The sequence below is a fragment of the Echiichthys vipera genome (assembly GCF_963691815.1).
Source record: "Echiichthys vipera genome assembly, chromosome: 15".
Classification (NCBI taxonomy): domain Eukaryota; kingdom Metazoa; phylum Chordata; class Actinopteri; order Perciformes; family Trachinidae; genus Echiichthys; species Echiichthys vipera.
Genome location: NC_139840.1, coordinates 10,666,937 through 10,786,271, shown reverse-complemented (window position 1 = coordinate 10,786,271; position 119,335 = coordinate 10,666,937). Strand labels below are relative to the sequence as shown.

The 119,335-nt window shown below is 40.2% G+C and overlaps 7 protein-coding genes across 8 annotated transcripts; 5 read left to right on the top strand and 2 right to left on the bottom strand.

The window, feature by feature from the left end:
• Positions 1-9,547: 9,547 nt before the first annotated feature.
• Positions 9,548-15,412, top strand: oprk1 (opioid receptor, kappa 1; the record flags this gene model as incomplete). Its single annotated transcript, XM_083928879.1, has 3 exons — positions 9,548-9,792; positions 12,493-12,845; positions 14,874-15,412. The coding sequence occupies 3 exons, from the start codon at positions 9,548-9,550 to the stop codon at positions 15,410-15,412; spliced, it is 1,137 nt and encodes a 378-aa protein (XP_083785005.1).
• Positions 15,413-22,961: 7,549 nt separating this feature from the next.
• chmp5a (charged multivesicular body protein 5a) lies at positions 22,962-27,577 on the top strand. The gene is made up of 8 exons (XM_083928972.1): positions 22,962-23,086; positions 23,968-24,072; positions 24,180-24,226; positions 24,512-24,605; positions 24,970-25,041; positions 25,267-25,375; positions 25,845-25,960; positions 27,392-27,577. The coding sequence occupies exons 1-8, from the start codon at positions 23,018-23,020 to the stop codon at positions 27,440-27,442; spliced, it is 663 nt and encodes a 220-aa protein (XP_083785098.1). The 5' UTR covers positions 22,962-23,017; the 3' UTR covers positions 27,443-27,577.
• Positions 27,578-29,924: 2,347 nt separating this feature from the next.
• bag1 (BCL2 associated athanogene 1) lies at positions 29,925-33,126 on the top strand. The gene is made up of 7 exons (XM_083927860.1): positions 29,925-30,044; positions 30,807-30,935; positions 31,043-31,125; positions 31,207-31,320; positions 31,435-31,542; positions 31,661-31,723; positions 31,843-33,126. The coding sequence occupies exons 1-7, from the start codon at positions 30,008-30,010 to the stop codon at positions 31,930-31,932; spliced, it is 624 nt and encodes a 207-aa protein (XP_083783986.1). The 5' UTR covers positions 29,925-30,007; the 3' UTR covers positions 31,933-33,126.
• A 158-nt stretch (positions 33,127-33,284) lies between these two features.
• On the bottom strand, positions 33,285-35,250 carry myl12.2 (myosin, light chain 12-2). 2 transcript variants are annotated; one of them, XM_083927861.1, is made up of 4 exons: positions 35,127-35,250; positions 34,333-34,543; positions 34,059-34,220; positions 33,285-33,718 (listed from the first exon to the last, which is right to left on the bottom strand). In XM_083927861.1, exons 2-4 carry the CDS (start codon positions 34,514-34,516, stop codon positions 33,546-33,548), a joined length of 519 nt encoding a protein of 172 aa, XP_083783987.1. In that variant the 5' UTR covers positions 34,517-34,543; positions 35,127-35,250; the 3' UTR covers positions 33,285-33,545. The 2 variants fall into 2 exon arrangements, with proteins under 2 accessions (XP_083783987.1, XP_083783988.1); XM_083927862.1 differs by having other exon boundaries at positions 33,555-33,718; positions 34,037-34,220.
• A 742-nt stretch (positions 35,251-35,992) lies between these two features.
• Positions 35,993-60,146, top strand: myom1a (myomesin 1a (skelemin)). The gene is made up of 37 exons (XM_083928227.1): positions 35,993-36,139; positions 37,147-37,360; positions 41,013-41,153; positions 41,298-41,484; positions 41,594-41,751; positions 41,958-42,050; positions 42,150-42,238; positions 42,541-42,585; positions 43,964-44,125; positions 44,251-44,412; positions 45,778-45,919; positions 46,364-46,563; positions 46,660-46,716; positions 47,158-47,282; positions 47,532-47,715; positions 47,938-48,112; positions 48,815-48,936; positions 49,875-50,071; positions 50,296-50,422; positions 51,054-51,238; positions 51,987-52,101; positions 52,353-52,509; positions 52,639-52,745; positions 53,092-53,136; positions 53,948-54,084; positions 54,188-54,332; positions 54,584-54,643; positions 54,731-54,798; positions 54,925-55,050; positions 56,070-56,157; positions 56,258-56,296; positions 56,534-56,639; positions 57,760-57,923; positions 58,042-58,078; positions 58,337-58,359; positions 58,679-58,734; positions 58,901-60,146. Exons 2-37 carry the CDS (start codon positions 37,200-37,202, stop codon positions 59,168-59,170), a joined length of 4,455 nt encoding a protein of 1,484 aa, XP_083784353.1. The 5' UTR covers positions 35,993-36,139; positions 37,147-37,199; the 3' UTR covers positions 59,171-60,146.
• A 7,660-nt stretch (positions 60,147-67,806) lies between these two features.
• lpin2 (lipin 2) lies at positions 67,807-81,925 on the top strand (the record flags this gene model as incomplete). The annotated part of the gene is made up of 19 exons (XM_083928944.1): positions 67,807-68,007; positions 71,815-71,910; positions 72,083-72,444; positions 72,561-72,668; positions 72,769-72,895; positions 72,987-73,323; positions 73,420-73,519; positions 73,673-73,860; positions 74,185-74,278; positions 74,369-74,438; positions 74,524-74,616; positions 74,733-74,815; positions 75,017-75,164; positions 75,591-75,739; positions 77,114-77,200; positions 77,794-77,946; positions 80,208-80,322; positions 81,091-81,194; positions 81,781-81,925. Exons 1-19 carry the CDS (start codon positions 67,816-67,818, stop codon positions 81,923-81,925), a joined length of 2,751 nt encoding a protein of 916 aa, XP_083785070.1. The 5' UTR covers positions 67,807-67,815.
• A 3,301-nt stretch (positions 81,926-85,226) lies between these two features.
• emilin2a (elastin microfibril interfacer 2a) lies at positions 85,227-102,674 on the bottom strand. Its single transcript, XM_083928143.1, has 9 exons — positions 102,429-102,674; positions 101,672-101,797; positions 99,538-99,728; positions 97,446-99,407; positions 90,323-90,649; positions 88,607-88,660; positions 88,128-88,187; positions 87,817-87,957; positions 85,227-85,969 (listed from the first exon to the last, which is right to left on the bottom strand). The coding sequence occupies exons 1-9, from the start codon at positions 102,572-102,574 to the stop codon at positions 85,635-85,637; spliced, it is 3,342 nt and encodes a 1,113-aa protein (XP_083784269.1). The 5' UTR covers positions 102,575-102,674; the 3' UTR covers positions 85,227-85,634.
• Positions 102,675-119,335: the final 16,661 nt, after the last annotated feature.

The window sequence follows — 119,335 nt, the reverse complement described above, 5'->3', positions numbered from 1 at the left end:
CACCTAAGTGTATTTACAGGTCTTGCACTACAGCATATGTGAGAAAGAAAATAGTTGCATAAAGCCTTCGGAGGGAGCTGAGTGAAATATTATAAGCTGCCTCTTGGGGATGGGAATTTAAAACAAAAGTACTATTCAATATTCGATGTGAACTATTGAACCATTATTCAAAAAATACCACCCTCCTACCCATCCCTCACACAGATTTTAGCACCCACGCTGTGGAAAATGCTATAGCGCTCTTACGTGCAGAGCGACATGCCACACACATTTTTACCAGTGCCAGTTAGTAAGGTGTACTGCCAGCAATCAAAACAAGGGAAAATATAGCAGAGCTCTGTAGCTTGCGTCTCATCTCTCCTTTAGGCGGGAGCATACCTATGTTCCCCGCTTTGTATGTGACCGGGAACAGGATGTTCCCCGCTCTTCCCAAAAAGGTCAGAAGTTCCATGCCTGTCACAGAAAGGGTCCTATGTTCCTCGGTCGGTTATTTTTTCCACAATCAGTGCAGAATTCCCCTGCAAATATGCTTATGTAGACCCTAACCCTTCCCCTCAACCTAACAATATGCTAAAATAAATCTGCAAAGGCACACGGGTCACAGTGGAGCGCTGCTTCGGGTTGACTGCCTCCGTTATTCTTTTCCACACAGCGTTTTTATTGGCTCCTTTCATTCCACTCTTAAGATTGCCAAAAAGCACATCTTTATTTGGCTCTATGTCAGATGTCAGGATGCCGATCTGTGTGGAAAAGTTTATTTTCTTACCAGTGTTTCTCCTCTCCACGTTTCACCTCAGTGGGCGAGGCCTCCGAACCAGGAATATTTAAGGGCGTAACATGTTAATGACAATCAAATTCAGCCGCTGCTTTTATCAAGGCCCGCTCATTCGTACGCTGAGATTGGTCAGATCCGAATGTTTCATAAATCACACGTGAGTCCTGTCATACGACCAATTCTGCACTCAGATCTGCGCCCGTTTTCACGCAAGATTGATAAATGAGGGCCAATGTGTACAAGCAGTCATGTGAAAATGTTTTATTTTGGAGACATTGGTAGTTACAACAGCTACTGTATGCTGCAGCTGCTTGCATGCAAGACAGCCAGAAGGCCCGGCTGCCAGCAGCATACCCATGGGTACGCCTGTTTAAACTTTCTGACAGGTTCCTTATTCCTAATGTCAGGAGAACCTGTTCACCATTGACACCTACAGTTTATTGAGCATGTAACTGTCCTTTACCTCTATCAGCAGGCATTCAATTCAGGTTTCAGTCTTTGTTGATACACTATCCCTCCAGCTTTGGCTTCTAAAAGGTGTGGAGAGCTTGGATGCACGCAGAGTCAATATTTATGTAGAGGATCACTGCTTCTGGCTGCAGTCGCCTGGCCCTGACTTTGCTCTCTGAATTCTATTTACAGTGGCTGGCACTCTGCGGTCCCCGTGCATGCTCGCTTTCAAAAGCCAAATGAACTCTGGACCCTGAAACAGATGTTTTTTTCCCCCACACTGCCTTTTTTTTTTTTCTTCTATAATGCTACCCACATATGTTGTTCAGGGTCAAGGCAGAGGGTGAAACCATCTCTGGGGTTTGAATTACAGATGAAACTCCTCTGAGGCACTGGCTGTTTTCTATCTATTCTCAACTTCCCAGTTCAGTTTTGTCTCTTGCTCTCTCTCTCTCTCTCTCTCTCTCTCTCTCTCTCTCTCTCTCTCTCTCTCTCTCTCTCTCTCTCTCTCTCTCTCTCTCTCTCTCTCTCTCTCTCTCTCTCGTGAGCGTGTTTTATGTTTTCAGGTAATACAGGAAAGTTTCAGTTAATGCTTCCAAATCATTTGGGTTTGATATCCCTGTTAGCTCACTGAGAGAAGAGTATTGATCCCTCGCTTCATCGATTAAATCCCTCTGCTCTTGTAACCATGGGACAGAGACAGCCCGTTTCCATAGTGACAATCAAAACAGGACTCTGCGGACAAAAGCTCGATTTAAGGCTGCATCTAAGGAGAATCACAAATACCAAAACATTTAAGTATCGTTCTGCCTGACAATAATGCTTCTGCATGTAACATTGAGCTGTGTTATCTCATGCTGTGAAGCCAACTACTCTGTTTGGACACTGGAGTTACCCAATTCCCAAACCTTTTAGAGCCGGACCTCCTTTCGCTCATGACTGAGTCCAGGTGCAAAGTAATAATTTTCCCGCTGGGTTGTTTGTGTTTAAACACTATCAGTAAAATCTAGTTTACAGTGTCTGTTTTTCCTGAAGTATTTAAACCTTGGGTAGACAGAGAGAACTATATTTCTGAACTTCCTCTTGGCTCTGTTTTCAGTCTTTAGGAAGACAGATAGATAGAATTTGGCCAATCACATGTCATTAAAGAGAGCGGTAGTGTTCCTGTTGGCTCAGGACAGAGAGGAGATCAGCTCTTAAATCGCCCTGACGGGATTTAATTGGCAGTAATGACTTACTAATGAAGTCAATAATGTGACACAAATTATTGATTTACAAATTATTTTATTGATTTAAACTCCTCCAGAGTTTATGATAAGAACTGTGTCCATAGCAGTGGTCTGCTATTCAGAAATAACAGACAGTATAATTCTGTAATTAAATCAATAAAGTCAATTCAATTTAAGTCAATTCAGCTTTATTGGCATGAATGTCAATGTTGCCAAAGCATAAAGATTCAATAAAACAAAACAACAATACATTTCATAGGTATGATAAATAACGAAAACTAAATAATAAAATGAAAAAAATAAAGTTAAAATAAATTGAATTTAAAAAAAGGTGTGAGTGTGTCTGTGTGTGTGTGTGTGTGTGTGTGTGTGTGTGTGTGTGTGTGTGTGTGTGTGTGTGTGTGTGTGTGTGTGTGTGTGTGTGTGTGTGTGTGTATGTGTGTGTGTGTGTTTTTCGATCACTCACTGACCCTCAGGTTGTGGCATGTTAATATAAACTGGGCAGCTAAATGTGCCCGGTTTCATTTAAAGAGACAGATTTTTCCCTCAGGAGTCGGTGGAGACCAAAAAGTGAGCTAGAAAGCTATTGGACTTACATTTGCCTAGTGTCCAGAAATATGTCTCCAAGTCAGTGATAATGTTGCTTCATGTTTGCTGGATGTGTAAACAAAAAGTCAGCCATATAAGCTTTACAAGAGTTTTAGCTTGTTCAGGATTTCTGCCCCCAAGTGTCCAAACAAATCAGATGTATGCTATTTTGACAAGTTAATGTTAAAATCTTGTGCCAATGATGACTACAGTAACAGCCTAGTTTAGAGACTAATTGAATATGTCCATAAATGTAAATGAGTACCAAAGCAACCATTAGGTGACATAATGCAAACACTATTACGGTGTTTTCATCGACATCTGTTGATTTGTTTTGATCTTTTAACAATTCCATCATAAGGGGCCTGCACACTGTAAACAAATGGATTCAAAATCTAGAAGATGATCTTCAGGTGTAAAATATTATTTCATATATTAAACGTGTCTAAAAATGTAACATAACTTATAAACCATGTAAGTTTCAGTAACCGGCATTAAAAAGTGTATTGCCCTTACTGCTGTAATGTCACCATGTGAAGTGCTCAGTAGAAGTACTCTGGTATAAGTAAGGTCCATGCGTTCAAAACTTTCCTCATCATGCAAATTGGCCCATTTTAAATTAATGTATATTGTATTAAAATGATTGATGCATCAATGTGTTCATCATGTTGCAGGTGGTGAAGATGAAGCTAATTTCAACTAGTTTATAGGCCGGGTTATAAGCTCTATATCTGGGTAGCTCCCCCAGAAATGAATCACAATAACAATTATGATGAGGATAATAATAATTCATTTCATTCATCTTCAACTGCTTGTCCCTGTCGGGGTCGCGGGGGGGCTAGAGCTGATCCCAGCTGACATCGGGCGTGAGGCGGGGTCCACCCTGGACAGGACGCCAGTCTATCGCACGGCACATAGGGACGAACAGAGACAGACAACCATTCGCACCTAAGGGCAATTTTGTAGAGTCATCAATTAACCTAAGAAGTACATGTCTTTGGATTGAGGGAGGAAACCGGAGAACCCGGAGGAAACCCACGGGGACACGGGGAGAAGATGCAAACTCCACATAGTATAGTAGTATAAAGCAGTATAAGATGGAAATACTGAAGTACCTCCAAATGGATACAGAACTTAAGTAAATGCACTCAGTTATTTTCCACTACTGCTACTGCTAAGTACAGCCAAAAGCAAGAGAACTTTGTTTCCAAATTGTTGTCCTCAGAAACACGAGGTTGGCGCCAAACTGCAGCTGAATTCATCTCAGAGGCAACACAACGCATGCAAATCACTCATTTTCACAAACCAAGTCATTGTCATCCAGAGCAAACCCAGGCACACCTGAAGTGACCACGCCATCTGGATACCTGCGAAAGAAGGTGATGACCTCTGTGAGGAAGAACAGCGTCTGCATACAAAAGCCGCCTTTCGCACGTGGGATTAGCACAAACATGTAGGGTTTTGGACACTCGTGCGTTGGTTTTCATTCATGGTGGCATAGATTGTCGTATGACACACAAGACTAGACAATGCAGGGTATTGGACACAGTGGGAATATTGTAATCTTCTGGGTGCTTGGCCTCGAGAATACTGATGGCAGAAAATCATACCTTTAGGGAGCCAGTAAATTGCTGGAGAAATCAACTCTGGGTACAGATGATGCCAGTGAACCATTTTAGAGCTATTTTTACTTTAAAGCATATGCAAATCAAGCCTAACAAAGACATCCTTAGGGAAAATGGACAATCCAATGTATGTCCAAACTATGGACATTTAAACAAATCATTTTCTGAAAAACTCTCCTAATTTTAACACAAAACCTTACCTAATCTGATTATATCACAGATACATTGCCACAAAGCTAATCAGCCCTCTTCTTCTTATTTTATGAGAAGTCGACGTTCCAAGGGCATATGGCACTCACCGGACTCTGGCCAACAATAGCCTCTTTTCTGTTGTCCTCTCAGGAGATTTCAAACAAAGAGCTGTGATGAATGCAGATCTTGAGGTAATGGGGCGTTATTGTGAGCTGTGGTGTGATTGTATCCTGATGGATGTAATCTGTAGTTGTAGAAAATCAAATGACACCACATCTAGGAAGAGATTACTAAACCTCAGTCTTTTAAAAGGATATAGGTCAAACTCCTTTACAAAATGAATTACATATCTGATTGAGTTCCAAAGAATGGACACGCATTTAGAGGTATTCAGTCTCAAACAAAGACGCACAACCCTGTCCATGTTTCCTTCTTGTTTCATTTCGTGTTTCACAGTCAGGTTTCCGATGTTCATTCTTTCCATTGTGCAGACCTACAGTATAGGCTTACATCAGGTGTACATTGTGCACTACTTCCTTGTGTAACAGGTCAGACTGAGCGTTGGAGGGGAAGCATATATTTTGAGGTGGAATCAATGACTGATCGGTAATAGTAGAATCAAATGGGTATTGCATCGCGGATGTTGAAGGGTGTCTGAATTCAACCTTTTGCTACTGTGGGGGAGAGCTTCTTTTGTCTCTGCAAATGAAAAGTCTCTTTCTCTAGTTGATGCAAACGGTAATAAGCATTAAAGAGATCTCACAGGAACAGTACATTTGGAGTGCCGTGACCATTATCCAATTATTACAGATAAATGAAAATCTCCAAATTCAAAACAGTAATTGACTTGCGAAGCACACTGAAAAAACCCTGACTTTTTTGTAAAGTCATTTGAGTGGTACAATCTCTATGTCTTATATCTGCATTCATCGTCAAAACGTCACGTGAACCATTTCACTGAATAGATGGCCCAACAGGTCATCAGAGTGCAATCCTTTTCTTCTCCTCCTCTGAAACTTAAATAACACAACCCATTTCAAGTGCCAGAGGAAGAGGAGCAGATTGGATCTCTGCGCAGGCACACCTTTGGAACTGCATTAATGTAAAGGTAATTTTTTTTCCTCCACTCTTGTTTTAAAATGAGGAAAGACGAGATTCACCCTACTGCTTCTTCAAAAGGCTGAGGACCTCAGTGAAGTATACACAGTGGTCTCACAATGTCAAGCCTGCACAGCCCCTAACAATAGAGAAACACATACAAAAGGCTTTGTTACTTAAGCAACACCTGGCCTTGATGGGTCTCTAAGCAACGAGTGTTAGTGCATGTAACGAGGGAAAGGGAACAGCACCCACTTGATTACTTGCTGGTTGAAATCAGCCTCCTATCTGGGGTGAGAAAAGCGAGAGAGACGAGTTGGAGAGGAATGACCTGCAATTTTTTTTTTTTGTCCACATGAGCTACATGTTGTGTTGCTGTGGTGATGATTCATATTTTAAAAATACATGATTGATGAAAAAGATACACGGTGCACATTACGCGCATACAAAGCTGGAAGGAAATGATGAAAATGACCCAAATGGTGTCAAAACATGCTGGACAATTTTTATGTGAAGGTCTCCAAAATGCCTGAATAATGCTCAATTCTTTCTGCCCATGTTGTTTTACACATATGATGGGGTGCTGCTGTCTCATACAGAAGCCATCGTCTGAAGGTTGCTGTTGTGTGTCCTTCTCAATTAATGCCTCTTCAACATCTGATACTGATCATGTTTACATTGCAATGCCACTCTCACAGGAGTTGCTAGGGAACATATTGTGGCTGCACTGATGGGAATTTAAACATTTTCAGAAAAGATCTGAAAATGACATTCTAACACACTTACTAACACACTTAGTTTCCTACTGGCAACACGTGAATACATAGAGCTGGGTGATAATTTAATTAATAATGTATACATTTATAAAGTATCCTCCAGTGGAATAGTGTCGTCATGACGTCATATACCGTGATATGGTGACACCCAGTGACATTGTCTAAATTGTTTATAACGAGCACAAACTCACTCAAATTTCTCAGATAATCGTGTGAAATATTTTGAGGGAATATCATTTGAAGAGTGTAGTTCTGTTCTGTTTCGTTTTGTTTCGTTTCGTTTCGTTTGTATCACACTATTTGTTTTTTTCCTCTATAATTTCACATGGAACTAATGTTCCTTTTCCTTTAGAGATCTTAATAAAAATGATTCAATGATTTTTATATGTTGAGTATTTATTTTGCAAAGGAGCCTGCGAAAATAGGCTTTATTTAGTTCATTAATATAGCTTTAACTATTGAATTACCAGAAAGCATGCTAATATATTGATGAAAACCGTTACATCCCATGTGTATAATCGACCATCCCTATACGGTGGAGATCAAAATTAGAGAACAAATTATTCATAGTTGATTTATTCTAAGATGCTGTTATTTTTGGTGTTCATAGTTTGATAGAATATCCGCTGTGGCTATACCACTGCTGTACTAGCATGTTTATTTAAATAACCAAGGCACTTCGACAAAAACCTTTATTTTGTGAAAAAAAGACAGTGAGCAAAATTAAAGGAAAGTAAGTATTGTGTCAGAGGGGAAGATTTAAACAATGTTTTCTTAGGGCTGTAGGATTCAAAAAGTAGTTTCTCACACTACTCTGGTTTGATCTTGGTCTGTTCTGACTCAGTCTCTTCCAATTCAATTTCAATTCAGTTCAATTCATGTTTATTTACAGTGCCAAATCATAACAGAAAATATCTCAGGACACTTTACAAACTAGGTAAAGACCACACTCTAAGACTTATTTATGATAAACATAGACCCAACAATTCCCCCGTACGGTGGCAACGAAAACCTTCCCTATAACAGGCAGGAACGTCAGACAGACCCAGCTCTGTGGAGGACGGACATCTGTCCGGTTGTGGGAGGAAGCAAAGGAGAGAGAAAGAGAGAAAAGACGGACAGATGGACAGATGGACAGAGAGCAACAAAGACAGACACAAAGACAGAGACAGACACACTTTCAGTTACTATAATAATATCTATAGTAATGTGAATATGACTTATATGTTATGGCAGTTAATACAGCAGAATAGTAGGAACAAGCACAGCTAAGGTTATAAATTATAATAGTAGCAGGAAGCGTCATGCAGGACCACGGCAGCAGGCCCACCACGATCAGCAGAGACCTGCGAGACGACAAAGCACAAACAACTCCGGGGAAGAAGTTTGGTAACAGTAATGGGTTTCTTAGATTACTTAGTCGCTAAGGATTTTCCAGAGATTCTCCATGAGGTTAGATCTCGACTCTGACACTTTCCCAGTCCGATGCCGAACATAATGTTTCCCATCAGACTCAAATAAATTGAACTTCAGCAATGTCGTGTCATGGTATGGGGGATGTTTTCTGCAGCAGGAGTTGGGCCTCTTGTAAAGCTACATGGCAGGGTGAATGCAAATGTTTATGTGGACCTCCTTCAGCAACATTCAACACCTCCACTGCAGTTGTCTCCCACAGTTTTCAAACAAGACAATGTTCCCTGTCACACTGCAAAACAGGTTACACAATTTCTTTGAAGCTAAGAATATTGAAACGATAAAATGGCCAGCCCAGAGTCCAGATCTAAACCCCATAGAAACCCACTACAGTTACTGAGCTGTGGAAGAGACTGAAGAGGAATGGACCAAGATCAAACCAGAGCAGTGTGAGAAACTAGTGATGTTCTGTGGGCGCAGATGTGCTGAAGTCATCGTCCGAAGTACCTTGTTATTTTAAAAAAAACATGCAAGTACAGCAGTGGTATAGCCACAGCAGATATTCTATCAAATTCTGAACAGTAAGAAATAACAGTATCTCAGAATAAATCAACTATTAATAATTTGTCCTCTAATTTTGATCTCCACTATATATTTATATTTATAGTGATATCATATATACATTTATATAAATATATATGTATATATTATTTTAGGGTATGATGTAGTATGGTAAGCAGATGTTTCAATGGTCACAGCTTGGGAGTGTGAGGCTTCATTAGTGATGGATTTTGCCAGAAATAATGCAAAAATAACTGAATCTTAATAAAGCCTTAATTGCATTTGGTAAGTAGCCTATATTTTGAGCTAACTGTGATGCTTGTGGTTAGATCCTTTCTGGTGGAAAAGTGTCATATCTGTTGGCTCAGTCTCTGATGTCACTGAATGAGCAGTGCAGGCTCCAGTGCGCACCTTCGGGGACGCAGCGGTGGCACAGTGAATTTTCTGCTCGTCCACACAAGTACCCAAAAACCTTTGGTTTCTGCCATATTTCCAGCATCCGGATATTTTAATCTTTTGGTGAGCGTCCGATAAGAAACTCCTAATCAGTGTTGTTGTATTTGCGTGAACTTTTGGAAGCAGAAAAACAGGTAAGGTGCTGTTACACTTGTGTAATGATGTCATTGAGCGCGGGCTGTTGCGCTCCTCTTTACTAGAACCATATATTGTGCTGATAGAGACATTTGCTCTGTGGGTTTTTGTTGTTGTTTTGTTTTTTTTCTTTGCGGTAGTAGTCATCGGAAATCCAGCTTGTTTTGGACCGATATCTGTTCAAGTTGAGCGGTCAGTCATCGCCCAGCAGCAGCAGCAGCCCGGCCGGTGCAGGCAGCCTTCAGCACCATGGACAGCAGCGTGGTGCACATCTACAAGGAGGACAGGTGTCCCTCGGGCCAGCCGGAGGAGTGTTTCCCAAACTTCACCTGGCAACCCGGCTCATCGGACACCTTCAACCTCACACCCAACGGCACCTGGGACGCTGAACCCGAGCCCATGTCACCCATCATCCCCATCATAGTCGCGGTGTACTCCGTGGTGTTTGTGGTGGGCTTGGCGGGCAATTGTTTGGTGATGTATGTCATCATTAGGTGAGTTTTCATCTTTCAAATATGGCCTGTGTCAATTAGCCTATTCATAATATGTCAGAAAGCAATGGAAGACATCTCACGAATTGTTGAATGAATGACTGCTTGGTGTTTTTCCGTGATTCCTTGTGGAGAAACTCAGTTTTTAGACATCTGGCGATTACATCAACTAATCGATACACAAAGTCGTGTTGAGTGACAGCCCCTGTAATGCAGCGATGCTCCCGGGCATTCTGTACTGCTTTCACATGTTCATCTATTCTCCTGTAGAACAGCTTTTGTCATAATGTAATCCAGTCAACACACATGTAGACGTGATTTACTCTTCCCTCCTCTTGTGTAGGAAGTAACTTCTTTAAATGTGCGTGCGGCACTTCACTGCACATCATTAATCTATTAATTCATTCATTTATAAGCCCGTTGACTTGAATAGCATGTGTGTTTTTTAGCAAGATTTCTGCTCAGCTTCAAACATTTCCGCACATGCAAAACGTCGTATTATTTTTAAGGGAAAAAATGCAATATGACAGGAATTCAATTGTAATTGAATGACATTATAGTCGTGATGTATACTTTAAAGAATGACCTGGCCTTAAAGTCTGCTGTGCATTACGTTGTTGCTCTGGAGATCATGTGGGTTTCTAATTCAGACCGCCTGAGAAAGCTTTTTTTCTGTCTTTCTGGAAGACAATGTGTTATAGATTATAATATGGTTTGTAACGATTGTGATATCAATATTTCCCATTGAGCTCATCGGTTTAGTTTCATGTAAGGTTTAGGGTTAAAGCCTCATTAGGGTGAATACTGGTAAAGCGGGACAGTTTCAGCTTCATCATTTGTATCTTAACATACATCTACAACACTGAGCTCATCATAAGCAAGTATGAGCTAAATAGAAAATATATATATATAGGTTATGCGCATGTGACGTCACTCCTGGGGGCGTGGCACATCAACAATGATGGATAGTTTGTCATTGTTATGTAGTCTGTTATGGTATGTAATGGTGAATAAGAAGTTAAGAAAAAGCATACTAATATTAATCTCCTTATTTTTATTTTATGTAATGTGATTCAACTGGGACAGTGTGTTACTGGCAAACTAGGGGAGCCATTCAAGTCATTCTAATGGGGAATTGAGTTCACGTTTTATGTTTCCCTCGTACATTTAAAGCAATTCTTACCTTTTTTGCATGATTCCCACCAAAGTTCCATCCTCTTCCCCCTGCTTGACCTCTGACGCTCCCTTGACAGAAGCGCTGAGAGAAATGGGGGGAGATCGACCTACCCCCAATACAAAATTTTGTGAGCATGCGAGTGAGAGGCGGGAAGGGAGTAAATCTGCTTTACCTGCACCCCTCCTTTAAAAAAGTTACATTTCTCATTCATACTATTGTTGTTTAGATTATTATTGTGTATATAATTCTCTAGGCCTTCACATGAATGGCAATTGAATGGGTTTTCAGTGTCCTTGTGTGCCAGTAGCGCCTGGAAAAATGTGGTATGAGGTCAATGTGTGTCATGTTTTTTTCCTTTTTTTTGTATAGTATCCCAGAGCTCTTGTGAAATTCCAGTGTAAATTCATCCCAGGGTGTTTTCAGCCAAACTGGGTCATCAAATAAGCCATCGAGAAAATTGTTTTCGTGTATGAACTATTTACGTAGAATTCCCGGAGAGACGCTAACAGCCTGCTGCGGCTACCATGGATAAGCTTGGGGTGGCGAATTGGACGCATTAAAACATCTTTTTTAACCACTAATACTGCTCCAAATAACATCAAACCTCTGCAGTAGTATGGTAAGAGTCCCTACACATTAACCGAAGCACTGACAACATAGAATGTGTCACCACAGCGTTCAAGTGTTCATCATCATTGGTCTCCTTCCCCTTTGGATTGCAATTGGTATTCGACTTGAATGGAGCAGCTGGTACCGGGGCCATTAGGTAAGTCTTTCAAAACACTATTTTGATACACTCCATGTTCACATACTATGTTGTTGGTGCTTCGGTTAATGTGTAGGAACTCTTATCATGTTACTGCAGAGGTTTGGTGTTATTTGGAGCAGTATAAGTGGTTAAAAAAGATGTTTTAATGCGTCCAACTTGCCGCCCCAAGCTTATCCGTGTTAGCCGCGGCAGGCTGTTAGCGACTCCCCGGAAAATCTACATCAATAGTTCATACACAAAAACAATTGTCTCGATGGCTTATTTGATGACCCAATTTGTCTAAAAAAGACCCTGGGATGATTTTAAACTGGAATTTCACTTTAAAGTATTTAGACTGGTATTATATCAGGGGCTAAGACATTTGAATCATAATTAAAAATGAAGCAGGAAGATAAATTAGCAAAAAAGTGTCCAACTTTATTCACCCATATTTTCATTTTCAAGTGTTGGATGTGAGCTCAATCTTAATGGATTACATCTTAAAGCCTTAAATTAAGTAAGAGATGATGAAAAGTAATTTCCCTACCTTTGGTTCCCTTGTGTTAATGCCTGTGTACACAGTATTTTGTCCGCTTAACTTAATTTGTTTATTCAGGAAAAGAGGTGAGCACCATGATAACGAATCCTTATCTCAAAAAGTGATTTCATTAACCTTGTTCCTCTTTTTAATGGATTTAAACAAACACAAAAGCACAACTGAAACAAACGACAATCCATTCAGCCTCTTCATGTTTCCTTCTTTCACTCCCCACAATAGATACACCAAAATGAAAACGGCCACCAACATCTACATCTTTAACCTGGCTGTGGCCGACGCCCTGGTCACCACCACCATGCCCTTCCAGAGCACCGACTATCTGCTCAGCTCCTGGCCGTTTGGCGAGGTGGCTTGCAAAGTCTTCATCTCGATCGATTACTACAACATGTTCACCAGCATCTTCACCTTAACCATGATGAGCGTGGACCGCTACGTGGCCGTGTGCCACCCCGTCAAGGCCCTGGATTTCCGCACGCCCTTCAAGGCCAAGATCATCAATGTGATCATCTGGGTGCTGTCGTCTGCTGCTGGGATCCCTGCCATGATACTTGGCAGCACAAACACCCATAACGGTACCTTGATCTTACATATATTCACACTGGTATGACTCCACCTTCGATGTTTAATAGGTTTAGGTCACTACAAGGTTGTTTAGGTCAAGGTCTCTTGTTTATTCAATCTCTGTGTCTGCTATTTGGACCCCATTAGCCAGTACTAAGCTAGCAAGTACTCCTCCAGGGGTCCAGACAAGTAGCCTATGCATTACATCATAATGTAAAACAAAAAAATTCGCAAACAAAGGGAACAAAAAACAAAAAGAAAAGGAGCAAACTACAAGAATAAAACCACTAATGCGATAATAACAACAATGACAAGAAGTACCCACATTATATCTAAATAGTCAGTAAAACTTTTGATACAGCCATGGACGGATTATAAGATAAATGGGCCCCGGGCACAGACATGCAAAAGTCCCCACTATTTTTCCTACATCTGGGCAAGACGCAGGCTTTGTAATGCTTTTACCTCCTTGAAGTCGTTATGAATTGTTCTTTAAGATAAATTGTGTGTCGTTGTAGTCATTTTGTGCTCCTTTGTGTTTAGTTTGTGCTCCTTTATGGTTATTTTGTGCTCATGTGTGCTCATTTTGTGTTCTTTGTAATCATTTTGTGTGTCTTTCTAGTCCACTAGTGTGTGTCTTTCTGGTTATTTTGTGCCTTTTTGTAGTTGTTTTGTGTCCCTTTGTAGTCATTTTAAATTTCCTTTTCTTTCTCGTTTCTTTTTCTTTCTCATTTTGCATCAATTGTGATTAGTATTTTTTGCAGGTGATGGCCAGGGGAGCCCCTGACACTTTGCGGCCCTGGATCTTTGCCCGGTAGTGCCGTTTAGTAAACCATCCATGGAAAAAATAATAATAGAAGTCACACTAAAAACTGCATATACAGTAACTGAGAAAACTGAAACGACCAAGAAAAGTTCCGTATTCATGATCCTGGTCAAATATTATGTAGCACACCCTGTCCTGTTTGGAATCGGATTGGGGTTCTCTGTCATCAGATACGTTGCCTTGCATCTGTTTTTGAAACAGAGAGTGAAAAACAAACCTCTTGATGCATGCTTAAGTTATGGCTATGTTACTACTCTGTGAAAATGAATGATTCAGGACATTAGGGATTTAGGACAGTGAAATATTTCTCATAAAAAGGAGCAGAGAAATAACCAACCTACAGTTATGTGCATTCTGATGATGTTAGCTCTTCTGTTACAGTTCAGAGTGAGTTGTACAGCTCTACTCTGGACCTACTGAGAAGGAGACAAATGATCTGTCAGCTGCAATAGGACTCTTACAGGCAATTTTGAACTTGAAGGTCCACATAATTGCATCAGTATTGCCTTGAATTATCTCAATTAGCTCCAGGAAGCGTCCTTCAAATTCCCCGAAGAGAATAATCTGTGGGTTTGAGGAGACCCTAGATAATAGATAGCTGACTCAGATGAAGCTATGATTATGGTTGAAAGTAGCATGAAGGATGTATTCTTTTTCTTTCAGCGACAGTTTGGTAGATTGTTCATGTTCACGATGATAAACCACAATGCAATTTGCCCAGAGCTTTTAGACTTGCTGATACATCTGATGCTTTACCTTATTCGTTGTTTATAAACATTTATAAACATAATGTAGTTTTAAGCAGATATTTATGTGTACTTTAACTCCCCCTGTGAGAACCAATAAGTGGAGGTAGATAATGAATGAAAACGGTTGACATTAGAATTACTTACAGATTGTACATTAATGAATGCTTAAAATGTCCTTAAATTTGCAAACAATAACATTATAGAGCATTATAAACTAATATTTGCATGTTTATACTGCATATATATATATATATATATATAGAATTGTACCTGCTAAACTTCAACATGTTGTCATTGTGTTCGCATGCTGACACAAGCATTTAGTTAATTGTAGTATAGCCTCACCGAGTTTCTAGCGTTACTGTGGACTCTTAGTCTTGCTGAATTCTCCTGAATTAAGGATGACTTTCTGTATTTGACAGGCCAAACACGTTCCTCTAACTCTGTGGTTCTGTATCTAACAGGGACTACAGAGTGTGCCCTACAGTTCCCTGAACCCTACAGCTACTGGGACACACTGATGAAGATCTGTGTCTTCATCTTTGCCTTTGTGGCACCTGTCATCATCATCACCGTCTGCTACACGCTGATGGTCATGCGACTGAAGAGCGTGCGTCTGCTGTCAGGCTCACGCGAGAAGGACCGCAACCTCCGCCGAATCACTCGTCTGGTTCTGGTCGTGGTCGCCGTCTTTGTGGTGTGCTGGACGCCCATCCACATCTTTGTCTTAGTCAAGGCGCTGTCTGGAAACGTGCCTGAGACCACCGCCATTATGGCCGCCTACTTTTTCTGCGTGGCGCTTGGCTATACCAACAGCAGCCTCAACCCAATCCTCTACGCCTTCCTGGATGAGAACTTCAAGAGGTGCTTCAGGGACTTTTGCTGCCCCAGCGCCCGAGGACACGGAGACTCCCATGGGGTTAGCCGAGTGAGGAGCACCCTGCGGGACCATTCGTGTCCCACAGAAGCCCGGGGAGTTATGAGGCAGGCCAGGCCTGTATGACTAGCCATGGAAACGTCCTCAATGCCCTATCAGGGCTGGGAGGACTCCAATGACCCGGGATTGACTCAAATCACCAGTGCCATCTGAGGGAAAGACTAAAGACAGGGCTAGTATTTATTTATTTATCCAGAATGTTGGTCAGAGAGTCCAAAGACAGGTAAAGGATTATCTGGTGGCATTTTACATTCTTCCTATTGTCAACAAACCCCATTAAAAGACCAAAACCACCACAAAATCAATTCTGCTAACCAGTATTAAATGTGAAGTCAAAACAAGATAGAGGTTATTCCTTCATTGTTGTCCAAAAACCATTGACATGACATGTTCCTTCATTATGATGAACACGGGCATGCTCTTCTTTTGAATAAATCCCACATACAGCGCCCTGCTGCCAGAAATATTCACTAGACTATCAATGTCTCAATCCACCGCTGAAATTAGTCCCCAACAAATACAGAATTTACTCTTGTTAGTCATTTTTGCAAAAATATACAGTACTAAGCTATTGTGAAAATGACAGGAAATATAGAATAACACCAGACTTGTTCTTAGTTAGTTAGTTAGTTAGTTAGTTAGTTAGTTAGTTAGTTAGTTAGTTAGTTAGTTAGTTGTAGTTATCAATATTAAAAATAATACAAAATATGATCATGTGATATTCTCTGACCGAAAAGAAAGAAAGATATAGTGACGTAATGGTGACTTAAGCTGAGAAGGAAGTCACTCTCCCTCTGTGTGTGTTGTGGTCAAGAGTTCCTCTGTTGTGTGCATGTTAGTGCATGTGGCCATGAAAACAACATGTGTATTTCATGTATCAGATGTTTTTTTTTTTTGAGTACAGCTCCTTAAATACCTAACAAACCATTACCCTACCTTTACTCAAAATAGCAGTGAAACAAAACAAACCAAATCAAAATGAGAATGAAGATAAAAAACACAAAATCATAAATCAAAAGTAGATTAACCAAACATAGACAGATCTTGATTAACTTTCTCAGTGTCGGTCAGAATATAGCAACTTAAAGAAACATATGGAATCAAAACAACATCACGGAAAATCATTTATTTTTACTTCTTTTAACAATTTCTTACATTTTTTCATTTTACTAAATGATTTTAATTAATTGTTGCAACTATTCCATTAACTGACCCCATGTTTCCTTTCCCCCGCTCTCCCTTATTGAAAACAGTCAAGAAGTGTTTTGATTTGTAGCTCCAAAATCCCAAATCTTCGGGTATATGATTTCATAAATGATGGGTAGGGTTGGTTCCTTATAATCAGCCTTACTGAATATGGCTTCTTCTTTCTTTTTTTTGCTGTATATAATGTGTATGAGTGTTCCTCATACTTCAACGCAGAATGAAATGTATGGAGCTAGGAGTGAGACCATGATTGTGAAGTGCAAAGATTTCTCTGTGAATGCAGCCCAGCTATATACCACTGTTCAATACTCTGAATGTATAAAATGTATAAAGCTGAAATCTATCTCAAAACATGAAAGATGTCCAGACAAGACGAACCAAAAGTATTTTATTATGTAGCTTGGTCACATTTTGTTTACCTGACCTGTAAAGTGACCTACAGTATAGGCTTTCATATAATAGAGATTCATATAGTTCTCACATTGATAAAAATACAAACTGGTATTTTGTGAACAGAATGAAAAACAAGTAATCATCCCTGATTATTTTTGGAACAAATTGCATTATGAGCATTTTTTTTTAAACTGATTGAATTTGACGTGAATTGTAGTTTGGTGCTTTGCTGTATTGTAAATTTGTGAATAGTCCATATCATCGTCAACTCATGTAGAATATGTATTAACCACTCAGGGATCATCCTCTGTAATTCTGTAATTCACCACAGGAAGAAAAGTATTGTCTCCTTGACAAGACGACTGACTGACTTTGATGAGGCTTTGTTGTCAAAGAAGTGTGCTCAGTGTGTTCCTGGAAGCTTACCTTTGTGCATTAAGAAACTCTTCACATCTGACAAGGCTCCACACCTTTAAGATTTCCAACTGCGATGCTGCGTCTGCATCGCGGAGGCGTTGATTATTGTTACTAGTGATGTCCACCTGATGTGTTTTCACCTTGTGTAAAATACTAGTACATGTGAAAACTGGGCAGAGGGCTCCAAGGCAACAGCTAACAAAACAATAACATGTATAACTGTATCTACACAATATGCCTTTAAGTGTTTAATTTAATATTCATATTTAAATCTCTGCTTATGCATTTTTATGAGATAATCCTAATGGAAATTAGGTTTTCCCTCAGCAACAACAAAACAAAACATGTTACTAATTTACTATCTTGGTTTCCTGAATTATTGCAACTTTTACAGTTGTCACCAAATCAACCAGAATTGATCAAATATAAAGGTGCGTGAGGGGGTTTCTCAATGTAGAGCAAACCATTAATCTATGTATCTGTCTAAATCTGATAATGATAGTAGTTTCAGCAGAATGTGTGTGTTTGGGCCTTGTTGTGTGTGCCTTATCTTCTTTGACATCTGAACTCAACTATTTGCTTGCTCTAAAAGATCAGCAATTAGCCACATCCATTTTTGTGGTGCCTTTTTTTCTCTATAAGAGCATGAAAAATATATTCTGGTACAAGCTTACTGCTTAAAGTTATTGTAGCATTATCTCCTGAAGAAGATATCCCACTGTTGGTTACGGTGTGTATTTCTTAAGTATTCCTCTGTAATTCTTTCAACAGACAAGATTGTATTCAGAAAGGAACGATGAGTCGAATTCAGCCTAGGTCTGGGCACCATTTACTGTGTATAATCTGCTGTTGCGTTGTTGAAAAGTGTCTGTTGGATATTTTTGCTGTACCTTTTAGCTTTGAATGTCAAAACCTGCTTCACACGTGCAAAAAAGTCACAATAAAGCTGTAAAATGTGAGTTTGCTTCGTTCAAAGAAAAGACTGACTGAGAAGGCTTTCATTTTGTCCTTGATGATATCAAGGCGGGTTCACATAAGACAGTTGCATCACAAAACAGTCAAGACATTATAATCCACCTCCCCAATGATTCAGGACTTTTTTTTTCAATCCTGCATTAATTCTCCTCAACAAAGACACACAGTTTTTTCCCATGGTGAGTGCTATGATTGAAAAGTCCAAAGCCTGTTGTACTAACTGTGAGGTATTTTGTGTCTTTGGCCTTGCGGGAATGACGACCCACTCTGTGATGCACTTATGGATATGTTGTTGCTGCTGTGCCTCTCTAAATTTTGGATCTACACATTGTATTGCTATTGAGTGATCTAGAGCATTTTCAAGGTGCCGTCTCAGATTGCAGTAGATGACTAGTGTTTGTTGAGAAGTTCCTCATGCAGCTTAATATCTAATTAAATTAGTTATCCATACTGAAATATAGATATGTAGTTCTGATGGTGAAACAACATCACAAACACAGAATCTCAAAGTGGGTAGCCAAAGTTGCCTTGACGTTAGTTTCTACAAACCAGAAACGTTGATATTAAACACTTTTGGCAGCATTTAACGTCTGTATGAGCGTACAGGGCTTTCAACTGACTCCGAAGAAGTAGTATAACGCTGATGCTTAAGGAGGAGGTCAGGGTGTATTGTTGGGTCAAACACGCAGCAGACAATGCAGCTAAAGAGATAGATATTTCCCTCAGGAGCTGGTGGAGACCAAAAACAAAGCTTTAAGACAGTGGCCACAAACATCTAATTTAAATGGCCCCTATCTGTCTGTCTATCTGTCTGTCTGTCTGTCCTTCAGTTTTCTTGAAAACTGTTCATCTGATTGACTTTACACCTTGCAGGCTTATTGGTGAGGACTCTAGGGAGTGTGCACTCTTGAGATCTAAGGGACATATTGATTAGTCCGCAAGCAGCAACCTCTAGGACTAAAAAATCAAGCCAACACAGAAGTGCCCAAAACAGCAGTCCCAGGGGCGACTGGTGGCTGAGTGGTTAAAGCAGTCGAGTATTTTAAAAGATTTGACGAGAGATGAAACGGTATGAAAATTTCATATCACAATTACAGTGACCAACATTATCACAGTAATCTGTACTATTATTATATTATATCATTATACAATATTGTTAAAATGTGTTCAAAGGGGAGGCTGGTGGCTGATTGATTAGAGTCTGTCTCTCCCTCTCTCTCACCCCATTTCCTGTCTGTCCTATCTAATAAAAGGCTTGAAAACTGCCAAAACAAATCTTTAAAAAAAAATAATAATAAAAAACCGCAGTTCCTCGATTGGCCACTTGAGGCTGGCTCCAAAAGCGAGTCAATCCCTATAGACCCCTGTGTTAAAATGTCCAACTTACAGCAGAAATTTTGGTTTTGGTTTTGGATAGGTGGGTGTCATCACAGGAGGCTAGCATAAACTTTAGGCTTCATTCGCCCCACCCCAGCCGTTTTTGGATTAGCAGGAGCTTCATTTCAGCTTTTCAAAAACCTACGGGTGTCTTCATGAAAACTACATCCATATTTTTAACAGTCTGTAGTGCGTTATGTACACACTGTGTAGTGTACTGAGAGGGGACCTCTACTATCTGAACTTTTCTGAAGCTTTGTACAGCTCGCTCTCTACCGCTTTACGTTCAAGAACAGATGAAGAAAGAGAGCTTTTGGAATAAATGCTTTTGTTTCCAGAAATAGCCTGGTCCCCAAATAGCTACAGTAGCAGTGAGTAAATGACGAGTGTACTCCATCATGGCAGGTGAATTGCTGATCCGAGGAAGCGCTGTGTCAAGTGTGAATTTGTTTTAATGAGCAGTTCTCAAGAAAAGCTGGAAGCATGGATGATGGGCAATCAGTCCTTTCCCAACAGGCACACTTTGAGTGGGCACTGTGCCTGTGATAAGGATAGATTATTTTTTCTTATACGTAAGACTAGAGGGGCGAATATTGATTTACAGATATTTGAAAGGCAAATTAAATCAATCAGTCTTTGTGTGAACTGAGGAGTTTCCATCAGCTTGTAGTCCGCAGCAGCAGTAAATGCAGCTGTTAGCCATAATAGCCAAGATTACTGCAGTTTCTCTACTCTGTCACTCAAGGTCTTTGTCTATTAACAAGCCATAAAATATAACCAGGTCTACATATGAGGCTCCATTAGGCTTCATTGTTCACAAGAAAAACTGTCACTTATTGCTTGCTGCATAGCACATGCTATAGGAGTGGTGGGGGAAAAAAATTAATGTAATAAAACTTGCTATTCGCATTATGTGCTATTGATTTGCTCAAGTCACTAACTGAGGTCTAACTGTAGCTTTTACTGCAAAACCAAAGCTGTTTGGCAGGAAAACAATGATGCATTGCTGATACTGAGTATAATTCTGTCTACTAAAATTACAGATTTCTCTGGGTATGAATACTGTTGGAAATATTTGGGATAATTTAAGTGCAAAATTTTACAAAATACATAACAGTCGTTTTAAGACATTTTTAAACAGACATTTTTAGTACTTTTATTTATGATATTAAATGCACTTTTTGTTGTTAATAATTACCTCTGTTATTTTTTGTTGGTGGGCAGTTGGTTTCGACCCCATTAGTGCTCTATTGAGTCTTAACGACAGTCGTTGGAGTCACAGGAGGCTTGAGTGAACAGTTGTTCTTTGAGGTTAGATTGTTGAATCTCCTGGGAAGGGATGAAAGGGCAGCATTTGTAAATTGGAGATAAGTGGTGTCTTAGACCTCCTCCTCTATTTAGCGATGGTTTCTCTACTTTTACATAGATGGCTTCTTTTACTCCTCTTTCAAACCATCTGTCCTCTCTGTCCAGGATGTGGACATCGTTGCATTGGACAGCATAAACCAGATTGCTTTTGTGGGTGTGTGGTGTTCTGTCCTTCGGATGTACTAGTCTCTGTCTGAGTGTGTTACTGGGTTTGAAATACACAGGGATGCAGTGTTTGTTGAAGATCCTCCTGAGTTTCTCTGATACCCCAGCCACATACGGAATGACTATGTTGTTTCTCTTGTTTTCTTTCTCTTTCCCAACCACTTTGGTTTTCTTTCTGGAAGCCGCACCACTTGCGGTTACCCCAGCTGGACCTTTGTGAAGACAGCAGCTGCTTCCAGACAAATGAGAACATTCTCAGGCTCTCAGGTTATTTGTTTTGTTAATGGGGACTTAAATAATATTTGATTTGTTGTTTTTTTTAATCATGATTCATGGATAATGAAGTGTTTATTCATTTGTATTTACATGGAAGATAAACATCTTGAGCAAGTGCTCCTTTTGTGTTTCAAGAACAAAGTCCCTCATGTGGCCTTTGATTTAAAAACAGTGACAACAAAAACTTTCACAAAAGAAACAGCAAACCCCATGCTGTACAAAACACACGATACACCTACAGTTTGTGACAGTAGTTTTTGTAGGAGTCACTTGAATTGACTGTAAATGCTGGATATGCTAAATGTACTTTACTTGCATTGAAAATGTTTTGAGAAGAGAAAAAAATATATATTTGTGGAACCCAAATTTCTATGGCAGCGTTCTTTTTTTTAATATGGTATAGTGCGATATTTCCATTGTTGGATTTAGAAGTAAAAGTCATTTTTTTGTCATTTCAAATTAGGCCTAATCTGATAATAGGAGACAGTGATGCACAGAGCACTTGAATTTACAACCTTTCTTATATATAGTTATAGTTTTCTACCAAAATGTACACCTCAATCATGTTTTCTAGTTAAATGCTATGTTTTTGAGCCGGAACGCTATTAATTGTCCAAAGTGTACGAATGATACGTCCCCCATTCCAAACCTGCACTCAACTTTATCAAGCAACCTATTGGACAATTGTTCTAGGGCAGCCAGCTGGGGCGGCAGTAGCTCAGTCCATAGGTGACTTGGACCTGGGAACTGTTTAGTCGCTGGTTCAAGTCCCTGTATGGAGCGTGGACTGGTGGCTGGAGAGGTGCCAGTTCATCTCCTTGGCACTGACGAGGTGCTGTTGAGCAAGGCAGTGAACCCCTGACTGCTCGGGGCGCTGGTCACTGGCATCCCCCTCGCTCTAACATCTCTCCTTAATTGCATGTATAGGTCCTGTCTGTGCCTGTGTGTGTAACATGTATAATAATAAGAGTGAAAATTTAAATTTCCCCGTTGTGTGATGAATAAAGTAATTCTTCTTCTTCTTCTTCTTCTGACCAAGATAGGTGGGCCACAAAGCTAATGGTGCAGAGGAGGCTTTCCATGCTTTGACCGAAGGCATGATTCAGTCTGGGTCCAGTTGGAAAGTGGAGGGGTGAGAACACTTAACCCAGATAATCAGTTAATTATAATCTGCTAAATTACCTCAAAAATATCTAACGCCCCATTTATCATACATCTGCAGTGAGGAGGTGACTGATGATTAATGCAGACTGCACTGGGACAATAGGCTGTCACGAGCAGCTGCAATCCCTCTGCTCGCCACGCGGGGGCAGGCGTGTACATTTAAAAAACAACGCCCCTCATTGGTCACAGCTATTTACACCAACCAATGGGAACCGTTTGCGTCAAAACCGTTACTTCCGGGTGTCTTTCATTGAAGAAATCCCTTTGGTGCTTTTTGTTTTCTGGAAAGTAAAGTAAAACAAAAGCGTGGACACAAAAACCTCTTAGAAAATGAACAGGATATTCGGACGCGGGAAACCAAAAGCGCCACCTCCGAATCTGTCGGACTGTATCGGCAACGTGAGTGACATTACTGCCCGTGTATTGTTGTTGTGACGGTACCGTTACAAGCTAGCATGGCTACAAAGGGGCAGTTAAACCCCCGTGCTAGCTCGCTAACAAGCTAAATGTAATATTCACCTTCCACTGCTAACACAATAAATACACCTTCATTTGTCTTTTCTCCTGGTTTAGACTGTGAGAAATATAACTTATGTGTTAACCACAACCTATTAATGCCGTGCCTTGGCTCCAGCTCTTACCCATGTGATCAGGATTCGTTCGGGTGCTGGAAATCCTTGAAAACCCCTGAATTTTAGTTTGGTGTTTGAATAAAGTGCTTTGTTTTTTGAATAAAGTGCTTGAAACAGCTTGAAATGTATGTTAATTGTGATGACATATATGGTATAACACCGAGAAAAGAATATCTCTATATTTGAGAGACTGAAAACAGCATTTTCTGACTTTTTTTCATGGAAAATCACTTTTTGGTGATTAACAGATTATCAAAACGTTTGTTGATTTATATTTCCGTCGATCTATTAGTCAAGTTTGTTTTCCTTTCATTTGTCCTTCTGTAGAAAGCTGTCTCAAAACATCATGTTGGTTGTTTGTAGGACAATAACATCTAATTTAATGTGATAATAATCAGTACACTGAATACAGAGCATTGTACTGTATACAAATATGCAGTTTACCACAGCTGTAAGGTGCTGGAAAAGCATGAAAACGCACCTTGAAAAGTGCTTGAATTTGACTTTGGAAAAGGTGTAGGAACCCTGTCGAATGTTAGCTTTCTCCCCTCAGTACAGACAGGGGCCTGCATTTTATCACTGTCTTCGATCTGTCAGGATGCTGAAAAAAGCATTACTCCTCTAATTCCTCTCCTTCTCCTCACTCAGGTCGATGCAAGATCAGAGTCCATAGAAAAGAAGATCGGCCGACTAGACGCTGAACTTGTCAAGTACAAGGATCAGATGAAGAAGATGAGAGATGGGCCCTCGAAGGTATACACACACGCACACAGAAAACTCATCAACCACAAAAGGGGACATAGCAGGTTGCAAGATTATTTGGAAACATCAGTTGTATTTTATTCCCTTTTTAAATGCAGAACATGGTGAAACAGAAGGCGATGAGAGTCCTGAAGCAGAAGAGAATGTGAGTCCTGCACTGCACAGTTTTTACTCTCTGATACGTTGTACGCAGTCTGTATGTTGACACACAGTCAGAGATGGGTATGACCCGTGTATTGGCATATCTGATAATATTGAGGGCTACACAATTTTATCAAAATCACAGAGGGGTGTAATAATTGTTAAAACCAAGATAGTATTAATTATTTTGTTGACCATTATTGATAGAGTTCTAATTACAACTAGACTGTAAAAAAATAAATCACAATACAATTATTTAAAACCAAACCTGTATTTCCTTTTCGCACAGGTATGAAGGTCAAAGAGAGCAGCTGGCTCAGCAGTCTTTTAACATGGAGCAGGCAAACTACACAATCCAGACATTAAAGGACACCAAGACAACAGTAAGAGCCACTCGATTTGATAAGCACCCTAAGTAGTTTGGGGTAACGTAAGGTTGTCATGCTCTATTATACACGTAAACACATACACATGATTTTGGGGTTGAATGAATGTTTAGATATGTTTCCTAAAGCAAACAAAATACTACCTAGAAGTAGCTGAGACTAGGACAGATCTAGCAATCTAAACATAGTACTGCTCTCCAGATTGAGACTTAATCCTTTTCTGCCCGAGACACATGCAGATAAGGTCTTTTTGGTAGAGATATTCTGCTCAAAGACACAAAAGAGATTATTTCCCAGTATTGATAGAGTCCTTTTTACTAGTGACTAAATATACTTTGTGCAATTTATTTTCTGTTCCCAGGTGGACGCCATGAAGATCGGTGCAAAGGAAATGAAAAGGGCTTACAAGGACGTCAAACTTGATCAGATTGACGTATGTTTGTTATACCACTACACTGTTTCAATGCAATTATACTGTATAATGATGGCTTTAACTACACCAGACATCAATAATAACAAGGGAAGTCATTTTTCTTTATTTGTACAAGCAGGATTACTTAAAGTATATCAAGACGTACAGGGCAGCGAGTGGGAATTCTGAATCACCAGTCAGAGATATCAGACTTTATGTAGTGATCACATGTATTTGAACTTTCAGGATTTACAGGACCAACTAGAGGACATGATGGAGGACGCCAACGAGGTACAAGAAGCTCTGAGTCGCAGCTACGGCACTCCAGAAATAGATGAGGATGATCTTGAAGCAGGTATATCTGACTACTTCCGACATGTTTATTTTGCATTTACTTTCTGGGCAGACGCCTTCACCTAGCTAAGTGAATATGAGTATGAACAGTATATGAGTTAATATAATCGCCGACATTTAAAATTACGGACACAAATGCAAATATAAAGCTCTCAGCAGAGATCGTAGAATTACTTACAGAAGATCAGATTTGGGGTACACTCTTGTGACCACCTTTTCTCTAAAAGATGGAAAAAATAGAGTTTGCACACTAGGTAGCACTCCCATGAATATGTCAACATCACTTTATCTAGTGTGCAAACTCTATTTGTCCATGTTTTACTTGTTCTTCTACTGGTTCAACTACTTTTGGTCAGATTTGGTATTAAACTGTCATGCAAAGACAAAAGAAATTGCAGCACAACAGCAAGACATAACGTAATAACCTAACAGTCTGTACAGTACCACAGTGACAGTTTTACTGATTTCAGAGCTGGACGCACTGGGTGACGAGCTACTACTGGATGACGACAGCTCCTACCTGGATGAGGCTTCAGCTGCCCCGTCTATCCCTGAGGGGATGCCCAGTGACAGCAAGACAAACAAGGTAATAACTGTTATAAAGTGTAATGCCTGCGTATTTACATGCCATGGTCTTTTTTCGGCACTTATATACAATAAATAAGCTATCAAGACAGTGTTTTTTTCATTGATCACCTATTAGCAGAGAAATCCCGGACAGTCGCTATCAGCCAGACATGGCTAACACTGAGTACCTCGGGGTGGAGCGCTGAACGCATCCAAAACGGCTTTTTCAAACTACTAGCATTGCTCAAAATAGCAACAATCATTCAACAAAGCACTAACAAAGACGTTTGCGAACCCAGAGATTACAGTGCTACAAGTCTTAGCAGCCAGCTACATCAATATTGAGAGACAGTCCACACAAGTCGATTACCGAATGCACTGGAGTTCAGTTCAATACTTTCCTCTCGTCTTTTTTTAATAAAATCTCTAACTATGTTGTTGATGCTTAGTTGTATGTGTAGGGACTGTTATCATGCTACTGCAGAGGTTTGGTGTTATTCTGACGATATTAGCGGTTAAAAAAGCCGTTTTGGATGCGTTCAGCACTCTGCCCTGAGCTACACATACTCAGTGTTGGCCATGTCCGGCTGCTAGCGACCCCACGGGATCCTTGTAAATAGGTGATCAACGAACGGCTTATTTGATGTATATAAGTGCCGAATAAGACCATTGGTTGCAAATACGCTGGTATTACACTTTAAGAGCAACATAGCAGCACAGTGGTGACTTTAACTGGCATTATACACAAGGCACTGATCGGAGAATTACAGTATTGAAAAAACATTAAAGTGAAATCAGAAATAATCATGCTGCATGTGCATGCTTTACAGTTACATAACATCACATTACTATTGAAACCATACCATATTTTTTCTAGGTTTTCCGCACATTCCAGCAAAACGCTTTGAATTCCCCGAAAGAAACTTGTGATTGTTAATCCGGTTGTGATAATCCCATTCATCATCCTACTTCCATCCTTTATCTTTAGCTAACACATCCAGGACCATGCCTCTATGAACTGTTGGGAAACAACATCTTTGATTTAAAATGAACACATTCACATTTACCCTTTCTAAGATGTCTTCGGATGCTTGTTGGTATTCCACTGGCATTTTTGTGGGTCTGTGCGACGCTGTTTTGTGTACGTAGCTGCCTCTCATGGTTTCGGATGTCGCTCTATCTGGCAGACACAGTGCAAATACTAAATTCAGGTTTTGGAGAAAATGTAGTCCTCAACACAACAGAAAACACCTTGAATTCATCTATCATACTCTAACAACTTCCATTGTGGCAACTGTTTTGGTTTTTTTTTGCAGTAAATGGGCTAAAATGTGTGAAACTATTGGTGTGCTTTTAAGCTATTCACAGGAAATGTCAGTGTGTGTTTCGAGGTCTGTTTGCTTGTGAACACGGTAATTTATTTCCATAACGTTCCTCTTTTTGTTTTCAGGATGGTGTTTTAGTGGATGAGTTTGGCCTGCCACAGATTCCTGCCACATAAACGGGGGATGGATAAAAACAACTGCACTTCAACTGGAAACACTTTTATATGCAGAGTAACATTTATACATGCAAAATATTTGACCCTGAGAACACTACGATTTTGAAGCTGTCCTGGTGTTGGGTTGTGTTTTGTTACCACTACCGTTGCTAGCATGTGGCCTTGTAACACACTGAACCTTTTTTAAACATTATTCCCTTCGTCCTCCTGTCAAACACTTGTCAGTCTCGTCCATCACCAGTGTTAACAAGTTCATTTTTATCTGTCTTATTTATATTTTAGTCTTGTGTGTTTTGAAGTCATTAACATTTTTGTTTCGAGTTCTCAAAAGTTGAGATGATTCCCAACGAGCCTGTTCAAATGTCTGCTGATTATTTGAAACATGCTAAATAAATGATGTGTTTTAATTTAACCTTGAGTTCTTTGGTTAATTATTACTATTTATAAAGGTTCAATCCGCAGGACCAGATAAACTGGCATAGTGGCCCTGGAGCAAAACTAAGATGTGGGCTCCTATCGAGCCACACACAAGAAGAGAAATAGAGGAGAAGAATGATACCATTCACATAAATGTCCATTTATATATGTATATAAAAGACATTTATGAACACATAAGTCTGTGTGGAGTCATATAAGTTCTGTTTCCTGACTGGGAGCGTTAACTTTCTCACATCACTGTGACGTTTCGAGGCACTTTAACAACTATTGGATGGGTCGTGGTGAAATGGGCGGCAGTAGCTCAGTCCATAGGTGACTTGGCTGGGAACCGTAGGGTTGCTGGTTTGAGTCCCTGTGTGGACTATGAATGGAGCGTCGACTGGTGGCTGGAGAGGTGCCAGTTCATCTCCTGGGCACTGCCAAGGTGCTGTTGAGCAAGGCACCAAACCCCCAACCGCTCTGGGCGCCGTTCACTGGCAGCCCCCTCGCTCTAACATCTCTCCATTAGTTGCATGTATATAGGTCCTGTTTATCCATGTGTGTTTGTATTTTGGCCTGTTTGTGTGTAAAAATGAAAAAATAGAGTGAAAATTGAATTTCCCCATTGCGGGATGAATTCTTCTTCTAAATGTGCTACAGGATGAATTTTGGTGGTTAGTTTTTGACTTCACCACACAATTTGGATATGGCGTAATATATTACAGGGGGAAAAAATCAAGTAAAGTAGAAACTGGATTTCAGGATGCTATTTCTATTTATAGCAAATCCTCCAGTATAACAGTCATGCAGCTGAGAATATTGATCCACACAGCTATTCTTGTAGGCTGCCCACCGTGCATATTGCTCCTCTGCTTTGAGGCTGCGTTTCTCATGCTTCTCCTCTGTATAGTCCAGGTACTCATCAACCAAGTGTCCAACTTTCAGCCTGTCCTGCACCCACTGCAGGGTCTTGTTGGGTGTTTTTGGTTTTTCTAAAGACAAAAGAAGATAAAAGTTTCATTACGTTTTAACAAAAGAGAACGTGTTGAAATATGTATCAGTGTAGAGGAATTTAAGATGCGAACCTTTAGACTCTGGGAAGCGAATACCTACAAAACTACAAATGACATTCCCATCCGCCTAAGGTGTAACTGTGTTTTGTGCTAATACACATATGTTGGCATGAGAACATCAGCATGGTAATAATTACCTGCTAAACATCAGCATCTTAGCACTATTAGCATATTAACATGCCGACGTTATTTTTCTTTTTACACTTTGTATTCGCCATTCTTGACTTTCATTTCCCCATCTTTCTCTTAATAGGCTATTTCATTAGAGAGAGAAACTGAACTGCCATTCACCAATATTATGATGAAGATATAATGCTTCAATGATTCAAAGGCAGATCCTACACATTGAAATAAAAAAAAAAATAAATAAATCAGTGCACATAAAAAAAGTGGTATTCTATGTACGCAAAAACAGTCTTTTCGTATCAAGATAGAGAGGCATAATCTTGGCCTTCTTCCCAACCCTCCTCCCCTATTTAAGCTTAGTAATGCATTAATAGTTTCAAACCTTCTCCTTTATAGTGAAATACATTTTATGAAATTGAATGAATCCAATAATAATTTATTTACATACCAAAGAAATTAAAGTGTTAAATCAACGTATTGGAGACACGGTACTCCGGATGGTGTATTTCTGATTAGGCCAAGGAACCTCGTTTGTTTTACACGCTGTTTTGAAGAGAGAGACAGAATGAAGTCGGCTGGGGGACATTTTAAAAGTGCGACTCTGGTGGGACTCGAACCCACAACCTTTGAATCACTTCACATTAATGCCTAGAAGTCCAATGCGCTATCCATTGCGCCACAGAGCCGGTTCCGTCGCAAGCAGGGACCCGGCAATTTTTTTTTAATTTTGAAATCATTCTGTGGCAGAAATCAGATTTCAAGCTAACGTTGGGACTTTTCTTTTACATGTAAATATTTTGTCTTACGTTACTGTTGGCAAAAGATAAATAAAGACGTTGAAGAACTGTTTCCGGTCTTTCCCGGAAGTAGTTCGTTAGCGATCGGCTAGAGGTTTCACGTTAGTTAGCCGTGTGATTCCTGTTGTGATTTAAGGACGCTAAAACCCAACATGTCAGAGCAAACGATAACAGTGACTGTTGCATACGGTAATGGTGTTTTTGCATGACGTTACACGATTATTATCAGACGATAGACGGATCCGAAAATGCAAGTTTACTAACCACCGGTCGAGTAGCTAGCTAATAGCGGTTAGCTCTTACCAAACATTTGACTTTAGTAGCTTTAATTCATTGCATTTGAATATACTTTATACCTTTAATACACTTTAAAATCCTGACTGAAACATTACCCTCGAATTACGTGTTTTTGTAAGTCGGGCATCTGAATAGTTATTGCACAGCTGCATAACGTGGTAAACGAAGAAAACGTGTTTTTTTTTTTATAAATGAATGTTGTTCACACACCAAAGGTTTAGGAAAATATTAACATTTCCCACATCTTCAAACTTACTGGTTTACTAACAATGAGAATGTAAGGTGTGTTAGTGTGTGTGCGTGTGTCCACTTGAGCATTTATTTAATATCCTATTTTCTTTTTTTTTTGTCGTTAATGCAAACTGGATTGCTCCAACAGGGTTCCATTGTATAACATGTAACGATAATAAAGATCTATCTAGATGTAATAATGGACGTTGCTTCCTGAATATATCCTTAAATGAATAAGACTCTGTTTTCTATAATATCCAGCGTTCACTCTAATACTTTGCCATCATTACGTCATAAGTCGTGACTAACTTGTGGTTCAGTTAAACTACATTGAGGTTAATGAGATCTCCCACAGTCCAGAAAGCAGTTGCTCTACTTACTGGTAAAGTGCTTGTCTAAGATTTTTTTCCCCTTCCACCTCAGGACCTACTAAGCACAGCATCACATTAACTGGTCATGATGATGGCAAGGGCCCCATTGTCAAAGACCTCTCAGATGCTCTTACCCAAGCTACTGGAGTTCCTCAAACCTCACAGAAACTCATCTTCAAAGGTAGACTGTGGATGTCTCTTTTTTCTTTCATGTTGACATCCAAGTCTGTATGAATATCATATTATGGACGCAGCGCTAACCTTGCACGCTTCATCCTGGAATTCTAGGAAAATCGCTGAAGGACGTGGAGGAGAGTTTATCCAGCTATGGGATAAAAGAAGGCTGCAAACTCATGCTGATTGGAAAGCGGGTAAGGCCTCAACATGTGTGATTTGTCTGACGTGATAATGTATATTTGATTAAATGCTTAAATACAATAATCTACACACAGAACAGTCCTGAGGAAGAAGGCGAACTCAAAAAGCTGAAAGACATTGAGAAATCTGTGGAACAGACTGCTAAAAAGCTGGAGAAGGTAGACGGGGAGTTGACTGGACTCAAAAATGTAAGCAATCAGTTATGGATTTTAAGATGCATAATTTATCCTGATCTCTTCTCAAAACCAACCCCATCGAAATTAAATGTTAGGTATTTGAATATCACCCATTTTTCTCCACAGGGCTTCCTGGCCAAAGACCTCCAGGCAGAGGCTCTGGGTAAACTAGACCACAGGGTGAAAATAGCAGCTGAACAGTTCATGAAGATCCTGGAGCAGATCGATGCTTTGGTAATCTCTCTGTCTTTCTTTCTCGCCTTATTGTCCCCATTGTTGATTGCAGAGGGAAATTAATTAAATTCAATCTAGTTTTGTTCAGGTTTTTATTGTTGGTTAACTTTGTTAACAGAGTGTCCCTGACAATTTCAATGACTGCAAAATGAAGAAAAAAGGACTTGTAAAGACTGTGCAGGTAAATCCTTTTTCAGTGTCACTAAAAAATATTTTTTAGTGACTCTAAAACACTAAAAAATATTTTTTTTTAATGAAAATCACACTGATTTCATAAGTGTGATTCTTTTCTGTCAACAGGATTTCCTGGCCCAGTGTGACAAGATCGAGGCTTGTATATCAGACCACCTATCAAAGATCCAGTCGAAAAATCTCGCCCTGGCGGAGTAGAGTCACAGTCTCCCATATCGTGCTATACATTGCTCTGTGAGCAGCTGCAAAGTGTACAGTAAGCGTCAAGTGTGGATGTGATCCTTGCCTATTTATTGTTAGGTCGATGTGTGAGAGCTGTCTCATCACGGAGAATCCTGTGAACAGAAGGAATCCGGTTATTGGCGCTGGGTGACGTTCACTGGGTTAAAGAGATATGAAGTGCTCTTCGAGATTTTGTAACCACAATCTGTGAAAGGATACGAGGTGCTTTAAATTTTGGAAAATTATTTAGATCCCTTTGTAAGCATCCAAAAATTATGCTTGAATAGAACTGCCAAATGTCAAATTATCCACAGGGATGTCAGAAAACCAGTAGTTAAACTCACCAGTTGATCACCCAGTATTTCAGCATCTGTACAGTAATGTAAAAGAAAACATTGTTCTTGCTGTGATGCGTTCCATGTGGCAGGTTGTATGTACAGTATGAATGTTGACATTAAAACGCATTAATCCGCTAACAGCTTCCACTCGTCTGAGAAGGCTTTTCACAGGATTTTGGAACCTGACTGCAGGGATTTGATCTAATTCGGCCGCAAGATCACAAAGTGAGGTCAAGAACTGGAGTTGGGTGCTAAGGCCTGGCTCACAGTGGGCGTTTTCAGTTTATCCCAACAGTGTTGGACTAGGTGGAGGTCATGGCTCTACGCAGGCCAGCCAAGCTCATCACCAAACTGGGAAAAACATTTTGAGGAGCATCTTAAGTGTGAAACGGTCACTATTGTTTAATGTACCATGTATTGTGACTGAAACTAAGGAGCCATCCCCAAACTAGAGCTGAAGCCATTTTTTGATTGAAAGAAAAGCAATCAGGAACCATTTCCATAGCCATTTAATGTTTTATCAACTCCAGTTCCTCACTTGAGGATCATAAGCTGAATATTTTGAGCTTTTAGACATAATTACACGTGACATTTTTCACATTTGACCAAAGGATGAATAAATGTTAGTTGCAACTCTATAGACCACACTATTAATAAAAGTACAAGTATTACAAAAACCTGTGGCCATATTTATTATTCTAAGTTGGAGTCAGCACCAAGACGGCACTTTGATTTTTTTTTAATCCAGTGACTGATCCCGTGTAACTAAGTGTCTTTGAAATTTGTGTGTCGTGTGGAATTATTGCTTTAAACCATCACATCTATTTTCCTCTGTTTTCAAATAAAACCTATAAGAAATGAACCAGGCATTGGTTATTCACCTCAGACCACAATTTAATCGTGAAACTTTAAATTTCCTACAAAACACAAATGATTCTGTAAAACCAAACCAGTCACAATTACAGACTTCTGTTTCAGTTTATTTCCAGCTTTGTCCATGAGGGTCTTTTCATACACCTTTAATAACATATACAAACCCTTTTAGTGGTGTTTTCACAGATGTGCAAATGAGCGTTGAGTTTAGGGTTTGGGAGGGGCATAAACTGCTAAAACAAATAACCTCCAGTAACAGTACCACAGTGAAGCTTGCCATGAGCCAGATAACAGGATATAGCTGTTCTAACTTGAGTGGAAACCCATAATGACATTAACGATATGCAGAATAAACCTTGTCCAGAGGTGCTAAATTCACTAATCATCTTTGTCCTTTGCACCATGCTTTAGTATGCGTGTGAATGCTACATAGTTGAAGTTGCCTTCCTTGTCAATGGGCGCCTCACGGAAGAGCTCATCCACTTCTTCCTCCGTAAACCTGTCACCCATTGTAGTGAGCAGCTCCCGCAGGGACTCCTCCTGGATTATACCTGTGGGAGAAGTCCATTCACCTGTTAGTGGGTTTACAGAAAATAATAATAAATCAATCATTTAAGTCAGGGCTGCCCAATCCTGCTCCTGGAGGGCCACCATCCTGCATGTTTTAAGTTTCTCTCTGCTCAAACACACCTGATTCTTCTAACGCTTCAGCTGCTTGATAACGAGCAAATTAGAATCAGGTGTGTTGGAGCAGAGAGAAACCTAAAACATGCAGGACAGTGGCTCTCCAGTACGGGAATTGCCTACCCCTGGTCTAGAGACATTGAGAAATGCTATCACAAAGTAAATGTACAGTGCATATTCGATACCTATAGAGAAATTCCACCTCACCAGTGCCCTCCTCGTCAAAGCAGGCAAAAGCGTTACGAATCACTTCCTCGGGATCTGTGCCGTTCAGCTTCTCTCCAAACATGGTCAGAAACATGGTAAAGTTGATTGGGCCCGGTGCTTCGTTCATCATTATCTCCAGGTACTCATCTGTGGGGTTCTTACCTGGGAAAGAGTAATGAGGATTTATGACATTCACTCTCACACACCACCCACTAACAATTGAATGATATTTTTCCTTTCTTTGATGACTGTCTGAATACATCGTTAAGTTTACCCAATGAAGCCAGCATGTCATGAAGGTCTTCTTTGTCAATAAAACCATCCCTGTTTTGGTCTATCATGTTGAAGGCCTCCTTGAACTCCTGAATTTGAGACTGGTCAAACATAGCAAACACATTGGAGGTGGCACGCTGAGGACGCTTCTTGGTGTTCTTTCCCTTGGCCCTTTTGCTCGACATGTTGGCAGTTGGTAGGTCCCCCCTCTCCTGTAATTCAGATGATATGAAGGCAGAATGAGGGTGAGGTGTGAGGGTTCACCTTGGAAAAAGGTTTTCATCAGCAGCCATTGTATTGTGAATGAGCCTGCACTTCTACAGGTTTGAACATAACTGATATGTTTCTCTATCACTCACTGATGCATTTAACGCCAGTTGTGAAGAACACAAAAATACAGGTTTGTGTCAAATCAAGCCAATGAAGAACAAAACATGACCCAGTTTAAGGTGTGGACCTTTGGACTGCATGTCAGTTGATGTTTCTCAATCTATTTAGATGGGGTTCTGCACCTGCCATGAGGTTTGCAAAAAAAGTGATAGCATATGCTTGCACACATTAGCTAACAATACATATAAACAAGTACCTAATTATGTGAGACAGTTTCTTCCTATGTTTGAATGCATTTTTGCTTCCCGTCATGTGTTTTAGAAACCCCAGGAAGAGTGAACTCAACGTTTAAATTAGCAAACATTACTTAGCTACTAGCCAAATGTTGACCTCAATAACTGACTGACCAGAGCGGCTTTAGCTAGGCAACAGAGATTAATTCACATGAAATAAAATTTACTTTACCTTTATAAGCTCAAGATTCAGGAGCAAAATAATGACACCTCAGAAAACACAAGTGTTGTGGACGATGTACAGCTTCCAGAGCATCCAGAGACTGATGAAGAGCAACCATCAATGTTTTATTTCCTCTTTCCCAAACTGACCAATCACAGCCGAGCTGGACGGAGCCAACAGACTGGAACATACCATGTTGTCCTCATAGTTGTGTGTTTGTTTGTTTATGTTCCTACGTTTCACCAGATAAGTTAGTTAAATAGTGATGAGTGGGACACTGAAAGGAAATGTGGGATTGTTTACAGCTCTTATATATATATATATATATATATATTTTTTTTTATCATGTTATTCTTTTATCTGTCCTAACGGCCAATATTGTAGTTTGTAATTTCCACCACCAGGTGGCAGCAATTACTAACAAACTCCAACGTTTCTCTATTTATTTAATAATATAAACTAGCATGTGATTGTGCACAACAGAAGGACTTCACACAAACTCACAAACAAGTAAGTTGGGATACATAACTGTTAGTTTAGGGAGATGGAGACATTTAAAGCGTGTCGAGGTGCAGCCCTGTCATTAGGCTGGTGAATACTGTAGTTTGGTAGAGTTTTGGTTCACGCTTTTGCGCTTCTGAAAGGGAACAGTCAGTATGCAACAGTTCATGTCACCCCGTTCAGCAGGTAGCAGCTACTGAAGTGCTATCAGCTTCCACAGAAACCCCCACATCCCCCTTAAGTATAAGTAGGCCGCTGCAGACAGCGGAGGGCCAGAGCCTGGCCCTTCTCGTGGTCTCATGGTCTAAATTTAAAGCTGCCCCAGCCTTAAAAGGTCCTGACGGTGTCTTGTGCATTCTGCCGAGTGGCAGCATTATTTTTGTTCAGTGGACTGCCGTCCTGTCCACTGCCCCTCACCCTGCTGCTTTGCCCGGATCTGGACTTGCTTTACTTTACTTTTGGAATAGCAAAATCTTTCCCTTACTTTCAACTGTTGTGGATTGGGGGAAATCTTAGTTGTGGTGAGTGATATATATTAATTTAAGTCTGTTGCTAATACTAAGGAATTAGATTTGGTCATCTTTTCAAATCTTGAGTGAGTGAGGCCTGAGGCCTTCTTTGAACCACTTTATTGATCCTTGTTGTTTTTGTGTAATAATGTGCTTTAATCCAGATGTTTTTATTCTCCCTTATACTAACAAGGTTGTGTATTTTTTAAGCCACTGTCTTCTTGTAGGCTATACTGCATGTGTGAAATTTCATTCTAAAAGTAGACTAATCTATGCCATTAACATTTGCTTAAGCCTCAGAGTTTTTAGGACTCTTCACTCTGTGCCCTCATTTCTTACAGTTGTACCTCTTTACTAGTAGAGTCACACAGTACAGGCTGCCTGTTGGAGGGTTTGCTCAGGGACATAACCAGCAGAACAGACATTTGTACACTTGTCTATTGTCATGAACTACAGATATTACCTGACTGATCAATTGTTACCATAGACTGTATACATTTTTTTATACAGTCTATGGTTTATGTGCTTCTGCCCAGTGGGAGCTACTCATGTTTTTTCAATTATTGACTGGTGAATCCACAGAAAATGTATCTTCAGAAATCCTGTCAATTCATGCTGCAGAGCAGAAATTCAATTGTGAATGTTTGAGCAGCTTCAGAGTGTAATATTGTGTCATAATATACTGTTATAGGTTAGTATATCTGCTACTACTGATAAAAACCTTGAATCATGATATTCCCAAACACTATTAATTACACCACACTTTGTTTTCCAGTTCATCACTTTTATATTTCCACCTCTGGAGTGTCAAGAAAATCTGTTCACAGTTGATTTATTTATTACCTGCTGCTGCATCTTCATTTAACACAGTAGAAGTAGATCTTAACCAACGCTTTACCATCGTAACCACAACTTTACCATTACTTCACCATCTCTAATACCTCATTACCATCTCCCGCCATAAACTAATCCCAATTCAGAAATCAATCTTAAATGGTAACAATGGGATTGATTTACAGAGCTGGTTAAGTAAAGAACAGTCAACATATAAGTTGGCGGAGTGGCCCTCAGGATGTCAGGATCATTACAAGTGACGCAGAAGCTGCAGCATCAGCATCAGCAGCAGCAGCAGCAGCAGCAGCAGCAGCATCACTATGAGAGCAGCTGTCACCTGAGCACCAAGTCGTCCTTTAGCCAGAAGTCGTTCTCCACCTTCAAGACCAGCAGCCGTCGGTAAGAGGATGGGAGTGACGCAGGGCGAAAGGTCCAAAATACTTGTGGGATGGTTTGACATTTGAAAACTGTGAAATGGAGTTCTTTTAATGCAACCTGCCACTTCGATAACCTCGGATGTGGTGAATGCATTCAAGCAGACCTCTTTCAAATATTCAGCACCGTACTTATGTGGTGTGAAGTGTGAAGTGTGTTCGGCAGCAGGAGAGAAAAAAAACATGCATCTCAAAGTGTGTTTTAATGTAGAGCAGGCGCTGTCTTTCCGCTGGTCTTCTATGTCCGTACAGTCGATGATTGTCTTTTGATGATGTCAGGGATTTCGAGTCTTTATAGGAACATTGTTGTTGTTCACCATGAGGCTGGTGCAGAACAGCCCGTATGCAAATTACAAGTCAAGAACAGATGCAAGTCTTTCAGGTCTCTCAATGCTGAGCAATACCAGTATATTTATCTTTCAAAGCGTTCATAAGGCCTGATAATCGATTATTCAAATATGCAATTACAGCATAAATTATTATTGTTCCAGGATTCAAAACGTGTGACCTGACTGCTTTCAAAGCAAATGTCAGTTCATGTTTTTAGAGAATCCAGTTTTAAGAAAGCCAAATCTCTAAGTGGTCAAGTTCAAGTCAGGCTGAAGTGTTCACCGTTGTTATTTAAGTCTGAGCCTAGTTCAAGTCTTGAGTCTAAGGTGCCAGGCTGCTAGTAACTATTAGATCTTCGTAGTTATAATAGTACTGTGCTCATGTTTTTACCTGAAAGAGCACATTGTCTTTTTTACTTATTTTGCACCATCTTAGAGTAGTCTGAAGCTGAGTAGCATCTCTGAATGTTTTCCATTTTGGACTGCTGATTAGACAAAATAAGCAATTTGACGATGTCAACTGCAAATCACACAGTTGGTCGGTTAATCGAGAAAATATCCAGCAGATTAATCAATAATAGAAATCATTGTTATAAAGAGATATAGATTTCCTTTACTCTTAACTTTATACCACACCTGCAGCAGGAATAAATGTGCAACACCAAGATGCATGTCACTACATTATAAATATTAGAGTTTTTACATGGGTGCGCTGGTAACAGTTGGTAAGAGTTTCATTTAATTCAAATTCTATATAAAATTCTGTGTTAGAATCAAGTGAGGATTGATCAAAGTAAAGTCCAATGTAAGTGTCTATCAAACACAGCACCTTATGCTCATATCAACTCAACTCACTTTTACCAGGTGCTTATCTCTATTTAGTTTTCCACTGCAGTATAGAAGAGATTCTCATTTTATTGCCATAGCAACGGTGCATAAAATTGCACAAAACATCATCATCTGCACAAAACTGGTTGAATCTTTTCATTGGCAACGATGTCTGCACTTTTGTCAATTGTAAAGCGTATTTTTGTGGGCTGCCATTTGAAAAAAATCTGGGGCAGGATGTCCCGTGTTACTATATTAACAAATCTCTTTGACCAATCAGTGCTCTGTATTGTTTTGAGTGCACGTTTTAGTATTGGCTCAGCTCGTTTGGAACCTTGACCGTGGTGATACCAAAATAAAGTACCAGGTACCATTCATAACTTTTGCTAATGAAACCCCCCCCCCAAAAAAAAGGGAGTCGAGTAGAGTCGTGCCATACAAAGAAGTGGAAATGCGTCATTAGATTTGTATATACGTTCCATGGTGTCACTAATTCTTGTCAGCGTATAATATGGTTAGAGTTTCTTTGTCCTTCAAGCTACAGGGCTAAGTTGGCATGTTGTAACCATGAGAGCTTTCTAAACGGGGTCAGGGAAGGAATTTCAGCTGTAGTGAATAGCTGCCAGATATATTCATGAACAGCCGAGCTATTTCTGTGGGTAGGACATAAGACGTTACCATTAGGCCAACTGTAAAGACACTGTATGGAAGTCATGAAATTGTAAACGGTGGCACTGTGGCTTCCACAGACGTTTAATAGTTAATACTTCTTGGACCAGTATCCATGTATAGTCAAGTTGACTGGTGTTCTTAAAAGATAGTTTGTAACTTGTCCTACACTTTTTTTATAAAACTTTCCAACTGGTGCTCTTAAAATCTGAAGTTTGTCGCATACTTAAGCTTCTCAGACTGCGCTTATCAGCAGTAAAACTTTTTATACCTTTGACTTTCTTACACTGAATCAAAGACTTCCTGACAACACACCTGGCGAGTCAGCAGTGTATGTGACTTTTTGACACTGCAGAACTCTTTTGTGAGAATCTCCATCTGTCTGTCTCTGCCACGCAAATAACCCCCTTCCATCAACTTGATCCCACCTCGTCAGTATGCCATGTTATGCCACTGCACCTCTCGGCCAAATGGATAGACAAGGACAGAATTGGTAGAGATTATGAGTGAAAGCACAGCTTTCAAAAGAACCTTTACAGCCTTATGCATATCCACCAGTTGCGACTCCATTTCTGCATTTTTAAATCTAGCTGACAATCGGGATGCTGATAGGTAAAGGAGCCAAAGTGTTTATCATATACTGTATGTGGAGATGTTCTGATACCTTTTTTGTCTTTGCGATAACGATTCCGATACTTAAACTTGCGTATCTAACCCTGTATGGACGAGGTGTGATTTACATCATTGCTGTATTATCTGGCTCAGTTGAAACCCTTTGTCACACATGAATGAATGCCACTGTATCATCAATTTTGACAGTCATAAAGGAAAATTTAAATAAATAACCTACTTTAAAGTAGGGGATAACTTACATGTATCGGATTGGTGCATTGTATCGTGTCAGAGGCAGTAGCAATCTGCCTCATGGTATGGTATATGGTTTATGTTGAGTATTTTTGATTCCACTGCAGCTTTGTTTAGGTATCATTGATCAAGTTTTTTGTCTCAAAAAAATGTGGTTCATACTGTAGAGGTTATATTGAAACTACTTTGTCCGCCACTAGTTTAATTAATATGCAAGTGTGTAATGGAACTACATCATTGGAAGTAAATCAGCTAAATAGTTGGTAATAAGTATTGAAATTGTGTTTGTAGCACTTGTCTGCGTAGACTGCATAGTTACAGGAAGGTATGTTTATTCAAAGGATAACACTAGCAAAAATCAATATATTTTTAGTGTCAACAAAAAACATAAAATTATAAAAACTTCTAAGTATAACAGTCCCTGTGTATAGCCCCTCAGCCCCAAGCAAATACTGAATGGTTTAAAAAGAGGACACAAACATACTGAATATTAAGAATTGCAGGGCACTGTAGTTTGTATCAAATGTTACTTAAACAGGAATAACTGTTGTATTTGTCTGGGACTTTTTTTTAATAGCAGATTAATTCATTTGTATTTATAGCAGCAGCGACTGTGTATGTGGGATTGACCTAAAATAAACTACAGTGCAATGCTCATGTTCATGTCACCCACAGCAACAGTATGGTTTATCTATGTGGATATGGATCAGACTTTGACCATACAGACAATACTACTAGTAGGATGAATGCATTGATGGCTATCATAGGATTTTTTGATTATGAGAAAAACAGAATATTATTATCCTTATCCTTTGAGGGCCTTTTATGTTGAAAAGAGTAAACCATTGACTCTAATTGGAGATACCTTATGATGCATGTATGGTGTTTGCAGTGCAAGTGTTGTGATTGTTGTCTCTCACCTCTAAGCGTGAAGACCAGTGTGAAGACAGAGAAGGGGCAGGAGGTGGTTAAACTGAGCCCGCTACCCAAGAGAGCCAAACGCACCTACTTGGCGATGGACACGGACAAGGAAGTTATCGGCTACGTCATTCCCGTATTTAGGGCCAAGTGAGTGAGGACTCTGCAAAAACACTGACCTATTGATGATGAGCATTTTTATTGCAGTTAATGACACTAAATTAGACATTTTCCTGTTTCACCGTCAGTCTAAACTGTGCTCTCACATGTTGTCTGTGGTTTGTTTTTCACCAGTCACGATGAAGTTCGCAGTCTGATGGAGGCCCGAGAGGAGGAGGTTACCGAGGAGGGGATTAACTACGTGGCCATGAGGAACCTGTTTGTCAGGGAGGCCAGGGAGGCTTCGGAGGTTAAAGTGGAAAAGAAAACTCGGACAACACACATCAGGGAATCCGCCAGACGCCTGGAAGTGAGCAAGACGGTAAATCCTTTTCATTCCTTTTGTGTCCATTTTCAAATAATCAATTCACTCACATGAAGCCTACGAATGCTGATTATATGACAATCTGTCCATCACGCTCTCGCTATAGATGGAGGAATGGTCAGAGTTCCGTAAGAAAATGAACCCGGACAGCCTGACTCACCTTCCGGAGTTTATCGTGAAGCCCCGCGGACAGACTGTCTGGGAGGGAAAGACCGTGAAGCTGCACCTCACAGTGGCTGGGTGGCCTAAACCCAGGATTGCCTGGTAAGATGTTCCAGACCTTCTCTGAGTCCCAAGAGAAAGAGGCTGATGAGAGGCGATCAGTCACATGCGTGTCACAGAGAAGTTTCCATCCAAAGCTCTCGTCATCAGCCAAATCTATTTTCCACCGTCACAATCTGAACACAAACACACTCCTCTGCAATTACACACTCTGAAAATAAACCAGCTGTGTTTCTGCTGTCTTCAAGGTACAAAAACAATGTGCTCATTGATGCCAAGGCCCGACCCGAGAAGTACACAGTGGAGAGCAATTACAACATGCACTCCCTGGAGATCAAGAAGTAGGTAATCATTATGTTGAAAAATATCCTGCAGTGTGATGAATGCAAATGACACGCCGGGCAGGTAACCCACCGATGTCTGCACGTTTTTATTTTTAGCTGCAGTTTCTCCGACACTGCTCAGTATCATGCCTCTGCCCTGAACGTGAAAGGGGAAGCTTCCTCTGTGGCCACTGTTGTTGTCAAAAGTAGGTAACGTTTTCTCTCGTCTGTCTTCTCTGTGTAGCTGCTCCTGTCTCCTCCGGTTATAAGAGGTCAAAGTTTAAAGTAGGGGTTTAAATTAGCAGTGCTGAAAACACAACATGACCCTGCAGTTGCCTGCGGTCGTGTCTCGTCAGGATCTCGTTTTAGTAGAACATGTTTGACTGCAGGAAAGTCCTAACATTTTGTGCCCACAGTTTTTCATATTTTACAATTGTCGTATGTGTATCACTGAATTCTGTTGTCACGGGTACAACAAGGTTACTGAACAATATATATTTCTCTGCAGGGTTTCAGGAGGGCGAGGAAGCAGGCCCACTTGATCCTAAACCACGTAAGTCACTTTAAATATTTAGTTTAATTTGTGTGTTTTAGTTTCGCTCAATCTCAAGATGCCTACGGGATCATGATTATGTCATATGATCCCACAGACACCTATGTAACCAAGAAAGCCCAATATTGTTGTTTGACCTACCTTCAGCCTAAACCAAATACATAAAGAAAAGGTCTTTCCTCAGGCAGTTATTACTTTCTGATTCTGGGAAGGTGGGGAAAAAGTTCCACAAAAATACTGTATCTCTGAACTATCTCTTTAAAAGAGCACAGTGTAGGTTTTTCTCCCATCATGTGGTAAAATTGTATATTGCATTTAAACGAATAGTGCTCTTTAGCGCCTGCATTCTCAAACGTGCGTTGCAACCTGGTTCTGACTACAGTAGGCGCTGTGTGCCAAGAATCTATGACAACATGTCATCCAATACTACCTCTTTCAGTTTTCTTTCTGGTGATGAGGTGCGTTGTTTCAAACAAAATTTTGAAATGCACTGAATCATTAGTGTGAGCATGTATTAGTATTTACTCCTCGAGTCTTCCACAGTCACGCTGGCTCTGAGCGAAACTGCGTTTAGCCTTACTGGTACCACGTAGTGCTTTATGTCCCTCTACGCCGTTCATAGTTTTTTATAGACCGGAAGGACATGGATGTAAACATGAACTTTCTAAATGTGTCCAAATTTATTTCCTGTCACAGTGAATGTGAATGACATCAACTGACAGGAAGTTAACAAGGACCAAGGTATTGCCTAGCAATGGAATTCCATTAAAAAGGTCTACAGAGCTTACCCTTCCTATGTCAATACAGATTAGAAATGATTCATTCAGGAGGACAAGTCAGATTGTTTGGAGGTAATTGTACACCAATGAGGACTTATTAATGAATGATCTGAGGTAATAAATGACTTAAATTGCTACGCAGTGTCCCTTTAACCAAAATCACACACATTTAGGGTATTCAACGGGATCCTCTTTCTATAATTAATTTAGCATTTTCCACTTCCATTTATCGATCCCACTTTGAAGACGTTTGTTGTAGCATCTTTCAGCTCACTTTGTCATCGCAACCATCACCAGCTGCAGCTGTCAGCGAAAAAAGCTCAAATCGACATCAAACGGACGGCAGCTGAACACAGTTTAGCATTTAGCAACTAAAGAGTCAGATCTTTTTTTTTACTCAAGAGCTGGTGGAGACACACAACAGAGCTAATAGGAGATGCTGGTCTCCCATTCATCAGGTAGACAAAAGCACGTCTTTGAATAAATGATTATCTCTGCTGGATGTGTAAAAAAAACTGTTATTGTCTATGTTGTGTTTCAAATAATTAATGCAGGTTCAATTGGTAGTGTTTTTAATTTCTTTATTTTACCCTCTGCAGATGGTTTCTGCGCTGAGCACGGTGTCACCTTTGAAACAACCATCATCGACAAATTCCAAGTGGCCTTTGGCACTGAAGGCGAGACATTGAGTCTGGGCTGTACTGTCATCGTTTATCCCACGGTGAAAAAATACCAGCCTGAAGTTGTGTGGTACAGAGACTGTAAGGACCCAAATATAATGGAAATAGTGTGTCATCCTCCTCTATTAACGCTGCATATTACCTCTCTAACTGATCTAATATATTTATCCAATCACACGTCTTTTGTGTTTGTCTTCTCCCATCAGCTGTCCCCTTGAAGCCCTCTAAGTGGGTACACACCCACTGGTCTGGGGAACGTGCCACACTCACACTTGTCCACCTCAACAAGGAAGATGAGGGCATGTACACCCTGCGCGTCAACACCAAATCTGGCTTTGACAACTACTCTGCTTATGTGTTCGTCAGAGGTAAGGCGCCTGATGGATATTGCACCTGAAACTCCTTTACTTGAATTTTAGCTTTTTAGTTTTGTATCAATCTATGAAGCCACTTTATCTTATAGGCCGTGCTGAATTATACAATTTAGAACAACAGTGTTATGTGCAAGGTAAAGCAACATACACTGTATAATTTTGTCTTTTATTTTTATTTAATCCAGGCAAATGATGCGCATAAAACACATGCAAATATGATGACATGGCAAAATAGCCTCACAAAATGAAAAAAAAAAAAAACAATTGGCCAAAGAGAACAAAATAAAATGAATAGGTCCCTTCAGTAATTCAAATAATTATTTTGACAGTGTCGGTAGAAACTTAAATATAAATATGGCTGGTCAAGAGTATTAGGAGTTTTATAAAGTCCCACTCTTCACTAGAACAGATTTTTTCCCCCTTTTATGTTTGTGATGGGGCGACACGGTGGTGTGGAGGTCAGCACTGTCGCCTCACAGCGAGAAGGCTTCTGGTTCGTGCCCCGGCCTGGGCCTTTCTGTCCGGTGTTTGCATGTTCTCCCCGTGTCTGCGTGGGTTTTCTCCGGGTTTTTCCGGTTTCCTCCCACAGTCCAAAGACATGCACGTGTTAGGTTAATTGATGACTCTAAAATTGCCCGTAGGTGTGAATGGTTGTCTGTCTTTGTTTGTCTCTATGTGATAGACTAACGTCCTGTCCAGGGTGAACCCCGCCTCACGCCCGATGTCAGCTGGGATCGGCTCCAGCCCCCCGCGACCCTGACAGGGACAAGCGGTTGAAGATGAATGAATGAATGAATGATGTTTGTAATGGTTGAAAGAAATGGGCTTTGCGATGTATTCTTTTAGGAGAATTAGATTCAGATTAGTTCTTGATTGAGCTTTAAATATAAATAGTTCACCCAACAGAATAACAATTTTCATCCAGAACCCCCAACACAAGGTTTAGTAAAGCAACTTATGACAGTTCACCACACACCGTTCAATTCTGCTGTGTCTTTAAGTTACACAAAGCTCTCTCTGAGGTGTTTGGTTTCCTCGGAGGAATGCTGCTTCTATATCTGTCTGCATTTCAGATACGTTGTCACAGGGAGTGTGATCTGAAATATAGATCAGCAGGTTTACGCAGAAGGGAGTCTTCAGAATCCCCTTTAAAATGACCAAGATTTAAAGTAATCTATCATAGCTACAGTGCTGCCAAACACACTGTACTTTAAAGGCGTAAGTAGGTCAGAAAATGGAAACTGATATGTAACGGAGATCAGCCTGATTTAGAAACAGCACTACTCACAAGTGTGTGTGTGTATGTGTGTGTGTGTGTGTGTGTCTTCTTGGATATTTGCCTCTCGCTATGTATGCCAGATGCCGATGTGGAGGTTGAAGGGGTTCCTGTGGCCCCCCTGGATGTGCGCTGTCATGATGCCAACAAGGACTATGTGGTGGTGACCTGGAAGCAGCCAGCAGTGGAGGGCAGCAGCTCCATCCTGGGATACTACATCGACAGGTTGGGCAGTATTATTCAGTTTCATCTCATGATTCAATCCTACATGCTTACATACTGTTTTTATTCATTTCACTTTGAACACTGGATGTTTGTTATAACCTTTATTTATAGTGTCCTGGTTGTTCTCATAGTGCACATTTCTCCCATGTTTTCTGTTGGTTTTTTTTCATGCTGCACCTGAATTGCTCTCTGGGTCAATAAAGATGTATTGTATTTAATATAACTGAATACAGGATATACAATAAAACTGGTGTTATTTATGCTGGTTCTGTGTAGAATAAGTAATTCTGCTTGCACATGGCACTTACCTAAGGGACATTTTGACAGATAAATCCCCCTTCAGATAACTAAAACACCCACATATTGTAGCTGTCAATCATTCACTGTGAATTACATGTTACTCGTGGTGTTCGCAAATCCAATTTAAGTGTGTTTTCTATGCAGGTGCGAGGTGGGCACTCACCACTGGGCTCAGTGTAACGACACCCCGGTGAAGTACGCACGCTTCCCTGTCACAGGACTAGTGGAGGGGCGTTCTTACATCTTCAGGGTGCGGGCCTTGAACAAGGCAGGAGTCAGCCATCCGTCACGTGTCTCAGAGACCGTGGTTGCCATGGATCCCGCCGACAGAGCACGCCTCAGAGGTGAGAGAGACACACCAGAGTCCTACTGACACACAGTAACAAAGCCAACACCTGCACTTTTCTTTTTATGTATTTATTCTGTTTTTTTTCCAACAGCTGGTCCCTCAGCTCCTTATACTGGCATGATCAAGTTTACAGAGGAGGATTCCACTGGTACGACAGCTTCAAACTCTGTTATTTTAATGATAGAAGGGAAGAAATACATCCAGGTGTCATCACTTTAGATATTTTGTTTTCCAGATGTGTCAGCAGTTAAAATTGACATGGCATTTTATGCTGACTTTTAGGGCTGGGTATCAAATATCAATACTTTCTCCATACTCTCCGCAATGTGTCTGTAAAAACTGTCAAAATGCTAGCATCAAATGTAAATCTTTTAGTCTACTGTAGTTTACTGAATATGTAAGATATTAAATGCTACAAGAGTTTTATGATTTTCGTTAGTTTAATTTTTAAACTATATTTTTTTAAATGATACATCTCACACTAAGGTACTGGAAATAGTATTCCATTATTTCAAATGATAACCAGCCCGTGTGACTTGATTGGACTTACAAGTCACCTGGTTTAAGTGACTTCCTCTTGCCTCCTCAGTGGGCGTTATCCCCGGAGAACCCTCTGATGTTGTGGTTACCGAGGCAACCAAGAGCTACGTGGTGCTCGCCTGGAAGCCTCCGGTCCAGAGGGGTCACGAAGGAGTCATGTATTACATTGAGAAGGTAAGGAGAAATGGAACACATGCAACCGGTGACGAGGAGTTGCTTCTGCCTCATTTTAAGCCACAAGCTAAATAATAATATCTTAAATAATTATAATAGCTTAAAAATGTACCTTTGACCTCTTGTAGGTTTTTGCTTGATTAAACTACTATTGACATGTGATGACTATCATATGGACAATTGAGCATCAACTTACCTTTCCTTTATTTACTGTACACTGACATGTCACTGGCTCTCTGTCGACACCAGTGTATTTCAGGGACAGAAACCTGGCAGAGGGTGAATACTGGTATGCCAGTCAAGTCTCCCCGCTTTGCCCTGTTTGACCTGGCAGAAGGTAGATCCTACAGCTTCCGTGTGCGCTGCTGCAACTCCGCTGGTGTGGGCGAGGCTTCTGTATCAACAGCAGAGATCACGGTCGGAGATAAACTGGGTGAGCCGGCAAGACCTGCATTTATATTATGTACAGTATAGATGTTACATTTAATCAGGATGTTCCAGCTTAGGGCATATCCATATACCTTCATTAGTCAGTTTAGAGACTGCTGGTCCTTCCTAGATTATGTCCTTTCGGATCCCAATCAATTACATCCCCTCTTTGCTCACTGTATGTGGTCTTTGTTCCTTATTTTCTTACAAACTTCTTTCTTAACAGACCTGCCCTCAGCTCCGGGCAATCCAGTGGCCATCAGGAACACCAGCACCTCAGTGGTGGTCACCTGGACAGGCTCTAAGGATGTCAAGCACCTGGCCGGCTACTATATTGAATATAGCGCGGTGGGCACCGACGAGTGGTTGCCCTGCAACAACAAACCTGTCAAGCAGACCAGGTAGGTAGCCTACAGTTAAAGATAATTCTGGGTTCATAAATTCACAAGTCATTCAGTACTTAAAAAGATGAAGTGACTGCAAAGGCACACTCCTCCAATTTACTTATAGTTGTCAGTGAAATTTGGTGTTCAAAGTGCAAAGATGAAATACTGATTAAGAAATAAACGTTAATGACTTATTTTTTTATTTTATTTATTGGCCATTACCCAAATGTTTAGGGGGCCAACTAACTTTAGCTTTTTAATTTTTTTTTATTAACGTTAGCTTACCTACTGTACAAGACTGTGAAGTCTAAATTAGCAATCGTTAGCTACCATAAGACTGGTCATACCATACCAAAGAAGTTCTGTAGCTAATAACTAAACCCCTGAGTGTATTATATTGTTTGTAAATTCACCTTTTACCATACAAGAGGAAGACTAAGTTATTTATATATATTTAAAACCTCTCTTGGAAAGTCAAGTTTGGTTAGCTTAGCTATTTTGGCTATCAATTTTCAGAAGAAACAGCCAGGGTGCTAATGCTTCAAAAAATAAATACATGTTTTCCCTGTAGTTTAGTATAACGGCAAGTCTTTGTATACTATAGGTCCATTGTTTTAGTCGACTGTATTTTATGATTTACTAGTTCTTACTGTTATAATATCAGAGTAATATGAGACTCTTTTGACACTTGAGACACTTTTGTCTGTACTGTTCCAGGTTTGTGTGCCATGGACTGACTACCGGGACAAACTGCGTGTTTAGGGTAAAGGCAGTCAACGCTGCTGGTTACAGCCACAGCTCCTCCGATTCTGATGCCGTGGTCGTAAAGGCTGCAATCTGTGAGTGTCTGCACAAGTCGTCTCCATTATTCTCTTTGCCTGTTTCCTTCTGCTCCTTCCTCCAAGCAATTCTTTAAACATTTATTAATCCAGGGAGTGATCGCTGAGAATGAGAATGTACACTCTCGTTTTTTCCAGAGTTTACCACTTTCACACACAGGACCTGCAGCCCTCTGCTGAGACCCTCTTAACTCATTTTTGTTCAAGAACCATGTCAACTTTCACCACATTTTTCTTTTCCTAACAAAAATACGTTATTCATCATTATTCTCATTTGCTCTATACATAGTCTATACAATTTTGTTCTGATACAGTTGGCTGCCTAAATATCTTTTCTTTTTCCTGTATATCTCGAGTTTTATGAATGCAAGTGGCTCATGTTTATATGCGACTGCTGGTTGATATATTTGCATGTGCATACCTGACATACTCATCACTAACACTGAACACTAACACTCATTTATTAGTGAAAACGTTAAATAACAAAGTAGATAATGTGTTAAAATGCTTTTTGATGTAATCAGGAATCGATTTCTCTATAAAAGTGATTTTGCTTGAGCTCTGTTTTGCTGTTTGCCAAGGTGAAGGCTAAAACATTGTGTTCTTAAAGAGCATGAACCCTAACGAGTCTCATCTGGCTTTCGGAGATTTTCGTAGCTGCTTCTGGCCTTGAGTGTAAGTACTTTATCCTTTACAATGACCCTAAAAACATATGTCGCATATGTGTCCAAAGCATGAAGCATGTTCAACTTTACACTAATGACAACTAAGATCTATGCAATATTTGGTTAATGCCGTCCCATCTCTATGAGATTAGGAACTGAATTTTATAATTAAATGGAAAACAAACAAATTTCATCTGAGTATCTGAAAATGATCTTCTTTAACACACTTCTTCAATGTTTATCTGTTGACCTGCTCATTTGTTTTCCTTGCAGCCGTCCCTGGAAATCCCACTGGTGTGACACTGCTGGAGGCTGTAAAGGACTACATGGTGCTGGCCTGGACCGAGCCTGCTAACAATGGAGGAGCTGATATCAGGGGATACTTTGTGGATTACAGGACCGTGAAGGGAGACATTGTTGGAAAATGGCATGAAATGAACCACAAGGCATTGACTACTACTTCCTATAAAGTAAGTGTGTTTATTTCAAGCACCATTGACCACATTTCCAATTAAATTGTTTTGGTTTTTCTATGAATGAAGGATTCACAATATCCAGTTTCTTAATTTCCTGCCTTTGATCAAGCTTGCGGGCAGTTTGGACCGTTATTTCATGAAGCTACTTGGTAATTAATTCATATTTGCACAGCCCAAAATCAGTGTTTTAATCTTTTCTTTTTCATCTGTCTTTTTAGGCAGAAAACCTGAAGGAGAACGTCTCCTACCAGTTCCAGGTGCGTGCTATGAACATGGCAGGTGTGAGTAAAGCCTCTCGGCCCAGTGCAGATCTGGAGTGCAAGGAGTGGACCATTACTGTTCCAGGTATGAGAGACATTATGCTCACCAAGACAGAATAAATGCACACAAAATCGGGCTGGTACATATATATAAAAGGAAACAAAAAAAGAATTGGCAACTGTTTGTGATCAATTAATTATTTACGCTTGTTTTATTTTAAGCAAAAAGGACAAATGTTTACTGTTTCTAGCTTTTAGTTGTTAGAATGGGATTCTTGCCCTTATGTGATAGTAAACTGAATGTCTTTCAGTTTAGGACTGTCTGTTGGAAAAACAAGCAATTTGAGGACATCACCTTCGGCTTTTGATTGGCAATTTGAACTTTTACTGATATTTTGTACACCAGACAAGCCAAAAAATATTCATTAACCTCACTTTATTTTGGCCACAATGTATTACAGATAGGCAGGTCATGGGATCGAAGCAATACATTTGAAAATGTTTTTGTGCTATCTAAGCTGAGTGCAAAATACAGTGCATTACACATACTCATACATTTAAATGTCTTAAAATAAATCAAATTATCAATTAGGAATTTGTATTACTTTTTAAAAAACGCTCACTGTCTGTTAAATCTTTGTGAAGTATATTTTCTTTTAGTTGTACCAGTTACATTTTGTTTGAGAATCTAAAATAATCTCTATTTATGCTCCAAGGTGCTCCTGTCGGTCTTCATGTGCTTGAGGTCCGTGACACCTCCGCTGTGGTCCTGTGGGAGCCACCTGCATTTAATGGCCGTACTCCTGTTAATGGCTACTATTTGGATGTTAAGGAGGCCTCTGTTGGAGAGAAAGGCTGGAAGGCTGTTCATGAGAAGGTCAACAAGACCAAATACATAAAGGTGAGGAAGATTAGATTGTTTTGTGCAGAAACGATACATGGGCTGTTACGCACAACCGGTTTTTGTGTTTACATTCATGAAATCGTCTTGTCAAGGAATTTTCCTCCTTTAGGGTAAAGGTCACATTCAGGTCTTTAAAAACCCAAAAGCAACAAGCCGTAGTCTCTTTGAGCAATATTTCAACCCTCCATCAGCTGGGAATGACTAGTGGGTGCAGCTGATAAGGAGGGATGGCTCCATCGAGGATACATTGTGTTCCCTTAAAAATGTGACCATGGTGACACACAACGTAACTTATGTTGGCCCTAGGTAAGCAGCCTATTTTCTTGATTAGAGTTTAATAGCCAATAGAATCTTCACATATCTCTGTGAAGAATAACCATATTTGGATAGTAGATTTTAGATATTTGGACAGTGATTCACTTGTACTGCATATCTCTCTCCTCGACTGAGCTTCAATAAATGTGTCCGCAGAAGTCATCAAGGTCTCCTGAAACTTCTTCAGTCATGAAAAACGACAGCAGGCTGCTACAGTATAACCTACAGACCTTTACCACACATCAGGGTTATAACTTAAGATTCTGCTCATTTATGAAGGGTTCCCAGAGATCCATCACCTCACCCGCTGATCTATATTCTAACCTCCCTCCCTCCCTCCTGCTCTGGCGACGGCCCTTGGATTTGTGAAATAATGACGTCAGTGTTCTTTTAACTTTCTCTCTCTTCAACTCCTTGTGTGCTGGTTCAGGTGACAGGGTTGAAGGCTGGTACATCCTACGTCTTCCGTGTGCGTGCTCAAAATCTTGCTGGAGTTGGAAAGCCCTCAGCAGTCTTAGGTCCAATCCTGTCCCAGACTCACCCTGGTGAGTGTGATTGTTATGTAACTCACACATTCAGTCACATAGTGCTCCTACGCAGGTCTGGAAAAGTAGGGATAATGGCCTATTCTCAATACTAATAGGTACACTAACTTTCTATATAGCTCTAAACGGACTGTCATGTTTTATCTAATATTATTTGCAACTATAATGACTGTAATCGTGACTCCAAGAGCTAAAATTTGTAATGCCAGTGATGCACACATGCTGTAAATATTTACTCTCTTTTTTCTCAGGCACCAAAGAGATTTATGTGGATGTTGATGATGATGGTGTGATCTCTATGATCTTTGAGTGCTCTGAGATGAAGGAAGGCTCTGAGTTTGTTTGGTCCAAGAATTACCAGACTATAACAGACTCCTCTCGCCTGACTATTGTCACCGAAGGGGGCAAGTAAGTATCTTTTTATGTGCCCCATTTCTCTTGCATTGACCTTTTGTTCTTGTTTCTAGCTTGTGTGCAAAATGCAAAGTTCTTCCTCTTTCCTCATACCGTGCTGTTCCCACTTGTCCTCATCTCTAGGTCCAGAGCTATCTTCAACAGTCCCTCCCTGGAGGATCTGGGCACCTTCTCCTGTGTGGTCACCAACACTGACGGCATGTCCTCCAGCTACACGCTCACTGAGGAGGGTGAGTCAGCCCACAGTCTTGGCATCTCTGCTCCTGCGCGCCTGAAACTTGATTCACTTGTTATTTGTTTGGGCGACGTCAGTGCTAAAAGGTGTGAGGAGGGCTTGAAGGACTGTGTATACTCCTGTCTCTGTTATTCTGTTTCAACAGCTGCATCAAATTGACCTCTGCGACACTGGCGCATATGCGTGCTTGTCCGGATGGTTGCCTGATATTATTCAGTGCTGTGTGTCTGTCAAAGTTGTTTTACCATCCAAAGTTGTGCTTGTTTTTCTAAAATACTGTCAAAGAGAAAAGATCAGTAAGGATTTTGACATTCATCCGTTCCTTTGTTGTTACTTGACAGGTCTCATGCGTCTCCTGGACATCAGCCACGACCACAAGTTCCCTGGTGAATATTCCACCATGTCACGTATAGTGCTAATACCACATTTACTTTTTCACTTATCAAGGCTTGAGATTTAATTTATCAAGTGCAGATACACATTTAGATGTAGTTTAGGAATTATAATATCTTTCCAATCTACTTTGAAAGAGTAGCTTAACTACAGCAAAGCTACTCCAGGGAGAAATTTAGTTTGGTTAGCTAAAGTACGTAGAAAAAGTAAAAAAATATATAATTTGTAAATAATATTAAATTGACAATCAACTTGTGGCCAGAAATTATAACAAAATATGGATAAAAAGTCATAATAAATGGCACCTGATTGGGTTTAGTGCAAAAAGTGCCCACTTGTTCAAGATTCAAGATTCTGTTCACAGCTCATACCAAACCAAAAAATGTAATACGCCACTATTCATGCCTTCACAACGGTCAGGACGAAAGAAAGAGTGTGGGGGATGTTCAAAGGGATTTCAGTTACAGTAGAGGGGCAATCGTAAGATAAAAAATTTAAATCCTGGCCTTTCCTTTTATGGCCCAATATTGATGATGTTTATACTAAACAAAATTAGCCAAAAAAAATTTTACTTCTTGAATCACCATGCAAATATGAATATAGCTAAACGAGCAGCAAGCTACTACAAAAGTTACATTTCTGGTTTAATTATATGTAGTTTCTTTTCACCCCAACTCTGTATCCATGACACTCACTTTACTCAACAAATAATCTCTAGAAACACATGTTTGTCTTGGAAATAGTTACAAAGCCGTTTACTTTCATAGCTTCTACAATAGCTTTCAAAAATGTGTCTTTCTCCAGTTATTCCCTTTAAGAATGAAATGGCCATGGAGTTGCTTGAGAAAGGTCGTGTGCGATTCTGGACTCAGGTGGAGAAATGCACTTCGGCCTGCCAAGTGGAGTATGTCTTTAACGATGTCATCGTTACTCAGGGAAAGGTAGGTTAATCGTGACTTTTTGTGATGCCATCCTGTGAGTCCATTTCTATTTTGGACTGCAAACTGATCTCGTCAGCGTTTCTCTATATCTTTCTGCTTCCAGAAATACACAATGAACTTCGACCAATCCACCGGCATCATTGAAATGTTCATGGACTCTCTGGAGGTCACAGATGAGGGAACGTTCACCTTTAACCTGGTGGATGGCAAGGCTAAGGGTACAACCAGTCTGGTGCTCATTGGAGATGGTGAGTTTCTTTTCTTCCATGTGAATGTTGTGCATAAGGATTTGTCATTATATTCATTTTAAATGTGGGTATAGAAAAGACAAACCAACCAACAGATTACTTCTGACGGCTACAGACTAATAACCTTTCTCTGCTGGGTGAATTGCATTTGGTGCAGTTAAAGTGTGCGTCCATTGAGGGGCAGCAGAGGACAACCTTTCCTTACTGTCATGTCTGTCAGCTGAATTTCTGATACACTTTCTCCTACCCAGAGTTCAGGGAGCTTCAGAAGAAATCCGAATTTGAGAGGGCAGAATGGGTCAGGAAACAAGGTAATGGATCGTACTTTTCCATTTCATAAGTTTAACACTAATTACACAAATATGTTTCCTTAATTATTTTTCACCGATTATCCACAGGTCCTCACTTTGTGGAGTACCTTGGCTTCACTGTTACTCCAGCATGTGATGTGCTGTTGAAATGCAAGGTAAGAAAAGTAACTCTTCATATCTCCTCTGCTTAGGATTTCTTTTAAAAAAGAAAGGGCGTCATAAAACGGTTTGCGAATTTAGGTGGCACATGCTCCTCCCATCTCTATTCTTTCTCTCCACAGATAGGAAATGTCAGACCAGAGACTGAGATCATCTGGTCCAAGGACAACATTGAGATCGCAGATGATGATGAGGATGTTAAGAAAATTGAGAGACAGGACGGCGATCTGACCTTTAATATCGGAAAGGTCAGCCCATTAGAAAAAGGCAGCGCATTGTGAAGAGTCGTGAGCTTAGGAGTTAAGAGCTTAAAGCGTGCGGCTATGCTCCCATCACATACTGCCATTGCCAACCATGCCTCTCTGACACACAGAATCATAAATGATGAAACGCTTAAAAAAAGTTCACATTCCCGAATCCATGCTGGAGTGCTGCTGGGGTCAGCACTTCAGCATGTCGTAGTGGGGAATCAGAATATACGACAACTGAGTCTCTATTTTGGAGCTTTTACTTTTAATTCTTAGTCTGATATTGTATATTTTGATTGTATAGATTTATAGGTCATGATTTTCAACATTTATGCCCATATATTGTAAATTCACTATATGGTGTATCTGTGTGATGAATTCATACACTTCATTTCTAACACTATATTCAATTTAACTCATCTGGCCAATTTATTTAAACACATTAAAACTGTCCTTTTTTGAGGATATCCATTTGGTCTGTCAGCCAGTGTTCGTACCAATGAAGTTAAATTGATGTTTCAAGGTACCTGTATGTTGAAACTGTATCATCATTACTCACAAAGAGAGGTTTGGTGTCATTGCATGAGCTCAGGAGAGGCGGTCTCTCCATCGCCACTCATATCCATCGCATTTGCATTAACTGGCTTATCTGTCTAATTCGCAGTGGGTTATTAAGCAGGAGGAGCCGAAAGAAAAAGAAAGGAAAAGGCCATCTGCAGAGGATGTTCCCCCACCGCCAAGACCCAAAGTCTGGACATAATCTTTGCTGCCATAAGTTCACACCTATAACTTCTCCATGTGTCATCCTCGTCTCTCCTTTTTTCATGTTTTCGTTTTAACGCCTGCAGCATCCTGGGCAGGAGAAAAGCTTGCCTTTTCCGTTTAGTTGGTCTCTGTCTGGCTGTTCTAGTATCTTTTATCTGTGCCAAGAATTACACTGTATCCCCCTCTGTTTGATTTAGAAGGGGATTTATTACTGCCTCAAGGATACTAAAGTTGCTTTTACTTCAAAATTGTAGATCTCTAAGACGGATGCAGGTATTTATGGGGTCTTCCTGAGGGACGACAGAGGCAAAGATAGGAGCACCTTCGATCTGACAGATGCAGGTAAAATCTCTTTCACGAATTTTGTGAATGAAAAAGTGGAATACGGTGCTGCTAGTCTTGCAAAAAAAGAGTATAATAATCGCATCCTTTTTTTCCCCAGGCTACCAGGCTGTAATGAATGAGCTGTTCAGGGTTATTGGTGAGTCATTAAACGTCACACTTACTAAGCTGTAATGATTCTTTACAGTTTGGTAAGTAAATGAAGCACCACACTGGAGAAGACCACAGTGACAAGCAGAATGCATTTACATTTATACAACTATTTTTAGCTAGAGACTGAACTATTGTAAGCAGTACTATATACCATTCCTGTACTGTATTGTTTCCATGGGATGTACTGTACATAAGCACGTGCCTTTTATTATTTTACTTCCAGCCAACTCCTCCTCTGAAATCAAAGTCACCAGTACTGAACATGGCATCATCCTCACCTCCACGGTCACATATTACAATGAGGAACAGCGTGTTGGTTGGCTCCACAAGTATGTAAAATCAACCTTATTCACTTACATATTCAACATCCATTTTTTAATCTCTCCCTGGCGGACACATGTGCACTTGTCATTAGATATTCTGACTCAAACCAATTTGAACACAACTATTTTAAACTGTGTAGCTTAACGCAAATGTTACCAAAATTGGATCCTGAATTTGTGTGCAATGTCCATGTGATGGAAAATGAAATATGTAGTACACAATGAGAAATCATTTTCACTGGTTTTATAAAATATTTGCTTTCCTTGACTTTGTTAATTTATTTATTAGTGTGTCAGATTTAGCCAGAAGGCTTATTTTCACCTGCAGTCCCTGGGTATGTTGATGTTATACTTTAAAATATTGGAAACTAGCATGCACAGCTCCAAATCCTGAATAGTATATCGGCTGCATGGCTCTATTCTGTCTACAATAACTAATGACTAATATTGCACAGGAAGAAGTTGTTTAAATTGGACTTTTGTGACTAAAATTGTCACTGTCAGGTCTCCTGCATAATCTTCAGATGAATTATAGAAAAACAATCCATAGATGGGGACGAAATCTCACCAAGTGGTAGTGATACAGGTCACATATGTCAGATCTCTCATTTTGGTATAATGCAAGAATGATTGTGCTGATTGAAGTAGATTGATTTTGATCCTAAAAATCAATTTCATATGGGAAATCATATATGCCAATATGGAAAAAACATAAAAGGCAGAAAACAATGTTTGGGGCAATGCAGTTTACTGATACTGATCATACAGTTCTGATGTTTATTTAGCTACATATTTATTTTTTTGTTATTTTATTCTGTTTCTAGAATTGGTTGATCATGTAATACATTGTAAGTATGTTAAATATTCTTTAAGTTATTTGTTTAAGAAGGCAGCCTCCTGACTATCTTTGCATAGTCATATCAGTATAAAAATCCACATAGAGAAGATCTATTTTTATTCCAGCTCAAAAACTCACATCGGCCGCCGTCTTGGTAACCGGCGAATTGGTAAATAATACATGGAGCGGATTCTAATTTTAAGCGTCAATTACTGCTGTACTTTTCAGCGTGCTTGAACTTTTGCGTGTCCGTCCTTAATTGATCTCTGTTACCCATTTCTCCATTAGAGATGGTAAGATTGCCGCTTCAGAGAGAGTTAAGTCTGGAGTCACAGGAGAGCAGCTTTGGCTTAAGATCAACGAGCCCACTGAGAAGGACAAGGGCAAATACACCATGGACATATTTGATGGCAAGGATGGTGTAAAGAGAGTCTTTGACCTGGCTGGCAAGGGTAAGTGATGCGTTTAAAGTCAACCCAGGATTCAGATTTGCAAAAAGGGTCCCATTAACTTTTGCTTTTTTTAAATGTAACTATTAATAATAATAAGTTCTTGTTTTTTATGGTGCAGCATGGGAAGAGGCATTTGAAGAATTCCAGAGGCTCAAGTAAGTAAACAAAGTCTTCTGACTGGATCCGTCTGTTGTGTAGTTCTGTTTAAAGAGGATGTTTACGCAAATAAATACTAGCAGACACCACAAACTTAAAATAGACTCTATGTACTTTGTGAACCTTTTTCCGAAGCACTCAAAATACATTTCCTGGAATTGTATAGCTTAGAGGAAAAAATGTTGGCAATCTTACTGCCCTGTGTTACCATTTTAAGATGCTCCTGACCGTGTCTGTCTCCTGTCCTCCTTCCACAGGGCAGCTGCAATCGCTGAGAGAAGTAAGTGGGTTATTTATTCTTTGGTTTCCCCCAGGATGCAACATTTTTTTGGACATAGAGGCTATTTCAGTTTGAATAGAATTTTAAACTTGATGACTAAGACAATGCGTGTTGTCAAGATCTCGTCAATTGAAAATGGTTTTCCAGGAGATTAAATGTTTGTATGTCTGAAAGAAAGGAAACTTACAGCCAAAATGTCATTCATGCATACAGTAGAGTTAAAAATATTGTCAGTTATGTTGTCAACAGGCCAATGCTCCACAGTTTGACTGGCTGACTGATGGTTGACATTTGGCTCACTCTGGTACTTCTTGTTTAGATCGTGCCCGTGTTATTGGAGGCTTGCCAGATGTGGTTGCGATCCAAGAGGGCAAGGTAAATAAATTATATATTCAGCGTGTTAATACACTGCCTTAAACTCTCTGTCTCACCCTCTGTCTTTCTTTGCCATTATCCAATTCCTTGGAGCGTCTCTTTCCTCTGAACTTTTGTCTTATGTATGACACAGATCAAACCCCTGCAATCCTCTTTTTCTCTTTAGTCCCTGAACCTGACTGGCAATGTCTGGGGCGACCCCGTCCCTGAGGTAAGCTGGACGAAGAACGACAAGGAGCTGGTATCTGACGAGCGCTATCAGCTCAAGTTCGAGCATGGCAAGTTTGCCAGCATCACGATCGCCGCTGTCACCACGACTGACTCTGGCAAATACGCACTCCATGTCAAGAACAAGTACGGCACAGAGGCTGGCGAGTTCACCGTCAGCGTATACAACCCAGAGGAAGAGGAGAACAAGGAGGGGAAGAAAGGCTAAAGGATGATGCAGTGTAATGAAATATGGCAGAAAAGATGAACGACTGGGCTATCTCCAAAGCATTTTACCCTGGCACATGCCGGTGCACTGAGCAGTTTAAATAAATGATGAATACAGCTGCTTCCTCCCGCTTCTTTCATGTGCTGGGCTAAAGAGCTTTGGGCATTGCTTCTTGAGGAAGTGAACAATAAATGTGCTACAGAGAGGATAATTGTGTGCTTGTAGTTGCTTGCATGTCTTCTGTCAGTTCTGACCACTATGCATTAAATCTAATGTTTAATCATGGGAGGTGGTTGACCTGTCGTTAATCTTTGATTTAGCAATGAAGGCCAGAAGAGCTAGACGCAGTTTTCTTAAACTCTCACAGTATTTGGAAAAACGTCTCAAACAAAGTCATGCCTGGTATAGGCCTATGCACTAAAAAAATAAAGGCGGGAAATTATAAAATAATAAACTTCCTACCAGCTATTTATTTTCTTTGTCTTGTGAGACAGTGGAAATGTGTCAGTGGTTATGACACACTGTTTAGAGCTCTATTTACAAACGGCTATTGTGTTTAAATTGTACTGTGTGCATGTAGGTTGTGTGCTGTTTGCAAATTTCAGTCATTTCAACAGTTTGTAGTAGAGGTGGAGCAGGAAAGACTTGTCACGTACAGTAGTGTGAAAACACACACAACAGCTGAGGCTGCTTCATTCAAAGTGTCTCACAGACTTCAAAGCTATACAAAAAGTCATACAGGCATAACTTGCATACTTTTGGGGGTCCACAACAGAACTTGTTGTATGAGCGTCAGACGCTCATAGAAACGTTTTCAAAAGTGGGGGAGAATGTTGTATTTCAAGTACCGAAGAGGAAACCATACGGATGAACAGCCCTGCAGCATTTAGTGTTGGTCTGTGTGTCTAACTAACTGGTTAAACACAAGTCTGTTTTGTCTCCAGGCACTCCTTGTAATAAATGTACAAATGCTTTAGAGAGGTTTCTCTTTGTCTTTACATAATCTCCCACAAACAGTTCATTCATTAAGAAAAAATCCTTCATTAGAGTTAAATAATTCAATTTGCAAAGTGAGGTGCTGGGCCAACAATGGGGAGCCAAGAGTCCCTCTCACCCACATATTTAATCCTGCCTGTAGTATCTGTCAATTGATGTCCTCTAAACTTTATTACTAAATAAAACAAGGGAGTTCTGAGTTCTACAGAAGCCTATTTCCGCCAGTGTGATGAAAAAAAGTATGAGTAATTATCTTTAAAAAAAATGAGAAAGTATCTCAAAAATTATGACTTAATATCTCAAAACAATGAAAGTATCTGAAAAAATTGACTTATTATCTCAAAATAATGAAAATATCTGAAAAGAATGAAATAGTGTCTCAAAATAATGACTTGATATCTCAAAATAATGACTTGATATCTCAAAATAATGACTTGATATCTCAAAATAATGACTTTATATAGCAAAATAATGACTATATATCAAAATAATGACTTGATATCTCAAAATAATTACTTGATATCTCAAAATAATGACTTAATATCTCAAAATAATGACTTTATATATCAAAATAATGAATTTATATCTTAAAATGACTTAATATCTCAAAATAATGAAAGTATCTCAAAATAATGACTTAACATCTCAAAATAATAACTTTGTATCTAAAAAATGAGATATCTCAAAACAATGACTTAATATCTCAAAATAACGACTTTGTATCTCAAAATAATAACTTAATATATCAGAAGAATTACTTAATATCTCAAGATAATGACTTAGTATCTCAAAATAATGAATTTTAATATCTCAAAAAATAATAAGATAGCTTAATTAGGCTGCTTTGAAAACCTCTCTCGTTATTTTGATACCGTAACTCATTATAATGACTTACAGGATGCTTTATTTCCCATCACACTGGCGGAAATGTTCTTCCACAGAGTTCCAGTATATTGTGTAGGCAGCTACAATAATGTACCCCTGGTTACAAGAGTCACGGCAGCTGTGAGAGCGCCGCCACTGTGCGGCTCCCTGTCCCAGTAACTCCGGCTCCCTGGTTCCAGCCAAACCAGTCAGCCACGGTGGTCCAAGCGCGGACACGTCAGGAGGCTTCTGGGGAGTTTCACGGGCACAAACATGGGGACTCACTGAAGGCACCATTACGTCAGTCATCGGCAGCATCCCGCTGGTGTAACCGAAAGGTAAAACGTTACCGGTAGGATGATTTTAACCCGTTTGATAGCCGCTGCCTATGATGGTGCATATTTGTGATTGTGCCGTCAGCTAATGTGAGCTAGCCTGTACACTGGCTAACGTATTTGAGCTACGGTGGATTAGCGTTACTTTAACCCAGAGAAGTCGCTACTACGGGATACGAAATGCATCCATCACGTAACAAAATTACCGTGACCACTTTTCATTGAGACCGGCGACCTAGCGTTAGCGACGACTCTTGCTCTGTTACCGTTTCACCGTTTGATATTAACGGTAACACGAAGCTAGCTGCGGGTTAACTGGCGGACGGTTAGCCCAGCACCGTCTCCATTCATTGATTTAACGGTCTGCTATTTTTCTGCCACACTGTTTATGGTTGAATCTCTCTCGGCAAACATAACAGTACACAGTTAGCACAACTTAAAATTCCGTTTGTTTATTATTTTGGTTTCTGTTCGTTTATTTCCGCATATTCCGTTAATGTAACGTTACAGCGAGTGTCTCCTGGCGACATGTCAATCAAACATTGTGGCAGCTTTTATTATCTTGTGTGTTCTTCGTGTTAACTGTTACAAAAGTGTTTATTATTATTGTAAGCAGTGCTACCACTTAGCCAAACAAACCACCTGCCCTGTGGGCGGTATTTGAAAACACACTGAACTAAGACCTCGGCCGGTAGTTTACATGGACGTTAACGTTCATATTATTTTCATATTACTTATATGGACATTTTCTGTAAATGTGTAAGGTAAGTGGATTTGTATCGCACCTTCCAACAACAATGTAATTGAAAGGGTTTTACATGCAACATTAAAAGCATTGGAAAGAAACATGCATATGCAATGGGATTTAGATATACATTGACATTCAGATAAAACAATCAAATAATTTTAAAATGAAATAAAAACAAGAATATCAAAGAAATAGAAGTCACAGTGCAGTGTAAGCAGTTGATCAATTGTTTTGTTTACTGAATTTGTAAACGTTTGAACTTGTTTTGTGTTATGTGAGATAGTCCCACACTGATACTGTCATATAATCAATGACACTCGAGTCAGTCTATCGCTGCCTTATTGGTCGCTTAGCTACTGTAACCATATGAAACCCAAATACTGTGTAGCGTCTATCACAACACCTCATGATGAGCAGTGCATTTGAACTAATTTGACCTTTACTGTACAGGCTAAAACGTATAAGTCTTATATCAACCGTGTATTTTTTTGTCACTGTTCAGCTCTTGTTGAAACTGTTTTAGTGAGGTGTTTGTGCTGAAATTTGTGCAGCAGTTACTGTATTGTGTAATGCAGGCTAAATATTAAAAACACTCAACGGTGTAATACATTACAGCCTCCAACATAAACCATAAAGTTGAATCAACACATAATGGTTTCAACAAAGACTGAACATCATTATCCTCATGAATGTAGGATTTATTGCACGGCTGTTGTCAAACATCCATAAACTGGGTGTTCATAACCTTTGGTTAACTGATTTGGTCTTGGTTTTGACTTAAAGTTTTACAAAGTGAGTCTGAATTGAATCTCAGTGAAGAAGATTGCAGTACCAAACAAAAGTGTTTGTCCTGACCAAATTTACAGCAGCCAGGAGGCCACTAGGACTGAAAATAAGGTATTGAATTGTTGATTTGATTGCAACACTGCAGTGAGCTGTATAAAATGAAAGCCAAAACTGTGTGGCGGGGGTTGTGGTTGTCATGGTTTATGTTACACACATAATAAGAAGCCTCATTTTGGTGCAGATTGGTGTAACCTAATACTTGAGGGACTGTAACATGAACCTTATGTTGTCTGGGTGGCCACTCAGTTCCAGGACCGATTCCTTTGTCAGAACAAATGCGGACTTAATCATCCCAGAGGAAGACCATTATTCAGTTGTGAAGGTAACTAGGACCATAATACTGAGATGCCTGTCTGGTCTTGTAATTTTTAATGGCATAAGTACAGTGTCTTGCTTAGTATATTCAGTTACTGGGGTTATTTATGACTCAGTACACGGCATAACATTTATATCTCCAAAAAGAAAATATTCATATTTTTATGCATGACTCTTCAGATCCTAGCACAGGGGGAGGATAAACCAACAGCCTTGCACCCAGTAGGCCGGTGTGTTTTGTTTGATAGTGTTTACAAAAGGCTAAGCAGATGGGACAGTGGGGATGAGCTCTTTTTGGAAGAGCCTCATGCATTATGTTTATCTTAAGAATTCATGTTGGAGTGAAACCAGGCCGGATGCTGGAAGTCAGACCAGTGACAGCCTCCTGATGACAAAAACATGTTTGAATTAATCATTGCTTGGACCACAGTCTCCATAAATGTTCCCCTATCCGTCCATATGATTTTAAAATTAGTACTTGAGCTAATTTTAGCCAGCTGTATTGATATTTAATCCCACAAACATAATCTCTTTGGTATTTACAGGACTTTCACCTGTTCACTTTTATGATCACATGTCCGGTATGTCAAACAGTTCAAGGGTAATAAACACAACAGATCAACATGTTGAAGTCCAATGTACTGAATATCCCATTGGTTGACTCTCGCAGCATATCAATGTAATTTGATTAGTCATGCACAATAACAAGCACATGCAGCAACATCATACGTACATGTGACTGAGTATAGCTCGTACCGCTTGCTTTTGCTCTTATCAGGGAAAAACATTGCATAGCCGTTCACAGGAATGAGTTGTCCCTTATCAGCCATACACCGTCACCTTAAAGAGGCCATCCTATTGGCTGAACACTTTGTGTCCTGTAAGCCGACTGGATGTGCACATCCTGCAAATAATAGCCCAGAAGGAGTATGACAAAGTTTATGACAGTGTTGCACAATAGCATCAGATAGCGGCATAGTGATATTTACCCTTGGGAGGGTTATTCCAGCGTGATTAGGTGGGCCGCATTTGAGATTGGATTCAGGATGGCAGGGAGGCACGGTCATCATAACCTGAGGGAGGGCAACATTGGTCCTATTGGTGTATCCTGAGGTGGGTGAAGTAAGAGCTGGTTCTCTATTAACTGTAATGAAGAGACATAGATCCTGGGGGGACAGCGAGCTCCTGGGAAGCAACACAGACGACAACACAGACAACAGTGAACAGGATGAGTCCTCGTCTTTGAGGTTGTCTTGGTCTCTGGTGAGTCAGTGCTGACAGGTCTCTTAGTCTGTCACAGTGTTGGCCTGATGCTGCAGGACCTATTATGCTGTTAGTCATGCTGCATTGTTTGTTTTGGCAGGTTGCTTGGATTTATTGGCTTATTATCGTTGCCAGCCTAGTGACTTGTTACCTGACCACAATGAATCAGATGGATGATCTGAGTTCATGGGCTTCATTGTTTTTTTAGGGACTGGGAAAGACGGTGGAACGCTGATGTAGTGTTTGTATTTGAGAAGATGGTCTAAAACGGTGATCCTCAAACTTTTTATATCACGTACCACTTCAAAAAATATTAGGCTCTCTAAGTACCACCACATAAAAAAAATGTCCAACATTAAAATACAGTAGTGTAGGCCTTCCCTACTGTAAAGTCTAACACGGTAAAGGCCAGCCCCTTAGGTGCTGTGGAGACTTCACTGCACTGTTAAATTAGGTTGATGGGAAAGGGTAAATTGATTTATTTCATATTTATGTTATAGTTATTTTTAAGCAATTTGATAGCATTATATATACATATATATATATATATATATATATATATATATATATATATATTTCAATTCTTTATTTTTTTTTAATATAATTTCAGAGGCTCCTCCATGTACTACTAAAGGGAGCTTGTGTACCATCAGTGGTATTAGTACCACAGTTTGAAAACCAGTGGTCTAAAATATTCTGGCTGTGTCGTGAAGCCTAATCGGCTCTTAGTTTATTATCCGAAATACCAAGCCCGTCGTGTTAAATTTGTCATCTTGGTTCTGGCAGTGTAGCTACTTTATCTATTTCTACACTTGCTCTCAGGGCAGCAGCTTTGCACTTGGTATACCTGCCAAGTGACTTTCTGTGGTGTCAAAATAAAAGTGAAAGTTTATTCACGTCTCCACATTTATACCATGTGTTATTTGCTTAATGGCAACAAACATGCATAGAAATCCCCCACAACATGCTACACATGGACATTTACCCCTGACTGGCACAGTGACATTGTTTGCAGTTGAGTTATGTTGCCTTGTTATGCTCCGGACTACGTTTAAGTTCACTGGTCCTTCTGAATTGAAGGACTTCATCCATGTATCAGGTTCATCTACTTGGGTGGTGCCTGTCCTCACTCCATTGATTGCTATAAAAAATGTTTTCTTCTAGTCTTGGATGCTTCTGGCAGCACTTTTTGTCTGGTAGCACAGTAAACATATCGTATATGCATTAAACATAAACATTTGATTTTAAGAAAATATTTTGTTTAAATATTCAGAGTCTTAGAATATGGATCTATTTAGTCAATGTTTTGACTAAAAACAAATCCTTTTGTAAAACTGGAAATGGAGGTGCCGAAAGCACACTGAATTTATTTCAGTTGTTTGAGTCATATTTCTACATAAATAATAACATTTGTAGGAAGCGTGTCACAATTTCAATTAAAAACCGAAAATCGATCGAAATGAGCTTTCAATTTTAATCGTCAAAATCAAAACCTGGATTGTCAATTTTAATAAATTATTTAAATCGGACCATATGGCCCTAGTGTGGTACATGCCTAAAAATATGGCACTGTAGTCTTTATTTTTAAAGAAGAATTTGTACATGTAAATTAAAGTTGTCATGGCATAAAGCCAATAATCTGTTGATCTTTACGAACCAAGACTCGATAGTCTAACAATGGCATAGCCGTCAGTGCTGAAAGAGAAAGTTTAAGTCGAATCAAATCATCACCTTAAAAGCTAAGGTCTAAACTGAATGGTGGATTCGGAAAATCGTGACACCCCTTAACAGCAGTAATCATGATAATGTGGTTTAAACAGCATTTCGTTTGGTCATATATTTATTGTTTATTTCAGGAGTCCAGATTGTTGAAATTTCAGTTTCATTCAGAATAAAGTCTTCAGGTCATTTTCAGGAACTACATGGCTACTGGCAAAATATATAAACAATGTTTGATTTTTCTCATGTTTTATCAACTAGTTTCATGTTATATTCATCATGTTATCATGTTATCATGATATCGTTATCATTGTTGTGAATGTCAACAAATGTCCTTAAGTCATGCATAACATATCTATATTTCCATCGTCCTTGTCTACAAATGTGGGGGGAAGATCATTGAGAGAACTGAAAGCTTCCTGTTGTGCAAGAGCCTCATATGGAATCATCTCAACCCCTCTACAACCCTTTGAAATGTTAACTTATAGTGATGGCTGTTTGCTTTCATGAAGGTTGAAGTGAGGGGATTCTTCTGAGTAGTCTGCATCTGTTAATATTTGTATTGCTGTCTATTCATTAGCTAACCCAGTAAAATATATCATGCCAGTTTCATAAATTCCATGATGCCACCCATGCACAAATGCCCCTATTCTCTACCCTATAACACCCCCAGCTGCTCTCATTGCTAGACTCTGAACAAAAGGTCAGTGTGAGACCATTTCAAGTTGCATAAACCCAGTGAAGTCAGCAGGGCAACATGTTTACAAGCCCCACTAAACTAGACCCTGACCCGAACAAACCAAAATCATGTTTGCTAAGTTAACAGTTATATTCACTCTCTGTCACAGTGCACACATGACTGTAAATAAACTAGTTCAATAATGAGGCTACAGGGAGGCAGGAAGTTTATGTGATTAGCCGAGGCCTGTGTGTAATTTTCTCTCATTTTGTAGCTCCAACAGAATGCTTGTAAAATAATTTACAGACTTATAAGCTGCATCTCCCAAGCCACAAAAAATGCTTTGAGAAAATATGCAGGGTTAATCAGAGTCCGTATAATTATAGCCACAGGAGTATGGCTTTTAGTATTGTGTTTGATATACTTAGCAGAAGGTTATGAATGTTAACAGGAAGTCAGCTGCTTCCATTGCACTCTGTGCAAGGTTGTCTCTTCGCATTGTTTTCAGCCCAGCCGTCAGCCCCCCTCTCTGATGTTGCTCATGTGGGACAGCAGCCAGTGACAGGGTAACAGTGGCACTCTGGCAGTCTGCATTACAGGTCAGGAGATAACAGACACCACAGGGTAGGCAGGCAGGCACATAGGGAGCTGAGAGATGGAATCAAAAAACAAATGACACCGCGGGACTGTCCAGAAGAAAATACTTAATTTTAAAGAAGATACTAGGTTATACAGAGAGAGTGCTAAATCAAGTGAAAAACTATTAGATTTCACAACTTGTACATGCCAAAACAGTCTCCTCTTCTGGACTTGTGCTGAATAATACTTCCTCATCCTGTCTTTCCTGCTAATATTTTTTTCTTCTCTCCAGGCGGACACCATGAACTACGTGGGCCAGCTGGCAGGTCAAGTGCTGGTAACCGTCAAAGAACTGTATAAGGGCATTAATCAGGCCACGTTGTCAGGCTGCATTGATGTTGTGGTTGTCCGTCAGAGAGATGGCACCTACCAGTGCTCACCATTCCATGTGCGCTTTGGCAAGCTGGGTGTACTGCGCTCCAAAGAAAAAGTGGTAAGTTTAAGAATTTTTGTGTTCTGCCCTTCCCGAGAACTCGGTGCTTCAATAATTGTGGCTACTGCATAACTAATGCTGCTTTCCAGTCAAAGTTGGAGGCCTCTGACCTCCAAGCGTCCCAGGCGCACAATGCCAAACATGAACAAAAAACGTGATGTGACAAACTGATGTTTCTTTGGCAAGTGTACACACAATTGAACTCTCAGCAGTGCAACCTCCTTGTACAATATTAATGAAAGGAAAAACTATACAAGATGTGATTATACATTTTACTATACAGACTTTAATACTTGGAACGTAAATATGTCCTACATATAATAATAATTCATTACAGGCAAATGTGCTTTATGTTTCCGCTTGAGATACATGACTTTTTCACAGATTATCTGTGTCATTGTGTGGTCAGGATATAGGGACAGTTTCAGAAGATGTGAAAAAAAATCATCACAAAACAAAACATATTTTTGACAGAAAATTACCAACTTCTTTATTTTCCTATAAACTATATATATTTACTATAATTTCTTTCAAGTTCCTAAGCTGTAGAAAAGTGTTTCAATGAGAAAGATCTGTGTGCCTCGCTGAATATAAGTTTCCCCTACACAAGTGAGGTTACCCATTGTCATGTCTATGGGCTTCGGCCAGAATGAATAGCTTCATTGGAGCATCTGTGAACCATTGTTTGGTTCTGTTAGCTGAACATAGATGGGATGTTCGGAGCCTTTTTGGCTTTTGTAGCTGTTAGTATATATTCTTGGCTGGAGATGAGAGCCAATTAATCATGGTTCAGGAGCAATGATGCTATTTTTAGCACTCAATTCTCATTTGAGAAATTACATTTTTGGCCTAGTTGATGGCTAGGGAGAGCAAATTAAGCCTATAATGTTAGTGTTAATCTTGAAGTAAGCAGAGCTGTCCTCGATTAAGACATTCTTAGTCAACTATGTCGTAATCAATTAGCTGGTTTAATCGACAGATCTGTAAAACTTGAGTGTCTTGGAAATTTAATTATTCAGCATGAACAATGACTAATCAACTAAAGAAATCTTAGTCGACTAAAATTAAAATTTGCATACAAATAAGATTTTTTACAAAAGATCTATGATTTATCTTTCTTGTGTGTAGTTACTCGAGTGTATCGTCTTCAGGGGTGCAAATTTTTTCATCTTCATCTTGAATTTGGTCATTCATGCGAATTGTGTAATTATGGGGGGGGGGGGGGGGGTCAACTGTCATCTTTTGCCATAGCATGTAGCTATGTTGCAAATGGAAATAGACCCCTGCATCTTATATAAGGATTCAGAATAAGCCTTGGTATTCAGCTAGTAATTAGTAATGGCTAAAATGAAATAGCGATAATAATCTAATGTTTTCCCACCACCTGATTATCAAAGGGGAGATTGTCCGTGACTTCTATTCTTAGAACCGTAATGGTGCGCTCTGACATGAAGAAAGCTTATTTACTTGCTTGAAGATCAGGGTGGGTGATGATTTGTGGGGGATTGACACTGTCTCACCACCTACCCAGAATGCTGATGGGCTTGGTGGGAGGACTGAATGGTTCCTATAGCAACAGCTCTACAACTTGAATGTGTGGGAGGGGGAGGAAACATGAAGAATAAGGCCTCAACAACAAGGACTGTTGTGTAACAAACAGTTATGCATGTGCCCCTGAGATCACTTATCAGATCCTTGAGGGCTGCTGCTAAATAAATGTATGTGTATATATATACTGTATATAAATATATATATCTGTGTGTGTACACACACACACACACACACAAGTTACTGGACCAAATGAATTACCGGTATGTGATATTTGTTTCAGAGTGGGAATTAAGCTGTAGTTGCCAGCCAAATACTAATTATTTTTTTGGCTGTAGATCATGTGTAGGTACCATACACTAGTCACTTTGGTTGGCTACCAGGCATGTTTTTGAAGTTCTTTTTAATCTTAAAAACATTTGGGATAATAAGTGCTCAACTATGAATGTGAAGTATCACATTTTATTTTCTTCTCGTCAGAAGTAAATACAATCTTCAAAAGTCACACTGGCTGATGGATTATTAATTGGGGCATTGAAATTCCTAGTCATCACACACCACACATAAATTGCCCTTAGCAACCTTGAGGGTGTGAGATTAAACCTTGAAGCTGCTGAGAAACCAACTGGCAGTAAAGGATATCAGCCAAAGGAAAGCTACAATGTGACGGACCACAAGAGAAAAAAAAGCAGATGATGTTGACAGCTGTCGGTTGAGAACTAATATTGATGATTTGGTTTCAGGTTGTCGGACTTGGCTGAGCACTTGTGAGACAAACTCTGCCTCCACTTAAACTGCGTTTTGCTTTTGTGGTGTCATGTTTCTGAATGGCCCCAGGTTCACTAGGGGTTTGCCCGGCAGACATGAATGGCCCTGTTCTATTGGCAGACTCCACAGAATGCAAGCCCGGAGGACAGTTATTAGGTTTAGTGAAACCCCAGGAGAAAGATTGGGCTGTGAGAAGCTCCAGGCCTTCTATGTGGCCCGAAGTGTAATGTTGGAAGTTTAATAAAACAAGACCCGCATAGTTTTTTAAATCAATTATAAAGGCATAATCAGATTTATGTCGATAAGAGCTGCAAAGATCGAACGATTTATTAATTAGTTGTCAACTATCGAATGTATCGCTAACTATTGTGATAACCGATTAATCATTTTGGGTAATCTTTTTAAAGAAAAAATGACAGAATTCTCTGATTTCAGCTTCTCAAATTAGAATATGTTCTGTTTTCTTTTAACTTCTTTGGGTAGTCTCCTTGGTCTTTGGGAATACACTAAAGAATGATCCATCGATCAATCGAGAAAATTATCAACAGGTTACTGTATGATGAAAATAATCTTTAATTGCAGTTCTTACAGGTTAGACCTGGGCATTCGCGGCTGTTGCCCCGACTCTCTTGGGAATAGCCCCGTACCTCTGTGCCGTCTAATGAAAAAAAAAAAAAAAAAAGCAAGCAGGTTTCAAAGACAAATCGATGAATTAGGAAAATAATTAGATATTATTAGGAAAAGCAACTCGTTCCCTTACTGTTTACTGTAACAACAAGCAACGTAAAAAAGGCGACACATTTACTCAAACAAAACTATAAAGACTTTTCAGGTAGGTAACGCTATTTTAAACATTGTTGAAAGCTCTGCTTTCTGTTCCTGTTATTAACATCTGCTGTGACTAAAGCAACCGCAGACGCACTCACCAGTTAACGGGTCACTCCTTAAACCAAAACACCAGACGGGGTAGAAAACGTCCGTCAGAGCAGTGCTGTCTTCTAGTTTGCACAGTTTTAGGAGACCTGCAGTGGATTCAACCCGGTCTACTTGACATCGGGTTGGTGCGTGACAGTGTTTCTGAGGCTGTTAGTTGTTCTAATGTCTCATTCTGGCTGCTGCCGTCTGTGCTGACCTTTCCTATCCTTAACATATTGTTAAACAGTTTACTCAGTAGATCTGCCCCGACGGGAGTCGCACATGACCATTGGTCTTTCCTTTCCTTCTCAAAGTAGGTCACAATTGCATGTTCATCAGCCCCATTTCCAAAATAACCCTAACCCCAAACCCTTATCTGAAAAAGACTCAAACTTCTGGGCTACAGCCCCGGATGTTTTCACTAGCTAGCGGTGCGCCTGGGTTCTCATATCGATAGATGCATACATGCTGATTAGACATTAGGCAAACATCATTATTGGTGCTTTCCTTATGATATAGATTTTCTAATGAAACATACCGTTAAATAGTTTTTTATCTTCTGCCAAATTCTTCCAGATTGACATTGAAGTGAATGGGGAGCCAGTAGAGCTGCAGATGAAGCTTGGTGACAATGGAGAAGCCTTTTTTGTCCAGGAAGCTGAACAACTGAATGTGAGTTATTTAAATTAAGTTGTGCAGTTGTAGTCTCTAACAACAACCATGTTCTACTGGACTTCAGTCATAAGCTAGGAACAGGCGAGGGATGGTTAATATTGCGTTGGTTTGCACTAATTTTAAGCCTCAGCTTCCTGCCTTCTCATTATTCTCATTGATGATTCATCAGATTGTCCCTGCCCACCTGACCACCTCCCCAATCCCCACCGAGAGTCACCTGTTTTGGATCTCAGAGGTTGAGCACAGGGCGCCTAAAGATCTGGAGGATGACACCGCTGACCAAGAGGACCCACCGGAGCCTCCTGCTCCGAGCACTGTGTCCACAAAAAAGAAGAAAAGACGGAGAAAGAAGCACAAAGGAGACCCCCGAAGAGAGGAGCTGACCCCGCCCATGTCAGTGACTACTGGAAATGCTATTGCTGCTAACGCACCTGCTGCTATGACTGCTGCTATGTCCAGCACAGTGCAAAATGAAGAGATCTTTGAGATGGACCTGAGCTCTGACGAGGAAGCTGCAGCTCACGTCTCAAGGTAGGCTCAGGGTCATTACTTGCTGTTGTAACAGGAATCTGTTTAAATAGAGATGAGTTAATTTGTGTGTGTGTGTGCGTGTGTGTGTGTGTGTGTCCGCGTGTGTGTGTATTTAGGTCACCTTCAGTGACCACAATGCGAGACATTGACCCCAAATTACCCGCAGCCAGGCACAGCCTTGACGGATATCCGCTGTCTGATGGGGACTGGCCATCAAATGACAGGTATGTATTGAAATGAACACAGCCATCAGCAAGGCTGTGACAGCGCCACGTAAATACAGTATCTTACTGATTGTTTGCATATGTTTATCTATACCTTTAGTCATGGCTTGTCTCAGGCCTTTTCCCCAAAGAGTGACTCTGAACTGATGGTCAGGCCCTCAGAGAGTTTACTCAGAGCTGAGTCCCACATGCAGTGGACCTGGGGGGAGTTTCCAGAAACAACCAGGGTAAGCACCTGTCCACTTGTATTCCGAGGTACATAGTTCACAGTAAACTTTCTTCTTAGTAACTTTTTCCCCCCCGATATCTAAAATCCAGGTTACTAAAAAAGAGAAACCAGAACAACTAAAAACAGTGACCATCACTCCATCAGAGAGCACCCACTTCCGTGTCATCCTCAGCTCTGAGGCCATGGAGAATGACTCTGAGATTCAAAGGGGAGGTGGTGCCTCCTGCTCAGTGTGCACCATTGTCAAGCCTGAGCCACGCACCCCTATCACCACTGTTACACCTGTGATTCCACTGGCGTCTGACGGCACCATGACCTCTGTGAGTCCTGTAGCCCCCACCGAACCCCTGGATGTCCTGCCATCCAATGTAGCAACCTCCACCCCTTTCAACAGCCAACAGAGTGATTCGCCCTCTAAGAAGAAAGGTACGTTTGATGATTGTCAATTGCCCCCTTTTATGCAATCTCCTAGTAAATTGTAATTACACATTAACTGATAAATACTTCTGTTGTTGAATGAAGGTGTCCCAAAGAGGAGTCAGCATCAGGGTCCTGAGGATATCTACCTAGATGACCTGAATGTACTTGAACCTGATGTTGCCGCAAGATATTTTCCTAAGAGGTTAGATTATGAAAGAGGCACTTAATTAATGTCACTGCCTGACCTCTTTCAATTAAAAACAGAAATCTAAATCTATTTTAAAACTAATGAAGCAAAAAAATACTCATCCTCTAGAGCCAAATCATGACGTATTGTACTCTTTTGCTACTCCAGTGAGTCTGAGGCAGCAACCAAGCATTGGATGGACTCGGAGATGCACTCTGGTTCACAGTCTCCACAGTCGGTGGGCAGTGCAGCCGCCGACAGCGGGACGGAGTGTCTTTCTGACTCGGCTAGTGACCTCCCCGACGTCACTCTTTCTCTGTGTGGAGGCCTCACAGAAAATGCTGAAATATCCAAAGGTACACCAGAATGCCACTCATAAAAAATGTAGACAAAGGTGCACTTAGTACTTTTACGCAGAATAGAAACCTCAGCGAATAGAGATGTGCTAAATTCATTGTGTAACTACAAAGTTCCCATACTGTATTAACCACATTAGAAAGTCTACAGCTACTGTTGGTGGAAGCGCTTGTGCCCACATTTCCCTTTCAGGCCACACGTGTCTGTTTTACTGGGGTTGAAGCCCAACAGTACTTGTCTCTCTGGTGTCTTATTCACTCCTCTGCTAACCTTTTCATCTACTGTCTTTTTAATTAATGTTTCACTCCGTTCTGTGTTTGCAGAAAGGTTCATGGAGCATATCATTACCTATCATGAATTTGCTGAAAATCCAGCAATCATAGATAACCCCAACCTGGTAGTCAAGATAGGAAATAGGTAAGAAAGCTTTTTCATACGTGAAATTTCATCGAGATATTTTTAATTGTGTGGTCAATATAGTATTTTAATCAATGTCTGTGTTGTCAGGTATTATAATTGGACACTAGCTGCACCCTTGATTCTCAGTCTACAAGTATTTCAGAAGAATTTACCAAAGGTAACTGTGATTGTTTTAAATATTGTTATGGATCATTTTAGGTCGACAACAAGCTCATCTTTTACTGTCTTCTTGTTTGTCGTAGGCTACAGAGGAGGCCTGGGTGAAGGAGAAAATGCCAAAGAAGTCAGGCCGCTGGTGGTTCTGGCGAAAAAGGGCAGATAGTACAATCAAGCAGGTGTGATGATAAATACTAAAAACACCCTACAAATCTTTTAATGTCTCACATCCGTATGTACAGTTTTGCCTTATATCTACTTTATATGTTGGGACATTTGCCTTTTATTCTTCTAGTCAGAGACTAAGCTTGAAACCAAGGAGGAGTCTCAGCTGGAGGAGGAAGGATCCTCCATGTCTCAGGAGAAACTGCCCTTGCCGTAAGTGGTACCAAAGGTTTATTAATACTCTAAAGTAAGTTCAGCAACATGTTGATCATGAACAGAATGTTGAGTGAGATTTAATTGAAGGTATTCAATCAGCTTTAAGTCTTAAAAGTTTAGTTTACAGTAGTCAGGTTTTTTCAATTTCACAGGCGATTTGTTTTCAAGCAAACAAAGTTAGTTTTTGTTTCCCTGTAGTCCTAAAGCAGGAGACTCATCCAGTGACGAAGAGGCCAAGGAGGTGAGCGCTGCATCCTGTCAGGAGAGACTGCAGTCAGTAGATGGTCCGCACCACCCCAGCCCACACACTTACAGGAAGTCACTGCGCCTCTCCTCTGATCAGATAGTGAGTACATTCTTACACATGCGCTTTTGTTAGCCGAAAGCCAGCTTCTTTAAAAGCATGGCATTCTGCTACCTAATTACTTTTATAATATCATTAAGCTGTACTTTTATTTGACAGTTTAATTTTCAAAAATAAATGTGGCTGGTTTTCAGAGATGATTGAATCGAATTACAAATTGGAGTGTGGAGCACTTATGAGTTTTGTACTTGTAAGGGTTTATTTTGTAGTTTAGAGCTCCCTCTGTTGGCTAGCTATGAACTGCACAGTGTTTTATCCTCTTCAGCCTGCAGGGGGCTCTAAAGACCTGCATATGTTGATTGTATTGTGGCAACACAAATCATATAGGAGAGTAATGTTGGAACGCATGTTAGTGAATGAAATTGCCTGTGCCTCCAGATGCCTTCACTGTCTTCCTTGTGTTACCAGGCCATTCTGAAACTGAAGGAGGGACCTAATGATGTGACGTTTAGCATCACCACCCAATACCAGGGCACATGCCGCTGCGAGGGCACCATCTACCTGTGGAACTGGGACGACAAAGTCATTATCTCTGACATTGATGGCACCATCACCAAGTACGTGCCTCCAGGTCACTTGCATCAACCGTTTCATAACCCCTCTAAGCCGAGTCATGGTGCTGAGCTTCTATGAGGCGTTATCTGCATAGCATGTGAATGTATACATTAACACTAAACAAGAATATGTGTGAATATATGAATAACCTAGCTTTTAGTGGAATTTTGTGAAACAGTTCTAACTTCTTTAACTACAACGACTGTGGCCAGTACTGACCAGCTCAGTTTATTACTATATTATTGTTACAACATTTATCCAGGGTTCATCAGTTCGCCAGCAGTGCATGTGATCCGCATGCAGCATGCTCTTAATATATTCTTATTAAATACCAAATATGAATCAGGCAAGTTCATGAGGAGTAATCAACCTATTACTCATACTCTTTTGCCTTTTTGCACTTTTTGTAATATAAAGTGTTGAGTGTATACTATCAGTCATGCACATCTTGGATTATGATGGAAGCATCCATATTGAAAGAAAGGATCTAATTCATGCATATAGCAACACAGCATGCGTAGAAGTGTGAAGTTATTTTTAGTCTATCGCATCTATAAATTGCCCACATATTTGATGACGATTGTGATCACCAGAGATAGAGGCCAGCAGGTGAATAAACCATAACTGAGTTGCAGATAACTGAACAGGTTGGTTGATTATGGACAAATTCAAATCCTTCTCAAATGGCAGATGTTAAGTCCATAATCCAGTTTAATTTCTAGTAAGGTTTTTTAATTAGCTTTCTCTTTTGACGCAAGTCTGCCTTACGCCCACTCTCTGAAGTTCATAGGTGGTCAACATGAAACAGGTCCAGACTGACTAAGCTTATTATCTCTGTGACCCTTTAGGCTAACCTGTGACATGTGGTTTTCTTTGACTAACAGGGCGAAGAGCACAGGGATATATAATGAGCCCATTTACATTTCAGTCCGTAAGCACACACAGCTATAAGCTGCGACTGAGATGGTGCATGCCCTATGGGCCTGTCATCCTCATTAGTTGAGAACTGTCTATAAAGTTTATGGTGAAATGGTTGAGTAGTTCTGGTGCTTTATGTGACCTTTGAATGGTCTGTACTACTATCTGTTCTCTTTTTCCTCAGTGATGTTTCTGACAGATGGGGATATCTCTGTCTTCATGTCACTAAAACCATTTTCACATCATTGTTCAGAGTATATATATAACATGGGCTCAATTGGACTGAATACACAGACTTTGAATTGGGAGAAGGTAATGTCCGTTTGATGTACGATCCAATTGATTCCCACATTTGCCGTCTCACATACAGCTCCGATGGGTGATGTTTAGATAACAAGTTTTCAGTGGATGTGTGATAGAGGCTTATTATTCTCTATGTGTTTGTTTGAATGTTTTAGGTCAGATGTGTTTGGACAGATCCTGCCACAGTTGGGGAAGGACTGGACCCACCAGGGCATTGCTAAGCTCTACCACTCAGTAGCTGAGTAAGTGCACAACAACTTGATTAGTCACAGAGGAAGGATGAATGGTTGGTCAGTGGTTAGCACTGTCTGAGTTTGATTCCCAGTAGTCTCTCTGTGGAGTTGATATGTTCTCTATGTTTGTGTGGGGTGCTATGAGGTTGATGACTCAGGAAGCTTAACTATAATCAAGACAGTATTGTAGACAGTGTTGTAGAAACTAAAAACACCATGAAATGCCACGGCATTGTTCAACAACTTTTCTCATTGTAGTTCCTTCTGTGAATTATGAAAACTTAAATCTTCACCTGTCTTTGCTACTTCAGTCATGCAGACAACAGAACACTTGCAACACATGAAAGTTAATAGTCTGTAGTGACATTAGTAGTAATGTAGTAGCATTTCCTCTGAGTGACCCTTGTGATTGATTGGCTCAAGCCTCCGTGACCGTCAAACGTAAATGGGTATAGCTAATGGATAGGTGGATGGTATGACATCTGCCCAATATGAAAGCATCTGATCTTATTAAAATGCTATTCTTAGTAATTGCTAATGATGGTCATGATATTAAACTGCATTGGAACAACCGTTAATGAGCACATTCTCATCATTGGCAGGAACGGCTACAAGTTCTTGTACTGCTCAGCGAGGGCTATTGGCATGGCGGACATGACAAGAGGTTACTTGCAGTGGGTCAATGATGGAGGCACCATTCTGCCCCGGGGACCTCTCATGCTGTCTCCCAGCAGCCTCTTCTCCGCCTTCCACAGGTACAAGAACACAAATGTCTTTCAGTTTCAACACCATAAAGCCAAAAATGTCTTATTCCCAGCCTCATCACATACATTAAATCCTCCCCTTATCACAGATCTTAATTCCGATTTCAAACCATCTCGTATTTGTCTCCCTTCAAAGTATAATCCTTTTTGTCTACAAACTTAATTTCACATTAAATACCCCCAAGTTTCTCAGACTCCAAATCCTCATTCATTATAATAAGCCTTTCTTATGCTGAGGTTAATGCTACAGGAAACTTAGACCCGGATTAATTTCTAACTCAATAGGTATTACTGTGTTGGAAGCCTTCCCATCAGCTCATAGAAATTTACTCAGGTTCTGCATTTTCTGAATGTCTCTTAACTTTCTTTTCACATCTTTTAATTCCTGGTTTCGATAATCAGTACTGAAGTTGAGAATTGTTTTCACACCCGGGGCAATTCCTTTGATGGGTGATTGACATGTTTATCAATAAGTTAGTTTGACTTAAGAGAACAGAAACATGCTTATTTCCATGTAACATTGAACTGTGGAGGGAATAGTATGAGAGACGATAAAGAATTCAAGCAATTTATTTCAAATGGAATTAAAAGGATTTTTGTAAACAATTTAGGTGATAATTGATGCAAACATTATTGACAGAGCCAGATTTTGGCTGGTGCCCCTTGCAGCCAATTCCACCACCAATCAGTGTTTACACACTCACACAGTCTGCATGTTGTTAAGTTAAAAACTGTATGAAGAAACAAGTGGCAGATAAGTAAAAATACAATATAAATAAGGTATTGTACAAAAAAAACATATTAAAGAAACCAACAGCAACATATAAGAAGGGGAAATGTGCACTTGATGCTGCTAGCTGGAAGGTGCAGCAGGTGGGCCATGATTTGCAGGGGTGGGATTACAATATTTCACAAGCGCATCAAGAGAGAGTAGAGGAGATGTGACCATTCGATTGTATTTATTAAAAAAAATAAAAATCTGCTGATGCTGAACCCTGGCCAATAATGGCACCAAAGCTACTGTACATTGTAGCCTATAACATTCTAAACACAATCAGCAGTGATTAGACCAACTGTAGCATTCATGCACAAGACATATTCACTTCTCTTGCATGATGCATGATGTTTGCTATAATGGAAATGAAAAAGCTTACCAATACAAATAACAACAGGAGGCGCATGAAAAGGAAAAGCACTTTAATTGACTATTACAAGCGGGGCTAACATTGGTTAACTTTAATAAAATGTAAATAAAAATGTATGCCTGGTTTCTTGAGGCAGTAACTTACATTAACTCTAGCTATTCATTTGTGAACGTTGTTATTATTCAAAGTGAGCTAGATTTCTACGATGCAAAACTATTCATTTTCACATTTTTCTGGAGGGCTTTGGTCTTTTTACATGATTTTTTTTTTTTCTTCGCCCTTTACCCAATCTCTCCTATGGATGGATGGCATCTAGTATTCGCCTATACTGCCTATGCCACAGGCCAGCTCTAGTTATTGACTTTGCTAAAACATGAAGTATGGGATACAGTGACTGTTTGCAATAGCATATGTCAAGTTCATTTAAACAACTATGACGCTACAGATGTTGTTACAGCTGTAGCAAGGCTTGGACATAAATGCTCGTGCCTTGTTGGCATCACTGACTTAATGTGCCCATCTCCCACCATCTGGCTTGAATACTGTATGCACATAACACACACAAACAGTAAAATCCAGGGTTTGCTATGCCATATAGGCCCATTCTCAATTCCATGCACACAACATGGCCAAAGCCAGTGTTTTTTCTCAATTGTGCCCATGCTTTGTCAAAGGTCAACACAGGTAAACAAAGTGCTCTGCTGTATTTTCATCTCAATTGTACATCATTTCAATGGATTCTTCTGTGACCTTTACCTTGTACATACATGGTCAATGTGTAACCATAGAAACAGCGTGTGGATTTTTGTGTCTTGTTTTTTAAGTTGCATATATTTGCATTATTTAATGACTCAATTGAGATCTCCCTACCATCCTGGCACTTAAACATCCACTAAAATAATGATTTTTAAAGAGATAGTTGTGCTTTTACAATGCTTTGCACATTTTTAAACAATTCTACCTACTGTATGTGGGGGGGATAAAAGAAGATTGAGAGAAATCAACATATATTTGAGGCTATTTGGTAAAGTTAACTCTAGTTCAGACTGGACCCATGGTAAGCACATGTTCGTGTGTCCCTCTAATCAAACTGTGTTTTTGCTTCAGGGAGGTCATTGAGAAGAAACCAGAGATCTTCAAGATTGAATGCCTTACAGACATCAAGAATCTGTTCCAGCATAACAAGCAGCCATTTCACGCCGCCTTTGGGAATAGAGCTAATGTGAGTTAATGAATGTTTGAAGATGTCAGACTCCTAGACATTAAAGTGCTCGCTTTGACACATCAAAGAGCAATATTTTCCAAAAGTCGATGCAGACACGATGTATTGCAAAATCAACATGACACGTTGGCTATCAATTAGCAGACACAAACATATGAAATCAGTACTGGGCTGAACCTGAGCTGAGGTCACTGGCAGAGTACGGTCCCATGTGACATCGTCTGTGGAAAGGAGCTCAAGCCGGGCACAGCATCCCATCTTCAGCTGCATAAACACCAACACCCAGATGAAGCACTGGGTCGGCCATCAAACCTCTGTCTGTATCTGATGAACGCCAAAGAAAAGAACGAGAAAAAAATAACACACAAACACACAGTCTGGCACTAGCCCATCAAAACATTCAGTCTGGAAATATTAGCATTACGTGCATTAGGTGGAACACAAACAGGAACTCCTGTGGTTAATGTTATTAACGTGTTTGTCAGTTGTTGGTTACGTATGAGAGCTACTTTCTGAAAATAGCATGATCTCAGATGGCTTTTAAAGGCCTGTTGCTTATTGTTCATCACATAAATTTGTTTCTTTCATATTTTTATCTAAGAGAGGAAAATAGCATTTAGTGTGGGGTTTTTTTTGTTTTTATAAATATCTGGAAACAAACTTTAACACGGGGATGTTAAGAGTTGGATGTTCTGAATTTCTGTGGCTACTGTTTTATTTTAATTTGGGATCACAGATTGAGTCTTTATCCATATGGTCTTGATACAGGATGTGTTTGCCTATAAGGAGGTGGGAGTTCCAGTGTGTAGGATCTTCACAGTCAACCCCAAGGGAGAGCTGATCCAGGAGCAGACCAAGGGCAACAAGTCCTCGTAAGTGCATTTTCTGACTGGTTCTGTCTAGATAGATCCCAGATAGTAAAGATTTAGACTGATGTACTTTATAATATCTTACAAAATATCCTCTAAACAAGATACATTACATTGACGTACATCACTTCCATCAAACTTCACAGAGAACAGTGCAAAGCTGCTAAAAACAACACGTTAGAATGTCGTTCACAACCAAGCCGGTTTGTAACCGGTAGGCTTCTGACAACATTACGTTCACTTTCCCTGTTCAACTAACTTTTAGTGTAGATAACAGACACTCGACTGCGGTGACTGCAACTGTTTGCCAACACATATGCCATAACAACTTTATAATGTAATATGTCTGTCAGCTTGCTTTGCTGCCCTCAAGTGGCCAGAAAATGCAGCTTTAAGTTTTACTTCCTGTATTTATGAATTTTTTTTAATCTACAAGTAAAGAATTCTGTGATTACTGCATTTTATTTTGGTTTTGTGAGATTGCTAAGAAAATAATTGAATGTAAATGATTTATTTTCTCCGTCTCTGTCTATCCCCACTTTTCTGTCTCTCTTTCCGTCTCACTGACCTCCTCTTTTTCTCTCCACAGTTACGGCAGGCTCAGCGAGCTGGTGGAGCATGTGTTCCCTCTGTTAAGTAAAGAGCAGAACGAGGCCTTTGTTTTGCCGGAGTACAGCTCTTTCTGTTACTGGAGACAGCCCATACTAAACATTGACCCTGAGGAATTGCTCTAATCCAGCATATATGGATACTCAGGTGCTCATATACATGCAATTAGAATGTGCACTTGAATGCATCTACAGGAAAAACATTGACTGAAACCCAAACTTTCCTATATAGTTCTCAGCACGCACACAGTATAGGGTTATGACCACAAACACAAAAAAAAAATGTTGAACAGTATTAAAGACGAGTGGAAGTTATCTCCAGAGGAGTGAATCCGTATGAATAATCCCTGAGAGACTAATTGCTTACTAAATTATCATCTTTCCTCATGCCTGTGAAGGTATTCTAACCAAATAAGCAGTCTGTAGTCCCCAGCAAAGTACAAGGTGAAAGATCTGAGATTATTCCTTTCTCTCTGTAACTTCTAGAAAACAGGATGGTCTGCGTTTGCCATCAGGGATGTGACTGAAGCCCCACATGAGGTATTAGCACTTAGCACCAGAATCTGTGCTGTGCAGAAGGAAAATACATTGTTCACGTTCCCCCGAAATGCCCTGAAGAAGAGAAGCAAAATCAAAGCGACAAAGACACGCAGCGTAGGCAATTAACACTGGCCACGAGTCTTATGCAGGTAATATTTTGTTATTGCTGCTATGTTTGCCTAGACACAGGTATTCAGGCTTTACTGGGTTCTAAAACATTAAGCAAAATAGTGCTAGTGGCTGGCAAATAACTGCTACACAACCATACACAGAAGTTATTTTCTAGAATCTACCATAGGTGGTCGTGACCTTCTCGAGTCTGGACCCACTGTGTGATTTCAGATCGCCCCTTTCCCCCTGGAGAGCTTCCGACATTTGTACTGAATGAATTTGGTATTGTTGATATTCAGGGTCACCCCAGGGATATACTTTTGCCAACATGTATGTGAAGATACACGTTAAGATGTGACTTAAAAACAAAATGAAGGAGCTTCATAGTATATTGTCTTGCTGTTATTTTAGTAGGATTATTCTGTTATATAAGCTCTGAATCAAGTGTGTTTTGTTAACAATGCAGTCATTACTTATGATAATTGGTATGTTTTAAGTTATTGATTTCTATCGTGATTGCCTTTTGCCTGTCTAAAAAAAGTAATTTATCAACAATGCAATGTGGAAATACTTCAAATTGGTAGTTTGTATGGTTGTTCATAGGTTAACATGCACTTAACAGTAACTGGCCTTGTAAGGTTTCCTTTTTTTTATTTTTGGCCTTGTATCCCATTTTCACAATGATCTGTATTCCTCGTTTTACAGTGAAACTTTCAAACACGTAAGGTACATACACACACTCAGCAAACCTCAGAATCTGCAGCTTTAGTATTAAAATATGTGTGTAAATGTAAAAGATAAAGCTTGAGTTGGAACAGTGGAAATAAGATCTGAAGAGAGGTCTTAAAATGGAGGATTTTCTGTTTGCAAGGTCCTCTGATCGGAAGATGTGTGTGTGAGAGTGTGCATGTGTGTGCGTGTGCTGCTGCTGTTGGGGTGACAGAAAGGATCCATTCACCCTTTGCTTATGTTGCCTCAGTGGCTTTACCAAGACTTATCCTACGCACTTTGTCTAAGCTTCACCCACTGATGCAACTCAGAACACCTCTCACCCACATTTACTTCACTGACGGTCTGCACAGATCAGAGTATGCAATTAATTCAGGATGGAAGAGTTCTCCGTTTACCTCTTTGTTGTGTGAGTAATATTCTTACACCACAGACTAATCAGCTATTCTGAAATGTGTCAATATAAGCAATTATCGAAAGGGGATTTGTAGGCTGCAAGGCAAAATGTGGGGATTTTCAACAAAATAATGTTTAGCAAGCGAGAGACTGGTCCTGGTGAGCAGAGAAAGAGCAGTTGGGTCTTGTTTAGAGATAAACAGGAAATACTTGAGCAAGCTATTTTGAAGCGCATCACTGACATTATGTACGTTGTAGACTTGTGGACGTTGTAGTCGTGCCACTCCACTGACATGGATCATACCTCCAGCGCAAGTGTAACAGTAACATGGCAGTATGTGCTATTGAGGATTTAAAATCAGAAAAGTGTCGGCGCAAGTCTTAACAGATGAAAACCATTCAATGAAAAAAAAAGCACAATATATGATCATGGCTACATCCTGATATTATTGTCATTGTTTCGCTGAAGTGTTTCCACATTCACTCTGTAGCTCAGATGTTTTTCGTGATGATTAAGATGCGTGTTTTGCTTTGATTTATTTGCTCGTTCTCTCCGAAGTTTGGTGAAGTCAAATAGATATATATCTTATGATTAACAAAATGAATTCCATTCTTTCTATGAAAGTGAAGCATCTTGTGTGGAAGAATCACACTTCATCCTCTATGAATCTGGGATACGTGGTATCTATATATATATATATAATATTGTTTGTTCTCACTTAACTGCTGTGTAAAATGATACAGTATATATGTCTTTGATGCCTTTTTTTTGGTTTTATTATTTCTTACAAGTGTATGATCTTTTGTGGGACTGTTTGTTTCATTCTGTTTGGAGGTAACGTTTGCTATTTGGTTGTGTCTGACCAGCAGAAATAAGTGTATGCTGTGTAGGGCTGCCCCCAACCAAGGATTTTCTTGGTCAACCAGTGGTCGTCATTTAGAGCGATTAGTCAACTATTCGGGGGCAGCCCTAATGCTGTGTTTGATTTGTATAGAAATGTGGTTTAAATTATGTTTAAAGAACAAAATACAGTGTATGAGAAAAACAAATACATGCCTAATGAAGCTAACAAAGTGTGGCTTGTGGTCATGTTTGTATTAAATAAAGTTTCTAAATGAATACATCTGTGTGTGCTGCACTCCTCGTCCCCAGTCTGAGTTAAAAAGTTCAGCAGTTACCACAGGCTACAGAAATAACTTTTACCCTGTTGCTTCTTTGTTAAATATCAACACATGAATAATATTGCAGTTTAAATACCTTTTGGTAATTCCACATTTTTTGCGTTTTATTGAATAACACAAGTGCACTAAATTGCTGTTTAACTGAATATAAATCAGTGTTTTTCTCCTATTTAAAGGTTAATGGAGGCTGAACTGAAGGCTAAATACACTCCTGCTGCTTCTTAACGTTTTACTGTTGGAATATTTTAAGTCTCGGGGGAGAGGTGAGAGGGAATCTATTTTTCATCCACACCCACCAATAACCCAAATGGGGGTTTTGCCTTCTAACCTCGTTTTTCTCAGTGCAATTTCTGAAGCCACATAAGATTGTTACGTTGACAACTGCTTTTTGCTCAACCTCTTTTCCACATCGGTCTCCGTGTTTGGAATCATCATTCTTACACAATAAGATGAGCTCGTACTTTGATTTATCGTGGTTTATTGCCTAACCAACAATATCACATTCTTCTGAGATGTTGACCATACTGTATACTGAGTCTCAGTCGGTGTTAAAATAATAATTACATTATATGAATTTTTATGTTAATTTATAAACGCTTATTTACACAAGACATCCACAATAGTTACAAGAAGGCAACTTGATAATCAAATATATTAGAAACAAATCCTGCTTCCTGTGTTCAGGTACATTTGTCAAATGGCTTACAAATGGCAATGTAATGACTTCTTAACTGTATTTATAAGAGGATCTTCACACAGTGGAACTGCGTGTTAAAGCACTTAGTGAAAACTGCTGTATGGCTTCTTTAACATTTCCTCCAGTCCAACTCTCTGGGAACGAAGTAGTCCTTGCTGTTACTGCCCAGCTTAGCCCCAGCTATCTTCTGTCCTGTGTTGAGTACAGGAAGATGGCGCTATAGGTGGAGAGGATCTCCCTGGCCCCCGTGGTGGCCAGCTGGCCTCCCGTCCTCACCAAGCCCACGCTGTCTCCTTTCCTCAGAGGCAGGATGAGAGTGAAGGACACGGAGCCGCCGCAGCCACAGTTACCACCAGCCGAGCCCCCGTGTTGGCCAGCCACAGGCCCCGCCGAGCTCTGCAGCCTCTGGACACTGCGGTTAGACACGGACAGGACGGCCTGCACACGGTCACCCTGCTTCGCAGTCAGCAGTCCTGTTATCAGGTATCGGCCATCCTGAGGTACAGTGAAGATCCCTGTGGAGATGAGAAAGGGAAAGTGTTGGTAAGATCAATGAAAAGAGTGAGAAGTTTACCAATGCTTGTTCCTACTACTGTGGGTCCTGTTCATTGTGGCCTACATGACTGAGTTAGGTTGAAGGATAGGTTTACAATTTTTCATGTCTCTATTAAAACAATAGCAAGGTGCCCATATGAACATTGACACCGGTTTTGCTTTGTGTAATCCTTACCTCTGCTCATACTGAACATTAAGAGACGTCCTAATGCCCTTTCAGTGAAAGAGAGGGGAGACAAAACCCGTCTTTATCCGTACAAAAATGTATTCGAACGTGTTTCTGAAGCGATTATGAATAGTCAGATCAAGTAAGATGTCCATAGTTACTTTTTGTTACTACCCTTCCACTGCCTCTGAGCAGGGAAAAAGTGTCCAGGGAAACCCAAAGTAAGAAAATGAGTATGTTTTACTAAAAAGACATCAACTCTAAAAGATATCCACTGATTTTTTTTTTAACTCAGACTGCTGAAGCCTCATATTATTTTAATTTTACACAAAAAGAACCGATCCATATTTATGTCGCGGTACTACACGAGCACAAGAGAAATTCAACTCAAACTGGGTGAAATGTGCGTTAATCCATCGGAAGAGCAGGGCGCCGATGATGATGAACTAAAGAAATCACAAATGCTGAAGACACAAAGCAATAAAGCTGGTGTTCTATGCAACTTAAATGCTTGTATGATTGACATCCATGTACAGTATCATGACATGACACTGCAACAGTTATTAAATCTTTGTTGTTAATAACTTTTTTCATATTTTATATTAAAATGCTTCCCAAAATATAATAAATCCAACCTCCATAACAAGAAACACAAACAAATCACATCAAATAACAATTTTTTCAATTAACCAATGTGTTGATGCTGCTATATACTGTATATCCTGGGGCAAATGACTTATTAATAAAAATAGATGTTACCAATTACTTTGAGATGCAACATCAGGGGAAAAAAATAAGACTACTTCCTGTGTCATAGCATTTTAAAAACTTTTCAAATATTGATTGAAGACATTTTAATACCATTTAAGGCTTTATTTTGAGATGAAAGCTGCAGTCTGAAGATTTTTTTGATCATATTCACTGAAACTGACACTATGCAAAACAACAGCCTGTTGTTGGTTTTGCAAAAATCAACTACGCCCGTATCATCCCGACCACTCAGCGCAGGGCTGTGTGAGAGCCGACTGTCAATCAAAGTTCGTGCACACGCCACAGATACCCCCTCCCCTCTCATGCATGTTACAATATCACAGGCACATGCCTCAAGCTAGGCATATGCAAAATGGTGTTCGCAAGTGCTATCTTTAGGGGAGTTAGCTAGCGTGTACTAGCGCGAAGAGACGGGCGTGTTCACAGGAATCTGGTGCACAAGCACTGACACAAACTCGATGGTAGTTGGGGAGGGGCGTGAGAGTTGTAATCACTTAGTCAACTCCATCTGCCAGACTTGCCGACTGCAGCTTTAATTAATTCAATGCCTTTTAAAACTATTTAAGGATCTGCGATAAGCCTGCGGTCGAGAGTCAGAGAATGATGGAAATGATCTAATTTTTGAAACTATTTGAAGTTAAGAAAAACAGGGCTGAACTACTTATTATTGACATAACTGAAAGTAAGTTGGAACTAAAGATAGGTTCTAGATTTCAATCATTAGATTTAGCAGGAGGCGCTAGATTAGCAAGTGTATAGTGGCAGGAATAATATTATTTCAGTTTTTCCTTCATTGAGTTGGAGGACGTTATCAGATAATTAGTTGTTGTTTTTGTTGTTGTTGTTGTTGTTGTTGTTGTTGTTGTGTACCTGTGTGGGGATTATAGTGTCCACCATCATTAACTAGGACTCTGTTGAAGCGGATGACGCCAAAGTCTCCAGAGAACGGCTGCTGTGTGAGGCCAGCAGAGAAGGAGAAGGGATCTGCAAAGGCGCTGTTGTCGACTGAAACTGGAACAAAAAACAAAAACAACACAGACACGTAAATCAATAATGGCCTAATTTCTTCAGTTTATATGCAGTAACTGACCTCACAAATCCTCATATTATGCTATTGATTTGTAAACCCTTTTTCTTCATCGATGCAGCTACTACAATAGAGAGAGAGAGATGGATTTTACCTGGTGATCCAACTGGAGCTTGATTCATCGGGTTCCAGGGCACCTTTGCTGCTATGGGAACTACAAGGTACAAATAAAGAGCGTTAGTTTGTGAGTGTCTAATTATATGTTTAAGATTAATATACAGAATCTATTTATTTAGTATTTGTGTGATTTTCTGAGTGGGCAAGTAGCTACAAAGAAACAAACAGTCACAGTGAATATAGCCATTATCTAGTCATTTTCTTCATCATCACCAAATGTAGCATTCCCCATGCAGCCCAGGGTAAAACTTTGTGGCGAGTGCCTGCCTGCAGACGAGCTCAAATCCTTTCACCGTCCGCCCACACTTCTTTAAACTAAACACATCCAGTTCCCTCTCCCTCAAACTCTCGAGCTTCAAATTATTCACAGCTTGTCCATCTTTTTTTACACTGACATAGTAGAGTCAGAGTCTGCAGATGCATGCGTAGGAACTTGATATTGAACCGCTATAATACCTTGGCGGCTGGTTGATTGAGGCCTGAAGGACACGGGCTGCAGAGGAGGATAGCCTGCAAAAGAAACAGATGACAAACACATCATGTTTTTTCATCATCTGAAGAGAAAAGTTAGCCAGAGGTCGTTGTTTGGTTTTCCATCTGAACGTTATGGCACAAATACTGTAGTTTCCCAGAGAAGGTATAAATTAAAACAAAACAGGTTGTAAACTACTCTGCATCATATTGCATTTTTGGATCAGTTTGATGTTCATTGAGCTGTTTCAGGACAATGGGATCTATGAGAGGATTTACAGTTTTCTCTGAGCTTTCAAATAGATTTAAACCTGCAGATATTTGTGCTGTTGTAGTTCAAAATAAAGACTCACAGTCCTGTAAATAACAGATTATATGTAGGACATTTCAAAACAGTTCTCTATTCCTTTACTGCAAAAACATGCCATGCGGAAGGCAAAAACACAGCTTTTGTTTTGTTGAGTGATATTTTCCCTAATCCTCATCCTAAGAAGTCCACTTAATTCAAAACAGAACTGGTTTGTGACTATCTGTCTGTCTCTTCCATCCAATTTGAGTTGGCCCCAGTTAAAAGCCTTTTAAGTATAGCATTCTTGTGTGTGATAATGACCAAAAAATATACATAATTCAACCTTTGAAATGGTTTCTATGGCTAAGACAGAACAAAACAGACCCAGGCTCAATGCCAAATGTTGTCATTTTCTAATACAGTTTCTAATACAGATGAGTCTATCATGATGTGACTGTGAATCGACAGCACTGTTGAAAAGAGGAGCATGCATAGATTATGTCACACTTGTGGTAATGCTGGTTCAGCCTAGCTCTCCATGGTGCCAGAATTATGACACGGTGACATAAAAAATGTCCTTCTTGTCATGGCAGTGATGACAAGTCGACTCGGTGCACCAGATTCTGGATTAACGCTTTACATCACATCCTGGGACACAAAACATTAGGCTAATAAGACTGCGAGGAAGGGTGTTCCTCTGTCGCTGTAACTTTCTAATAGTTCTGTTTATGTTTTTGAAATGATGATCAAATGCTCGGGAGCAGTAGTGCAGTTTGTATCAGATTACAGACAATTAAGGAGCAAAATGCACACACTCAAAACAAACTTTACTGTCGTTTATTAAAAAAAAAAATTTAAATAGCGTTGCAACGTTTTCTCCCCTTCTGGTGTGTGCACCATGACATTGCTATTGTAAAGTGACATGTAATAATCATTACAGTACTTGTGGAATAATTTGTTTCTTTTGTTAGCCCCTTTATTCCCTGTACTTTTACCCTTATACAAACTACTGTAATATCCGTGTATGCTATTTGTACCACCACGGTGTCCCTTTTTTTTCCTAAACCTAACCAAGTAATTTTGTTGCCTAAACCCTCATCATGTAACTTTGTTGTCTAAATCTAACCAAATTGCTTAAAAAGTAAGTTAACATCATTTTAAATCATGTCCCAGGTTGGATTTGAACCTCAGTCTCCCAGGTGTCCACAAAATACTTAACCCATTTACCTTTTTTAGCTACAAGATCACCACACTGTGTCGCTTGTTGAGGTGGTGAATGCAGGGTCATGTGTAAATAGTCAGATCGCATGTCAAAGAGTGAAATAATGCAGACTTTTTTTTTTAGCACTTCTGAAAAATATCTAAACTAGAGCCGCAGTGTGAAGGTGATCATCACCATTAGCACTCCTCACCCGGTGCTCCAGCAAATCCTTTGACGGGTGCGCTGGACGAGTCTTCAGACCCTCTCCGTACAGTCACCCTGCGAGTATACCCTGGAGGTCCTGCCTCGCCCGTCTCCACCACCGGCCTGACGGGAACCAGCGCAGGATGGCCCGGTTGCTGGGGTCTGGACGGCTGGCGTGGCGGACTGATCTTAATCGTGTGCATGTTTGGCTGTAGTGGTTGGCTGGGATTGAACGCCGGTGGGAGGATGAGAGGGATGTGGATTTGTTGGATTCTGGTTCTTGTCGGCATCGAATCTGGCACAGAAGCGGGCCTCTCTGGTTTTAAGGTCATTCCTTAGAAAGAAAAAGAAAAAGACAGACAGTGGGAAGATCGTAAATATATCCCTCATATAACATCTGGTCACAACAGATTTTTAAAGTTATGGAAAATGCTGTTACGACAAAGGCACAAGCGTCCACTTAGCTTTTTTGTTTATGAATCCCACTTCCTCTCTCACCTTCAGACCACATCCCTCCCTTCTCTTGTGAATTATCTTTTAACGACTTGTATTCTGATGACAGGCCAAATTAGAGCTGGCTTTCACTGCACCTCTGAGCTATTTTTTTAACCGATACCATTATTACCCTTCATAAAAAGCAAAGCGGGCGGTCGGTGTGAGTTTAAGCCAATGAGAACCATCTGAACGGAAACCAGTTGGCTGCTTGCCAGACCCCCTCAGGGCGCAGACATCACCTGGGCCTCTGAGGTGAGCAGAGAGACACAGTGAGTCTCTTGAGGACAAATAACTAAAATAATTGCTGTACCTGCTTTGTGTGAGCCTTGTCTCACAACCAGCTGTCAGACAGATTGTGTCAGGCCATATTTAAAATTCAGTGGAGGGGTTTCTATGACATGGCTTGTTTGATACTTCATGTATTGGTGTCTGTAGTTCCATGTAGTATATTATGTAACAGGATTACAGTGATGTCATTCAGCCAAAGACATTTACATCAAGGAAATGACCACTTATTCCAAATGATGATACAGTTAGATGAGGTGGAAAAGCCTCCGATTTTTGAGGAAGCTCAAAGGATACAAACAACAAAGATTCTGTGGGGAGAACAAGCGTATGATCTACTTGGATACATCATTTAGAGATAGCTGTAAACTTGAATGTTAAACCCAACAATATCAAAAGTTTCCATACATATATGCTGCATCTTACAAAGGTTTGAGCGGTGTAAAAGTGAATAGAGTCACGTTATAAAGGCCACTTCTGCATGAGTCTGATTGGATGTCACAGGTCGGCTGGTAGATGATCGGCTGTCGTAAAAATAAATGCTAAAGCATGAACAAATCCGCTGATGCAAGTGCCTCCACAAAAAATGGCTTTGAAATGTTTTATGAGGAGGGAAATACATTTAACACTTTTAACTGGCCCTCAAGGATGTCATCACACTCATTTTTGTGAGAATCCGTAAATGTAAGCATTACAATTATAGAACTCCACTGGGTACTAATCTTGAAGCAAGGTTCACTTACAAGCTTTTTCTGGAGCTAAATAGCAACAAAGGGGGGGCATAAAACTACAAAGAGACACAAAATGACCATAAGGACACAACAAATAAAAACAGAGACTACAAATGACCCAAAAGATTAAAAAAAAATTAGCATAAAGAGACACAAAATAACTACAAAGAGACCAAAATTACCACAAAGTGACACAAAATGACCATAAAGACACAACAAATAAAAACAAAGAGACTACAAATGACCACAAAGAGACACAAAACCACAGAGCGTAACAGCTACAAAGATATGCAAAACAAGAAAGAAAAGGATGAAAAGCATCACAAACTCTGTCTGGCTCCAGTGTAGGAGAGGTGGTGGGGCCTTTTGCATGTCTGTGCCCACGGGCCCATTGTGTCATAATCTGCAGTGCAGTGAGCCTTAAGTTAAGGTAATTAGTACTGTTTCCAAGGTCATGAATGAACATTCACACTCAAGCCCACAGGGTACAATCAAATTACTTTTTAGCATCCTGAAACTTAAATAATTATTATAATGGCTATAAGTCCGACCACAGCCAACAACATAACGATGGAAGAAAAGTCAATATGTACATTCAATCTTGTCCTGATACTGTTATGGTATTACATGGTCTGCCTGTTAGTCCAGGTTATGAAAACCACTCTGTTCTTATCAAATAAAACATCATCAACCATCTCAATTCTTCCTTCTTACTGCAAGTGATACAATACCACAAGCTACTCGGAACCACATGTGTGATCAAAAACAAATTAAACCCAGCAATCATGCTGTACTGAGATAATCAGAAATCTCTTCCTCATTTCCTCCCTGTGCCTCCTTTAGATGACGGTTGCCTGAGTGCATATTTCCCATGAGCTCTCCGCCTGTGTCTCACTAAGGGGGCAACCACAAAGACGAAAAACACACAGAAAGGCGCACAAATACGCACCAGTGCAACCAAAAGAATCGCCCGAACCAGATGTTATAGCTCACAAGCAGATTGAGACACTGCAGAGGGAGGGAGATGCCGTAGTCACTGCTGTTTCCACAGATCCAGGTGACAGGGCATGAGTGCTCAGGAGGGTCTGAAAGCTTTGAGGAATATTGCAGCAGACAGGCTGATCGTGCGCTGGAAAACGGTGTCAAGGGGCACAGAGCAGGGTGTGGTGGTCACACTCTGACATACATTTTCCTGTTTTTTCTTTGCCTGCTATGCACATGGACACAATTTCATCCTCCGCCCCGTTTTCCCCCAGTGATATTAATGATGGGAGGTTCAACTTGCGCACTGAATGGCAGATGTCAGGGACTCTCATTGTGTATCTGGGTCCATTCTCCTCTGAAGACTTCCAGATGCACTCACGGGTCAGAAATGGAAACACCTTCAGAGACGGAGGCTTCAGAGATCTCTCTGGGGGAAGCTGTTGCAGTCAGTGCCCCCTCAAAATTCTGCAGCCGACTAAATATATACAGTGTGTGTTGTGGCGGTGTCAAGTTCAATTTTCCATTCTTTTCCAGCAGACACCCTTTGACTTCAAAAAGCCTTTGATAAATGGCTTTTCCTGTATTCCCTCATCGGTAGACAGTTAATCTTACTGCCTGTCTCTCCTATATAAAGTCACAATGATCAATTGCAAAGCATTGATCCATGAAATCAAAGCCTTAATTTTATCCCCACTTTAATACAACTGTTTTTTTTTTCTTTTCTGAAGGCCTCGCTAGTCGATACTTACAGGACAGGGTGGAGGGAGAGAAGGAAAAGAAGTCCTCTGACATTCTTGGAAGGACAAATCTGAAGAAAACAAATGAACAGAAGGAGAGAGCGACGAGGGAGTGAAGGGGGAGTGAATCAGAGATAAGAGAGAGCGAAAGAAACGACAGGGAAGTGATATGAGCTAGACTGGGATCCCCTCCAAGAAAAGGAGGAGAGAAAAAAAATAACATCTTTAAAAACGAATGAGAAAATTCAGCACAAGAAGGTGGATTAATCTGTTGAATCAGAAACAACATGCTCAAGCTCTTTGAGAACAATTTTGCGTACATTTCCTTATAACCTCTATTAAACAGTCTGTACCCTTTAAGACATTAAAGCCTAATTACGCCTCATTTCAAAGCCTATAATCTGTGTTAGACTCTGAACAATGCAACAGGGTCACTGTCCGCATCACAGAGAAAACAGACACAGAAACAAACACACACACACAGGCTGCAGCAGCTGCTATTGGCGAAGCAGTGCCAACACTTTGCAACTGAAGTCACAGAATTCCAGTCACCAGTCACGTCGACTAAGGGCAAAGCTATTCCAGTTAATCTGTCACTTATGTTATTACAACACCTCATCTGTTCACAGCCTCCTCGGGGTCTTCACATGACAGAGGAGAAAATACGTGCTCAAACGCAGAGAGGAAACATTTCAGTATAGGCTCTAAACCACTGCCACACCCACAGAGCTGGGGTTTTTCGTGGAATTTTTTCTTTTTTTTTTTTTAAATTTCTATTTCTCTCCTTCCCATTTGAAGAAAACACTCAATCCTCATGCTACCTCAGCCACACAGTCCAACTCCTTCTCTTGTGGGGTTAACAATACAGACTGAGTGCAAAGACAGAGAATAATCATCGACATTTTGGGATACACTTTTTCTTTTTCTTGCCAAGAGATTGATGAGAAGATTGAAGCAGCTAGCCTGGCTCCAAAAGTCCAAAAGTAACCAAAATCCACCTACCAGCACCCCTGAAGCTCACTCATTAACATGCATCTAGTGTTTTTTAATCTGTACAAAAACAGTATGTGACAGACTGGTTCCCAGACAAAAGGTTTAAAGGTGCTGATGGAGGATTTTGTTAACAGAGCCTGTTTCCCTCTTTTTCCAGCCTTTATGCTAAGCTAAGTTAGCTAACTGCTGGGACTAGCTTAATACTTAGCATACAGAAATTTGAGTAATTAATTAAAGGTGGTTGTCTGCAATTCTGGAGAAAGATTGTTGATGTTTGAAATCAACACCCCTCCCACCTTCAGAACATTAGCATGTCCCTCTCGCTCCCACTGCCTTTCTCTTTGTACATCCAGGGTCTTTCCCCTGTCCTGTGCTGGAGCTCTAGCGGACTAGTGTTTTGTTTGTTTCCCATTAACAGAGCCAGGGCTGTGTATCTAGAAGACTGTGAGGAGATACTGATATGGTGACCAGGCGTTTTGGTTTGTCCAGGATTGTCCTATTTCAAGCTGGTAGCCCCAAGTCCCAACAAATATCTTTAAAACACTAAAATGTCCTGGTTTTCAACATTCACCACTAAATTGTCCTGGTTCCCGCTACAATTAAAATGATAATTATACTACAGACCATCTTGTGATGGGATAACACCAGCCGTGACACCAAATCAGGCCAGTGGTAAAGTAGTTCCAACTTCCTAACCCCCTACTTCAGGCACCCTTGATCAGACCACACCCATCTTTAAACATGACTTTCATTTTGATCTCGACTACATACCTGCAAAGTTTTGTGACTGTATCTTGCATGGTTGTGGCGCTATCACTGTGACAAGGTCTGTCCATAGACCAACAGACCTATTAACACCTTGCAAACTATTCAATACCTCCTCTGGTAGTTCCCTCCACAGTAGGTGTCTCCAGGACCACATGTGCCGTGTTGACATAGACTCACAAGCTAAAATACCAATACCAGCGTCTCTTTCTGACAGACCCAGAAGTCAGTATGTTCATGGTTAGCTGTATAGCCGAAGACAAAGTCTTTTCTAAAGAACTGCAACTGAAGTGTTGCGTTTATGGCATCCATGGTGTTGAAAGGTGCGCTCTGTAGGTGTGCTAAGAGCTGAAATAATTGTCCCCCCTTCCTGATGAAAACATCAATGATGCGTGCATGAATATGGCTGTAACCCTAAATACTCGCTGAATTTGACAAATACGTATCGGAGTAGAATCACAGGCTCCACCTTTAAGTAAGAGCCCTGCCAAACATGTTTCACAATCCTGCTGCAGTATGCACAGTTCTATCTGATTTAATGCTGGACAGAGGGGCAGTGTACTGTTACGTGTACAGTAATGAAATGAAATATCTAATGGAAACATCTGTCCATATTTGGCAAAGAGTGAAATGGAAGTCAAAATGCCTTCACGCTCTCTGTCTCTCTACCACAACCATTAATCCATCCTCCCTCCTTTACTCCTCACGTTCCTATCTATCATACCATTGTTTCGGACAATGGTTTGAGAAAGGGAGGCACTGGTGATGGGGCCCCAGTAATGACATCACAGCTGAGGGTAGTCGAAGCATCTGTTCCTGGGTGTGGAGCCCTGCTTCTCCCCTCTCCATCAAGACTGGCTCCAGCAGTGAGTCAGGGCCCTTAATGAAGACCAGACTCCACACATCAGGCTGAGGTCACTCTACGGGAATCTCTGGAGGTTGGTGTGTGTACGTGTGTAAGGAGAAAGAGGGAGGTGTAGTGTGTGTGTGTGTGTGTGTGTGTATACCGGGAACTGAGATGGAGATCTGCAGTTTTGTGGTAAAACAGATATGTCATGGTTCAAGAAAGAAGGCCTCACAGCTCAACATATTCATGAAGGGAGTTGATGGACTGGTCTGCTGGGACGATCAGACAAAAAAATGTAATTCCTTATATAAAATCTGGGGAAATCTCAGGACAACATGACTCGAAGTCACAGGAAGTTTCCAATGTGGGCCTCTGTCTCTTAGTGCTGGGACATATTGAATGACATATTCAAGGCAAGCAAGGGAGGCCCAGTGAACCTGTGTCTTCCCTCTCCGGGAAATACCCTGTGGCCATTCATGGGATCTGATCCCTCCCTCCTAGCCTCCATGTAAGCCAAGGAAGCAAAATGCATTATATGGAGGATTATCTCCAGGAAATGTTTTTGTTTACACAGATGTTAATCGCGCTTGATAAACTCATATGCTGAAAGTTGGAGAGGAAGTTGCAAAGGAGTGTGTGTATTTAGTCATTTCAGTGTCTGGCTGCCTGCACTAATGAGAGAACCCATAGACTTTTGAGCGGTGAAATTGTGCCATAATCTGCATCTAATTACTGTCATATGGTATCCTTTTTGTCACACTGAAAAGTAATACATAACTGTAATAAATAGGCTTATTTGCTTTCTTGCTGGATGAAATTCAATATGAAGCTACAGCCAGAAGCCGGTTAGTTTATCTCTGGAATGAGACCGGAAACAGGGGAAAAGAATGTCTCTCTTCAAAACTAAATATAAAAAGTTGAGCACATAAACTCCTGTAAAACCACAACCTGGTGCTTTTACGCATCAGTTTTTTGACATAATTAAGACATAACGTGCTAATAATGACGTGCGAGGTGCGCATTTTGTTACCTTTGGCAAGGTGTTTTTTTACCTTGTTTCCAGTCTTTATACCAAGCTAAATCCACCGAGTGCTGGCTTTGTGAGTGTTAAGTGGGGTATCTGTCTTCTCATCCAACTAACTCTCAACAAGAAAGGAAAACTGTGAGCTTGTTTGAACATAGTCCAGACAGTCAGTCTCCTGTTACATACTCAAGATCGCAACATACATGCAGTGCATTCTTTTCATTCACTCACAAAGAGCCAAAGATATCATCGAACTGTCACCAACTCACCTGGCTCTTTGGCAGTGACATCTTTCAAGACATGTTTGGCCATCGAAGACAGCTGTGCCTGGAACCTCTGCAAAGAATTCTGCAGCGCGATGATGTCCGCACCATGATTTCCGCAGGTGACGTTCATCCTGTGCACACAGTCCTGCAGACCACCAACATGTCTCTCCAGTCCATCTTTCAGCTCCTTGATATTGGCAGAAACCCCATCTAACCTCCCACACACCTTCTCAAGTCTGGTCACGCGTCCGTCCACAGCAGAAATGCCATCAGAAACACCCTGTGTGTTGTGTTTACATTGACTCAGTTCAGATGACACTTGCCTGCTGAGTGTATCAAGCCTGTTCTTCAGCTCCTCAACCTGACGCCTGTTGTCTTCCGCCTCGCTACTGGGTACCGCAATGACTGATGCCCAGTTTTCTTGCCCCGTGCCACTCTGCCCCACATGGCAGCATGTGGAGTTTATTCTGTTCATATCCTGGTTGTATTTGCTTAAGGAGTCACTCAACCCGGTAACAGCACCAGCCAGACTAAGCACATTATCTTGGAGATTAATCAGTCCCTTCTGAAAGTCGTCCATTGTCTTGACACGTCTCTCATTTGCAACTGACTGCCTTTCAACAAGATCTTCCAGCTGCCTGAGCTTGTCTGTGTTGGCACTAACATCTGTGTGAAGAACGTCCAAATCATTCCGATACCGACTCAGGTCCTTTAAAATGTTTTCGAGACCTTTAGGTGTGGGTGATGAACTCAGTGCACCTACACTAATTCCTGGGCCCGAACATCCTGCAGAGCACAACTCTCCAACCGCATTGACCTTATCATCCAAACCCTGGAGGAGGAACTTATTGTTGTTGACTTCTGTCTGAATGGCATCCATGGAGTCACCAAGCATCCCAGGGAAGGAGCTGTTGCTCATTTCCACCAGCATGTTTGTAAACTGGTCCTCCATGTTGTTCAGACGCTCCTCTAGAAGCTGCCGGAGGTCTGCCACTTCTTCTGAAATCGTACGGGTCAGCTTCTCTTCAATATAGAAACAGTGAGTCTCTGCGTTTTGCTCTGTGATATTAATGCGTGCCTCAAGCTCTTCAATCATGAAGCTGAAATCATTGTCGTCCTGAGGTGCAGACAGGTGGGCCAGCTCGTTGTCAATGCGGACATTTAGGATGCGGTGAGCCTCTGCAATACGGTCAATCTCACGCCACAGGTCTTTGTGGTCACTGCGATCCTCCTGTGATTTGGATGGATCAGTCTGCCTCTGAGTTCGTATAGGTCCATCTGCAGCAGCCATGTCCAGACGTAGTGCCCGTATCTCCTTTCTCAGATCAGCCTCCTTGGCATCCACCAGCTTGGTTAGGCTGCCCAAACCTTGATCACAGCTGGCTTCACAGGTCTTCAGCTTATTAATGCAGGAGCCTTGTAGCTTGGTCATCTGTTCCTCCACATTCTGGTCTAGCTCCTTCTTCAGCTTGTCAAATTTTCCGTCAACATAGGTCTGTATAACATCAAACTCAGCTATGGCTGGAGTCTGAGATTGAGAGGCATCCATCAGGACGCCGATCTGCCCCTCATGACTTGTCATGGTTCTTCTAAGGTCTTCCAAAGCTTCATCCTTGCTTTTCAGTTCATTGTTGATATCATCCAACCGGGTCACTATTTTTTCTATAGCTTTGTCTCCAGCCATCCCACCTCGAGTAGCCTGATGACCATCCAGCACTGCCGGGCTCTCCTCTGTGCCCGCAGTCGTAGCACTGTCTGGTGGACGCATGTTGTTGAGAAGTGTCACCAGTATCTTCTTTGTGTCTTCCTGCAGGTCTGTACGGAGGTTGGCGGTTAACCCTGTCAAAGCAGACTGGAGATCCAGGACTGTCTGTGACAGGCGCTGAACTTCACCTTCCAGAAGATGCACCTTATCTGTCCCACCATGCCTTGTCTCATGGTGCCCCGTCTCTCTCCGCTCTGGTCCTATGATCAGAAAATAAGTTATGAGACTTTTAATTAATAAAGACAAACAAATTATTCTCTCCCGCTCCAGCAGATTGGCACTAGATATCTGGTTCCCAAAACACTTAAGATAGAACAGAAAATGTCTTACTCTGTGCGTGTCTGATTGTATAGCCAGGATTTGATGGGAAGTAAGGTTGTGTTCCCTGAACTGTTTGACGGTCTGGAGGTGGTTTTAAATCTTTACAGTCCAGACCTTGGTAGCCAGGACAGCATCTCCACTCCAACTCTGTCACTGTCTTGAAGGCAATCTTGTATGTGGGTCGAAATCGATTTTGGTATCTGTAAAAAAAAGAGCAGAATTATCTCCAACAAACATGAATATACAATTGGGAACACTGAGCTTTGTGTCTAAGATCAAACACAGAACATTTGTGAAATGTTATTCCTGTATGTTTGCCTGTTGGTGCTACATCTACTCAACTGCAATCACTAAAATGTTGGCTTTTGGGGAAATTATTGAGCTTCTACTGATCCCCATTACATGAACATTTTAACTATGTCGCCAAGGCAAACAGTTCCCAAAGAAACAATAGATGACATCACTTCCCTGAAGGCAGGGGTCATGTCATTCGCAGAACATCTGGAAAGATGATGACTGCAATAATCCTCTTTTCATTTCCTAACTGACACCCTCGCAGATAGTGATAACACTATTCTAGCTTGACAAATAGAAGGAAGGAAACTGAAAACCTTAACTTTATAGCTTTATTCCAACTGTATGTGCTTAAATCTCATCCTCACGAGATAAAGCCAGTGCTATATGTCATAACTTAGAAATGGAAAAACCTGAGGTCTTTCTTCTCACTGCCAGCTCTCCCTGCTTCTCACAGAAACCTGGAAATTGGCTCGTTTGACCTAAGAACTGTCTGTTTCCAGGGATCTTTTCTACAACACAGAGGCTCTTAATTTGAAGAAAAGAATTAATGAACTGTTACTCATCACTTACTGGTGTAGAACCTTGCAACAATCAATTTCTCCATCAGAGGAACAGATTGCTTCATTAATCCAAGTTATTATTAACTACATCTTTAGTTTCTTATTTACTCATTATGAATCTCATGCACTGCTCACAACTGTTCTTCTACAAGGATGTTAATTCAGCCCAAGTGAAAGCAGCTCCTGAATACAACCGGGATGAGATTACTTCTGATGTAGTTCCAAATAAATTGATAGAAAGGTATATTATTTATGTATTATGTTGATAAAGGCTTCAACAAGATATTAAGTCATGTTATATTGAGGACCACCAGCTAATATCAAATCAACAGCTGTGAAGCATCAAGTGAAAATATAACACATAATTAAATAATAGATGAAACTAGATGCACAAATGTGCTGATTTACAAAAATGGAGGTAGACCTTTTCTGGAGGTATGAATCATTTGTTTAAGTTTGATTCATCTGTATGCATATAGCCAGAGAAACAGTATAGGAGATCGCCTGCAAAGTGGTAAATCAAAAAGGCAAAAGAGATAAAATCGTCTACATTTTTCACTAATTTTGACAATGCTATTCATGATCTCTCAAGGTCAGCGGTTTACTATACTTTACTTAAATAGCTATCTATGTCTTGACCCAATCCTTGAAGAGAATATGCTGAATTTCATCCAATGCATGCATGCTTTAAAAGTCTCAAGAACTCTGTGATCCTGAACACCACAGCACCTTAAGATAATTGACGGTTGATTTTAGACATTGTTTTGTTTTGTCTTTTCTTTTTTAAGGATAGGATGATAAAATTAAGCTAATTAAATTAAACGACTATGATTTTGGCTTTGGCCAACACTCATGCCCTTTTAAAAACATGACTAACAATGTCACTTTGTGTAACATGTCAATGTGTCATTTCAACTTGCTGCATGTTGTCATATACTGGTATTTTGCGTTGGAAGCAGTGTATGTTGTCCCAAAGTGGGGTGTTTCGACTAGCTTGTTATTTCAGGTAAGTGACCATTCTATTGCTTTTCAGCCATATAGAGTTCTAGTCTTCATCAGCTTTAGGCTGCATTTCCTGTTTAACCCTTTTGCCCTTTCAGTGGGCTTTTTCAGCTTGCTTGAAAACGTTGTGCTTTTGGTTCTGCCAAAGTTTCTTCACCCACTGTGGATATTTCTGCCTCCCTCCGGGTCTGTCTCAGAGAAACATTTTGTATCAGAACTCCAGCATATCTCTTATCGGAAAAAGGGCACCCTTGACCCCTTCCCCTCGCTCCCCGGATGCTCACGTCACTTGTTGCTGGCAGTCCTGCTGGTAGGCTGGGCAGGGGGCCACTATGGGCTCCTGGAAGCTCTCCACACTCCCCTGCACGGCGCAGCTCACGTTCTTGCGCACCACATAGGCACACCAGTTCCTGAGGAGAGAGGAAGAAATAAACAAGAGCTTCAGGGTATACGTACCGAGAACTATCAGAAACGTTTTAGAGGGATACTGTGCAAATACCATATCGGAGTTTATTTTAGTGGTTTTGGAGGATAAAAAGTTCATACTTCGGTCATTATGCTTTGCCGAACTTCCCCTGAAAGTTGCATCATTTCAGTGAGATTTTTCTTCTTTTCTTTTTTTTTTTTTTTTTTTTAGCCCTTTTTAGTTTATCCGGAAAGAGCTGCAAAATCTAATGGTCTCTTGTGGACGCGGCTGGAGTAATCAGCCACATTCCAGCGTTTATCTCCGTGTTATCACCTTTTGGCAACACTGGCAAACTCGAGCCAAATTTAGCCACAGGCTGATAAAAGCACAGTTAATGTTAACAGGCTGCAGATGACCATAAGAGGCTAAACCTTCGTCGGCCTGAGGTCTCTTCGATCAATAAGCACTTTTGATTCCATCGCATTTTTATTGGCAACTGCGCAACGAAGGCGCACAGCTTTTACCTTCAGGGAAAGTGGGGCTAAAGAAATGCCCGTGTTGAACTTTTATGACTTTCACAAAAATAGAAGAGTGCAAATGGTTGGCCCTGGTGAGAATAGAGAGCCATTACTTACCTGTTTCTGTGTCTGTGTACCACTCCAGTGTATGCAGACCCTTGGAACAAGTCATAAGAGGAGGGAGACCCGTAAGTGAAGTAAAAGTTCAAAAACAGTGTGAAAACAGCCCACCACCAGTCCATCTCTCCACTCCTGTAATTCATACTGAACAAACGCCTTAAAATAAATATTCCTAACTATAGAAAAAGACGGCTACTCTGTTATTATCATGCGCGACGTTCCCAAACACCACATTGCCCCAGTGACTGATCAAACTCCAAGTTTGGGGAAGTCCACATTCACTGCACCTCCCTTGGAATGACGTTTTGGGGCCAACACCCTCCTCCCAAAAAATTCAGGAGGAAAAAAAACTTCCTCAGCTTTTAAACAAAAGTTTTATAGCTCAATAGGTGTTTTTGTTTTTGGTAATGTTTTCCTTTTATTAGGTTGTTCTTTTTAAGGCATTCATTAGAGGATGTTGCCATCAGAAAGGATTTGGAATGAAAGTTGATTACTCCTTTGTCTGCCAGCAGCCAAATAATTCACACCTCGCTGATGAACATAACAGGATAATGTCTTTCCAACCTCCAGGGTTGAAAGAGGTGTGTGTAGTGGTAGTGTTGATGATATTCATGGCCAGGGATATCGGTGGTAATTTAGATTCTCTGAATGGGGGTGATGTGGGGGTGGGGGTGGGGTATAGTGTGCAGTCTGCAGTTTCTTTTCTGCATTGAGCAAATTTGTTGTTTTTTTTCCCCAGCCAATCTGAGTAATTTGCTGTGCAACATCTCAGTGTGGAGGGAGACAGAAAGTAGCACATTAGTTACACAAGAGCTTCAATTCACAGCACTCCAGGCAGGAATCCATTGTCAGTGCTTCGACAGTGTGAGAAGGAGTGGAGTTTCCAAGCACACAGTGGTGCTGTGAAAATTGTTTTTTGTGAGATGGCCTTAAGCATTTCCCTCCAGTTTCCCAGCACGCTGTCGCAGCGCATACTGCATGACTGTTTCCTGATGTGATAGATTCTGTCAGTTAACATGAAAAATGAAAATGAAAGGGGCAGAAGGATAAACATAACCAAGGGAGACTTAAATAAAGACATGGAATCATTCAAGTAGTATATGTGTTATAATGATTCAGAGGGATCCTTAAAGAATGACTGGAGGAAGACACGGACACTAGGGGGTGTAAGAAAATATGATACGCTTGTATACACACGATATTAGGCTATGTTTTGATTGATTCATAATCCCTGTGCAATCTATAGCATGACACCAGATTCTCATCAGTACACAGCCCTAATAGACAAGACCAGAGATAACCCTTCCTTAAATAAGACTGCACTATTTCATCAAGCAGTGTGCACCGCCCGGCCAAGTGAGAGATGCTGGAATTGGTTATGTAAGTGAATGTCTGCAGGGTTTTGATTCTCAAGTGTTTTATCGACAAGAGCATGAGATAAACTTGACACTTCATTAATACAATCCATACCTCCACCTACACAAATCTTTTAATGAGTTTATTGACAAGTTCATTGATTTCCTTTTGTTCATTTCCCCCTCGCTTCCTTATATTTACACATTATTCCAATGTATACGTTAACCCCTGGTATACATTTGGCAAACCTTGACATCTACTGCAGGCTGTTCAGACAGGGAACAATTGGTTCTTTAGTGGGGTTCATGGGAGTCAGATATGTGACAGTATATGGCTGTGTGTTTAGTCGCCAGGAGAGGGCAGCACAGCAGCAGTAAAGAAAGCCAAACTCCTTCTTGTAGTCATGGTGATTCCTTTCCAAAAGTGTTGGAGTGAGAAAAGGACATTTCATTACTGAGGCATTCTGCCCAAATTCCTCCAGCTCAATCACCATGCCATGTTCAGCTCATGTCAATTATATATATGTTATGCATTCTGAATTCGCCATCCCTTATTATTACTGCAGCTTACATTGTCACGAATCATTTTATGTCTCGGACTAAAACGCCATCAACTGTACTCTATTTCTGTATTATGTTATTTGTCACTGATACTATAACAATTGATAAGCTATTTAGAGATTATAGTCACCAGATGATAACTCTGTTTCACCATTACAGAACATCACAAGAAAGGCCAAGCAGTCTGTTTCCACTTCTCTAATTGCAGCCTCTTGCTCTTTACTTACTGTACTTTTTTTCCATGATGACCCTATCAAGTCACACACGTTACACCTATGTGCTCTGCTCAAGTTAAAAATAGTAATTAACTTCATGTATGCCCTGACTTTTTCCTGCAGAATGGCAAGTAAGATGAGTCATGACTGAAGGGAAATACCGAGGCCATTTCTTTCAGTTTAACAAAAAAAAATACCCTATGATTTCAGCCATAAATCCAGATGATGTTTCCTCATTTCACCTCACTCGGATTGATTTCTTATTGTTCGACTTTGCAGAAGTTGGCGGACTGATTGAAATTGGAATAGCCTGCATTGAACCAGGGCGGGTCCTTTGTAGTGCATGATGCATTTGTCATTGAGACATGCACTTTGCAAGGCCACCCCTCACCAAGACCGCTTTTAAGTCCTGTGGATTCAATGTGATCCCACTGAAGCAGTGACCTTGATCTATATGTTAACTTATAATAAATTATCAGGTGCACCAAGATGGTGCATTCAAGGCTGCTACTGGCGATACAACCCAACGAAGGTTTTTCTTTAAAAGGGCTATTTTCTTTTTTTTTTTGCTGGATTGTAGAACCATTATATGTCCTGGTACACACTTCTTAATAGTGTGTAGATCAAATTACATTCAGCCAGAGATAACTGTCTATGTAAGTGCACTGTGGATTATGGCCATTGTGGCTTCCTTACAGTATGGTATGCCCTTGAAAGATTGTGAGAGAGCGAGAAGTGCTGCATAGATTGCTTGCACCTTGTGCAGTACACTATGATACCGTGATTCAGTGGAGGAACCAAGGCATGCACACACTGCCCACACAGGTAGTTTTCAAAGTGGGATCAAGGGGCTGTGGTGGGATTGTTCCTTCAGTTTAACTTTTCTCTCCTTTAGCTGCACACACTGAAGCAGACAGTCTGAGATGTGGTGTTTTGATCACATATTCCACTTTATTCACTCATTGCAAGATGTTTTTGAGCTGAAGTGAATTCAAAAATGTTCTTCTCCTGAAGCCCTGAGCTTACATTAGAGTCTAGAGATTTATAGGAGCCCTGTGCATCACTCCTGATGTGAAGATGCTGGATTATTTGTCCCTTTATTGACATATACCATACTAGATGAACATACACACATTTCATAGCACGATGAAGCAGCTAAAGACTCTTTGGTCTCATTTCATGCTTTTACACCCAATCTCAAAGCCTTTTTGAATATGTTAGGTGTAAGAGAAGCAGAAATGAGAATCTCTCTACCAGATTGTCTTCGACCATTATTATATCTTTATTGACCATTATTATATCTTTATTATAATACATATAAGATTCATCCCTTGTCTCCTCTTCTCTCCTCTCCCCTCTCGTTCATTTTGCCTCCCACAGAAAAAGTCTTAAACAGAGACTTGTATCACTGACACTTCGTAATAGTCGACTGATCAAAAATAGCACCCTAATTAGTCGACCTTTCCATTATGGGTGACACTTACTTAGTCGGATTTATCTTTTAAGGTCATTAACTGGCATTATACTGGAAATGACCTCCACTGAATCAGAATGGTTGGATTTTTCTTATTTAGCGTCACTACACTGTCATGATCAGAATGTAAGATTGAGAGTATGTTCAAACAAATGCCATGGTATTTGACAGAGGGGAAGACAGACTCAGAGACGAAAAGGAGAGACATAGTTGCCTGTTGTGGACGTACACAAATAACACACCCACCCACACACTCACAAAGTCTCCCCCCTGAGTCTCCCCTACATGCACAAACACATGGGGCCCGTGCATGCAGACACACACTCCAAATTAGGAAAGCTGATGTATTGGTTGTAAAATGTTAATATAGCTATATGCCGTGTCCATGAATTGTTAATTAAGGCCGTGACAGACTCGTCACCTAAAATGTTAATGAGGTGAGATTGCGTCGGGGCTGAGAGGTCTCCGTGAGCTACTACAAGATGAGCTGAATCCACAAGACCTCCTACACCCTGTAATAAGAAATGCTGAGGGCACCTGAGATGGGTTGTGGCCATTCAGCCATAGAGTAATTAAATTAATGGAAGACGGCGTGTGAATTACCCGTTGTGATAGTAAAAGGGAGTGATTAATGTAATCAGTTTTTTACCCTCAGCCAGTCTATATCTGTACTGTCTTGTTCAAACTGACTCATCAGTGTTGGAAAAAAGTATTCTTATCTTTATATATAATATAAGATAAGACAGAACTTAGAAGGTTGACGATGAAAATAATAATTCTTAAATAGTTCTTAATATAGTGTCCAGAAGTGAGAGGAAAGGAGTGCAGACTCATGGCTACTGGGAGGAAAGATTTCCTGTGGCATTCAGTGGTGCACCTTGGTGGGTGGTATTATTGTTGGTCATGCACTGCAGCTTGAACGCCAAAGAATAGGGTTCCACCGCCATTTATCCACTTTAATGATGATGGAACTTTTATTTTCGTGACTTAAATGATAATAATAGCTGAAAACCCTCATGTGTAGCTGTAACATTAATGATAGCTAGTTTCCATGTAGGTGTGCATGAAACAGTTAATTGTTAATTAGATACATGTGTTTGAAACGTCAGAGAGCCTGCAGCGATAGAGGTCTACGTAATTGATAATAATTAATGTTGTAGGTGGTCATGTTGGAACTAATATAAACTACTTTATATAATGTTGGGTAATGTATATATAAAATCAAACCATTCTATATGCTCATTATATGTTCTGTATACCTAAAATCCTACAGTAGGTATTATTTCTGATAAGAGCTAGCTGTCAAATAAAAGGTATGGATGCTATGTACAATACATGAGTACATTTGCTTTATTATTTTACCCCCAGGCAGTATCTAGCACACTAGAATAAACTGAATATGCAACCAGAAAGACACGTGGGTTTCATTGAACGTGTATCCCAATGCCATAAATACTAATTATATGCAATATATTTTTATTAGTAGCATACTGTTTTTGTAGAAGAGTTACATGAAAGGAACAGCCCTACTGTTCACCAGCACTAAAGTAAGTCACAATGACATAAGAATGCTACCGCCAATTCAACAAATACTAGCAAAATAGTTTTCCAACCATTTAATATTTCATTTATTTGTTTTCAGAGTTCTCCCTGGAGCGGTCTCTCCACCATCTGCAATTTATTGTAATCACTTGCAGCTGTGCGTACCACCTCTGTTTTGTGTCTCGCTGCACAACCGTGTACTACATCCACAGCACTCCTCAAGATCCAGTGTTTTCTAGTAGGCATACTGACTTTTCAGTATTTTTACCTTTTGTCACAGTTTCAGTGTGAATATATCACACACACACACACACACACACACACACACACACACACACACACACACACACACACACACACACACACACACACACACAAATGTCCTTTAAATCAGTGGTGGAAGAAGTACTGTTTATTCAGGTAAAGTCAAAGGCCAACCACAGAGTAAAAATGCTCAAGTAAAAGTCCCGCATTCAAGATGTTACTTCAGTAAAAGTACAGTTTAATCCGGTAAAAGTACTTTACTTTATTAAGTAGGATCTTCATCATAGTATAGTTATGTTTTGTAGGCCCATTATTCATTTAAATCCACAACTAGTAACTAAAGCAGGGGTCAACATACTGTAGGCTATACACATACCTTTTATGATGCATAAAATGCTAAGCTATTAAAATTATTATTATTGACATATTTATATTTTTAAACATCATGTTTTATGGTAAACATAGGCCTACATGTGGAAAGCACAGTGAATACTTAATACTTAACTGTGGTGTGGCTACCTTACCTAAAGGCCAGTAAGCCTTTCATCTATGTTGTGTAAATGAGATGTTTCTTATTTTCACAACTAGGCCGATTTTTCTTTGCTAATAATGTGTTGGATGCATGATAACACATGATTTTATGTTTGGAAGAAAAGAAAATTCAAAAAGTGAACAAACATTATTTGGCGGACCCCTGGAGCAGCTCTGAGGACCCCTGTTGAATATCTCTGGACTAAAGGGTATGTAGTGGAGTAAAAAGCACAACATTTGTTTAAACCCTCAGCACTCTCAACAGTGTTGCTTCAGCTGAGCTGTTTGTTATGCCAGACAACTCTGCTGTAGCCTACTTTTGCTGTTTCAAACACTGCTTTTCCACAAACAAGTGAAACTGCTAAATGTCAAGTCATATCGCTCCAGGACGGCTTTGTGGAAAGAATAATAGGATAATAATAGTTTAGAATAATGACAAAACCGGGGTTTTCCTTCTTCTTTAGTCTGTAACGTCCACAGGTAACTTCAACGTTAGGACTTCGACAACTTCGTCCCAAACGGCCGTCAATGCTTCGCTCCACTTCACCGAGCTAGGGTAAATGCTAACACTAACTTACATATTTTGAGTGACATCTGGCTGTGTTTTTTCAGTGTTTGCCGTCTTTGCAATAACAGGCTGAGCTGCTGTCTTTTGGTTTTTATTTTTGGTGTTTGCTAGCTAGCTGCTAATTCCTCTTGTACCTCTCTGTGTTCTCTATGTGCAGCATTTGTATTGCTATTAACTTATTACAACCTGGAGGATTCTACAACCCTTTGCACTCACAGAAGTTGTTGTTTTTCTTTTGGTTGTTGCTGTCACTTGCATTTAATGCTATCCTACTCTTTAATAAACAGTATGCATACACTTTATACACCGTAGGAAATGTAAGAAACATTTAGGGGACCCCTTTTGCCCCCACGGTCTAAAAAAATCGGTACAATTTTGAGGGCACCATCACCACCATCCTGTGCCAACATGAGTATACTAAGCAAAAAGCATAGGCCTACTATTGCTATTATCACTGCATTTATGTCAAACAGCGGTTTATGTTGGAGACGGAAATGGAAATTAAATGAATTGAATGAAAACAAAATGATTAATGATGATGCTTAATTTAGGGTATTGACCTCATTTTGGTCCCTCCATCGCATTTTTTAGAGGCATTCTGAGATCTGCCTTTTTTGCCCTTTGCTCCCCTTAATTTCTGTTGATGGTAAATGCTCATGTTTGAATTGGGCAGAGTACAAAATCCAGTTGTTGCTTTGGATTCTAGGCTGGTTTTCTTATGCCTTCCAGCTAATTTGAGTGTGTGATGTTGAGCATAGTATTGTATTTGGCTTAACGTGACTGTCGTTTTACATGATAGCCCATTCACATAATGATATCTATGTGATGTTAGCTTCATTGAAAACTCAACATTACATTTGTCACTCTCAAGATCAGCAGGTGCTCATCAGTGCTAACTTTTCGTAACAACAGATTGTACTTCCAGCCGTGAATTTTTGATTGTGTGGTGTGTGAGTGAATAATCTGCTGCATACCTGACATTTCTGTATTTGCCTGCTGCTAAGTGTGTGTTTTAATGATCCAACTCCATTCATTAGATACTATTTTCCCCACAGTTGAAGGTGCTTTGTTGGTGAATGGCCACATGTTGGCTGCTGAAGGCCAAAGTCGGACAAAAGAGTGGCACACTGTACACGTATCGATACTTCAATACTTTTATGCAACAGGATTAAAATAGAAACCAGGTAGTATGCTGAGAGTGAAATGGCAAGGAGTCCAGCCACACCACAGCCAGTGAAGGCAGCGGGTAGCTTTAGGGAGCTTTTTGTTAAATGTCCATTGTGCTTGGCACAAGTTGGCAAAATTGCAAAAAATGCTTAAAATCTGTTAATTAAGGTTCTTTGGCCTAAATGCTTCGTTATGTTTTTTCTTTTAGGACTATGTGTTTACACAGGGAAATACTTTGGTTGCAGTGTTACTTGCAGAATAGTTTAAAATCATTGTAAACAATTGTGATCACGATTTCCTGAAACCAATTGTGATATGATATTTTTTCCATATTGCCCAGCCCTACTTAAAATCAGAAACTATAAAAGTTAATAATTAAGGTGGTCTCAGCTTCTAAGTTGTAAGGATTTCCTGCTTTTGCTGTCTGTGACCGTAAACTAAATATTTTTGTTTTTGTGATGGCCATTTTTCACTATTTTACATACAGACTTGGCATATTAATCAATACTGAAATGAATCATTAGTTGTTGCCCTACTGTCCCTCCGCTGCTGCTAAGCATGGAAACATGGATGAGGAAACTCAAAATTTCAAAATGTAATGGTAAAGAGACTTAAATAATGTACAATACTCACTTGATTTGTCTACCACTGTACAGATGTGGTTACTTTAGGGCCAGTTTGTACAGAGATGATTGGAACAGCGACCAATAGCTCCTTGAATATGCATGATGTCCATGATGTCCATATGTATATTCAAGGCGGTACTGGTCACTGTGCTCAGGGCTCTTAACTTTTTAACCATCCTCCCGTAACTGTCCCGAAATCCTGAAATGAATGTGGACTGTCCCAAATTTAGAATCTTTGTTTTTCTACTTTGTCATTATTTAAAATCAAGGTGTGACCTTTGACATATAATGTCATGTAAATGATTAGATGCTCAATCATCAACCTTCTTATTTAAATGAATGTGAAATGATTTGATTAAAAACTAGAGTAAATCAGTCACACTACAAATATAGGACTCTTGCAGCGCAAGGATAACACATGAAATAAAAAAGTCTGATAACTTTGAACTGAATAAATCCTGATAAAACATTTAACTGGTCCCTCTAGAACAAATGTCCCTCTCCTGTCACTTAAATAAACCCAAATCTCACAAACTGTTTAATCATACTGGTATTGCTTTAACTTTCTTAGCTAACTTAACAACACTAACACACATTAAGACACAATTTCTGAGGCATTTTTTCCGCTGAGTGATGAGTTAAGGAAGCCATCTCTAAAGGCTTGAGCTAGCCATCTCTAAGGCTGTGCTACAACATTGAGAGACATGCTGCTGTCTGTAACATGCTAACACACTAAAGCGATTAGCATCATGACGTATAAAATCACCATCAAATTAGAACAGTGTTCAAATGCACACACATGCATTTACTTTCAGTAGATTGCCAGCTGTGGGAGGATTTCAGACAATACACTGCAGCAAACCAACACAGTGCTCTGTTCAGAAGCTGCAGGTGGGACAAGCATCTCAGGTGTGTGTGTATGTTGTCAAGGAGGTTAAATAAGCACTGCATGTGCTTCACAGAGGTGAGGTTTGGATGCATGGATAGGGATTCTACTGCATCCTTTCGGATTTTAGTGTGAAGGAGATGCAGGAAATGTACCTAGCAACGTCACTGCATTTTAAAGTGTAGTTTTCTATCAATACACTCTTTCTTCCGACTCAGAAAAACCATGAGTTTCTTCCGAAGTCTTTTGCGATGTATTTATTGCACAAGTTGATATTGCTATGACGATTAAAAAACATTTGATTGTGCTACTTCCACATATCTCCTTTCATTGAATCTTTATTTTTCTATTCTCTCCTTTATCAATCAGTCAAATTCCTCCATTCTAACTAATTTAGTCAAGGACTACTCTGAATCAGATTTAGGTGATGTAACGCTCCTTCAGATTTGTCCTTTTGTTGTTCAAAGGGAACAAACACTTCTCCATCTGTGCGTTTTGTGAAAAGTGTGAAGAAAGAAATAACCCTGAGCTTTGGCTTGAATGCCTCGGCATTTGTTGGAAAAGATACAGGTCTCCAAAAATTTGATGCACAACTTTTATTTCACTTGACATTAGAAGAGCATTGATCTACAACTTTATGCTGCAGTATGACTCAGAGTGATGTACATGTTTTTTTGAGTTGAGTGTATAGCGGGTGGGGCTGGGGGTGATGATGTCAGCATGACATCAGAAGGGACCTGTGCATTTATTGACCCACTTTGTAAATCACCGCTCCCTTTTACTGTACATATCCCCCAGTGTCCCCACTCTTCCTCCCACATGCAGCACCGCCCGTTGTGTGCAGTGTTTCCTTCTGTTCCAAAGCACCCAGCAGGGATTCACACAAGTCATCGCTTTCAAAAAACTATGAGTTCTCTGTTCTTCAGCACGACACAGAGTAAAGAGAAGAAGAGGGGGGAAAATGCAGATCATCAATGGCCTCTGATCCATATTGGTGTGAATGTAATTGATTTCCCGCTGTGTGGAATCTGTCTCTCAGAATCACAGAACAAACGCTGACTGAATAGTTGAAAGGGCAAAGAAAATCTGGACTTTATCTCACAGCTCTGTCTACACCCGTTTTATCCCTGTCAAATACACAGGCAAAGTATACCACACATGGCCTTCTTATGGCTACCATGGCTTCATTACAGCTACCTCTTTGGTGAAACTTTATGGAATGCGTGTTATTATGTTTGCAGTACAGGAAAACACATACAGTACAATATAAAACACCATGTTACAATAAAAATAACATAAAATGTTTTAAAGTTCACAACATAATTGAGTCTCTCTTTACAAACATTTTAAAGGGTCCATATCCTGATTAATGTTGAGGTGTGCAGGTTAGGAGTTCTACATATTGATCCTAATGACACTTGAATGCACTGAAGCCAGTGTTACCCCCTAAAGAAATGTAAATGTTAAGTAGTCAGTAGTAGTAAGTTTTTACAATATAAATTGTTATTTTGTTAATACAGACACAATAAAGTAATGGGAAAAGTACCATTGGTACAGGGACAGAATTTCATGTATCCAACCCTCCTTGTCACGTTCCCTGAGCCAGCGTGTGACAATCCCCCACAGAAAGCTGCCTATCCAGGATCCCCCTAGGTGTCTTGCTATTTAGGCTTTTCTGGATAAGTCTACTTTAAGATGCTCCAATCTATTGGAAAAGTATATTGGCACCAATCCAATACAGACCTTGTTAAAGTGATTGTGGATTAGCGAGGATGTTTTTCCGAATCTTCTGAACAATAATGAGAGTATGAAAAATTCTGTAATTTACCTTTAATGTTAATTGAGTTCAGGGTACCTCACTTGTTGTTGTTGTTGCTACTGCTACTCAAAAACCGCAGTACCTTTCAGAGTTGAGCCTCAGCCAGGACCTTGGCTGCCAGAAACTCCTCAGAGTTCAGATGCTGCTGGCAGTAAAGGCTCATCGGTAACACTAGAGACGGTGATTAGAGAGAGGGAATCAATAATACATGGCAAGGGACGGCTAATGTACCATAGGGACTAACAGACAGACAGCGACGTCTCTGATACCCAGCCTGCCGTCTCATATCCGTTGGTTTCGACACACAAAGCCGGACAGAGCAAGCACACGAGGTATGAAAAGCAACAGGGGAAATAAAAGCTGGGGAAGAGAAAGGTTAGACAAATAGAGATAAAAAAGTTTGAAAGCAAAGAAAGAGAGCATAGAGATGCTACATGAGTACAACAAAAGAAAATGAAGAGTGAAAAATTCAAATTAATATTCAGACTTCAATTCATAATTACCTTATCCCTCATCCCCAAATCATAATCCTTTGTAGACATGAGAAAAATGATCACAAAATAATTTATTCAATTGACTACAAGAGGGAAAAGAGACAGCAGTAGCAGACACACAACAAGCTTATTACAGAAAGAGGGCCCTTCATCCTCACACTGACATGATTTTTGAAAAAATCAATACGGTGCTGTGAAACAGGCCAAAATGAAATAAGTGTGCGAGCTATCCGGGAAATAAGATTGGCAGCCAGACAGAAGCGTGCCACCAGTCTCGGGGGACGAATGCTCGCCAAGCGATCTCTCATCCAGAGAGATTGGGGTTAATGCCTCTCCTGCATTAGCACACTAGCACCACGTCAGCCAGCGCAGACCTCGGCCACAGAAATACCAGATGAACCCGCACGCGCACACATACGCGAGAAGATGAACAAGAGAAGAAAGATCTAATTAATCAGTGATTGGAGCAACTGCATGCTTCCTCTTTTGAATGCCACCCACCCACGCATACACACACTATACTCCTGCCCTCACCTTGCTCCCTCTTCATTACTCCCCACCTCCGTGTCTCATTCGCAGGACTGCTCATCATTACAAATACAAATACACAAGCATAGTTTAGAGATTCAGACAAAGTTATTTGTCCGAATGAAGGGACTTATGTCCTGACGCAGTCTCTGTCTGAATAAAACCTCATTACTGAATAGACTCTCCTGAAGCCGAGCGATGAACCACGATGCGACAGGTTGCTTGTTATTGCTGGACTTTCTCTTTTCACCTTAAAACCTCTACAGCGTGCAGACCAGGCTCTATTAGCTCTCACATCCAACATTGTTGACTGTGGCCTCCTGCCCATCATGACAGAAACATGTCGGCAAAGCAATGATTCCTCGTGCTAAACTATTACTTGTGTGGTAAGTGTGTCTGAACGTGGCATTTCACTGTGGAATGTCTTTATTGTATCACGGAGAATACAGACGTTGGCATTGAGCTGGAAGGGTGGGAGCTGTGCGTGTTGAGGTGATAGCAATAGCGTTACCATGGAGACGCAGGTGAAATCACTGAAATGTTTTGATTCTTAACCTTGACTCCGATGCTGTTAATGTGAAGCTCAAGAGACATGAAAAGCAAATTATTGTGTGAGTTAGTGTTTTGTGGCCTTATTCAGTGAGTTCAGCCCATTCAAAACATTCAATGAAGTGCAAATGGAATTTTGTAAGAGCACATACAAAATCACATACAAGTTGTTTAATATGGTTTAATAATTGTTGTTTAACAGTTATCCTCATCATTGATGAATAATCTCCGTGAACTCAATATCATGCATTGTCTCGTGAGCTGAGGGTCTCGTCACACCCCTAATTCTGAATGTATTGTGTGTATATAATTTCCCAAAGCCCAAGGTGATGTCTTGAAATGGCTTCTTTTGTCTAAGAGATTCAAGTTATAAAGACAGAAAACAACAAATTTAGACTATTCAATCGATTAATCTAAATTATTAATGTTACTCCAAAAAAATCAATTTGACTGTTTAATTTAGGCTGTGTTTGTTTTATTTTGACAAACTGTATTTCATTATATAACAAAACAAACGCAAAATGTAAACAAATGTTTAAATATTAAAATGCAAAACTGTAGGTTATCTGGCAAACTGGCAACAGCAACATGATAAAAATGAAATTGGCTAAAATGACAAAAAGAGGGGTTTTTGGTGAACCATAGTAAACCATTCTACCACCACACCAAACTCTCTTCTCAAATGTTACAACTTAAAATCCACATGTGCCACTCTTCACATCACCACAGCACCTATTTACAAAGAAAATCTGTCACTTTTAAAGCTGCTTTCCCTACTCTCGTTTTGAACTTCTCCTAAAGCAATCAGTCAGCCCTTGTGTGATTCCCTACAGAGCCAGTTAACCAGTTACTGACAACGTTTCGTTCATTTCACTCTCATGTTCTCTAATTTCCTCTGCTCTCTCACTCTGCAGCACGATGACCACATGGACCTTCCATGGTCGACATATAAGCTGTCCATTCTGCTGCAGGGTCCCTGACAGTGTGTTTTGCCACAAGAGCAGAGGATATTTAAGATCATGCGAAATCAGCATCACCGCAGCAGAATGAATATAAGAGAATCACTGACAGGAATGTATCAACAGGTTTTAGAAAAAGTGAAGAAAAAAAAAAGACGTGTCACGATTCATTTTTCATCTCAACCGATTTGAATCATCACACATCTGTATTGATTTTTAAATGTCTCAAGATGCATCGTTACATCCCTACTGTGTACAGGACAGTGCAAAACAAAATGTAATTTAGGTTTCCTTTATTTATTTGAGGCAACTTGTAGGGAATCAAGTGTGACAAGCCTGAGCGTAACTCTGACTAAAGTGATTATGGCGTCTGAGTTACACTCTAGGAAGCGTGCAAGGTTGTCACAAACTGGCTGACTGGCACCCCGTCAAACGCTCATTCACCCTCCCATCACCATGTGCCCTCTCCACTGGGTTCTGTGATTCATCATCTCTTAGGAGAAAGAGGTTAAACAGTAAAGGGACGTTTGTGTTGGAGAGGACTCCCCCTGAACAGCCTCTGCTGAGCCTGTGATGACATTTTCATTTGACATCAAAGTCAACATCGCTGTAATGAGAAGCCATCCAAAAGCAGTCTCCTAAAATAGAAAGGGATTTCAATTTAAGGGTGCCTATATTGATATGCAAAACATGTCAAAGAAGCCTCTCTGTTAGATCAGCTGGATAGATTAGGAGGCAGTGAAAACCACGATGATGGCTTGCATTGGTTTAATCTGCGTAGGTGACAGAATAGAATTATGCTAATGCTTATGGACAGAGAAAGGACTTTTTGAAAAAGAGGAAAATATTCATGTGACATTTAATGGTATTGAAGATGTATATGAAATTGATTTCTCCACCAGGGTGTTTTGAAACCTAAATCAATTATATATTTCCAATAACTGCTCCACAGTGCCATGGCTAGTTCATAAATCTGTTTTGCAAAAAAGCTCAGATAAGTGCTACTCAGCCACTATTTGAGTAAGATGCTCTTTCCTAATCCATGACTGCCAGTTTTTATCATAACAAATATAAGAAATTAGCGATTGGCTTATTTGTCTCTTTGATGTGGAGATGGCTGACTTAAATATTATTTTTCATTATTGATTAAATTGCTGATTCTTTTTTTTCATTAATGTAAGTAAAGTAGGGGAAAGTGCCTGTCATTATTCCCTCATCCTATTGGCAACTTTTGGCCTTCTTTCTAAATGTTCGTTTTGCATCCTTTCTTTTTAGAATTCATTTTACTGGCCTTTAATTTTTCCAAATGGCTAAAGTATTCTGGAGATACACCGATACCTATACATTAGCTTCTAGGGATGCACCAATTTATCAGATTTAGCACAAGATCGGTATCAGCAGATATTCGCCTCGTTAAATACCACTAGCCTATCGGCAAATATTTAATGATTCACTGACGGCAGTGGCTGATGATTAGGTGTTGTTGTATTGCAGTCGGGCTTGAAACAACGATCCACTACATGGTCCGCGAGCATATGCTGCTACTGCAGCCTCACACACGTTCCGACAGTCTCCTTGCTGATTTCTTCTGACACATTCAGAATGACTTATAGCGAGCGGCTGTGTGCACTTGTAAAATAATGGTTATTAATTATGTTGAATTATGTTATTGAGTCCCTGAGGCTATACTTAATTCATGCTTCACAAAATTAGATTTTTGATAATTTGTTAATTAAAGGTTATTTCATAAACTTGTAGAATTGAAATTCTGTCCATTCAAAGGAAGCGTAATCAAGCGATGATTCATTTCTCTTTACTATGAAGAGTTCTTAATTTCCCTGTCAGAAAAAAAGGAAATCAATAACAACAAAAAAAAACAAATTGTCATTTTAAACATCGAACATCAACATCAAAATAGGAACACACTGTAAGACTGTTTTCACGTGTCCTGCACAAAGTCAGAAGTTTGGATAGTTCAAAACGCAACAGGTAGCTGTACAAGTTCAATACAACCCCAGATCAAGACAGAATATAACCATTCTGTTTGTATGCTGTGAAGAAAGCCATCACTAACAGAGTGACTGAAAGAAAAAAACATGCAACAGTATTTTTTGTTTAATTTTCCTCCATGGGAAGAATCAGATGAAAACATTACATGCTCTGCTGTCATCGTAAGGTTTCATTTTCTCCTGAGCCTAGGATGAAATCTACCTTATTGCTGCTTCCCTCCTCCCCACACCCGGTGTAATGAGAGAAATATTTCCCCAGAGTGTGAAAGCAGATCCAGGCTGTACTTTTAGAAACTTTATTAAACCAGCATAACCGTTTATTTCTGTTTGCCTTCCCACTGACAAGTGATGATCCATTCAATAAGGCTGGTAAATGTTCATGTAAAATGAATTTCTTCTTGAGCTGGTGCTCACGGATGTCGTTTTGGTCAACAGTGCTGCCAACAATAGTTGTATGCCTTCCAGCAGGGTTGGTTTGAGTCTATGGACTGTAGAGATGTGAAAGGTATTGGAGTAACACCTCTGATTCAGAGGGATTGCATTTTTATACAAAAGTCTGGCGAGACTCAAGCTGGGGTAAAATCTTTTATTGAGGTGTCCAGTTAGCCTGTGATCAAATACATGGGTGGGAATTTGTGCTCCTTGGCTGACATTTATCTATTTATCTTTTCAGAGAAAAATAGTAAAAAAACAACAACAATACAGCTGTAGAAGGGAGACACATTGGCTGCAGGCTGATAGATGTCTCACCAAGAAGTATAACGTTTTAGGCACAAGACGATTAGCTTCTGCTGTGCAACTCTTGAAAACTATCTAACATCTAACCGTGCATCAGAAAATGACTAGCTGCCACGGATTCATGTCTGAGAAGCTGCTGCTACTTACCAAAAAACACTTGATGTCACGGTTTCATATGTGAAGGTAAATTCCCAGCTGTGTCACAAAAGAAAAGTAGTTTGGTGCTTTGATTAATTATTTGGTGACATGGCTCAGGCGATATGATGAGATTACCTTTCAATACGATATTGCCTTGTATGCCTCGTTCATTTTCTACTAAAACTGGTAGCGAAGGTCCTCCCACAGCAGCGCAAGCTGTGCTTAGTAAGCTCAGTGTTGTTTACATGATGAACCAGCGTTTATACGCTCAGAGAGACGAGCGGCAGCTGCTGGGTGACGGTTACGGCAGGAGTCGGAGAAAAGTATAGATAGTTTTGCAAGTTAGTATCTAATCCGATACATCATTTTTTATTATCGATTACTTTCTGACTATCGATATTTTTGACAACACTACACGCATGAAGAAATTATCATTCACTTTTAGGTATCTAGGTGCACATTACAGAGCAGTTCTCTCACT

Coding starts and splice junctions, on each gene's coding strand:
- chmp5a (XM_083928972.1), top strand. CDS start 23,018: ATGAACAGGATATTCGGACGCGGGAAACCAAAAGCGCCACCTCCGAAT. Junction 24,073..24,179: donor TGAGAGATGGGCCCTCGAAG/GTATACACACAC, acceptor TTTTAAATGCAG/AACATGGTGAAACAGAAGGC. Junction 25,961..27,391: donor GTGACAGCAAGACAAACAAG/GTAATAACTGTT, acceptor TTTTGTTTTCAG/GATGGTGTTTTAGTGGATGA.
- bag1 (XM_083927860.1), top strand. CDS start 30,008: ATGTCAGAGCAAACGATAACAGTGACTGTTGCATACG. Junction 31,543..31,660: donor TGGAGCAGATCGATGCTTTG/GTAATCTCTCTG, acceptor CTTTGTTAACAG/AGTGTCCCTGACAATTTCAA. Junction 31,724..31,842: donor GACTTGTAAAGACTGTGCAG/GTAAATCCTTTT, acceptor TTCTGTCAACAG/GATTTCCTGGCCCAGTGTGA.
- myl12.2 (XM_083927861.1), bottom strand. CDS start 34,516: ATGTCGAGCAAAAGGGCCAAGGGAAAGAACACCAAGAAGCGTCCTCAG. Junction 34,221..34,332: donor TGACATGCTGGCTTCATTGG/GTAAACTTAACG, acceptor ACTCTTTCCCAG/GTAAGAACCCCACAGATGAG. Junction 33,719..34,058: donor CTTTGACGAGGAGGGCACTG/GTGAGGTGGAAT, acceptor CTTCTCCCACAG/GTATAATCCAGGAGGAGTCC.
- myom1a (XM_083928227.1), top strand. CDS start 37,200: ATGTCAGGATCATTACAAGTGACGCAGAAGCTGCAGCATCAGCATCAG. Junction 37,361..41,012: donor TTCAAGACCAGCAGCCGTCG/GTAAGAGGATGG, acceptor CTCACCTCTAAG/CGTGAAGACCAGTGTGAAGA. Junction 57,924..58,041: donor CTTTGACCTGGCTGGCAAGG/GTAAGTGATGCG, acceptor TTTATGGTGCAG/CATGGGAAGAGGCATTTGAA.
- emilin2a (XM_083928143.1), bottom strand. CDS start 102,574: ATGAATTACAGGAGTGGAGAGATGGACTGGTGGTGGGCTGTTTTCACA. Junction 88,661..90,322: donor AGGATTTGCTGGAGCACCGG/GTGAGGAGTGCT, acceptor TTTCTTTTGCAG/GCTATCCTCCTCTGCAGCCC. Junction 85,970..87,816: donor ACACTATAATCCCCACACAG/GTACACAACAAC, acceptor TCATCTCCACAG/GGATCTTCACTGTACCTCAG.